The 144,179-nt window shown below is 44.2% G+C and overlaps 3 protein-coding genes, 1 non-coding gene and 1 pseudogene across 5 annotated transcripts in view; 3 read left to right on the top strand and 2 right to left on the bottom strand.

Moving 5' to 3' along the window:
• Window positions 1–42,699: 42,699 nt before the first annotated feature.
• BMS1 (BMS1 ribosome biogenesis factor) lies at window positions 42,700–91,610 on the bottom strand. Of its 2 annotated transcripts, none has more exons than XM_054659475.2 (23): window positions 90,730–91,610; window positions 89,155–89,363; window positions 88,057–88,247; window positions 86,483–86,562; window positions 83,229–83,417; window positions 81,969–82,111; window positions 81,124–81,245; window positions 80,594–80,781; window positions 79,745–79,884; window positions 76,510–77,267; window positions 76,218–76,319; window positions 75,116–75,273; window positions 71,548–71,629; window positions 57,431–57,504; window positions 56,609–56,785; window positions 53,670–53,858; window positions 53,406–53,586; window positions 53,102–53,160; window positions 51,905–52,027; window positions 50,839–50,986; window positions 50,320–50,495; window positions 43,680–43,841; window positions 42,700–43,236 (listed from the first exon to the last, which is right to left on the bottom strand). In XM_054659475.2, exons 2-23 carry the CDS (start codon window positions 89,328–89,330, stop codon window positions 43,006–43,008), a joined length of 3,849 nt encoding a protein of 1,282 aa, XP_054515450.2. In that variant the 5' UTR covers window positions 89,331–89,363; window positions 90,730–91,610; the 3' UTR covers window positions 42,700–43,005. The 2 variants fall into 2 exon arrangements, with proteins under 2 accessions (XP_054515450.2, XP_054515451.2); XM_054659476.2 differs by having other exon boundaries at window positions 90,898–91,206.
• Window positions 63,449–63,552, top strand: LOC112204697 (small nucleolar RNA U13). The gene has a single exon (XR_002938364.1). It is a non-coding gene; the product is annotated as a small nucleolar RNA U13 (small nucleolar RNA).
• A 26,038-nt stretch (window positions 91,611–117,648) lies between the features above and the next one.
• On the top strand, window positions 117,649–122,116 carry LOC129136094 (translation initiation factor IF-2). Its single transcript, XM_054659474.2, is given in 6 exon segments — window positions 117,649–118,016; window positions 118,019–118,170; window positions 118,172–118,239; window positions 118,241–118,330; window positions 118,332–118,426; window positions 118,429–122,116. Coding segments are annotated over 6 exon segments (753 nt in total). The 5' UTR covers window positions 117,649–117,994; the 3' UTR covers window positions 118,755–122,116.
• Window positions 122,117–124,645: 2,529 nt separating this feature from the next.
• Window positions 124,646–125,790, top strand: LOC100614978 (double homeobox protein A-like; annotated as a pseudogene).
• A 10,134-nt stretch (window positions 125,791–135,924) lies between these two features.
• LOC466050 (ras suppressor protein 1-like) overlaps window positions 135,925–144,179 on the bottom strand; it is a 16,682-nt gene continuing 8,427 nt past the window's right edge. Inside the window, exons 3-6 of the mRNA XM_024346772.3 lie at window positions 138,495–138,613; window positions 136,552–136,634; window positions 136,167–136,281; window positions 135,925–135,965 (exon numbers count right to left, since the gene is read on the bottom strand). Of these exons, the coding sequence (XP_024202540.3) occupies window positions 135,925–135,965; window positions 136,167–136,281; window positions 136,552–136,634; window positions 138,495–138,613 (358 nt within the window). The remainder of the gene's footprint in view (window positions 135,966–136,166; window positions 136,282–136,551; window positions 136,635–138,494; window positions 138,614–144,179) is intronic.

Genomic DNA, 144,179 nt, shown 5'->3' with positions numbered 1-144,179 from the left:
ACCCCACCCCCTTCCTCTCCACAGTGGAAGGAAGGACGAGCCAGTGGCAGAGCTCCGGGGATGAGCCAAGTCCTGTTAAATTAAAACAAATGCCGGCGACTTCCCGATGGTGACTCATACACAAGGAGGCCGGAGACAGGGGACACACAGCTGGCTTCCTTCCTAACTGTGCCCAAGCCCCCATGAAGTGGCCATGAGCGGAGCACCCCCCAGCCTCCTGCCACACCCAGAGAACCCCAAATTTCAACACTCATCTCTGAAGGGGAGAGGGGATGCTAGAAGGACCCATAAGGAACCTCAGTCCACCTCCCAGAGTCAGTGTTAAAACCATCCAACAAATGCATGCCTACCGTGCATTTCTGCAGGCCAGGCACACAGCAAGCTTGTGCCTGTCAGACACCTCTACCAGGAAGTCCTCCAGGATGCACCACCAGGAAGTGCTGTGCAGAGCCCTAGAGACTGACTACAGCAGCCAGCCAGGGAAGGCTGGAGGAAGACGGGACGGGTGCAGGATCAGGAACATCATGACAGACGAGGAAGGCACCCCGAAGGAGGGTGCAGTGGGCAGGGGGCTGAACCCACACTGATCTGGGTACCCTGTGGGGTGGTCTGGAGACCCCAGAAACACAAAGAGGGGACTGGGTGAGCACAGCCTCCAGTCGGGTTAGCAGCCCCAGCCTCCTGTCTCTGCCTGGGTGCTGGGAAGCTGTGTCACGAAGACCCTTCCCATTGCCATCAGGGTTCAACCCACACATCCCGCCGCCTGCTCTGCCTGCCTGCGGAGAGAAGCGGGAGCCGAGGTCTCAGGTGTGGGCAGGATCTGGGACAGCCTGGATGCCTTCGGTGAGGATTCAGGGGTGGCCATCCCCTGGGGCTGAGCTGGGAACTGCCTACTGTGGCGCCTCCAGCCTGGGAGACTGGTGCAGTGCCCCCAGCCCTTCTCCAGGTGTCCGGCCACCCCCAGCTACCAAGCCTGCTGGGGAGGGGCCCTGAGTGGGAATGAAGCAAAATGCCAGTGTCCAGGCACAGACCCCCCCAGTGCCCAAGACCTGTCCCGGGGAACACGCGCAGCCAGAGCAGCTCCTGAGCCTCTGGACTCGGATGGGGGTGTGGCACTCTCCCAGGGAGGCCAGCCGGGGACTCAAGGGACATTCCCCTCCTTAGTGGAACCAGGGCTGTGACTGACTAGAAAACAGTCTGAACTTATGAGTGGATGAAAAAGAAACAAAAGTAAGATGGAAACAGGCCAGAAAGATGCTGGTATCAAATATGACAGACCAATTGCTAACATTATTATATATTAAAAATTCCCTTGCATTTTAACGAATTCAAATTCTGGATAGATAGATGCGTGATGGGTATGAATAGATCTTTCATGGGTGAAATACAAAAAGCAACGAAACCAAGACCAAAACCCAAAGTAGGGCGAACTGCTCAGCCCACAGCAGTCAAGGAAACTCAGACAGAAGGAGACGGTGCAGCTTTATACCAAACTAGTGTTACCATGGCAAAGCCAACAGCAATGAGTCTGGGTGCAGGAGCCAGGCCGGAGCAGTGTCCTGGGAGCCCATGGCCCACAGTTCACTGTATTCACAATCTGACTGGAGTGGTCATTCTACACTCAGGGGTTCGCCCATGGAAATGATTGGGAAAGAGAAGAGCTGTGTGCACTGCTAGGCTCACCATGGCACTGTCTTCATCAGTAAAAATCAGAACAGTCTACGGGAGCCCCAGCAAGAGATATAGAGGAAACCTCGAGACAGGACAAACTGTCAAGCCTCTTTCTGGCACAAGGTTAGGGGCAGAGCCCTTGAACAGAGAGACGCGTCTGATGTTGCCTGAGTGATGGGTCAAGAAGGCCAAAGAGCGTGACAGCAGTGGCGAGTAAGGAAGTCTTCCCCCATACACAGAAGGCTTCGCCACATCCTGTTTATTCCAGTGTCCAGGTCATGGGCAGTGGCCGTGATAACACCGCAGGTGTGTGCTCCCCAGAATGTGCTCCTGGTTGCCCCCTGAGGTGCAGGGTCCTCCTCTTCCTTCCCAGCCCACACCTCATAGCCCACATCCTTGGCAGGGGGCCCTGTCACAGCCCATCATCATCCACTCACTCTATGCCCCATCTCCTTCAGGAAAGGGTGTCCAGCCGTCAGCACCAGTGGACAAAATGTACAGAAACCAAGCAGGCTTATGCAATAAAGAAAGGAGAGACCAAGGGCTGCACCTGAGGGCCAGTCCAAGGATAGTAGGCCTGGGTGGAGCATAAAACTTGGCACTGAGCTTCCTGGAAGCCAAGGTAAAAAGGGGAAAAGATCCACAACAACCCTCCTCAACCAGGACAAAAAGCCACGCTTATTTCTTGGGAAAGACCTTATCATGTGTTTGCTTAGATAAAGGTCCTGAGGACATCCCAGAGTCTCCAGCTGTTTCCCACCTAACTTGAGAAAGTTCTTCTGTGACCTGATCTCACCTCAACCTCATCCAAATGCCCTTAAGTTCTGGTTCTGTGACACATTTCCATGGAGAACTTCGTGATGTCATCAAGGCAGGCCACTCTGAACTATTCCGAATGTGGATATCGTCTGGAGTGGGTGGCTGTCATGGCCACAGCCCCTGGCTCCAATACCACCTTGGGTTTCGTCCCGTGATGAGCATTAGCATGAGGGAGGGGGGCACCTGCTGCTCACTTGTGGGTCCTAGTCGCCTCTGGGACACAGGAGACCTTGCTGCCATGTGCCTGAATACATCCACAGACTCACCAGCAGGAGGGAGGGGCGGTTGTCAGACCAAGCAGCTGCCACCGTGAGCAGTGGACACAGGACCAGCTTCCGGGGATGATCCTGTCCTCTCCTAGCACAGCCCCATGCATGGACAGGGCATCCACGCTATCCGTGTCACCCAGGGCAGGTCACTGAGCCTCCCGCAGCCCCATTTCCCCGAGTCGCCCAGGCGCGGTGGAGCATACGCAGCACAGTTGTTTTAGGAATTGGATGACTCACGAAGCTCCTGGCAAGTAGTAGGCCCGGCACATGGTTGTGGCACTTTTTTCTAACTGCCTGGGTTCCATCTCAACTCCCAGAGAGTGAACATCCCGCCTCTCATCTCAGGACTGGTGCTCTCCGAAGCATTAAGTAGGAAATTGAGAGTAGCAGCAAGTGAGACTTAGGGGGCAGGTGGGCAGAAATCAGTGATGGCATAGCCGTGCCACCATGACCATCCTGGCCATTGTATCCTGTGTCTCCTGCTCCTCCAGGTCTCTAAAGTCTCATGCCTTGTTCTCCAGCAGCTGCTCTCTGTGATGGGAGGGTGGGCACAGGGTGGGTTTGTGGGTGATTCTGCTGAAGCCAGGGAGATGACGTCTGTTCAGGGACCCTCAGCCTAGAGCCCAGGCTCCAGGAAGCTCTGCGGGGGACAGCTGGCGTCACTGGGCATCTCCTTTCTGTCTGCTCTGCTCACAGAAACCTGCAGGACACTGCCCATAAGGTGAAGTGAGCAAAGAGGCCAGGCCAGTCCTTCCCAGCCCCACGGAAGCCAGTTCGGCAGGACCCCATGTGGATGGGCTTCTGCAACCGTGAGCAAAGGGTTGTGCCCAGGCTGTGCCCAGCCCCTAGGACACACACGGGAAGGGCTTCTTCCTAATACCTGCCGCCTGCTGCCTCTGCACAGCCATGGTGTGCACCCTGCTGCAGGGAGCAGGCACCCTCATCCCTGTGGCCCATCTCCCCCTTCTTGTCCTCACTCTGAGGCCATAGAAAACTGGCCTGCAGCATCCTCACCCTCAACCTTGCCCTGCTGGGAAAACTTAGACCCTCAACTAAACTGGGGCCCCTGGACGCACTCGCTCAGCCGCAGTTCTCAATCTTCCCTCTGCCTGGAAGGCCCAGTCCTGTGTTTCACACTTGCTAAGCAGAGTTCCCTCTGAACTCAGTCCCCTGGATCCAGCCCAGCCCTCCTGGATCCACTTGCCAGAGTGCCCCTGACCCCGCCAGCCCCTCCCACTGACTCCAGTGCAGGTCGGTGAAGGTGACTGTGGCAGCTCTGGTAATCCTGGGAGAACCCCCGGGATTGAGTACAGCTCTCAGGCTCTGATTACAGCTGATTACCATAATGGAGAGAATATCTGGATTCTCCCCTAATTTCCTCTCCTCTTAAAAATTTTCAATTAAGAGCCTAATCTTGATGGAAAATGGCTGCTTTCTGGAGTATTCTCTGCAGTGCTGATTCCTCATTGCTAAGTGCTTTTTCTAGACAGATAGAGGCTCTTGATGATTCCAAATAAAATCAGAGCAAAGGAGCTTACCCCAAGAAGGGAGGAGAGCAGAGCAGCAATGGGCTGTGCCCCGGACCCCTCCCTGCTGCTGGAGACACCGGGTGGGTGAAGGGTCTCTTGGGCCCTTCCAGCCTGCAGAGCTGCTGAGAGCCAGGCCTGGCTGCCAACAAAGCAGCTGAAGTCTTGAGAAAACTTCCTGATTGCATTAGCGAGGTCGCACCACCAGGACATAATCAAATCTCCCTGGAGGACATGGCTTCCGGAAGGGCTGCTACAAGCCAGTGGCAGAACAAGGGCAACCAGGGTCAGACACAGCGGAAGGAGGGAAGTCCCAGAGCCGGGCGTGGGTGGGCATCAGAGGGGTGTGGGCTGCACCATCTGGGTGCAGGGGCCAGCGGGCAGTGCGGGTCCACCCAGCCCAGGGCCAGCCTTTCCCAGTGGTCACGTGCAGAAACCTGGCACACGTCATGGGGCAGCGGTCCCGTATCATAGGCCCTCCTGGTGTTAGCAGTCAGGAGGGTGCCTAGAAAAGCCCCACGGCCACAGGGACAGCAGGATCTGAGCCTGCCTTCCATACCAGGAGCCTGCCCAGCACCGTAGGCAGGGCCCAGATGCCCTGCTCAGGAATGAGCTCTGGTTCCAGCTCGGCCATCCTAGTTTCACCCTGTCTGTAACTTAGCTGACCAGGAAGATGGCTGTGACAACCACAGAAAATCCCGACACAGAGCTGGCATGAAGGAGCTGTGCCCATGGGAGCTTCGGAGTCCTCAGGCCAGGCCGGCCCTGGCTCTGCCACCTCCTGGCTGGAAGACCTTCAGGCACCTACTGAGCCTCTCAGGGGCTCAGCATCTCGTCTGTGGGACAGGGATAATAATAGGGTTGTTTTGAGAGTAAAAGCACAAAACACAGAGCCTGGCTGGAGAAAGCACAGGTAGCTGAGGTCAGCCAAGGCTGAGTTAAGTGTTCTTCTTAGAAAAGCAGACAGGCCCTTCCCTGAAGGCATCAGTGTGGGCAGGAGGGAACCTGTACTTTGCAGTCCCAACACCTCAGGACACAATTCCTGCTAACCTGACCCACAAAAGACCAAAGGACACACCCAAGATCCTGGACCAACATCCCACAACGATGCCTCCTGGTTTCTTCTCTAAGAATACTTCTTAAAAACTTCCCCAGGAAGCTAACTCTATGTTCCTAATGTATGGACCATGGAAAGAAAACAAATGTCTCAGTAGGTGTGTTCAACAAATGTGCAAATGCAGGGATGAACGAAGATGCCCAAAGTCAAGGAGCACCTCAGTTGCCTCCAACGTGCTCGGGGGCCACATCCACCTCCAACCTCTGCCCTGTTCACGCTTTCCTCCACCCAGATTCCCCTCTTGCCCTGGCACTCCAGGAATTGTTTGATGTCCTGGAAGCTTCCTTTCTCTGTTCCACAGCTCCTGAGCCTGGCGCCTCCCTGCATGCCTGTCCACCTCACCCACCGAGTTCCAGGAGCAGGCATCTGTCCTGCTCACCCCGACTCAGCAGGGAGGGCTGAACTCTGGAGCCTGAGTGGACCTAGACCTGCCCCGTGGCCTCCTGTGCCTCCGTGTCCTCCTCACCCTCGACTCACCAAGGAGCCCTGAGGACATGAGAACTGGAACATGCCCAAGACCCATGTCGGGGCCTGGCACACATGAAGCACCCAGTGAATGCTCGATGACTGAGGACAGCATCGCTTCTTCTAAGAGGGGAAAAAAAAGAAAGTCAACCAGAGACAATTTGTAAAAGATGGCTTTTGACTGAGCCCTTGAAGGATGGGCAAGGATGGGCAAGGGGAGAGGGGACTCAAAGTGAAGGATGAGAAGGCTCTAGGTGCATGAGTGCCTGCACATGTGAGCATGCATGTGCATGTGTGTGCATGTGCATGTGTGTGCATGTGTGTGTGCATGAGCCTTGCAGCCTTGCATGTGTGTGTGCATGTGCATATGTGTGTGCATATGTGCATATGCATATATGAGCATGCATGTGTGTGTGCCCTAGTCCAGACAGGGCTCTGAATGCACTGTGGGGGACAGATGATTTCAGACTCCACCATGAGTCTGAAATCAGTGGGACAGATGACCTTGAACAAGGCCTTATGGCTAACTTAGTGTGAGCCAGACTCCATAGAGACAGTGACGGCAGGACACACGCGTGGGGGTCCACCTTCCAAGAGCTGGAGCCCACATAGCTCCAGGACCTCAAGGGAAGCCCAGGGGCTGAAGGGCCCAGGAGGTCCATCCATGTGATGGACCCAAGGAGACTTTGGTGGCTTCTCTGTTAAGATTTGAAGGGGGCCAGGTGTGGTGGCTCATTTCTGTAATCCCAGCACTTTGGGAGGCTGCGGCAGGGGGATCATGAGGTCAGGAGTTCAAGACCAGCCTGGCCAACATAGTGAAACCCCGTCTCTACTAAAATACAAAAAAAAAAAAAATTAGCCGGGTGTGGTGGTGGGCACCTGTAGTCCCAGCTACTTGGGAGGCTGAGGCAGGAGAATCGCTTGAACCCGGGAGGCGGAGATTGCAGTGAGCTGAGATCACACCACTGCACTCCAGGCTGGGAGACAGAGCAGGACTCCATCTCAAAAAAAAAAAAAAAAAAGATTTGAAGGGATCCCACGGGGCAGGGCTGGGTGGGCACAGGATGGAGACAGCGACACCTTCGGTCTTGGGTAGCCCCTGCCAGCCCCAGCGTATCCTCAGCAGATAGGGTGACAACAGTGCCACTACCTCTAGTGGGAGGCTTAAGAGAAATTCACGTGACGCACCTGCCTGGGCTTGGTGAGTGAAAAGCTCCCCACTGACTCGAGCGCTGGTGTTGAGGATGGAAAGGGAGGTGGAGATGGAGGCGACAGCGTGGGCAGAGCAAGAGCACAGCCATGGAAGGGAGGTCCTCCCAGCTAGCCTTCAGGAGGCCCATGGCCAGCCTCAGGGCAGGAGGAAAAAATGTGGACCAAAAGCGGAACGTCCAGCCAGGGGAGGCCCCAGCAATGGCTGTATCAGGGCTGAGTGTGATCACAGGAAAAGCCACCCAAGGATTGAAATCGAGTGGAGTCAAGACTACGTGGAAGCCTACCTCTCCATGATGGCAACTTTGGAAGAACGTGTGACCTTGCGGAAGTGCACAGAAGGCACTGCTGGCCTGAATGGGTCCTTGGGCCCTGGTCTCGGGGCCGGCTTTTCTCCCTTCCCCAGACCTGCTGTGACTCCATCCCCTCTCTCCTGCATCCTGGGATTGCCCCCAATTAACTACCTGCTTACAAGCCTTTTTTTAATTTTCTTTTTGCCTTTTCTTCTTTACATGTAAAGCATGAGTCCATCTGGAGCTTATTTTAAAGCATAGAATGAGGACTGACATTGACCTGTTTTTTTAAATGAAATAACTAGTTGTCCCAACCCTGCTTGTTGGATAATACTGCTGTTTCAGGAGTACCCCCACTGTCATACACCCGTGGGTCCATACCCCTGGGCTCTCCATCTGGGCACTCCCCTACCTGTGGCACCTCCTTCCCGAGGGCCGGCCTCACCCAGGGCCCAGCTGCCCTCTCCATGGCATGTGTCTTCCTTTCCTGATGCCTCAGATTCCCCCCATTCTCTGGCACTCTCTCCATCCTCCTGACCTCACTCTGCACCTCCCATGAGGTGCAGGACTGCCCTGCTCCAGCCCCCAGCTTCCTCAATCCCGAAGCCTTGTGCCACTGAAGCAGGAGCCCCAGAGTGCACCTGGATGGCAGCTTCTCTCCTGGCCAACAAACACCTGGTGCTGGCTGCCCTCCCAGCATCTCCCCTCAACTCCTCAGCTCCACCCCAGGGCCTTAACACACACATGCACAGCACACACAGACATGCACACAAATGTACATACGGACTTACACAGACACATACAGATGTGCACACACTCGTGCATACACAGATGTGTTCATGCAAACACACACGCGTATGCTCACGGGCGCGTACACATGTGTATGTTATGCTAAGAAATCCATTTTGTGTAGAAGACACTCAGGCTCAAATATGTGTCCAAAGTCACACAGCTATGGAGCGGCAGAACTCAGGTCTCTAGTGCACACAGCCCCGACTTAACCGCAGTTCCACTTAACAGTTTTCAACTTTATAGTGAGGCAAAAGCCATCCACAGTCAGCAGAAACCCTCGTTTGAGTCCCACACGGCCACTCGGTTTTTCACTTTCAGTACAGTAGTCAATGATTACATGAGGTATCCGACACTTGACTACAAAACAGGCTTCGTGTTGATGCTTCTGCCCACCGCAGGCTCAGGGCAGTGTTCTCAGCAGGCCAAGGTAGGCCCCCATGCTGTGCTATTCGGTAGTCAGGTGGACTCAGTCATTTTCCACTCTCAGCGGCCTTATCGGGCCGCAGCCAGGGGTAAGTTGAGCAGTGTCTGTACTTTTAGCTCCACCCTGGGTATTTTTAAGCAGCAGATTTACAAAACAAAAACAAAAACAGGGTTCCAAATAGTAGGGACATAAAAGGAGAAAATGCACGTTGCGGTCAGCCCATGCCTGGGAGCATAAGCACTTCAGGGGCATCAGCAGGCGTGACTGGCGATTGTTCCTGCTTTTCCTGGCAGCAGCAGCCTGGGCCTAAGACTGACCGCCCTGGCCACAGCCCTAGGCGAGGCTGCTGGGAGCCGGGAGCCGCCGCGCTCCGCGGTAGCGAGTCTGCGGCGCCACCTCGTGGCTACTGCGTGGAACTCCTCGTGGTGCGGGCCGGGAAGGCCGGGTCCCCACAAAGCCGGAGCCCGAGCACAGCGGTGCGCGCTCGCCCCAGGGCATCCCGCAGCACCCGGATACGGGGGCTGGTCCCCCAAAACCCTCAGGGGTGAGAGGAAGGAGGTCCCCAGCCTGCTGAGAGCTGTCCTCTGAGCACGCACTCGCGCACACTCACACGTGCGTGTGTGCATCCTCGGGTACCCTGACGCGTTCACACGCACGCACACGCGTGTGCACAAGCACCGTCTTTCACAAGCGTATGACGCGTTCACACAAGAGTGTTTTGTGACGCGTTCACACGCACGCACACTCCTTCTCCCTCGAGCCTGGAAGGCGCACTGGGCTCATAGGGGTGGAAACCTCTACCGCGGCAGAGGCACGGCGCCAGGGCCAGGATGCGCGCTTTTATTTCAGACGCGAAAACCGAGGCCCGAAAGAGACAGCCGGTGTCCAACCCTGTCCAACGACTCTGCTGATCGCGCCTCCTGTGTGCGGCCGGGGCGGGTGTGAGGGCAGCGGGCCCACCCTACGCCTGACCCGCCCCAGGGCCTCGAGCCACTTCCTCAGGAGCTCCTGGCAGCTGCAGCGACGGCGCGCCCAGCGCCTGAGGGTCCTGTGGAGCCAGGCTTCCCGGCACACAGGCGCGGTGGAGCCTCGGGGCGGGCATACACCCCGCGAGCTCGCGGCGGCCGGGCACTGCGGGTCCTCGGGTGGGGACTCTGGAGTTCAGTTTTGAAGGACAAGGTCACTGAGGATCAGGGAACCAGGAGGGCAGGGAGGGTGGGGAGGGGTGCCTAGGCCTAGTGGGAGAAGCATGTGAAAGTTCCCTAAGAGGGCTGCGGGTGAACAAGCGCTTGGCCCGGCCTCTCCCGGTAGACTGCTGTGGCGCCCCGGAGCCTCCCTTCTCCAAGGCCCCATGGACGCCCCCTGAAGGGTGACGCCCTCGCCCACGCTGAGCTCTGAGTGCTGCAGGAGAACTCCCAGAGCCGTGTGCACACGCGCTCGCTGTGTTATATGCAAGACTGAGGCACCAGGAGGCCCAGGAACTGGCTCAAGCTCGTAGAACTTCATGGCAGGATCTGAAACAGGCAGATCAGCTCCAAAATCCATGCTCTTTTCAAATTTTTTAATTGTGGTGAAAATATACCTAACATAAAATGCACAGTTGTACCATCTTTTAGTGTGGGGTTAACTGGCATTAAGTGCACTCACATTTTCGCATATCCCCTACCACCGTCCATCTCCAGAACTTTTTCATCTTCCCAAAAGGAAACCATACCCATTGAACACCACTGAGCTTTGAACCCATTGAACACCAGCTCCCTCCTTTTGTTACCATTGCTCTTTCTGTCTCTGAATTTGCCCATTCTGGGCCCCTCATGTAAGTGAAATCGCAATGTATCTGTCCTTTTGTGGTTGGCTTATTCCATCTAGCACAATGTCCTCAAGGCTCATGCGTGTTGGCACGCCTCTCAGACTTTCCCTCCTGGCTGGGTGATATTATAGGCTCACGCCTATTATCCCAGCTGTTAGGGAGGCAGAGGTGGGAAAATAGCTTGAACCCAGGAGTTCGAGACCTGCCTGGGCAATATAGCGAGACCCCATTCTCCACAAAAAGAAAGAAAAAAAAAGAATCTCCTTCCTGCTAAAGGTTCAGTAACAGTCTACTGTATGCATAACCACATTTCGCTTGTCCATCCACTCACCCATAGACCCTCAGAATGCTTCTACCTTTTGACTCTTGTGAATCATGCTGCTTTGAACATGGGTGTGCAAATATCTGTGAGAGTCCCTGCTCTCAAAAAAATCCACATTGTTGGCACCATGAAGAATCACCTCTCACAGACACCAGGGAAAAGCAGGTCTGTCTGAGAGCAGAGGGTGAGGAGTGGAAAGCCGGGCTGTGGACCACAGTGGGCGGAGGAAAGCCACCCGCGTGTTCCCATGTGTGGGAGGAGAGAGGAGAGATGCCCTCTAGTGAAGGAACTCTTGTAGCAGCCAGCTCCATTCCTGCTTGGCCTGCAGAGGGCCAACTCAGGAGCCCAGACCAGGAAGAAGTCAAATGACCGACAAGATCCATCAGGAAGCAGAAGTGCGCCTGTGTCTCATCTGCAACAACAAACAGTTAGGACCAGCCACCCACCCCCCAACCCAGGGGGAAGTGCATCCACCACACAACTACCACCACTGAGCTCATGACACTCTCAGAGACAGGCACGGGAGCTCCTGGCAAGGCACAACCAGGGCAAGTGACAGTTTGCCAGTCCTGGGCAAGCAGACACCTGTCCTCTCTCCAGTCCCCCATCCCACCAGCCTGCACAAGCAGAGAAACATCCTGCATAAATTAAAAGATTATCCGGATCATCAAAAGATCTGAGCAAACAAAACAAGTGACACAAAAAACAAAACAAAACAAACAAAAACCAAAACAATAACAACAGAAGAACACTCATTTTTAAAGAGAGATTTGAGCCCATCCCAACAGAGTACAATGCTCTTTCCAAGCTCATGGACAGCGTTTGGGAAAATTAGCTGTGCTAAAGGAGCAGGAAGCTTCAGCCCCTTTCCCAGAATTGCTGTTATACAAATCACATTCTCTCACCAGGGAGCAACAAAATTAGAAACATGCAGTAACAAAGACCATGTTAAAAGTGCATTTTGGGGCCGGGCATGGTGGCTCATGCCTGTAATCCCAGCACTTTGAGAGGCTGAAGCAGGTGGATCACCCAAGGTCAGGAGATCGAGACCAGCCTGGGCAACATGACGAAACCCTGTCTCTACTAAAAATACAAAAAATTAGCCAGGCATAGTGGCAAGAGCCTGTAAACCCAGCTACTAGGGAGGCTGAGGCAACAAAATCACCTAAACTTAGGAGGCAGAGGTTGCAGTGAGCTGAGATTGTGCTATTGCACTCCATCCTGAGCGACAGAGTGAGACTTTGTCTCAAAAAAAAGAAAAAATGTGTTTTGGAAACAAAGTTAGTTTTCACAATGAAAATTATAAAACGCCTGGAACTCAATAGCAATAGGGTATTACATATTAAAATTATGAAACTCAACAAAATTGACATTTAGGGAGAGATTTATATCCTCAGATTAATTTGTCAGAAACAGGATAAAAGGAGAAAGCGCATGATAATTTGAGTAAAAGAGAAAATAAAAACTAAAATGAAAAACTTTTCAGAAACAAACTATAATAAGTGTGTGACTTATCAAAATCTTTGGATATGTCCAAAGCAGTTCCCAGGGGAAATGTTATAGCTGCAAGTGTTTGTTAATACGCTTCAACAAAAGACATATAAAATTATATAAACTAAGTAAACATACAAGAAACTTTTTTAAGGGAAACAAGAAATAAATATATTTAATTTTAAAACAGCCATAATAAAAGTAGACTTGATAAATAAAACCCAAAACCACTTCTTTGAAAAGACCGTTAAAAAAACCTCTGGGAAGTCAAGCGAAATTAAAGAAAAGGCACAAATTTTAAAACGTTAGATTTAGAAAAATGGCATAATAACCAATGTGGAGAAGCTGCTTCAAATCAAGGAGACGGGAGGCCAGCTTCATTCCAGTAGGTTCTGTTTCACCTGGATGAAATGGAAGATTTTCTTGGAATGTATAAATTGGCTTAGCAGGAGGCAGAAAACCTGAACAAACAGAACAAAGAGAAATGGTAAGCAGAGGTGCTCGAGGGGCTCCATCAGCCTCCAGGGATGGGCTGCTGTGGTAGGGAGGGCCAGAGCACAGGGGAAGTGGAGCGTAATTCTTTCTACAAGATTAGCAAGCTGAACTTGAATCTCACATACGCACACACATCACAGTGACATGGAAAGAACCCACAGGACACTTATGAGAGGTAAAAATAGAAAGTTTCTGCACAAAACAATCGTGTGTGTTTAAAAGATACCACGTGGCAGAAAATAGTGATCTATGTATGCCAGTGTCTAGGAAGAAACCTGAAAGGCGCAGGCCAGACTGGCGGCTGGGTTGGCTAGGGAGGAGATGAGGGGGTGGGAGCAGCTAAGGACGACACACACTCTTTTAACTCTGTTCCCGTGTTGCCGGGACGTTTACAAACTGAAGATATATATTTTTAATTAATTAATTTTTTTTAAATTTTACTTTAAGTTCTGGGATACATGTGCAGAACATGTAGGTTTATTATATAGGTATACATGTGCTGCACCTATCAACTTGTCATCTAGGTTTTAAGCCCTGCATGCATTAGGTATTTGTCCTGATGCTCTCCTTTCCCTTGCACCCAACCCCCGGATAGACCCTGATGTGTGATGTTCCCCTCCCTTTGTCTATGTGTTCTCATTGTTCAACTCCCATTTATGAGTGAGAACATGTGGTACAAACTGAAGATATTTATACATTACTTTAAAGTAATTAAGTTAAACTAAACTAAATGTAAGCCAACTACATGTAAATAAATAAAACCAATAATTAATAACAAGATAAAAGTAATTAATACTTTAATCATTACTAATTTATTTCTCAGCTAAAAATTAAAAATTTAGAAAATGTGGAAATATGTTTCATAATAGGAGGATATTATAAATGAAAGGGCATTTCTGTAGTCAAAGGGGTAGGAAAGACTCACCCAAACAAGACACAACCTCAAAACCAAAAGCAAAACTACCAGGTTTGATTATACGAGTATTGAAAACCTCTGAATACAGAAAGGCCTCATGGACACGTCAAAAGGTAAGCGTCATACCAGGGAAAAGTATTTTATAACATTTATAAGCAGCCACGGGATTTAAATGGAGAATATATAAAGAGCTTTTACAAAATCAATATGTGAAAGGCAACCAACCCAACAGAAAAATGGGCAGAGGATTGGCACAAATCGCAGGAGACAGGAGAATGGCCAATAAACACTTGAAGAGATGCTAAAACCCTCCTGCTGTCTAATAAAAATGCAAATGTAAACAATAATGAAATGCACATTGTGCTCACCAGACTGGCAAGATGAAAAGCCCTGAGCCCCTTCACCACCAGTGGAGTCGGGAGATGGGCACTTCCTGCCCTGTGGGAGAACATGGGATCTGGTACAACCATTTAGGAACACGAAGTGACTTGCAAATGTGGAGGGGAAATGTACCTACTCCCTGACTGATGATTCCAATCCTGCTTCAAATAATCTACTCCAGAAAAGTGGTCACCAGCATGTGCTGGGATGTGCCCCACTGAAACAGTGAAGGGTTTAACACTTATCACCATTATAAAGATTAGCAAATGGAGGCTGGGAAAGATTAAATGCCTGGTCCAAGTCACAGGACTGGTAAATACAGTCATCCCTAGGATTCTGTAGGGGATTGGTTCCAGGACCCCTGAAGATATGAAAATCCACCGAAGCTCAAGTCCTTGTGCATGACATAGCATCTGTATGTAACCTGCGCACATCCTCCCGTAGAGCTGAAACCATCTCTAAGTTACCCGTAATACCTCGTATACTGTAAATGCTATGGAAACAGGTGTTATACTGTTAGGGACTAACAGCAAGGAAAAAAGTCTGTACATGTTCAGTACAGACAGAACCATCCACTTCTTTTTCTGAATATTTTCAACTGATGGTTGTTTGAATCCATGAGTTGGAACCCATAGGTAGGGAGGGCCCACTATAGTAGAAACATATTTTGAGTTTAAGCAGTGGAACTCCCTTTCTTTCAACCTCTACGCTGCACAAAAGCCATCGCCACTGGGCATGGGGGAAAAGTGAAAACAACCAAAATAGACTCCTTAAATAAATGATGGTCTAAGCACTCCATGTGATTTTTGCAGCTAGTAAAACTGATAACCCAGTGACATGCAGTGGTCTCTGAAGCATATTTTTATCAGAGGACATTAAAGGAAAAAGAATTAAGTTTATCTGAAAGAATAAACACAAAAGAACAGGCAGAGAAAAACCCAAAATGAAGAGAAATTTGCCCTGCAAATGTTAAAATGCCAGATACACCAAATCATGCAAATACAACATCAAAACACAGCTTGGTGGAGATGGAGGGACAGATGGGGAGGGAGAGAATGTGGAAAGGCTGGAAAACAGTCCCAAACGGACACACGTCTCCAAGTGATACTTTTTTTTTTTTTTTGGCAGGTTTTTGCTCTGTTGCCCAGGCTGGAGTGCAGTGGCGTGATCTCCGCTCACTGCAACATCCACCTCCCGGGTTCAAGCGATTCTCCTGCCTCAGCCTCCCGAGTAGCTGGGACTACAGGCATGTGTCACCATGCCAGGCTAATTTTTGTATTTTTAGTAGACATGGGGTTTCCCCATGTTGGTCAGGCTGGTCTCTAACTCCTAGCCTCAAGTGATCCGCCCGCCTCCGCCTTCCAAAGTGCTGGGATTACAGGCGCCCGCCACCACGCCTAGCTAAGTTTTGTATTTTTAGTAGAGACGGGGTTTTACCAGGTTGGCCAGGCTGGTCTCGAACTCCTGACCTCAAGTGATCCACCCGCCTGAGCCTCTCAAGGTGCTGGGATTACAGCGTGAGCCACGGCTCCCGGCCAGAACACATTTCCTTTTAATGGAAACAGTAATTCTCTGTGGCCACCCAGCCAGCCCACATTCCTCCACCAGGCCACCACCGCCTCTGAGGAAGCTGGACTGTGCGGCACACGCGTAGGTCATTGCTTACTTAGATGGCAGTGAACCATTCACGCTGGGGAAGCACCACTCCTCCCCAGACCTGGCAGCATTCTCCCCGGCTCCTTTTTCTTGCTGAAATATTTCTCCAAGAGTGTTTTTGGGGTTGACTCTCAAGGGGGCTGATAGGACTGAGGATGGCTTCCTGCGTGCCCATATTTCATGGCGGTGAGCAGGACGCAGCCCTGGGTTCCAGCGTCCTTTCCTCTCGTGTCTGAAGCTGTCACCCCCTTTCTTTTTGCATCCGTTGTCTGTGCTGCAATTCTAATGTCAGCACCACTCGCGTTCCTGTGAGGGTTACCTGCTTTTTCTCTTTGGAAGTTTTTAGCAATTTTGACTCAAAATGTAGATGCTTTTCTTTGAAATTACACAGAACATTTTAACTTTAAAATGTAATTAACGCTCTGCAGGCCCTTTCAGTTTGAGGATGTGCGTCTTTTCTTAATTGGGGGAAGTTCCTAGTCATTTTTCAGATACCTCCTCTTATCTATTCATTTTTCCTCTTCTAAGCACTGAATATTTCTCCTCCCTCACCTCTGCCTCTTCAACCCCTTCAGATCCTTCTAGAAGAGCTCAGAGCCTGACCTGTCTCACTCGTTCATTTTCTGCTCTCCAAACTTCCCACCAAGTTCATCACTTAAGCGCCCGCAAGTTCCAGTCCAGTATCCCGGCCTGCGTTTTCTGCATAACTGCCGATTCCAGCCGCGCTCTCCCTGCGTCCTGAGGGTATGTGACGGATTTGCCGGTCTTACCCGCTCATCTGCTCCCTCCTCCAAGGAAAAACCTTGCGGTTTTTCCCTCCCAGAGTTCACTCCCCTGGCTGTCTCGTTTCCTCAGGCCGCTCTCTGTTCCCTGGGGACGGTCAGCTGCCTTCGTCCTAGGCCCCAGTTGACACCTTCCTGGTGGGTTTCAGGGAGGCAGGCAGGGGCTCCTCGGGGCAGAGCCTCTGGCAGGATGACTGGGGCCCTCTTTGCTCATCCCCAGGGGCTGCTCTGGTCTGCAGGGAATGCCCCGTCCTTCTAGCTGGTGCTGTCTGTCCAGGGCTGCCCTGTGCTGTAATTGGCTGTCCTTGGGCTGGGGAGGAGGGCTGCCCAGGGGCTACCAGCCAGCCTGCCCAGGCGTCATGGCCGTCATTCCAGGAGGCTCCTGAGGTGCTCTGGCCTTGCCTGGATTCCTGGGGCTGGTATGGGTGGGATCTTCTACAGGAAAGCAGGGCCCGCAGATGACAGCCCCAGGTGGGCCCTGGAGCAGAGAGCTGCAGTCTGGCCCGCGCTGTGCTGTGTGTCCTCCTCCACTCAGACTGTGGTTCCCCTCCCGCCCCAGACTCCACCACATTTGCCCAGCCTCTGCGAGGCTCTCAGGGGTTTCCTCTTAGGTTCTGGGCTCCATCAACTGTCATCCCTTTGATGGCATCTCCAAGGTTTGGATTCATGGGAAGGAGCCAGCAGCCTGTATTAATTAATCACCTCATAAAGGAACCAAAAGCCAAATTTACAAACAAAAATCATAGCATTAGATGCTGTCAGGGGCAGAGGAAATGGAGACGTGGAAATGCTGCTGGTCGGCGTGTGAACTGTCACACCCTTCCGAGGACCTCGTGGCAACTCGTTCCAAATGCCTGGAGAGTGGACCCTGGCGTTCTATGACGAGGTGGCATCTGCCCTCTAAATACAACTAGACACCCTGGAAATAATTTAACAGACGTAAGAGGACTCTAGGAGGTGGAGAGGAAGAAAGGCTGTCCAGGAACCTTGGGACTTTGGGGGTGACGCTGTACCAGGCCCTGAGTTTTCTTTTTCTCTCTCATCTCCTGTATGGGCCCAGAGAACCCTGCAAACTGTAACTGCCAAAACCTGCAGGGGGAAAAAAGAAAAGAAAAAGAGCCTGTTCTCTCTGGTGAAAGGACTGAAAAGGGCATCTCACTGGAGACCCAGCGAGGAGATTCCCACTGATCCATGTCACAGCAGCTCCGCTCAGGCCTGGCCCTCAGCATCACACCCAGGCCACAACAGGCTCTGCTGACCGTGGCTCAGAGACCACACCCAGCACCCAGCATTTCCTTAACCTACCCCCACCGCACAGGGCAACCCTGGCAACATGTGCAGGGATTGAACCAGAGCCCCAGCAGATCCAGAAGAACAGACCCGACCAGAATAGCACTGGGAGGGCTTTGAAAACCAAATTGTCATTGACTCTACATTTCCCCTAAAGCAGGCTGGGGCCTATATGGTAAACCAAATAAGGGTACCATGGACTGAACTGGAATGTTCAAATAGGATAAAAAGTTTCCTTACAAAATAACTGAAATCTCCAGAATATATTTGAAATTATTTGTCACATCAGGAAACATAAAAAGCAACTTGAAGCCAGGTGAGGGGGCTCCCACCTGTAATCCCAGCACTTTGGAAGGTCAATCAGGAGGATGGCTTGAGCCCAGGAGTTTGAGATCAGCCTGGGCAACACAGCATGACCCTGTCTCTATAAACAATTTAAAAGTTAGCCAGCTGTGGTGGCACACACCTGTGGTGCCAGCTACTTAGGAGGCTGAAGCAGGAGGACCGCTTGAGCCCGGCAGTTTGAGGCTGCAGTGAGCTGAGATCATGCTACTGCACACCAGTCTGAGCATCAGAGTAAGACTCTGTCTCAAAAACATAACAGAACAAAACAAAAAACAACTTAAATAGCAAAATAAGATTAACCAAGATAAATCAGATGTTAGAACTTTAAAGCAGCCATCATAAAAATGCTTCAGAAAACAATGGTGAATTTTCTTGAAACAAGAACAAAATGAAAATCATACAACTGAAAAATACAATAACTAAATGAAAAAATGTGCAGTTGGGTTCAATAGCAGAGTGGAGGCGACAGAGAACAGAGTCTGTTGATTCAAAGACAATTAATAGAGCTGGCCCATAGGAACAACGGAGAGATAGGAGACTGAGAAATGAATGCCTCCTTGGGGGTGGGTGGGACAGTGACAAAAGGCCCAGCGTTCCTGTCACCAGAGTCCCAGGAGGAGAGGAAGGAATGTGTGGTGAAAAAGTATTCAAAGGCACAGTGGTTGAAGACGTCCCAAATTTGGTGAAAGAAATAAACCTGCAGATTCAAGAATCTGAGCAAACCCCAAATAGGACAAACACATCATAATGGAACTTCAGGAAAGGAAAGACAAAGAAAAAAATTTTTTAAACCACCAGAGAAAAACGATGCATTAAGAGACACTGGTTCTGAGGATGGTGGGCTTCTCTAAAACCACGAGGTAGAGGGGGCGACACACCATCGCCAGGTGCTGAGAAAAACTGTCTGCCCAGAACCCTATTCAGTGAACGTATCCTTCAGGGATGAGGGGGAAATAAAGACATTCTAAGAGGAAGGACAACTAGGATAATTTGTTACCAGAAAACCCACCCTTAATAAATGGCTGAAGGAAGCTCTCCTAACAAAAAGGAAATAAGGAAATCAGAAATAGCAACAACAGAAGGAGTAATCATATGGTAAATATAATAGACTATGATGAGTTTCTTAAATTGTATTTTATGGTTGAAGCAAAAAATAATAACATCATCTGCTGCGGTGCTCTACATCTGAAGAGGAAATATTTATGATAATTACATGTTTAAGTGGGGGAGGAAAAGGGGAAATAAAAGTAAGCTTTTGATATTTCTCATGAAGTGGTGAAACATTGATGCCAGCAGGCTGTGATAAGTTACATGTGTATATTATAATCAATCCTAGAGCAGCCACTTAGAAAACGATACAAAGCAATGCACCCAAAAGAATAAATAATTCAAAATGAAATGCTAAAAACTGTTCAACTAATCCATGACAAGTGAAACAAAACAGGATAAAGGAAACATAAGAAACATGCAGAAAGCAAATAAAAATGGCACATTTGAGTCCTAAATATAATTTCTGTGTGGTAAAGAATTTGGCCTAGCCCAAAGAGAGGTCTAGCTTTTGTCCTGGCTCCTGGTAAGTAGTCCTGAAGCCCATGTGACAGAAGGGTCTTTGCTATTCATGGTGGGCCCCTCAGACCATACCTGAAGTTTATGCTACCAGCTGGCTCATGGTGGGCCCCCCTAGGAATGTGCTGTCAGCCCCAGATTCCGGGAAAGGGAGAGGTGAAGACAGAGTTCCAATCAGTCTCCAACAGATCTGTCAATTATGGCTGCACAATGCACTTCCAGGAAACACTCTGGACACCAAGGCTTGGGTGAGGTTCCTAGGTTGGCAGTGCTTCATGGTATTGTCACACGTGGATGCTGGGAGAGTAATGCACCTGAGGACAACAGAGGCTTCACAGACCCTCCTAGCCCTGCCCTCTGTGCTGGTTCTGATTTGTATCCTTTCCCTGCAGTAAACAGTAACCATGTGTAGAGCAGTTTTCAATGAGTCCTTCCAGCAAATGATTGAAACTTAGGGTGCTTTGGAAACCTCCAAAACTTGCTGTTGGTGTCAGGAATGAGGGAAATTTTAGGAACCATGCCCTCAGACTTTGCAGTTTGGTTAAATCTGGGAAAAACACAGAAATAGCAGAGTAAATGCAAAAATATGACCCATTATAGGATGTCCATAAGATATTCAGTTCTAATACCATGGCATAGGTATTTAACAGATTGGAAGTGAAAGAACAGAAAAAAAAATATTTCATGCAAACAAACAGGAACTTTCAAAAAAGCAGGAGATGCTATAATAATATCAGATAGAGTTCATGGCAAAAAGAATTTCTAGGACAAAAGAGGAATATTACATAATAACAAAAGAGCAAGAGTATATCTTGATCCTAAATATATGTGCACAAAACAACACAGCTTCAAAACACATGAAGCAAAACCTGATAGAGCTTAAAAAAGAAATAGAAAAATCCATAATTATAGTTGGGATATGTCAACATCTCACTTTCAGAATTTGTAAAATTACTAGACAAAAAAATCAGCAAGAATATAGGATAACTAAACAATATTATTAGCCAATAGGGTATAATTAACATTTATGGAAAACTCTATCCATCAACAGCAAAATACGCATTATTTTCAAGCTCTTATAGAACAGACTCTAGATCTTAAAACAAACCTTAATAAATTTTTAAAAACTGAAATCATACAAAGAGTGTCCTCTGACCACAATGGAATCAAACTAGAAATAAATTGCAGAAAGACAAGAGAAAAATCTGCAAACACTTGGAAATTAAGCAGTAAACATTTATATACAATGTGGACAAGAAGAAGTCTCAAAGGGAATTTTTAAAATGCAAGTAACACAATGAAAATATGGCATATCAAAATTTGTGGATGCGGCTGGGTGCAATGGCTTACTCCTATAATCCCAGTACTTTGGGAGGCTGTGGCGGGTGGATCACTTCTTCAGCCCAGGAGTTCCAGACTAGCCTGGGCAACATGGTGAAATCCCTATCTCTGCAAAAAATTAGCCAGGTGTGGTGGCATGCACCTGTAGTCCCAGTTACTTGGGAGGCTGAGATGGGGGGATTGCTTGAGCCCAGAAGGTTGAGGCTGCAGTAAGTGGAGATTGTGCTACTGCAGTCCAGCTTCGGTGACAGAATGAGACCCTGTCTTAAAAAAAAATTGAGGGATTCAGCTATAGCAGAGCTGAGAGAGAAATTTATAGCACTAAATCCTTATATTAGTAATATGGAAAGTTCTCAAACCAGTAGTCAAAAAACTAAAAGAGGAATAGTAAAATAAAGTTAAGGCAAATAGGGTGGAAAGTGAAGAGCAGAAATTGATGAAATTAAAAACAGGAAAGCAATGCAGAACATTAAGGAAATAAAAAACAGGTTCTTCAAAAATTAATAAAACTGATAATCCTCTAGCATGATCAACAAAGATGAAAGGAGATAACACACAAATCACCAATATCAGGAATGAAACAAGAAATATCACAAAAGAGGCTGCATCTATGAAAAATGCTATAAAAATTTTATGCTTATACATTTGACAGCCTAGGAAAAAATGGATCAATTCCTTGAAAATCACAAATTACCACAACTCAGAAAAGATGAAATATATAAAAGCCTGAATAGTCCTATAACCATTATATAAATTGGATTTGTAACTAAAAATCTCCTGAACACAATATATCCAGACCCAAATGGTTTCACTGGAGTATTTACCAAATATTTAAAGAAGAATCAACACCAGTTTTACACAATCTCTTCCAGAAAATAGAAGAGAAAGGACTATGATATCATTATTTTGATATCAAAACAAAACAAAGACAGCACAAAGGAAGGAAGGGAGGGAGGAAGGAGGAAGGGACAGAGGAAAGAACACTGCAGGCTGATTTGGCTCATAAGCTTCGATGGAAAAATCCTCAAGACAATGTTAGCAAATCAAATTTAGTAATGCATAAAAAGAGTAGTAGACCACAATCAAGAGGAATTTCACTCAAGTTATGCAAGACTGTTTTAATATGTGAAAAGCCAATCAACATATTCTGCCTTGTAAACTGAAGAAGAAAAATCATATGATCTTATCAATTGACATAGGAAAAGGTTTTGACAAAATTCAAAACCCATTTATGATATAAACTCTTAGCAAACTTGGAATAGAGGGTAATTTCCTCCAACTTCATAAACAGCATTTACAAAAATCTACAGTTAACATCACACTTAATGGTGAAAGAATGAATGCTTTCCCCTTAAGAGCAGGAGCAAGGCAAGAATGTTCCTTTCACCATTTTAATTCAAGATAATACTAGAAGTTCTAGCCAGTGTAATAAGACCAGAAAAAGAAATAAAAAGTACACAGATTGAAAAGAAAGACAGAAAATTATCACTACTTGCACGTGGCATAATCATCTACATAAACAGTCCCACGGAATAAACAAAACATCCTTGATATAAAGAGTGAGAATATCAAGGCTGCAATACACAAGAATAACACACATACACAAATTGCATCTCTCTATGGTAACAATAAACAAGTGGAAACCAAAATAAAAACTGCAATACAATTTACAACTGCTCGAAATACATGAAGTATTAATATGTAGGTATAAATCTAATAAAACATATACAGGAGAATATAGTGCAAATTACAAAATTCTGATGAAAGAAATCAAATATCTACATAAATGGAGAGTCACGCCATATTCAGGGATGGGAAGTCTCAACATAGATGTCAGCTTCCCCCAAATTGCAGGTTTAATACAATTCTAAATCTTAGCATTGTTTTTTGTATACATATGCAAACTTATTGTAAACTTTATATTAAAAGGGAATGGCCCTAGGTTAACTGAAACAATTTTGAAAAAGAATAATTAAATGGAAGAAATCACTGTACCAAGTATTAAAGCTTACTCTATAACTACAGTGATCAACTCAGTATGGTGCTGGTGGAGGGATAGACACATTAATTACTGGTGCAGAACAGAGACCCCCCACCCAGAAATATGCTTAATTAATTTTTGAGAAAGATGCAACAGCAGTTTAGTAGAGGAGTGATAGCCCTTTCAACAAGTGCTGCAGGAACAATCAGACATCCATAGGCAAAGAGATGAGGCTTGGCCCGACCTTCACATTTTATACAAAACATAACACAAGGATCATGGGCTTAATGTCAAACTGTAATATTTTCAGGAAAAAAATAGAAGAAAATCTTCAGGACCAGGAACTAGGCAGAGCTCTTAGACTTGACATCAAAATACAATTCATAAAGGAAAAAAATGGATAAATTGGACCTCATCAAAATTAAATTTTTTTTGCTCTGCAAAAGACCCTGTTGGGATGATGGAAAGATAAGTTACAGAATGAGAGAAAATATTTGCAAATCACATATCTGACAAAGAACTTGTGTCAAGAATAAAGAACTCTCAGAACTCAACATAAAATAAATAAGTAATCAAATTAAAAATGTGCAAATGACATGAACAGATATTTGACCAAAGAAAATATTCTTTGTAAATGAAAGGATGGTCAGCAACATTAGCCATCAGGAAAGTTCAAATTAAAACCACAATGAGACATCACTACATATTAGAATGGCTTTTTAAAAAGTGATTAGCACTAGGCTGGGTGCAGTAGCTCAGGCTCGTAATCCCAGAATTTTGGGAGGCCGAGGCAAGTGGATCATTTGAGATCAGGAGTTTGAGACCAGCATGGCCAACAGGGTGAAACCCCATCTCTACTAAAAATACAAAAGTTAGCCGGCCGTGGTGGTATGAGCCTGTAACCAACTACTTGGGAGGCTGAGGCAGGAGAATTGCTTGAAACCAGGAGGTGGAGGTTGCAGTGAACTGAGATCACACCACTGCATTTCAGCCTGGGCGATGGAGACTCCAACAACAACAACAACAACAACAACAACAACAACAACAACAACAACAGAATAACAGCAAATCCTGGCAAGGATTCAGAGAAACCAGAGCACCCACACTTGCTGGTGAAAATGTAAAATGGTACAGCCACTGTGGAAAAAGTTTGGCAGTTCCTTATAAAACTGAAAATGTACTTACCATAGGACCAAGAAAATGCAAACATGGGCATTTCTAGTACAGAAATAAAAACTTGTTTTTAGACAGAATTTTATATTCAAATGTTCATAGCAGCTTTATTTGTAATAACCCCAAACTGAAAACTACCCAGATGTCCTTTAATGGTGAATGATTGGATACATTGTGGTACATCCATATTATGGAATATTACCCAGCATTACAAAGAACAAACTACTGATACATGTAACAACTTGAATGAACCTCAAATAAATTATCAATCTTAAAAAGTAAGTCAGTTTTAAAAAGGTACATACTATATGATTCCATGTATATAGCATTTGTGAAATAACATAATTACTGAGATGAAGAGAAGATTAATAGTTGCCAGGGGTTGGGGATGGAGTGAAGGACGTGTGGATGTGTGCCTCTAAAGTGGTACCATAAGGAAGCCTGTGCAGAGGTATGCATCCTGATTGTGATGATAGGTACAAGTACATACTTGATAACATTACAGACAGCTATATGCACGCATACCCAAGTGAGCACATCACTACCTCGTTGAATATTAGTAAGCTCTGTGGATCGTACCAATGTCAGTTTCCTGTTTTGATATTGTAGTTATGTCAGATGCTAGCCCTGGGGCAGTTGGGTAAAGGGCACAAGGAACCTTCCTGTACACTCCTGCGCAACTGCCTGTGAATCTATAATTATTTCAAAACAATGAGCATTAAAAAAAATTCATATGTTTGTAGGAATTCATTTTTAGTTTCAAAAAAATTAAGGGAATTTCAGTTTTGGGGAAAATGGAGTAAGCACGTTTCACTGTGTCCCTCCCACTAAATCAGAGAGAATACATAAAGAAGCTATTTGAAGAGTTTTAAAACCAAATAACCCCAGGAGAATTGGGGAAAAAAACAAAACAAAACACCATAATTCAAAATAACACTGATCTGGCATTGAGTTTTACCATTTCGCTTCTTTGGTGTCTCTTAGTCTGTCTTCAAGGAGGCCTGAACTTGGAAGTGGACTTGGGTGCAAACAGAGAGGGCTCAGGAGAAGCCTTCCTGATCTGGCTGAGGAGCAGGAAATAGTCTCCTAACATGCAGAGAGAGTGCAAGAAACTCTTTTCTCTTTACTCCATTTTCTTATGCCCCAGTCCCCTGCAGCCCACTGGCACCTCACTTCCTGATAACTAGAGAGATGGTCTAAGCAGGTGGGTGCACTCCATTGCTTTTTTACTCTTTCTGTCCTTTTATTGCTTGACGCTGGATGTGGGCATGGTCATGACAAGCAAGGTGCAGAGTGAAGAAATAATACCCTTGCTCAGCTGGAGCGCTGAAAAGGAGAGCTCCTAGGAGCTGGAAAGTACCAGGGAAATCATAGCATGTGAGGAGTTCAGGATGGTGACTTCAAAAAGGTGTTTATGAGCTTCTGGCTCATCTCTGTGATAGTTAATTTTTTCCTTTTAGTTTTAGTTGACATGTAATAATTGTATATGTTTATGGGATACAGAGTGATATTTCCATATGAGCATACAATGTGTAAATGATCAAATGAGGATAATTAACATATCCATCACCTCAGACATTTTCATTTGTTTTGTGAACATTCAAAATCCTCTCTCCTAGCTTTTTGAAAATATGCAATAAATTATTGTTAACCACATTCACCCTACAGTGTTGCTGAACAGAACTCATTCCTCCTATCTAACTGTAATTTGGTATGGTACCCAGCCTCCCCCAGCCTTCTCTCCTCTCTACCCTTTCTAGCCTCTAATACCCAGAATTCTACTCTCTACTTTCATGAGTTCAAAATGTTTCTAGCTCCCACATATGAATGAGAACATCTTTCTGTGTCTGACTTATTTTGCTTAACATAAGGTCCTCCAGGCTCATCCACATTGCCTAAATGACAGCATGTCATTTTTATGGTTAAATAATATTCCATTGTGTATATTTTATATATGTGTATACACACACACACACACACTTTCTTTATTCATTCATTTGTTATAGACATTTAGGTTAATTCCACAATAGCTGTGATTGTTAATTTTATGTGTCAACTTGACTGGGCTACAGGGTGCCCAGACATTTGGCTAAACATTTTCTGGGTTTGTCTTTGGGGTGTTTCTCCTTGAGATGAGTATTTGGATTGGTGAACTGAGTAAAGTAGATTGTTCTGTCCAATGTGGGCAGGATAATTCAACCAACTGAAGACCTGAATACAACAAAAAGCCTGAGCAAGAGGGGACTCCTCTTGTCTGACTGCTTGAGAGGGGACATTGGTCTTTTCCTGTCTTTGGACTTGAACCGAAACATAGGCTATTCTTGGATCTTGAGCCTGCTGACTTTTGGACTGGAACTCAACCATCAGTTCTCCTGGTTGTCAAGCCTTCCAACACAGACTAGAACTACATCATTGGTTCTCCCAAGTCTCCAGGCTGCCAACTGGACTTCTCAGCCTCCATAATTGTGTGAGCCTATTATATATCATATTGGTTCTGTTTTTCTCAAAAACTCTGACTAATACAGATTTTGGTACAGATAATGGTTCTAGAGGAACAGAATTTTGAGAATGAGTTTTCTGGGTTTGTTCTGGGGTTTCTGGAATTGGTTCTCTAAACAGATTTCATTTAAAGTTGTTAATAACTCTATTTCCAATAACAGAGCACTGATAGTTCATGGCATAATCTGGCAATAGAGATACACAAATATCACCATTGGAGACTCCTATCAACCACTTTATAAGAAGCTAGGATCTGGGTGACTGTGTATAGGGCATTTCAAACATTTTCAGCAAACTAATGAATACTAGATGGTTGCTTCTATTGTCACTAGACAAAGGGGAAATAAAAGAATGAGCTCAGGGATTCCAATTCCCAACTCAAGTATCACATAAATGACCTGAAAACTCCTTTGTGTGCCCTCAAGTAAACCCTTAGCCCAGGTAGCCCCTCAGCTGAGATTGCTGAAAATCAAACTCAGAATCTCATCCTGTGGCTAGCTGAATTATAATGCAAGTTGAACTATTTGGAGTTTTGATGAAGCATATTTCTCATTTGGGTGTGTTGCTCCAGCTCATGTAACAAGTGACCTGAAAGGCTGCTGGTGTTGAGAACAAGAGAAGGCCGTGCAGCAGGTCCAGGTGTCCGTGCATGCTGCTCTGCCACAGGGACCATGTGACCCAGCAGATCCAATGTTGCTCAAAGCATCAGTGGCAGATAAGTTTGGAGCCTTTGGCAGGCCCCTATAGGTGAGTCGCAGCACAGGCCCTTAAGATTTTGGTGCACAGCCCTGCCATCCTCAGCAGATAACTATTTTCCTTTTGAGAAACATCTGCTCATCTGCCACTAGGCTGAACGCTTAACTGGGGATCACCAAGTTCCCATGTGACCTGAGCTGACCAACACGAACTGAGTTTTATCTGACCCACGAAGCATGAGGTGGGCATGCATGGCAGCGCTCCATCATCAGAGGAAAGGGGTCTGTGTGTGAACAGGCCCCAGCAGGCCCTGAAGGCATAAGTCGGCTGCATAAACGGCCCAAATGCCCATGGTCCCTACCCCTAGTACACTGCTTTCTCTCTCCCAGCCTGCACCAATGGCCTCATGGGGAGTTCTCTAGGATCAGATGACAGAGGGAGAGAAGGCTCAGGCCTTCTCTTGGCCCTTACAGATGATTCTGTGTGATACCCAGGTACCACCTGAAAGCAGACAGCTGCAGCATGACAGCCCCCTTCTAGGACATCCCTAAAGGACAAAGGTGAAGAGTAACCCTCCCCATGGGCAGAGCTTGGGGCAGTGTACCTGATTGTGCAGTTTGCTTGGAAGGAGAAATGGCCAGACGTGAGATTATATACCAATTCATGGGCTGTGGCCAATAATTTGGCTGGCTGGTTAGGGACTTGCAGGGAACATGATAGGTAGATGTGTGACAGATAAGCCTGGGGAAGAGGTATGTGGATAGACCTCACTGAAGGGGCAGAAAATGTGATGATATGTGTGTCTACGTGAATGCTCACTGAAGGGTGACCTCAGCAGAGCAGGACGTTAATAACAGGTAAATAAGATGACCCATTCTGTAGATGTCAGTCTCTTTCCCCAGCCACCCCTGTCATCACCCCAGGGTCTCAGAAACAAAGTGGCCATGGTGGCAGGGATGAGGTTATGCATGGGCTCAGGATTGTGGACTCACACTCACCAAAACCGAACTCTCTACAGCCACCACTGTGTCCAGTCTACCAGCAGCAGAGACCAACACTGAGTCCCCAGTATGACACCATCTCCCAGAGTGATCAGCCAGCCACTTAGTGACAGGTTGATTACCTACGACCTTTTCCACCATGGAACGGGCAGTATTTGTTCTAAGTGGAATACACACTTTGCATATGGATTTGCCCTCCCTCAGTACAGTGCTTCTGCTGAAACTACCACCTGTGGGTTTACGGAACGCCTTCTACACTGTCATGGTATCCACACAGCATTTCTTCTGGTTAAGGAACTCACATCACAGCAAAAGAAATGCCGCGATGGCCCAATGTTCATGGAATTCACTGGCCTTCCAGGCTCCCACTGTCCTGAGGCAGCTGGCTTGACAGATGGTGGAATAATGGCCTTTGAAGGACTCAGTGACAGTGCAGCTCGGTGGCAGTGCCTTTCAAGGCTGGGGCAAGGCTCTCAGAAGGCTGGATATGCTCGGAATCAGTGTCCAATACATGGTGCTATTCCTCCCATAGCCAAGACTCCTAGCATAGCACTACTCGCCATCACCCCTAGTGACCCACTAGCAAAAGTTTTGCTCCTTGTCCCCACCACCTTATGCTCTGCTGGCCTAGAGGTCTTAGTTCCAGAGAGAGGAATGCTGCCCCCAAGAGACACAGGGATGATCCATTGCCCTGGAAGTTTAGGCTGCCACCTGATGGCGCCAAGCTCTTCATGCCTCTGGATCAACAGGTAAAGAAGGAGTTAACTACGCTGGTGGGGGTGGCTGGTCCAGACCACCAAGGAGAAACTGCCCTGCTGCTTCACAATGGACTGGGAAAGAGCATGTCTGGGGTATAGGAGGGCCCTCGTGGCATGCCCTGTGATTAAGATCAATGGAAAAGCACAACAGCCCAATCTAGGCAGGATTAATAATGGTCCAGAACCTTTGGGAATGAAGGTTCCCCACCAGGTTAAAAACCACAACCAGCAGAGGCTTCCTGAAGGCAAAGGGAATACAGACTGGGGAGTGGAAGAAGGTAGTTATAGGACCATGTGACCAGCTACAGAAACCAGGATTGCAATTGTCATGAATATTTCCTCCGTATTTGCTGAGAGAGAGAGAGAGTGTTTAAAGTTTTGGAAGAAAACATAGGAAGAAATCTTCATTATTTGAGGTTAGGGAAATTGTTCTTAGACATGATGCCAAATGCATGTAAAAGCAAAAATCCATCAATTAGACTTGATCAAAATAAAAAATATAACTTTGCAAAAGACACTATTAAAAGATGCTGAAAAGACAGCTATAGGCTGGGAGAGAATATCTACAAACCACATATCCAACAAAGAAAGTAGTCCAACATATATAAAGAACTCTCAAAATCAACAGTTAGAAAACCATCCAAACAAAAGTGGGTAAAAGACTTGGACCCTCACCGAAGAGGACGCTGTATGTGGAAGACAGCAAGCCTGTGAGAGACCATCAACACTAGTCATTAGGGAAATGCAAATCAAAACCATAGTGAGGTGCCACTGGAAAGCACTCTGACAGTTGTATTAAACCACATGGCCCAGCAGTCCCACAACGATTTTCCCTGGAGTAAGGAAAAATTGTGTTCACATGAAAACCTCTGCACAAATGTTTACAGCAACTCTATCCATAATCGCCTAAATCTGGACACAACCGCACATCCTCCCATGAAGAGGTAACTACCTGTGTCTCCCTGTGCAGGCAAACACCATTCCACAATTGAAAGGAACACGCCACTGACACACAGAGCATTGGGGTGGACCTGAAAAACATGATGCTTAGTGAAAGCAGCCAGTTACAAAGATCCCATGCTGTGTGTCTCCACTCACGCAACCTTCCCGAGACAACGGTGTGACAGGGATGGAAGGCGCATCAGCAGTCAGCAGGGTTGGGTGGGGAGGGCTGGACTCCAGCAAGAGGGGTGCAGCTCCTTGGCATCCTGACTGTGGAAACTTGTACGTGTGAAAATTCTCAGACCTAAACACTTCTTTTAAATGGGACCAGATGGGGAAATAAAACTATCATTTTTTGGTCATCTGTTTCGTATCAGTCACCACAGATACAATTGTGACCCTTGAACAACACAAGTCTGAACTACATGGATCCACCTACATACAGATTTTTTCTTAAAAAAATTTTTTTAAAATTAAATCTTCTTAAATAGACACGGGGTTGGCCAGGCGTGATGGCTCACGCCTGTAATCCCAGCACTTTGGGAGGCCGAGATGGGCAGATCACAAGGTCAGGAGATTGAGAACATCTTGGCCAACATGGTGAAACCTCACCTCTACTAAAAATACAAAAAAAAAAAAAAAAAAAAAAAAAAGCTGGGAGTGGTGGCACGTGCCTGTGGTCCCAGCTACTCAGAAGTCTGAGGCAGGAGAATCACTTGAACCCGGGAGGTGGAGGTTGCAGTGAGCCGAGATCATGCCACTGCACTCCAGTCTGAGCAACAAGAGTGAAACTCTGTCTCAAAAAAAAAAAAAAAAAAAAGAGACACGGGGTCTCGCTATGTTGCTTAGGCTGGTCTCGAACTCCAGGACTCAAGTAACCCTCCCAACCTTGGCCTCCCAAATTGCTGGGATCACAGGCAGGAACCACCACACCTGGCCCAGTTTTTTTTTTCAGTAAATATATTGCAAAAATGTATTGGAAAACTTCACATCAGCCATGCCAGCAGACGTGAAACCTTGCTCTTTTGGCCAAATACCTTTTTACCTGGTCTTGGAAATGCAGCTTTTGGACAGATGTAGTAGCTCATGCTTGTAATCCCAGCACTTTGGGAGGCTGAGGCAGGAGGATCACTTGAGCCTAGGAGATGGAGGTTGCAGTAAGCATTGCAACCATTTGAAGAAACTTGCAGATGAACCTTGTAGCCTAGAAATATTGAAAAAGTTAAGAAAAAGGTGTGTCATGAATGCATAAAATACTAGCATATTTTTATCACTTACCACCATAAAACATACATAAATCGATTATAAACAGTTAAAATTTATCAAAAGTTATGCACACAAACACAGTACATGGTGCCATTCAGTCACGAGAAATGTAAACAAATGTAAAGATGCAGTATTAAGTCATAATTGCATAAATTAATGGGAGCCCACTGTACTACTGTAGTAATTCTGTCGCCCCTCCTGCTACTATTGCAGTGAGCTCAGGTGTCGAGTGTCCACTTAAAATGCCATGTGACACTAGCCATCTCCATGTGAGCACTTGTCTCTCCTGTAGATTGTGTATCACAGTGAAAAGTAATCTCTCGTGGTTCTCATGTATTTTTCATGTTTAGTGCAATACCATAAATCTGAAGAAGACAACGAGATGCGTACGAAGTGCCACTAGTGATTCTGGAAGTGCTGCCAAAAAGCAGAGAAAAGTCTTGACAGTACAAGAAAAAGGTGGATTGATTGATATGTACTGTAGACTGAGGTCTGCAGCTGCAGTTGCCCACCATTTCAAGAAAAATTAATCCAGTGTAAGAACCATTGTAAAAAAAGAAAAGGAAATTCACAGTGTCATCACTGCAGCCATGCTAGCAGACATGAAACTTTGCTCTTTTTGCCAAATACCTTTTTGTCTAGTCTTGAAAATGTAGCTTTTGGCTGAATGTAGTGGCTCATGCCTTTAATCCCAGCACTTTGGGAGACCGAGGCAGGAGAATCACTTGAGCCCAGGAGGTGGAGGCTGAAGTAAGCCAAGATCACACAACTGCACTCCAGCCTGGAAGCGAGGCTCTGTAGGGGGGGAAAAAAAAAGAAGAAGAAGAAAGAAGGAAGGAAGGAAGGACAGAGAAATAGAGAAAATGCAGCTTTTATGTGGGTGCAGGATATCTATAAGAAAAGCATATCTACAGACTCTAATATGATTCAAGAAAAACTGATGTCATTATACGACAACTTAAAACGAAAGACTGGTGGAGGATGGTGACTTAAAATTATGAGATTTACAAATTTGGAGAGGCTAAAGTACAGTGGCACAATCATGACTAACTGCAGCCTCAACCTCCCGGGCTCAAGCAATCCCCCACCTCAGCCTCCCAAGTAGCTGGAACTACAGGTGTGTGCCACCATGCCTGGCTAATTTTCAAACTTGTTTTTGTAGAGACAGGGGTCCCACTATCTTGCCCAGCTGGTCTCGAACTCTTGAGCTCAAGCAATCCTCCCACCTCAACCTTCTAAAGTGCTGAGATTACAGGCATGAGCCACTGTGCCAGGCCAAGAGCCTTATTTTCTTTCTTTCTTTTCTTTCTTTCTTTCTTTCTTTCTTTCTTTCTTTCTTTCTTTCTTTCTTTCTTTCTTTCTTTCTCTCTCTCTCTCTTTTTTTTTTTGTCTGACAGAGTCTAGCTCTATCATCCAGGCTGGAGTGCAGTGGTGCAATCTCAGTTCACTGCAACCTCTGCCTCGCAGGTTCAAGCAATTCTCCTGCCTCAGCCACCCATTTAGCTGGGAAGACAGGCACATGCCACTACACCTGGCTAATTTTTGTATTTTTTTCTAGGTAGAGATGGGGTTTCACCATGTTGGCCAGGCTGGGCTCGAACTCCTGGTCTCAAGTGATCCACCCAACTCAGCCTCCCAAAGTGCTGGGATTATAGGCATGAGCCACTGGGCCAGCCCAAAAGCGTTATTTCTTAGAAAGGTTGCAGCCTGCAGCCTGGCCGTCTTGACAGGCTGGGAAGTCTAGCCTCCAGCAAAGACCAAAAGTAGGCACTTCCAGGGACAGAAAGGTGAGACAGGAAGTTATGCTGAAAGGGTTGGCTAAATGTACATATTCAACAGGTTATAGAAGGCTCTATGAATATTCATGAAGGGGATGAGACACACCTATTTCACACATTACAGACGTCCCATGTTCATTTCAGAGTGGAGGCAACATTTAAATGCATTAAAATTGGGCCCTAGATGTCAAAAGGTGAAGCAGAAGGTTCGAAGGCTCTCAGTGCCCAGCCTTCCTACTGGAGAAAACTGTGTCCAGATTTACAATAGGGCAAATCAAGGAAATCATGAAAGAGAGTGTGCCTGTGGCAAAAAAGGTGGGGAACGTAGGCTTTCAGGATATGGATCTTGGAGAAATTCAAGAGTGAACAGACATCACACCAGAGGAATTAACAGAAGACCACTTGATGGAGATGAGTGCTTTCGAATCAGTGCCAGATGATGAAGAAGTGGATGTAGACGCAGTACCAGAAAATAAGTTGACATTCGACAATCTGGCAGAGGGGTTCCGATTATTCAAGACTGCTTGTGACTTCTTTTACCATATGGACCTTTCTATGGTACGGGCACCAAAACTAAAGCAAATGGTGGAAGGAGGATTGGTATCATAAAGAAACATATTTAGAGAAATGAAAAAGCAAAAATGTCAGACAGAAATAACGATGAATTTCTCAGCATGTGTGCGTCTCCCGCCTTCCTTCCCATCTCCCCCACCTTTTCTGCCTCTGCCATTCCTGAGATGGCAGGACCAACCTCTTCTCTTCTTCAGCCTACTCAATGTGAAGATGATATGGATGAAAACCTTTATGATGATCCACTTCTATTTAGTGATAGTGAATACATTCTCTTCCTTATGATTTTATTAGTACTTTTTCTCTTCTGTAGCTTACTTCATTGTAAGAATACAGTATACAATACAAATCACATACAAAATATGTGTTGAGTGTTTATGCTATTGGTAAGGCTTCTGGCCAACAGTAGGCTATTAACAAAAGTTGTGGTGAGTTGAAAGTTATATGTGGATTTTTTTTTTTTTTTTTTGAGATGGAGTCTTACTCTGTCCCTCAGGCTGGAGTGCAGTGGTGAGATCTCGGCTCACTGCAACCTCCATCTTCTGGGTACAAGCAATTCTTCTGCCTCAGCCTCCTGAGTAGCTGGGATTACAGGTGCGCACCACCACGCCTGACTAATTTTTGTATTTTTAGTAGAGACGGGGTTTCACCATGTTGATCAGGCTGGTCTCAAACTCCCGAACTCATGATCTGCCCGCCTCAGCCTCCCAAAGTGCTGGGATTACAGGCGTGAGCCACCACACCCGGCCTATATGTGGATTTTTGACTGTGTGGGAAGGTCAGCACCCCATCCCCTTCATGGGAACTGTAGTCTCATTAAATCCTCACATGCTGCAAGATTGGTTTATTATCCCCATCTTACAGATAAGAAACTTAAAACCCAAGAGATTTTGTACATTGCCCAGAGTCACATCACTGGTGAGTGGCAGAAACTGGAGCCCCCACCCAGACCATCCCTGACCTGAGCACAGTTTGCCAAGTGTGCCTGCAGCAGTCAGAGACACTGGGAGATGGTGACTGCCCTCCATATTGAGGACACTTATATATCTGGCTTCTGTGAAACAGCCTTGCTTAGCTCTACCGCTCAGTTTTGGTCAAATGAACCACAGCAGGATCATGTGGACTTCCTGAGCACTGGTTTGCATGTATGAGTTGGACTTGGTGATCTCTTTGAGGTATGTGGAGATACTAAGCTAGTGGAAAAAGTGCTGAACAGACTGGGACCAGTGGCTCACGCCTGTAATCCCAGCCCTTTGGGAGGCCAAGGCAGGAGGATCTCTTGAGGCCAGCCTGGGCAACATAGTGAGACCTTGTCTCTACAAAAAAAAAATGAAAAAATTTTAAAATGCTGAACAAAAACCCACCTCTGTTCAATCTTGGCTCCTCCCTGGATAACGCACCCACTCCCAAGTGTAGGTGTTGGTAACTCTTGGGAGTACATCTTAAGCCCAGGTAGCACATCAACCAGAGTTCCAGACAGTTCCCCAGCTGCCGCCTCAGATGTCTCTACCTGGCTGTCCCACAGGTGCCCATCACTCCACCTGGCATCCCAGCCAGACGCCTGGGGGCCCTGGGGTACTCCCTGAAAACCCCTTGTTCCTCACAACCCCCAGACCCACTACCCCTCCAATGTTACCTCTCAGAGCTCTAGCACCCACCACTTCTCCCTCTCTGTGCCTCCTTCCCCTGAACCTCCTGCAAACTATCTCCACCCAGTAGCAAAGGGGCTTTTTGAAAAATGGAAATCTGACCATGCTGTCCCAGCTAAATGTTCTCCCAGGGCTTCTTGGTGTCTTGGGATGAAGACAGCCTCTTAAGGCGGCCTCATCCCCTGCCTCTCTATTTTCCCCTCCAGCTCCTAGGACTCTCTGCTGCTGTCCTGGCTCCAGCTACGCTGGCTTGCAGGCGTCATGCTGCCCTGTGTCACAGGCCTTTCCACATAACATTCCTGTGCTTGACACACTCTTCTGCTTCCCCAACTCCCAGCCTTTGCCAAGTTAACCAACTTCTGGTCATGGCTCAACCGTCACTTGCTTCCCTAAGGAAGCCTTCTCCAACTTCCTACACCATGTCTAGACCTGTGCCGTCCTCTACGGGACCACTGCCACATGGGGCCATTGAGCCCTTGAAATGTGTAACTGGTGCCGAGAACTGGAAATTTTTAATTTTAATTAATTTGAATTTCAAACAAGTGACTAGGTTCAGTTACATTTGAAACAAGGGGATATACATCTATTTTTTCAACTGTGAATACTGTGAAATCTAAATATAGATTATTTCCCACAAAATTTAGATCTGAATTGAGAGGTGCTATAAGAGTACAACACACTGGGCCGGGCACGGTGGCTCATGCCTGTGGTCCCAGCACTTTGGGAGGTCGAGGTGGGCGGATCACCTGAGGTCGGGGGTTTGAGACCAGCCTGGCCAACATGACGAAACCCTGTCTCTACTAAAAATACAAAAAAATTAGCCGGGCGTGGTCACGGGCGCCTGTAATCCCAGCTACTCCGGAGGCTGAGGCAGGAAAATTGCTTGAACCTGGGAGGCTGAGGTTTCAGTGAGCTGAGATCGTGCCATTGCACTCCAGCCCAGACAACAAGAGCGAAACTCTGTCTCAAAAAACAAAACAAAACAAAACAAAATGCCACACCAAATTTCAAAGACTTAGCACAAAACAGGAATGTCAAGTAGTTCAATAATCATTTTTATGCTGATTCCATGTTGTGATGGTATTTTAGGTACACTGGCTTTATTTATTAATGGACAGGGTCTCGCTCTGTCGCCCAGGCTGGAGACCTACTGAACTCAGGTCATCCTCCTGCCTCAGCCTCCCGAGTTGCTGGGACCACAGGTGCGCGCCACCACTCTCGGCTTTTTTTTTTTTTTTTTTTTTTGGTAGAGATAGGGTCTTGTCATGTTGCCCAGGGTGCTCTGGAACTCCTGGGCTCAATCGGATCTTCCTGCCTCGGCCTCCCAAGTAGCTGGGATTACAGGTGTGAGCCACTGTGCCCAGCCAGTATACTGGCTTTAAATGATAAAAATATTCTGAACATTCACCTTCCGGTGTTGGCGCGTGGGGCGTGGCGCGGAGTGACCAGCCCTGCCCGGGCTCCTTTCAGCGGCAGGTGAAGTAGCTGCAGCGCGTTCTTTAACTTTCCCAGAACGACCGACAGTTTGTAAAGCGCGCGATCTCGTGCATGCCCCGGCCCGCCCAGCAGCCGGGGGTGCAGGGCCACGTCCAGCCCGGGACGCTGCAGGGGCTTCGCTCCGGGGTCCCACCTCCTGTGCGTCCCCAGGCGCGGCGCGACAGTCCCGGGTCCTGCACGCCGTGGGGAGCCGCGCTGGGGGCGCCTCGGAAGGACGCGGTTCTCCAGCCCTTTCCGTGCCTAAACAGGACCGAGGCTGAGTTTCTTCGCGTCGGTGGAAACTAAAGCCGGGTCGGGGACGGGGCGCGGGCCATGGGTGCGGTTCCAGCGGCGGGCGCGGGTCCGAGGGAGGTTGGGGGTGGGGGCCTCAGGCACAGCAGGGGGTAGAGGGCGCAGCGCTGGGAGAGCGGATCCCAGGGGCCCTCACAGCACTAGGTGATGGAGGTGTGCAGCAGCGCCACGAAGCGTTCCACAGGGCACACATGCAGCAAAACAGCACGCTGTGAGCAGTAAAGATATGCAAGTTTGTCAATTACACCTTCATAAAGCTGGGGGAAACAGAAGAAAAGGAACCATAACAACAAAAAATAAAGCCGAGAAACATTTAAGAGACTTATTAGTTTGTTTTAAAATAACAGAAGCAAGCCCATTACATGGTAACATAAGTCGCATATTTTCTTGAGAAATGTTTTCCAAAGCAAAAAAAAAAAAAAAAAAAAAAAAAAAAAAAAAAAAAAAAAATTGTGGGAAAGTGGCGGTGCTTCAGTTGTGCGAGCTGTCACGTCCTAACACAGCCGCATCCTCAGCCCGCTGCCTCCCCGCAAGACGCTCCCACTTCCAGTGAAAAGAGGTCAATAACGTCTCCTTATTGTCATGAAACATTCTTGACCTCACCCAGCCGCCGACAGGGTCGTCAAAATCCCAGGGGTCCCTGGACAGCACAACTGAGTGCCACTGGTTTATTGGAGAAAAGTGTGGAGGAGTACTGGGGAGTTCGGAGAGGGTCCAGGGAAGGCCGCACCGACCAGTGGTCTCAGGGCCAGCCTCAGAAGGAGCAGCGAGGAGGTGGAGGCCGGGAGGGGGCGGAGGAGCTGCCGCATTCCAGGCAGAGGGAACTGCATGTGTTGAGGACCCCAGGCAAGTGCACCGAGGAATGAAAGGCCACTGTGGCCAGAGCTGGAGGCAGCAGAAGAGAGGCCCTAGAGGAGGGCAGGGGCCAGAGCAGCAGCGAGGACAAGGGCTGCGGCCTAGAAGCAAAGGGAAGCCATGGAAGGAGCCTCGGAAAGTGACATCAAATTTGCATGTTTAAAAGCCACCCTCAAGAAGTGCCGTCAATCATTAGAGACAGGTATCAGCCAAATAATCGCATAAATACTTTTAAAAAACTAAACAATAATTTGGTTATTTCTTGGCTATGACACTAAAAGCACAGGCAACAAAAGAAAAAATAAATTGGACTTCAAAATTAAAAAACCTTTGCCCATCAAAGGACACTATCAGAGTGAAAAGACACCCCAAAGAATGAGAGAAAATATTTGTGAATGGTTTATCTGATAAGGGTTGAAGATCCAGAATATAAAAAGAACTCCTACAATTCAACAACAACAAAAAATCTGATTCAAAGGACTTGAATAGACATTTCTCCAAAGAAGGTCTATAGATGGCCAATAAGCACACAGAAAGATGCTCAACATCACTAGTCATTCCCAACATACAGATCACAACGAGATGCAACTTCACACTAGGATGCCTGTTTTTTAAGAAACCAATCAACCAACCAACAAAAAAACAGAGTAATGAGGGTGGTCTAGGCTGTGGAGAAATTGAAACCCTCGTACATATTGCTAGAAGGAATGTAAGGAATCCACAGCAGCTGTGGATACAGTGTGGCAGTTCCTCACACAATTAAACACAGAATGACATTTGACCCAGCAATTCCACTTTTACACACAGAACTGAAAGCAGAGACTCACACAGATATTTACACACCAATGTTCAAGCAACATTATTCCCAACAGCCCACACATCCATCAGCAGATGAATGGATAAGCAACGTGTGGTAAAGACATTCACTGGGAATATTATTCAGCCTTAAAAGGGAAGGAAATTCTGACACATGCTGCAACTAGACACACCTTGAAGACAGTATGCTAAGTGAAATAAACAAGACACAAAAAGACAAATATTGTATGATTCCATTTGCAAAAGTATCTAGAGTAGTCATTCAGAGACAGAAAACAAAATGGTGGTTGCAGGGGCTGGGGGAAGGAGGGAATGAGGAGATGTAGTTTAATGGGTACAAAGTTTCAGTTTGGGATGATGGAAAGGCTCTGAAGATGGCTGCAACAGCACTGTGAAGGTAATTAATGCCACTGACTCATACAATTAAAAATTGATAAAATAAGTTTTATTATGCATATTTTATCACAAAACAAAAATTGGAAAAAACCAAAACACAGAAAAAAACAAGCCCACCCCTCCCCTCAAAAAAATTTACAGGACAGGCCACCTGGTCTAAATGTATGACACATCCTTCTCTCTCTACATGCCAGTTGGCAACCTTATTTTAGAATGTCCAAACTTTGCTTAAGAAAAGACTTAAAAGATTCCTCCAAATACCCATCCAACCAAAGTTTATCTGATTTTCGATAAGGTACCATCCCCAAATATGAAATGCTAAGTCTCATAATAAAACGCCTTTGGCATTTAAATGTCCAACATCTCAACCTTTTGTCTTGTTAAAGGATTATAAAAATGTACAATACTTTAAAACCATGAAATAAACTAGGTAAAACTAAGGAGACACAATACAATGTCCTTGCTGAAGACTCTGAATAATGGCTTTAAGAAATACCTGAGTCTGGCAAAATACTAGATACTAGAAGTCGGTACCAAGGGCAATTAAATCGATGCTCTTTTCCCATCAGCGGGGTAAGCTCTGGAGCCTCCAGAGAGCTGAATCAGACCCGGTGGCTTTCCTCTTTGCTCAAACATTTATTTCTGAAATGGCGGGCATGTCACCAAATGATAATACTTAAAGCAAGTTCACAGGTTTTGTTAAAAAAAGAAAACAATCTAGTACATCCACAAATAGGAAACCAAACACACCTGAACACATCTATGATTAAATAAGAATATTTAATGGCATGGAATGATATGTACACTGTAGGTTCAATATGTTTTCAAAACATACCCAGCACCTATGGCTGCCTGTGCCTAGTAAATAGAAAGGTATAACAGAATAATTTTTACAATTTACAAAGTTTAATACAATTGAGAAAGGTTTCTATAAACATTGTTAAAATATTTCAGAGGGCAAATGCTTACTTTGCATAGCAATGCTTCAGTTACCTGGAATGCCCTCCCTTCTTTCTTCCAAGCAATTTTATGCAGCACGAAGCTCAGTGGCTCTACTCCAAGTGCCAACAAGGTGAACAACCCAGTTCCTGCTCTCATGGAACTCACATTCTGGTGGAATTTGTTTTTGCAACATACTTGCTGACAATATCAAATTAATAAGCCATTAGTATTGAAAAGTAATTTACACACTCTCCAGTCTGGTCCTTATTTTGATATATGTCTTCCTATGAGATGGATGCAAACTCACAGCAAAAACTATGTGTATACATACAGCCACATGCCGCATGATGTTCAGTCAAGGACGGACCACGTATATGGCAGTGGTTCCACAATACTGTATTTTTGCTATGCCTTTTCTATGTTTCGATACACAAATGTTTACCACTGTGTTACAACTGCCTACAGTAGTTAGTACAGTCACATGCTGCCCAGGTTTGTAGCCTAGGAGCAACAGGCCATACCATAGAGCCCAGGTGCACAGTAGGCTGTACCATCTAGGTTTGTGTGTCACTCTATGATGTTTACACAATGACAAAATTGCCTAATGATACATTTCTCAGAATATATCCCCATCCTTAACTGATGCGTGACTGTATTTTACTAACCTGGCCAGGTGGAACATTCACCAATAAAAATTCTACATGGAAAATGCTATTTATTGTTTCTTTCAGACATTAGAGATTCCTTAACTTTAGTTTTAAATAATCTTAATATGCAAACTTTTTATTTCCCTTGTTCTCCAAATATGATAAACCAAGATTTTAAATATTAACAGGTATGAGTTCTGCCTACATACATTGTCTTTGGAAAAGGCCATTATCTGCAACTGTAATTAAACATTCTTTTATTTCCCCCATTGCTAAAGGATTTCACTCTTCTGGCTAAAATATAAAACTATACAATTATAAATACTTATTTGCAATGCTTCTCTTTGAACAAATTTGCTTGTTGTATAAGCTGATCACCTTGTAAGCTACTTAAAACATGGTATGACTTAGAGTGCCTTGTATATTTTAGTTGAATTATAGTTTTGCATTTTAAAATATATCAATTATGCTATATAACAAATTAGTTTTAAATTATAATTGTTATGGGCTTACTATGTGTCAGTCCCCAGGCCTATCAGCATACTGGATGATGAAATTCATAATAGCTCTTGAGGAACAGAGGAAAATGTACACCCAGAGTTGCCCAGAGAGGTCTGGGAGTGTTCCAATTGTCACTTCCCAGGTGGACCTAGCCCTGACAGGATCCTCACATCCTCTTCCCTTCTTATGGAGATACAAAGCTGAGCACCTGCCTACGGACAACTTTAGGCTTTTAGAGAGCCTCTCAGACTAGGCCAACTGCTCATAATCCTGCCGACCCTCTTTGGCCCCTATGATGTTGTAAAGGCAATGTGGCACTCATATCAGCAGCACACATACTATAACTGGCACAACACAGAGGTCAGCATGGGACCCATGCACAGATGACACACAAATTCATGAAGTGTTCTACATACATATATATATAATTTTTTTTTTTGAAACAGGGTCTTGCCCTGTCGCCCAGGCTGGAGTGCAGTGGTGCTATCATGGTTCACTGCAGCCTCAACCTCCCGAGCTCAAGTGATCCTCCTACCTCAGCCTCCCAAGCAGCTGGAACTACAGGTGTGCACCCACCACACCTGGCGAATTTTTTATTTTTTGTAGCGATGAGGTTTTGCCATGTTGCCCAAGTTGGTCTCAAATTCCTGAGCTCAAGTGATCCTCCTGCCTTAGCATCCCAAAGTGCTGGGATTACAGGCGTGAGTCACTGTGCCCAGCTGCGTTCCATATTTCTACACACCCATGCATACATGGAGGAGTATACGTTGGGGAAAGTAAAGCTGGGGAAATGTGAATAAAATCAGTGGGCTGTATTGATGTCAACATCCTGATTGTTACATGTGTGAAACATTACCACTGAGAGAAATCGGGCAAAATATACAACTATATGTGAATCTATGATTACATCATATAGGATTAGATTCCCCATAACTATATCAACATACAATCATAAAATACATACATCGCCTATGTAATAGTATGATTACTTCAATATAATGTTTAATTTTAAAAAAGGCAATGTAGCTAGGCAGGTATAACGCATGAGCATAATACGGGAAGCCTATCTCACTGATACATACGATTTCCTTGGTCTCTGCACCTGAGACAATAATCTCCTAAGTCTAAAGCTTTAAAAAAGTACTTACTGTTACCTTGTCACTATACTAATGTGCAGAACATATGAAATAAGATAGAAAATGTCCACAAGGGCCAGTGATCAAAGGAGCCCATAGATCCTGGGTGCACAGTAGGCTGTACCATCTAGGTTTGTGTGTCACTCAAACAAAAAACACAACAAAAACACTACACACTATTCTCTAAAATCCTCCATGGGAGCTCAGGGTTCAAGTGAATATTTCTTTCTCTTCTGGAAGACTCCTCATGAAGGTGGTAGTATAAATAATTATCCACAAAGAATTGTCAGGCATTCATCCCTAATGAAAACTACTAAGCCAAAAGTAACAAAAAAATATTTTAATGATATTTCTGTAGGACAAAATAATTAAACTGAGGCAGGCAGAGGAAAGTAAGAGAATCCACATAACCACAGCTTACATCACTTTAAATCTCGACAGCCCCAAGTGATGACAATGAACCCAGTCCCAGCAGCCCAGGCTTCTCCTTTCCTCCTCTTGCAGGCACAGTTTGGGTAGAGACATCTCTTGAGCTCTTTCCCACTGACTTGTCATTCACAGGCATTCAAACTGTGATGTTTGAAACTGTCCACCTCCGCAGATCCAGGGACAGTCCCTCCAGTCCAAAGGCTCACTGCAATTGGCCCTCAGCCCCCTTCAAACTGGACTTCTGGTTTCTTCTTTCCTTCTGCCCCTGAATTCGGAAGAGCTTCTTCCTGAGGTCCTTCTGCCGCTTCAGCTTCTCCTCCTCCTCCTTCTGCTTGGCTCTGAAGTGCTCTTTATTGTGCAGGTGCCGCTGCTCCTTGGCCTTCTTCATCTTCTGACTATGCACCGTACTCAGAGCATCCAGCAGTGCAAGGATCTGACAAGGACAAAAGCCGGCGAGTATCAGAATGCTCTCAGCCACCACACACTCGCATCCTAAGCACTAAGACTAGAGGCAACCCACGATCCAAGTGAATATTAACTGCATGAAAATGCATCCTGTGCTAGGAAGTCATTGTTGGCATGGAGACACAGGTGTGATCGCATTTTACCTTTACCACCTCTGTTCATCATTCTGTGGACACTGTGTGCAGCTAACCAAGACAGAAGGGTTCCCCAGCCATGTACCTGTTATCCCCCATGAAAAGCACAGGGCAGAGCAGGACCAGGCAAAGAAAGGGAAATGGACTCTGGCTCTTCCTCTGACTTTAGTTCCAGTGCCCTGAATAACTGAGACTACAGTAGAAACAGGAAGTGTGCTATTGAGAGTGTTCTTTTCCTATCTAAATGCAGCGTGCAGTACAGCATGGGCGACAGTACCTTTCTTTCATGAGGCTCGCGTATGACGGCCGGTCTCCGCCTGTCCTTTGGCACCTTGCCTGCCTTTGCTTGGGTCTTGGGCTTGTTCTTAAATGGCAGGGCCTTCTGCAAGGCTTTTGGAATGTGCAGTGAATTAAAATGTTTCTTTTGCCTCAGGATTGGCTGAAAAGAAAAATAAAGACTGTGACATATTCAAATTATGATCAATGTGCATTTAAAACTTCTGCATAAAATCTTCTCATTGGGTTGACTTTTCCACAAGATCAGTAACACCACAGTCTGCCGGCCCTGAGAAATCAGGACTCAATCATCTGCCAAATATGAACTGCCTCAGTGGACACCCACAATTCTCAGTAAACAGAGGAAGAGACAGCTTACACTTACAACTCTCCCCTCAAAACCCACTGTGCCCATTTCTATGGTATGGAACTATGGGGTCTCAACAGAACAGATGAATAGATCCCAGTTTCTTTTCATGGAAATTTCAGGCCTTGTCTTTGGGCCACTGAGGTGCTTATTTCCCAGACTAACAAAAATAATCTAGCTTTTTGTCTTGACTATCAACCACTCTGGATGTTTTTTGTTTGTTTGTTTTGTTTTTTTGAGATGGAGTCTTGCCTTGACGCCCAGGCTAGAGAGCAGTGCCGTGATCTCGGCTCATGCAACCTCCACCTCCTGGGTTCAAGCAATTCTCCTGTCTCAGCCTCCCAAGTATCTGGGACTACCGGCACACACCACCACGCCCGGCAAATTTTTGTATTTTCAGTAGAGATGGGGTTTCACCATGTTGGTCATGCTGGTCTTGAAATCTTGAACTCCTGACCTCAGGTGATCCACCTGCCTTGGCCTCCCAAAGTGCTAGGATTACAGGCATGAGCCACCACAACTGGCCCACTCTGGATTTAAGGACAGTTCTTCCTTCAATCAGCAGCCAAAGAGTCCCGATTCCTGATTCTAATTAAGAAGTTTAACTTGGTATTCTATTTCTGATGGAAGGATGGCTAAAAGAAGGGAGACTCAAACAACAGATGAAGGCAAAATACTCTGCACTGAATTTTCAAGGTAATCTTAAATTCTATATTTAATTGAGATGACCCAAATTCTTTTTTTTTTTGAGATGGAGTCTCGCTCTGTCGCCCAGGCTAGAGTGCAATGGCACGATCTCGGCTCACTGCAACCTCTGCCCCTGGGTTCACGCCATTCTCTTGCCTCAGCCTCCCGAGTAGCTGGGACTACAGGCGCCCGCCACCACGCCTGGCTAATTTTTTGTATTTTTAGTGGAGACGGAGATGACTCAAATTCTTAACTGCCTCATAAATACTGTTAATAAATTGAAAGTTTTGCCCTAGGCTTTTGTTAAAGTCAACTATATAGAACAAGTTTCTCCTATCTTGAAATGTATTATTAAAGACATCATCCCCAATAATATTCCATATTCTTTGTTTAGGAACCCCGATTGTTTTTGAATTCAAGAATTCAGAGAAATCTACTTGTTACAAAAGAGTAAAATGGATAATGGGCACCACATCCTGAAGTGTATTTTAATAAAAATTCATGTAAGATGGTTCAAAATTTCATTAACTACTTTATATAAAAAGAAATGCCTGGGAGACTTCTGTTTCTAGCAGAGTGGCAGACTGATGCCTTGAACAACCCTCTTATTACAAAACTGAACACTCCACATGAAAACAAATCTATTCAAATGCATTGTTAAGCTGTGAAGAGAATAACAACAGTTCTAAGAAACCAAAATCTAAATGAAAACACAAGTCCAGGCAGGCATTGAAAACCTAAAATAAAAAAAAAAAAACTGAAGAGGCCAATTGTCAGCAAGCACGTGGAACAGCAGGAACTCTTTAAGCTGCTGCTGGTGGTGGAGGCCAAGCCGCTGTGCTCCCAGAACATGACACAGAAGCCTCCACACTGAAGCAGAGCACAGGTGCCCTGGAGTCTCCACCCTACCCAGGGATCCTCCAGCAGAAGTGTGTGTGCCCCTCCGTACCTGCAAGTCCCATATCCAGACCTTAGTGTTAAGGGCCGTGGGATAACGGCCAAAAATAGGAAATCATTTTACCCATCAATGGATAAATGGTGACACAGTCATATACTGGAACTCAACAATGACAATAAATCAATGTCTGCCATAGACAAGAACATGGATGTGTTCCGTAATACTCAACCAAAGAAGCCAGGCTAAATAGAATGTGCTGTATTTTATAAAAGTCCAAACCAGGCAGAACAAATCTACGTCAGGAACTGGCAAAGTAGCTATTTTGTGGGTTGGGGAGGCAGTGCCTGGGAGAGGCCACAGGGCAAGGCTACTGCTTGGTCCAGGGCGTGGCAGCTGGTGTGCTACAGTTCATCTAGCTGCACACTTATGATTTGGGCACTCTTCTGTATGTACATTAACATTTCAATAAAAAGCTTATTAAAACATTAAAACTTTCAGAAAAATCCACATTGCTTTAATAGAAATTAGCACATTAATGTTTTAAAAATACATATATATGGTGGGGAAAAAAATAGTTCAAAAGAGTACTCAGTGAAAAGTTTAAGAGGGAGTGATGCCAGCAAGGGGCCGATCAATAGCCCCTTGCGCTCATCCCCTGACAAAGACAGCCAAAGCAGCAAACAACTATACTTTGATGAAAGTCACTAAAGGAGAGCCCCAGAGTGCATCAAGGAGTAGCAGAAATCCAGTAGAGCACAGAAAACTAGGATGGTCACATAAAGGAAAGAAGGAAACATCTGCCCCCTACCACCCATCCCCCAGAGGGATCAGCCTGAAGCAGAGGGGATGTCTCCCTGTGGGGATAAGGAAGCAAGAGGGGCCCAGCAGCCCCAGCACTCCCCTCAGAGAAGGAACTGACGTTGTGCCCCACCCCCATGGACCAGCTGCTGCTGCAACGTGCCCTCCTGGACCTGGAATCACTTCGGGAGCATGTCCCACCCAGGGTGAGCAGCCACCACACCCTTCTTCCATCCTCAGGCTTTGTTGCTCTATATCACCCCCACCTAGTGGCCCACCACCCCTGAGCTGCTGTTACACTGTCTCAGGCCATTTAGTGTGGCTGTAACAGAATACCTGAGACTCGGTAACTTATTTTATAAAAAAGGTTTATTTGGCTCACCCTGCTTGTGTCTGAAAAGTCCGAGATCAGGCAGCACATCTGGCGAGGGTCTTGTGCTGCTTCACCTCATGGGGAAAGTGGAAGGGGAAAGAGGTGTATGCAAGGGGCTCACATGGCAAGAGAGGAAACACGAGAGTCTAGGAAGCTGAACTCACTCTGGTAACAATCCACTCCTGGTAACTAATCCAGTCCCATGAAAAGGCATTAATCTATTCATAAAGGATCTGCCCTGTGACCCAAATACCTCCCACTAGGCCCCACCTACCACACCACCACATTTGGAATCAAATTTCAACATGAGTGCTGGTGGGAACAAACGATGTCCACATCACAGCATGCACCCCACCCTGCGAGGCCACGCTGCCGTGCCCCTCCCCTCCCAGCTGCCATTGCGCCCTGCCGCTTGGAGCCTGAGCTGACTTGGTGCCCTGCTTTCCAGGGAATCAGTGCCTTGGCCAGTCTGAGCAGTCACATCCCCCACTGCACAAGAGCTGAAGCACTGTCCTGCTTCACAGGGAATCAGTGTCTTGGCTGAGCTGAGCAGCCACACCTGCCAGGGATGAGCCAACATGGCACCCCCACATCCCAGGAAAATGGCATTGGTTGAACTGGGGTACCTTGCCCTTCAGGACAAACAACTGTAGAACCCTGCTTCCTTGGAACTGGACTAGCCCTGGAGAATCTGAGTTGCCCAGGCACCTGCCTCCCCAGGGAGAGAAGTAGTTGCTGCACTGGTCCCTGCCCCCGAGGGCCCAAGCCACAGTAGTGCTCCATCATTCCGGGGTCCTTGCTGATGCTGCACCTGGCCTCGTAGAGACTGAGATGCTGCTGTGTCCCACCACTGTAGGGTCCAGAGTCACTATAATGTCACTCCCATGTCCAGAGTCACTCCCATCCCCTGGGAGTTTACTTCTTAAACTCTTCGCAAAAATAGAGCAAGAGGAAATAATTCCAAACACATTTAACCAGGCCAGTATCACCTTAATACCTAAGCCAAACCAAAACACACACACACACATACACACACACACACACACACACACACACACACAACAAACAAACAAAAACTACAGGTCAACTTCTCCAATAAATTAAGCACTGATGCAAACATCCTAAAAAAATTTTAGCAAATAGAATTCAACAACACATCAAAAACTTTATACATCGTGTTTAAGTGGGATTTATCCCTGGCATGCAAGGCTGGTTTAACATATGTAAATCAATCAATGTGATATATCACATTAACAAAATGAAAGATAAAACGACATGTTCACCTCAATTGATGCAGAAAAAGCATTTAACAAAGTTTAGCAACCTTTCTTGATAAAACCTCTTAACAGTTTATGTATAGAAGGAAAGTTCCTCAACGTAATAAAGCCCATTTATGAAAAACCCACAGTCTACATCATAGTTAGTGGGGAACAACTAAAAGCTTTTCCACTAAGATTGAGTACAAGATAGGGATGGCCAGCTTCACCACTTTTATTCAATAGAGTACTTGCAAGAGCAATCAGATGAGAAAAAAAAGGCAACTAAATTAAAGAAGTAAAATTATCTCTATTTGCAGATGACAAGATCCTTTACATAAAAAACTCCAAAGATTCCACAAAAAAGTGTGAGAACTACTAAATCAATTCAGTTAAGCTGCAAGGTATAAACTCAATATATAAAAATCAGTTGCATTTCTGTATGCAAATAACCTAGGTGACAAATCAAGAAAGTAATCTCATTTACAATAGCAGCAAAGAAAAACAAAAACTTAGGAATAAACTTAACCGAGAAGGTGAGAGATGTGTACACTTGAAAACCATAAAACATTGATGAAAGAAATTTAGACATGAACAAATGGAAAGACATCCTATGTTTATGGATCAGAAGAATTAATATTGTTAAAACGTTCACGCTACCCAAAGCAAATATACAGATTTAACACAATCCTCATCAAAGTTCTGATGGCATTCTTCACAGAACAGAATACAACAATCCTGGCCAGGCGCAGTGGCTCACACCTGTAATTCCAGCACTTTGGGAGACCGCAGCGGGCAGATCACGAGGTCAGGAGTTGGAGACCAGCCCGGCAAACATAGTGAAACCCTGTCTCTACTAAAACCACAAAAATTGGCTGGGCATAGTGGCACGTGCCTGTAGTCCCAGCTACTTGGGAGGCTGAGGCAGGAGAATTGCTTCAATCCAGGAGGCAGAGGTTTCAGTGAGCCGAGATTATGCCACTGCACTACAGCTTGGGCGACAGAGTGAGACTTTGCCTCAAAAAAAAAGAAAATAAAAGAAAAAACAATCCTGAAACTCATATGGAACCACAAAAAACCCCAAACAGCCAAGAGATTACTGTGAAAGAAAAAGTTGGAGGCATCGCACCTCTTGATTTAAAATTGTATTACAAAGCTATAGTAATCAAAACAGTATGGTGTTGGCATAAAAACAAAAAAATAGACCAATGGAATAGAACAGAGACCTTTGAAATAAATCCAAACATATACTGTCAACTAATTTTTGATAAGGGCAAACAAGACAACACAATGGTAAAAAAGACAGTCTCTTCAATAATAGTGCTGGGAAAACTGGATTTTCACATGCAAAAGAATAAAATTGGACCCTGACCATACACCATACACAAAAATCAACTCAAAATAGATACAAGACCCAAGACCCAAATAAGACCTGAAACCATAAAACTCCTAGAAGAAAACATAGGGGGAAAGCCTCTTGACGTTGGCCTTAGCAATAATTTTTTGGATATCACACCACAAGCCAGGCTACAAATGTAAACATAAACAAGGAGGACTGCATCAAACTAAAAAGCTCCTGCACAGCAAAGGAACAACCAACAAAATGAAAAGGGAACCTATAGACTGGGAGAAATATTTGCAAACCACATATCTGATAAAGTGTTAATATCCAAAAATCAGTAAAGAACTCTTACAACTTAATAGCAGAAAAACAACCCAGTTGAAAAATGGGCCAAATAGGAAATGACCAATAGGAAATGGGGAGATGTATATTAAAATAATACAAAGTAGCAGACATGTAGGATGAACAAGTTAGAGATCTAGTGTATATCATGAGGGCTATAGTTAATAAAAATGTATTGTCTTTGGGATTTTTGTTAAGTAAGCAGATTTTAACTATTCCTGTTACACACAAAAAAATCTAACTGTGTGAGATGGTAGCTATGTTAATTTGCTTCACTATAGTAACCAGTTTACTATCTATATGTATCCTTTAAGATCATGTGGTCAACCTCAAATATATAAAATAAAATTTATTTTAAAAAAGAAAAGTTTGTCTTCAATCCAGGAGGAACCACTATTATCATTTTTTGGTGTTCCATTCCAAAATATTCCACAAATATACAATTGTTCAATCAAATTTAACGTTAGACTTTATACTTGAACATTCAAAGCATGTAAGAAATTATAGAAAAGTGTCTGTGTGACCCTCTGTCTGTAGAGCACAGGCTTCATCTCCACTAACACACACGCGACCAGTACCTTATACAGAGAGTCCTTGTTCGCCTTTAGTCTGACGCCATGGGCGAGCCTGAGTTGGCCCGTGGTCCGCATTCCTGACCAGGTGTCTTTCTCACCCACTGGTTTCAACAAAGATGTTACTGGGTTATAGAACGCTGGGATGGAAACAGGATACCAAGTTCGCATGAAGACAATATCTGAAAAGAGAGGTAATTTACTTTAACATTTTCAAAAGAAGATTCATATCCATACTGCGAAGAAACAAAGAATAAAACCTTCACTCTAAACTTCTCTACCTGGCTGCAAAGTATTTGAAGGGAAAGCTCGCTAAGGAAACTATTCTCATAGATCACAGAACTGTTACTGGGTGTGGCCAGGGGACTGCAGACACAAAGCGAATGGGCACACCCATAAGACTGGGAGATCTAAGGCTGGAGCTGCTCAACTCTCTAGAGACCTGACTTCAGCCTCTCGTCACACTGGCTAGAAGTCAAGCATGAATGGTAACACCCTGCCCTGAACACTACTCAAGACACTCACCGCTCATCAGCAGCTTATCCTCAAAGCTGGCCCTGAAAGCTCCTTCTGGAGCTCGGAGTGCTTTCTTGATCTGCCCCCTTATCCCACTGACAGTTCGAATCACAGCACCTTCAAATTTGGCCACTTCCAAGGCAGAATTAAACATTCCCTACAGGTATAGCAAGATAAAAACACACACACACAAAATCATATACTTTATGCTTTACTTCTTACTTCAAACATACATCCTTGATTAAAGAACAAAAACAACTCACTGAAGGGTGGTAAAATAAACAAAATGTATTTGCCCCTGAAAGTGGAATTACTACCTCAAAAAGAATACAAGTCTTTCATTTTCCCCAAAATAATCATGTCAGTTCATGGGCATGCTCATCACCGCTGTCTGTGTGGAAGAGAAGATCGAAGAGGGATTTACTGGACTGAACTGGCCTAGGCAGCCTTTCCTGGCATCTCTCAGACTGGACTGCAGCCCAGATGCTTTTACTCAGGTGCATGCACTTAGAACATGAAAACAGTAAGATAAACGCTGATGGTATTATTACCTTATATTGCAAGAACATTTTATGACTTTCTAACTCTGTGTTTTCAATAGAAACATCCCCACTAATGAAATTCTCAATAAATGCTGCTCAAACCAACCTCCCCAAATACTGAAAAACAGTACATCCGTTTCTCTGTACCCTTGCCAAGTTGTCTGCAAATGCTTTGTCGATTTTTCTACTGAATGGTTAGACAAACTTGTGATTTTTTTCCCTTTCTTAACACAAATAAAAAAAGTAGGAAACAAAACCCAGTGGATAAAATGACATATTTTCAATATGAGTTCTGTGGCAGTCTCACATGGAAGTTATGAATAACAGCCTCAATTCCTAAATAGCTGTTTTACCACTGCTTTTTAGAGCATATTTAAGTAACACAGAATATAAAGGAGCAAACAAAATATGAAGTTTATAAAAGATTTCAAACACTTTTCTAAAAATATGAGGCCCATATTTTAAAGGTATTTCATTCCTTTTCTCAAACAATATGGACATTTATAAATATGAGAATATATAGATATACAGACCTTAATAAATGAAGTGTTCTTGAAAATTTTATATGGAAAACCAGTTAGCTTTAATTTCTTCACAATTTTTATGGATTTATCCAGATCAAGGACAACTCCTGTAGCAGCTATCCGAAAATCAGGCTAACAGGAACCCCAAAATTTGAAAATAGGAATAATATCAGCAAGAGAAAAACTTCAATTCTATGTGACACAATAAATTACCAAAGTGAATTTTACTTACAATTAGCTAAGAAAAACAAGAGAGACCATGTGAACTTGCAACCCAGTGGTTTGACAAAAGCAATCCAAAACTTTAAAGTTGGTAAGCCAAACTAACAAGGGTGACACTTGAGGCCGGGCACAGTGGCTCATACCTGTAATCCCAGCACTTTGGGAGGCCAAGGCGGGTGGATCACCTGAGGTCAGAAGTTCAAGACCAGTCTGGCCAACATGGCAAAATCCCGTCTCTACTAAAAATACAAAAATTAGCTCAGCATGATGGTGCACACCTGTAATCCCAGCTACTCAGGAAGCTGAGGCAGGAGAACCGCTTAAACCCAGGAGGCAGAGGTTGCAGTGAGCCAAGATCGTGCCACTGCACCACTCCAGCCTGGATGACAGAGTGAGACTCTGTCTCAAAAAAAAAAAAAAAAAAAAAAAAAAAAAAAAAGGCGTCTTGAGTACTTTCCCGAGAGTGATTTCAGAGGAATGTAATTTCACTATAATGATTTATTTGGAATGAAATGGAAAAGAAAAATACAGTTGCAATGTTTAGGAAATTAAAATTTGGAACTCCAGGGCACATTCCATTTGCTCATTATTCTGCTTTCTTCTCTGTTAAATGGGACCAATAAACCCTGCCCTGCCTGACTGGTCAAATGAAAATGGACTCCCTGCACGGCTGCAGGGAGTCTCTGATGGCTCCTCACAACCTCATATAGTGCTTAGCACATGGTGAGCACTGCTTAAGTACTTGCTTAGATAAATAAATGCAAAAGATGCACAAAAATAGGAAATGTACCATTATAATTCTTCCACCTCCCCTCCTCTAATCCCACACCCTACTGAAAACGATGTAGGAAGATTAAAAGCAAAGGGAAATTTACTTTGTATTAATTGAGTAATTTTCAACTTAAAGTCTCATGTACATAATAACCCACACCCAGGATATATTTCTCAAACCAATCTGTAAAAGAAATCATCCAAGATAGTTACCATTATGCCACTGACAGACTGTATTGCCAAGAAACCAGTTCCCTGTGGAGTGATAGGGCCTTAAAGGAAAAGGAAAAAAAGAAATATAGCGAACCACAAATTTTAGATTCTAGTTTAACATACTGGATATGGACATTTAGATTTGGATATAGATTTACATATATACTCCAAACCACCTCCCCGCTCCCAGAAAAGAGAAAAATCTTAGGAGTGGAATTTTATGAAAGAAAAGCACAAAGCTATAATAACGCAGCCTGTAAGGTTTAATCTCGGCAATAGGCAAGTTATTGTAATCATATTTTACCCCAAAAGGCTGCTCCGCAATGCATGTGCTGTGGGGTATACTTTAGAAGCCTTTGTCTTCCATTGTGGTCTTCGATATAATACAGTGGGATGGTCTGAAACCTCCTCCACCCTACAGAAAATATGATTGGATCTCGGGACTTGAGGATTTTCTTATACCAGCGATGTTTCTTCAGACGCATCTGAGGGGACGAGAGGGTAAGATGATTGATGGAGGGGAAATCCACAGAGCCTCAGGCACCAAATATGTAGCAAAGGGACCCACCTGCACGTAGCCAACATTTCCCTCACTGTTGCCCAAGCCACCCAGGATAATGGGGTAATGGGGGTCAGAGTTCTGCACAAATTCACAGGGAACATTTTCAATCTCAACGCGGACGTACATCCCAGGTCGAAAACCCTCATACTGAACTCTGGCTTCATCATCTTGATCTTCAAATTCTGCGCGATTCAGCTGTACATGATGGGGAATAAAAAAACCTGTATGCTGTTATCTGTAATAAACATAAGATTAACATGAACAAATGAGCAATTTCTAAGTAAAGGAACTGTGGACAGAATTATGTAGGCTTTACCCTATTAAAAATACTACACATTTGGCCAGGTACAGTGGCTCACGCCTGTAATCCCAGCACTTTGGGAGGCCGAGGTGGGCAGATCACATGAGGTCAGGAGTTTGAAACCAGCCTCGCCAACATGGTGAAACCCCGTCTCTACTAAAAATACCAAAATCAGCTGGGCGTGGTGGTGCGTGCCTGTAGTCCCAGCTACTCAGGAGGCAGAGGTGAGAGAACTGCTTGAACCCGGGAGACGGAGGTTGCAGTGAGTCGAGATCGTGCCACTGCACTCCAGCCTGGGCAATAGAGCGAGATTCCATCTCAAAAAACAAAAAACCAAAAAAAAAAGACCTACATATTTTACCTCTACAGTCTGCTCAGAATACGTCCCAACCGTTTTCTTCTCTCCTGCTCCAAGGGACAGCAAATGTAGATAACTGTGGAGCCTTGCGTGCCCGAACACTGGAAACATCCCCAGTCCACACCTTCTTTCTTTCCTTTCTGAACAATTCTTTCACACTTTTCCCCTGTCTTCAAACACCCACTACCACCCTCACCTTCACTCAGCTGATGGCTGTTTCCTGATTCACTCCAAAACCAAAAGAACCTCCACGGTCAGCCCTCTACCAGGGTTTCCTCCCATATCCAGCCTTATCAGAGCTCTGACCTGGCCCATAGGGGAGCTATGAGTGGCTATTTACATTAAAATTAATTACAATTACATAATATTTAAAATGCAGCTCCTCAATCACACTAGTCACACTGGAAGTGGTCCATATCAACCTGCGGCCAGTGTTACAATATTGGGAAGCACTGACGTGCATCTCGATGATCACAGAAAGTTCTACAGGCAGCTCAGGCACAGAAGATTTGTCCATGCCTCTACTCAGGGCCACACATCACTTGCTCACTAGACACCATCCACTCTTCCTGGACTTTATTCCAACAGCTCTTCCCTCTGTTCTCTCTCTCATCTCAAAACCTTTTGATTCCACTTCTTCCACCAACAACGGCTTCATTTCTCTGCTTCTCTCTGCAGCAAAACCCCACAAAAGTTTTCTGCAGTTGCAGCCTCCAGTTCCTCTGCTCCCATTCTCCTACATCCATGAAAATTGGTGCTTGCCAAGATCGCTGAAGGCCTCCACGCTGAAGGACTCCTCCAGTGGTGAACTCTGCCTTCACCATAGTTAACATGGCAGCAGGATCTGAACAATGCTTCGCCTCCATGTACAACTGGCCTCCTGCGTGCCTGCATGCTCACACTGCTTCTCCCTCCTAGGCACTGCTCAGGACTCACGGCCACAATCGCCCCATCTCGCCCATGCCAGTCTTGCTCCTCCCACTCACTCTGCACTCACTCCCCGGCCACCTCACAGCGTTAAGTGGCATCTACATGCTGAGGGCATCTACATCTAAGTCCCTGGCCAGACCTCTCTCTCCAGACCTGACATTTCACTTGTCTGCATGATACCCAGCTGAACCAAACATCATCTTCCCAAAACTGCATCTGCAGATGGTTTCCTATCTAACTTACAACGACCTATCCTTCCAGGAACTTCCAGTCGACATCCTCATTTCCTCTCACACACCCCACATTCAGTCCACCAGGAAATCCTACTGACCCAGCTTCCAAATAAAGTCTATCCGGGTTTGACTCTTTGTCTCATCTCCACTGCCAGCCTTCTGGTTTGTGCCACCCGACTGATCTCTTGGCAGAGTGATCTGATTACCTCTCCTCTGCTCAAAACCCTCCAAGGACTCCCATTTCAGAGTGAAACATTCAGTCTTTTCCAATGGCCCACAAGGCTCTAGGTAATTTTAAATTGTAAATGGTGTGAAGCAAAAACTTCAGAGTTAGCCTAGTCATGACTTTCAAAGGTCAACACAGACTAGCAACCACTAAGCTAATGCCTAATCAGGAAATAGTCCTTTGACTAGATGAAGACCTAGGATGAAACTCCGTTTCACAAATCATATACCTAATCTGTTCCAGCTTACACAGGCACTCCTGGCCTCACTAACAAGACGCAACTCAGATGCTCACCATCAACTGTACACACGTTTCTGTGTCTGTCTCCTTCAGAGTGAGATCACCGCCTCCAGCAACCTGCTCAGCATCCCCAGGCAGGAGGGCCACACCATCTCCCTTTATTTCCGCATCTGACCTTATACTCCACACGTCCTTCTGAACTCTGACCAGGATGAGTTTTCAGAGCACTTCCCCTGGGAGCTCTGGTGTGTCTATAAGCCACAGGGGCCACTGATCACCTGCCATTCAAATCAGGGAGCAGCGATTGGAATAGGCCGCCAATGCTTGCACTGAAATGAACACACTGTCTCAGATCACTACATTGTAAAAGTAGAGACCATCTCAAAAGTAGAGACCGTGTCTCAGTCATTTCTATTTCCTAATTCTTGTTACAAAATAGGTATGGATCTTTTTCTGGTGACCCTCTGACTGCACAAACAATGAGCTCACTGCATGAATAAACACACTCACATGCATCTCTACCCAGGAGTCTGAATGAAAGGCACAGAAGCAGGATACACAGAAGCAGGATAGGACGTAGGGACCCAAACAAAGTCAGGGATTCCTGCGCTATATGATAGTCTTGACAAGGGGCTGAGAGGAACTGAGGTTTCTCACCTGTGCTTGTTTCTGCATTTCTCCTTTAAGATCATCAAAATATGTGCTTTCTCCTTCATCATATTCTGCATCAAACATCTCCTTCAATTTTCTCTTCTTATCCAAATGCTTTTTCTTGGCACTTTCTTCTTCATCGGGGTCAATTTCTTCCTTAACTTCTTTCTCTATATCTTCATTCTTAAATTTCCAGAAGAAAAAATTTTGTGTATGTTTATGAAGGTCTTTTCTTTAAACATTAGCTTTTTTAAAGTTCTATTTAAACAAAAATCTTAGCAAAAATCTGTTATCATTATCAATAAAACAAAAGAAAACATAACACAACCTTTGTCTCTGAATAACATGGTACTGCTACAGGAAATGGTTACATCTGCATTACAATTAGCTGCTAATCCTTAAACTGGCTGGGAACACAAACTAGAATAAAAATAACAGACATGTCCCTCACCCAGATGCTCCCAGACCCTGTTCTAAAGAAATACTAGGGAGAACAGGGACTTCATTCTTTTAAATGACACTTAAATTTAAAAAAAGGAGAATGATGCCAATGGTTGAATGTAAGTCCAAGAAGCTAAGACTTCCGTGAGTGAAAAATCACAGTGGACTTGGCAAATGACTATGGCAAGAAACAGTAGTAACTGTCATCCAAAACTTAACAAGTAAACAAGAAAGCTTCTCTTTGGTCCCCACATCCCCACCCTTTAGGAAGGAATCTATCCATCCAGTCTGCAATCTTCACACATCACAAGTAAGATTTACATTTCTCAATGTGGGCCTCTCTCAGAACACAATGACCAAGAACAGCCAGCTACGACAAAGTCATACCTGAGTATTGGGGCCTGATTTTCCCTTGTGCACGTCCCCTGTTTCCAAGTCTTCAAAGTCACCGTAGAGCTCCTCTGGGAAAAGAACACCCAAAGGCTGCTCTGTGAGCCAGGCATGCATGTGCTGCTGGCCCCACCTACCACAGGCCCACAGTGTGCTCTGCGTTCCAAGCCTCATTCTCACTGTTCCTGTCACTACACACACAGGCAAAACTTTGCACTAGGGAATGCTTTGTAAAACAGTTAATATTTCATCATCTGTTTAGGTAAACTAAATGGACCCAATCCACATTTCCGCACTTCACGTCAAAATCCCAATCTCAATTTTTCCAGTATACACAATGGACACTCTTTTGTTTTTGTTTTTTATTTTTGGAGACAGAGTCTCACTCTGTCACCCAAGCTGGAGTGCAGTGGCATGATCTCAGCTCACTGCAACCTCTGCCTCCCGGGTTCAAGCAATTCTACTGCCTCAGTCTCCCGAGTAGCTGGGATTATAGGCACCCGCCACCAAGCCTGGCTAATTTTTGTATTTTTAGTAAAGATGGGATTTCACCAATTGGCCAGGCTGGTCTCGAACTCCTGACCTCGTGATCTGCCCTCCTCAGCCTCCCAAAGTGCTGGGATTACAGGCATGAGCCACTGCACCTGGCCAATGGACACTCTTTATGAAAGACACAGAGGTCTATGTGTGTCCCCCAAACGAATAGTTCAAGGAATGAATAGAAAAGCCCCACGCTGATACCAGCACATGTGAAAAGGAGTCTCAATGTAAGTTCAACACAACACAATCGTGTAACACACCTAGGGGAAATCTTAGGTTATATAAAACATAGCATTTAGATTAAGAGTAGAGCCCCAAACCACACCAGACCCATGGGAAGAGCTTATTCACTCATTCATTCCTTCATTTGTTTTTGGAGCTCTGGGCTCAATTATAGTTCCCACTCTTAAAAGAAATAGACAAGTAAGGCTGGGTGCAGTGGCTCACGCCTGTAAACCCAGCACTTTGGGGGCCCGGGAGGCAGAGGTTGCAGTGAGCCATAATTGCATCACTGAACTCCAGCCTGGGTGACAGAGTGAGACCCTGTCTCAAAAAAAGGAAAATAAAAGAAATAGGCAAGTTAAAACTCATTTGGGGGAGCAATGTTTAGAAGGCTATTAAAACATTTTCACATAAGGGCCAAAGAACCAGGTAGAAGTTATAATAGATAGGAAGCTCCTATTTGTAATAAAAGCAAAAAAGGATAAAATAGGAATAAACCTAACAAGAAATGCACCGGAACTTAATTTTTTTAAAAAAGAAGAAAAGCTTTAATATGCTACCAAAGGACAAAAGGAATAGCATCACCACCAACACTCATCGGTGCTCTCCACACCAGGCACTGCGTTAAGTACTTTCCTTGCCTTAACCACATTCTTCAACCCAAGGAAGTAGGTGTTGTAAATATTATCTACTGAATAATGATATGTCCTCATTTGAAAAGAAAGACTCAACATCAAAAATACGCCAATTCTCCGTTTAGCACAGTTACAACCTGAAACCACCATTAAGGATTTCTGGTCTAGAGAAGATAACACATTATACCCTCCTAAGAAATAATAGACAGGAGATGATCAAAGGAGAATTCTGAAAGGTGGAAAGAAAAAGGCTGCTGAGGGACTCTAGGACTAGGGAATGCATAGTGGCCAGGTGTCTCCCTGGACCTCATCCAATAGGAAGTTGACCAGGCCCAGAGTTTCCCAACTCCCAACGTAGCAATAGAAGGCAACCCAGGCAGACTCAGTCCCCCCAGATCAAAGGAAATCTTCCCCACAACAAGAAAACCAGCTCCACACACCAAGACAACCACCACTCCCCACCCACCTAGCTGCAGCAGGTGGCCCAGCCTGAGGCAGCTCCCCTGTTCCCTCAGGTGGGCAACAGCAGGGACTGGTGGGAGAATCCCAGTGATACATATAAGCCAAACAGACCAAAATAACACCATGAAGGCTCTGAAATTAAATTGCCATTGGAATCACAGCCCACAAAGTAGACCAGGACCTACAGACTAAACCCAAATAGGAGGACTGCCTGCAAAAATAAAAAAATTACATAGGCAGATGTTGGAACCATCTGACTCATCACTTAACAACAGTCAGCATAAAAATGCTTCAACAAGCAACTACAAATCCTATGGCAACAAACAAAGAACTGAAAACGTCAGCAAAGAAACTGAAGAAGAATCAAATGGAAATTACAGAAATATAAAATACAGTAACAGAAATTTTTAAAAAAATCTATCTAGATGGGCTCTATTGAGTAAAAGTGGAGACGACAGAGGAGAGAATCAGAGAAGCTGAAACCTGTATCAACAGAATTCACCCAGTCTAAACAATAGAGAGAAAATAACCTGAAAACAAATGAACAGAGCTGCACGGACCTGTGGGACAATAACAAAAGACCCCGCATTTATGTTATCTGAGTCCCACAGGAGACCAGAGCTGCAAAAGCATGCAAAGAACTAATTCCTGATGCTTCCCACATTTAGTGAAAGATATAAACTTACAGATTCAAGAAGCTGAGCAAACCTCAAAGTATACCAAAAGAAAGCAACACTGATTAAACTTTCAAAACTAAAAACAAAGACCAAAAATGGCAGAATGCCTGTAGGGACATGCCAACTCAAATGCCATGGAGGCCAGAAGGAAGTGGCACAACATTTTCAAGTGCTTAAAAAAAACCAACCAAACAAACAAAAAAACCAAACCAACAAACAAAAAAACTGTTGGTTGCAAATTCTATATCCCATGAAACTACCCTTCAGAAATGAAGAGAGAAATAAAGACATTATCAGAGGAAGAGAATATAGGAATTTGTCTCTGGTAAATTTAGAAATGCTAAAAAGTGGCTACAGAAATATGTTCTGTCATTTCCACAATACAAAAAATTAAAACAAAAAAATCAAAATAAAAAAATGGCTACAGAAAGTTCTTATGCAGAAGGGATGAATATGGGACTATGGGAGGAGGGACAAAGGAAAGACCAGAAATGTGGATACATACACGAGACAATCCACAGTTCTTAAAATCACACTTGACAACTGAAACAAAAACTATACCACCACCTAATACTCAAGCCAGTGATTCATACAAGCGGAAAAGGTAAAGAGACATAAATGCAAGGCAGGTTTCCACACTTTGAAGTGGTAAATACTGGTACCAGTAGACTACTATATTACAATACGCATATTGTAACATCCAGAGCAAACACTTCAAGACTATACAAAGAGATACACGCAACAACATTATACAGAAATAGATCAAGATGGAGGGAAAGAAAAAGGAAACAAAAAAGCAATAACAAAAACATCAGACATAAGCAATTATGTAACAATAAGCACCTTAAATGTAAATGGTCTAAATAAACCAAAAGACAGATGGATGGAGAGCCTATAATAAACACATGGCCCAACTAAATACTGTTCATAAGAAACTTCAAACTCACTTAAGGACCTAAGTAGGCTGAAAGTAAAAGAATGGAGAAAGATATCCTATGTAATCATTATTTTTTTAAGGAAGCAGGAGTGAATATATTAATATCTCACGAAGTAGACTTCAAGCAAAATAATTTACCAGAGCTGGAGAGGGTCTTCGCTGAATTTTAAGATCTAAAATTTCCTATGCTGCCTGGACATCTTTGAGCCTCACAGGGCCCCAAAGGCCTAGCCGTGGGTTTTCCTGTTTCTACCAGACACCCCCTACCCCGCCACCCAGCAGCAAAGGCTCCCCACCTGGCTAGTTCTTTTATCAGCCAGAACGGTTGCACCTCAGCCTAAGAAGTTTCACTTCACCTGTCTGCCAGCCCATGAATTTATTCAAACAAGCCAATTGCATTCCCCCTCAGGAACCATTGGTCATTGTGTGCTCTTGTTACTACCAAGCCTGCCTCCTTCCTCAGCCCCCAGCCCTCACTCCACTACAGAGTATGGTGCCCATCTGACCCTGCGTGGCATGCAGTGCCCTCCTCTGAGCTGTGGGTATATGTGACTAAAACACTGCTGTCAATCTCATCCATCCACGCCAGGTGTCGTGTTCAGCCATCTCCTACACTTTAGGGCAGGGACCCCTCCTTCACCAATGGGGTGAAAAGGAAGTGACCGTAACATCTGCTTAATGACAAAAGGATTAACCCACCAAGAAGACATCTACTTCAACATCCTCCTCTCAGCAACTGTTAAAACTAGGCGGAGGCCGGGCACAGTGGCTCATGCCTGTAATCCCAGCACTCTGGGAGGCAAAGACAAAGGATAGCTTGAGGCCAGGAGTTCCAGCCTGGGCAACACAGCAAGGCTTCGTCTCTCCAAAAAATTTTGAATTTAGCCAGGTGTGGCGGCACACACCTATAGTACCAGCTACTCAGGAGGTTAAGCCAGGATAACTGCTTGAGCCTAGGAGGTCAAGGCTGCAGTGAGTCATGTTCGTGCCACCGCACTCTAGCGTAAGTGACAGAGTGAAACTAGGCAGAAAAGGAGCAAGGATTTACAAAAGATCTGAACAGTGAGCCAGCAAAATCTGACATCCGTATAACACCCTACTCTCCAACAGCAAAATACACACATTTTTAAAGCCAATAGAAATCTACCAAGATGAAGTACATTTGGGGCAATAAAAGAAATCACAGCAAATCTAAAATAATTCAAATCATAAGAATATGTTCTCAGAACATAATATAATCAAGCTAGAAATCTATAACAGAAAAACAGGAAACTCTCTAAATACTTGATAATTAAAACAACATATTTATAAATAATGCATGGGCCAAAAAGAAGTCCCAAAGGAAATATGAATGAAAATACAACACGTGAACATTTGTGGGGTACAGCTCAGCAGTACTGAGAAGGAAATTTAAACACTAAATGCTCACATTAGAAATGAGAAAAGATAAACCAATAACCTAAGAAATTTCAAAAAGAACAAAATAAACCCCAAACAAGCAGAAGAATAGAAATAATAAGGGGCAGAAATTGGCCGGATGTGGTGGCTCACGCCTGTATTCCCAGCACTTTGGGAGGCCAAGGCAGGTGGATCAACTGAGGTTGGGAGCTTGAGAACAGCCTGACCAACAGGGAGAAACCCTGTCTCTACTAAAAATACAAAAAATTAGCTGTGTGTGGGGGTGCATGCCTGTAATCCCAGCTACTTGGGAAGCTGAGGCAGGAGAATCACTTGAACCCGGAGGTGGAGGTTGCGGGGAGCCAAGAACGTGCCACTGCACTCCAGCCTGGGCAAGAAGAGTGAAACTCAGTCTCAAAAAATAATAATAATAATAAATAAAGGGCAGAAATCAATAACATTGAAAGCAGAAAAACAGAGAAAATCAATGAAACAAAAAGCTGGTCATTTGAATAGAATCAACAAAATTAATAAATTTTACGACAAAGATAAAAACAGAGAAGACACAAACCAACAACATCACGAATAAAACAGGGGTTATCAAAAAGGCTCCTGCAGCCGTTAAAAGAGTATTAAGCAAATACTCTAAACATCACCCTCAGACTACCCAAGCTGGTCTCTTCAAGAAGGCACTCAGTGCAACTTCCACTTCCCTAACAAGACTTGAAACACCTTGAAAATCATAAACTACCAAAATTCAGGCAAGATGAAATAGATAATCTGAATCGTCCTATAACCATTAAAGAAATAAAATTTGTAATTAAGAGCTTCTGGAACAAGAAATCTCCAGGCCCAGATGATTTCACTGGAGAATTACACCAAATATTTAAAGAATTCATCCCAATTCTATACAAACTCTTCCAGAAAACAGAATAGGGGACACTTTGCAACTCATTTTATGAGGCCAGTATTATCCCAATGCCAAAACCAGATGAAGACAGTACCCCCACAAAAAGAAAAAACAAAACAAAACAAAAAACCCACAGACCAGTATCTCTCATGAATGCAAAAAGTCCTCAACAAAGTACTATAAATGGAATCCAACAACACATAAAAAGATTTGTATAAAAATTTTCACATGGTGATCTTTTCGTGGTTCATAAGTGTGATGACTGGGTATTCATGCATGTATGTGGGATATGCCACCCTTGACCCTTGTTACAACATTAGCACGTTAACAAAAAGAAAAAACAAAACAAAAAAACACACACATTTCCATATGTTGTATTTTCATTTTCATTCATGATCAAGTGAGAGTTATTCCAGGTATGCAAGTCTGCTTCAACATTCAAAAAATGAATCAGGCCAGGTGCGGTGGCTCCTGCCTGTAAACCTAACGCTTGGGAGGCTGAAGTGGGAGGATCCCTTGAAGCCAAGAGTTCCCTTGAAGCCAAGACCAGCCTGGGCAACACAGTAAGACCTGGCTCTACAAAAAAAAAAAAAAAAATTAGCCAGGCATGATAGCACACACTTGTAGTCCCAGCTACGTGGGAGGTGGAGGCAGGAGGATCACTGGAGCATAGGAGGTCCATGCTGTGGTGAGCCATGATCGCACCACTGCACTCCAGCCTGGGTGACAGAGGAAGACCGTGTCTCAAAAAATAAAAGGATCAGTGTAATCTATATCAAAAGAGTAAAGAATGAAACCCATATCCGGATGATCATATCAACTGACACCAAAAGGCATTAGACAAAATTCAACATCCAATCATGTTAGTAAATAAATAACAGTGACAAGATTGGGAACAACATAGGAAGTCCACTCTCAGCACTCTTACTCCACATTGTACTAAAAGTCCAGTCACTGAATTAAGGCAGAAAATTTTAAAACAGAAAGAAGGCCAGGCATGGTCGCTCAAGCCTATAATCCCAGCACTCTGGGAGGCTGAGGCAGGCAGATCACTGGCGTTCAGGAGTTTGAGACCAGCCTGAGCAACATAGTGAGACCCCATCTCTACCCCTAAAAAATTTAATTAAAAAAAAAAAGAAGGAAAAGCCATACAGGTTGAAAAGAAAGAAATAACACTGTCTCTATGTTTTCTACACAACTGCCTGTGTAGACAATCCCAGGCAATCTACAAAGACAAAACAAAACAAAACCCTCCTACAACTAATAAGTGAGTTTAGCAGGACAAAAGAGAAACAAATGAAAATCAATCAAAATCAAATACTTAGGTCTAAACTTATCAAAACATATTCCCAACTGGTATGCTGAAAATCATAATACTGATGAAAGAAATAAAAACTAAAATAAATAAATATACTGTGTTCATCTATTTTAATACTCAAAATAGAAAAAGATTATCCCCCCAAACTGATCTATAGGTTTAATGCAATCCCTATCAAAATCCCAGGTAAGTTGTTGTAGACATAAACAAGTTTATTCTAAAATTTATAGGGAAAGTTACAAGCCTTGGGATAGCTTAACCAATCTTGAAAAACAAGAATAAAGTAAGAGGAGTCACTCTACTCAACATTAACACTCACTATAAAGCTACAGGAACGTAGACAGCAAGGGTGGTACTGGCCAAGGGATTGACATGTGAAGTCAATAGAACACAAGAGAACCCAGAAACAGATTCACAGAAAGATGCTCAACTAATTTTTTATAAAAGTCAAAAGCAATTCAATAAAATAAGTGGTGCTAGAAAAATTATACAATTGCAGGTGAAAATATAAACCTTGAGCTAAGCCTCATATCTCATAAAATGAAAACATCAAAATAGATCATGGGTGTAAAGAGAAAACAAAAAATACTATAAAAAACTGGTAAATCGGATTTCATCAAAAATAAAAACTTTTGGCCCGACGCGGTGGCTCACGCCTGTAATCCCAGCACTTTGGGAGGCCGAGGCAGGCGGATCACGAGGTCAGGAGATGGAGACCATCCTGGCAAACACTGTGAAACCCCGTCTCTACTAAAAATACAAAAAAATTAGCCGGACGTGGTGGTGGGCGCCTGTAGTCCCAGCTACTCGGGAGGCTGAGGCAGGAGAATGGCATGAACCCGGGGGACAGAGCTTGCAGTGAGTGGAGATCGCGCCACTGCACTCCAGCCTGGGCAACAGAGAGAGACTCTGTCTCAAAAAACAAATAATAATAATAATAAATAAATAAATAAATAAATAAAAAATAAAAACTTCTGCTCTGTGAAAGGCCCCGTTAAGAAAATGAAAACTACAGACTAGGAGAAAGTATCTGCAAATCACACATCCGACGATGGAGTTAAACATATAATGAACTCACAGTACCCAACCCAACCCAACCCAATTTTTAAAAGCGCAAAAAAAAGACATCCCCAGACATTTTTTATCTGTATAGAAGATATAAAAATGCAAATAAACACATGAAAAAATGCTCACCATTATTAGCCACTGGGGAAGTATATCTTAAAACCACAATGAAATATCACATACCTATTAGAATAGCTAGAATAAACAACAGTGAGAACACCACACATTGTCAAGGATGTAAAGAAATTGGATCACTCACATAATTGCTAGTAGAAACATCAAATGGCCCAACTACTCTGGCAGTCTCCTATGAAACTGTGCAATTACCATATGACCCAGCAATTGCATTATTGGGCATTTATTTCCCAGAAAAATGGGAAGTGCATATTTACACAAAAACTTGTATACAAGTGTTCATAGTAGCTCAATTCTAATAGTCAAAAATTGAAAACAGGCCAGGAGTTCAAGATCAGCCTGAGTAACACAGCAAGATCCTGTCGCTACAAAACAAACAAACAAACAAACAAATAAAAAAATATTAGCCAGGCACGGTGGTGCATGCCTGTAGTCCCAGCTCCTTGGGGGTGCTGATATGGGAAGATCACTTGAGCCTAGGAGGTCGAGGCTGCAGGGAGCCAATATCACACCACTGCACCCCAGACTGGGCATCAGAGCAAGACCCTGTCTGAAAACAAAACAAAACAAACCAAACTGTAAACAACCCAGCTCGATCTTGGATGAATGGTTAAACAAACCGGTACATCCATACAATGAAGCACTACTCAGCAATAAAAAGGAATGACCTATGGTATATGCACCAACTTGAATGGATCTCCAGGAAATTATGCTGAGTGAAAAAAGCCCCTCACAAAAGGTTATAGACTGTATGATTCTGTTTATTTAACATTCTTGAAGATGACAAAATTGTAGAAACAGAAAACACATTATGGTTCACAAGGGAAGGAACTGGGGGCTGGGGAACAGCAGGGGCATGGGTGTGTTTATAAAACAGCAATACAAGCAATCCTTGTGATGGAACTGCTCCATATCTTAACTGTTGGTAGACACACAAACCTACACATGTGATAAAAGAGCACAGAAGTATAGACACACACACACGTAAAACACACACACACACAAGTGAAACTGGAGAAATCTACATAGGATCAGCAGATTGTATCAATGTTGGCATCCAGGCTGTGACCTTGTATTACAGTACACATAGTATACATAGTACATATATACACAGATACTGCTATAGTACAAGATACAGGAGATCTCTCTGTATTCGTTCTTTTTTTTTTCTCTGTATTTGTTCTTACAAGTGCATGTCAATCTACAATTACCTCAAACTTAAAAGTTTAATTAGGAAAAAACACACCACAAACTTTTCTTTTGGAAATAGAAAAGGTGATTTTTTTTTTTTTTTTTCCTGAGACGGAGTCTCGCGCTGTCGCCCAGGCCGGAGTACAGTGGCGCGATCTCAGCTTACTGCAACCTCTGCCTTCCGGGTTCAAGCAATTCTCCTGCCTCAGCCTCCTGAGTAGCCAGGATTACGGGCGTGTGCCACCACGCTCGGCTAATTTTTGTATTTTTAGTAGAGACGGGGTTTCACCATGTTGGCCAGGCTGGTCTCAAACTCCTGACCTCGTGATCCGCCCGCCTCAGCCTCCCAAAGTGCTAGGATTATAGGCGTGAGCCATTGTGCCCAGCCAGAAAAGGTGATTCTTAAGTTCACTTGGAAAATAAGCAAAATCAGTACAAAGCAAGGTTGTTTACTTTGACTTCTAATCCACACTGTCCTGGAAGTTTAAACCAGGGCAGTAAGGCAAGAAAAATTAAGTCATCCAGATAGGAAAGAAAGAAAGTAAAACCACTGGGATCTATCTCAGCCTTTCTGTAGATAAAGAGTTTCCTGCTTGGCTCCCAGAACCATCCTGCACAGAAACTGGGGGAACCATATGAGATTGGACCAAGGTGAAAGGTCAAAGCAGAATTGGAAGCCCAGGCTTTATTGTGCAGAACAGGAGAAAAAGCAGCATAAAAGAAAAAGAATCCTTGGGATAGTAAGAAGTATTTACTTAGAAAACCATGAATACTGTTTAGTCAAAGTTTACTCCTCCCCTCCAAACACACACTTGAGGTCAGGAGTTTGAGACTAGCCTGGCCAACCTGGTGAAACCCCATCTCTACTAAAAATAAAAAAACTAGCCAGGCGTGATAATGGCTGCCTGTAATCTCAGCTACTCACGAGGCTGGGGCACGAGAATTGCTTGAACCTGGAAGGCAGAGGCTGCAGTGAGCTGAGATCAAGCCACTGCACTCCAGCCTGGGTGACAGAGCGAGACTCTGTCTCAAAAAAAGAACTAACAAGTAATTTAGCAAGATTGCAGGATACAAGATCAATAATAATAAAAAAAAATCAACTGCATTTCTTATATATTAGCCATACATAAATACAAGTTGATATGAAAATAAACTGTTGAGAGTTGTATAAGACCTGTATCCTGAAAACCTTGCTGAGAGAAATTAAAGAACAAGATAAATGGAGAGTTACTATGTTCATAGATCAGAAAACTCAATGTGGTTAAGATGGCAATTTTCCCAAATTGTTTACAAGTTCCATGAAATCCCAATCAAAATTGCAGTGGGCTTTTTTATAGCAATTGACATGCTCATCTTAAAATTTATATGAAAATGCAAAGAACCTAGATTAACCAAAACAACTTTGAAAAGGAGACTAAAGTTTGAAAAACTACCTAAAGTTAAAAACTACTTAATTCCAAGACTAATTATAAAGCTGTAAGTAACAGAGACAGTGTTGGTATTGGTACAAAAATAAACAAATATATCAATGGAACAGAACAGAGAGCCCAGAAATATTCACCCATATATGGCCAACCAATACAGGGCAATTCAACGGGGAAAAAAATAGATTTTCAGCAGATGGTGCAGGGAAAAGTAGATATCAATATGTCAAAAGGAACCTAAATCCATACCCAACACCCTATAAAAAATTAACTCAAAAAGAATTATAGACCTAAACGTAAAACCTGAAACTGTAAGACTTACAGAATATATGAGACAATTTGTGACATTGGGTGAGGCAAAGATTTCTTACATGCACTATGAAAAGCACAGTCCATAAGAGAAAATTTTGGGCAGGGCACAGTGGCTCATGCCTGTAATCCCAGCACTTTGGGAGGCTGAGGCGGATGGATCACCTGAGGTCAGGAGTTCAAGACCAGCCTGACCAACATGGCGAAACCCCATCTCTACTAAAAACACAAAAATTAGGCAGGCGTGGTGGCGGGCGCCTGTAATCCCAGTTACTCGGGAGGCTGAGGCAGGAGAATGGCTTGAACCCAGAGGGCAGGGGTTGCAGTGAGCCGAGATCACATTGCACTCTGGGAGACAGAGCAAGACTCCATCCCAAAAAAAAAAATTTTTTTTTTGATAAATTGACCTATACCAGAACTAAATACTTTGCTCTGTGAAAAACACTATTAAAAATAGAAAAGACAAGGCACACGCTAGGCAAAAATAATTGGATAACACATGTGATACAGAATTTGTATCAAAAATACATAAAATTTCTTAGAATTCAACAAAATTAAAATAATGTACAAAAGATTTGGACAGATATTTCATCAAAGAAGACACAGACGGCAAACAAGCACATGAAAAAATGTTCGATACCATTAGTCACTAAAACTACAAGATACCACTCTATGCCTAAAAGAAGGCCTACAATTTAAAAAGACTGATACTATCAGGTACTGGGAAAGATGTAGAGTGAAGCAACCGGAAGTTGCATAAAGTTATGGTGGCAATGGAAAATGGTATAAACACTTTGGAAAACTGTTGGGTAATTTCTTAAAAAATTAAATGTGTACCTATCATATGACCCATTTAGTCCATTCTGAACTACTTATTTACCCAAAAGAAATAAAAGCGGTGGTTCACATAAAGACTTCTAAAAAATGTTCATAGCAGCTTTACTCATAATAGCCAAAACCTGGAAATAATTGTTTATCAACAGGTTAACAGATAAATAAATTGCTATACATCATACAATGGACTACCCACTAGCCAACAAAAAGAAATGAAGATGCAACAGCATGGATGAACCTTGAAATAATCATGCTGAGTAAAAGAAGTTAGATAGAAAAGAGTACATATTGTAGGATCCCATTTCAATTAAATTCTAAAGGGCACAACCTACTGAATAGTGACACAAGGCAGCTGAATGTACCTGGTGATGGAAGAGGACAAGATGGAGAGTTACAAAATGGCGTTAAGAAAACTGTGGGGGTGACAAATGTGTTCATTATTTTGATTGTGGTGATGGTATATTCACATATCAAAGCTTATCAAATTGTATACTTTAAATACTGTAGTTTACCATCAATTATACCTCACTAAAGTGATTAAAAAAGAAACCCACCACACTTTCTTTTGAAAACAGAAAAGACGATTCTTAAGTTCCTATGGAAAAAACAATAAGCAAGTGAGAATAGTCAGGAGAATCCTAAAAGCCCCCCAGCAGAACAAAAAGGGAAACTGTTGAGACACGGTTTTAATAACTGGTATCTTAGTAACGTGATAAAGCTGCATAGAGTACTAAATTATAGTAATAATAAATGAACCAACAGAGATCAGTGATATTAACTAGAAGGCCCAGAAAAAAAATTATATATATATAAAGAATACATTCACATACTACAGACTAGGCACAGTGGCTCATGCCTGTAATCCCAGCACTTTGGAAGGCTAAGGCAGGAAGATTGCTTAAGCCCAGGAATTCAAGGCCAGCTAGGCAACATGGCAAGACCCCCATCTGTACAAAATATTTAAAAATTAGCCAGGCATGGTGGTATACATTTGTGGTTCAAGCTACTCAGGAAGCTGAGGCAGGAGTATCTCTTAAGCCTAGGAGTTTGAGACCAGCCTGGGCAACATAAAAAGACTGTCTGTACAAAAAAATTTTTAAATTAGCTGGGTGTAGTGATGCAAGCCTGTGGTCCTAGCTACTCGGGAGGCTTCAGTCTGCAAGGTTGAGGCTGCAGTGGGCCATGACCACACCATAGCACTCCAGTCTGGGTAACAGAGCGACATCCTGTCTCAAGACAAAACAAAAAGAATGACCTTCCAAAAAACCATGTGGCAGTTGCAATCCATAAAAATGACTCAATTCTAACACTTATGAATCTGTCTTATGAAAATAAAAAAGTGTGAGCCAAGAATTATTTCAAAGTTGTTCAGTGTGGAGTTCTTTATAAAATGAACAAAGTATAAAACTACTTAGATATTGAAAAAATTGTGACTTCAATAATGGTATGATAATAAATAATAATATTTTATTTATTTTAAATAAAATATTTTTTATTTAATTTTAAATAATAAAAATGAAATATTTGAAAAAATTTAATGACAAAATTTATATAAAGTACATCACTTAAGCAATCCTCCTGCCAAAAATTATATAAAGTACAACTAAAAAGGTTTAAACACACAATTTTTAAATGACTAGAAGGAAACAGTTGAAGAAGCTAACAAACTTTTTTTATGGGTTGGTAGAATGCTGGTATGTTATGTACTTTTCATTCGAAATTTTCCACAATGCATACTACCTTTATTATGAAAAAAATATAAATGTTATTTGTATATATTTTTCACATCACACAAAATCTATTTTTAACAAACACATGATTAAAATTTATGGAAAGTTTCTCCCTTTTAAAGTCCATATGCAGTAAATCAGCCAACTGAGAAAATAAGATCATCATAAAAGGAAAACCCAGAATATTACCTGGTTCATTACTCCTGTCTGAATTCCCAAAGCATTTGACAAGTGACTATTATTTTCAATTTGACTATTGTCTAAGATACTGAAGAAAATAAAGTTTAGAGAAGCCAGTCTTCCTGAAGAACCCAGCTCTTTACTTACCATCTTCTGCTAAGACCTTGGCTGCATCTTTATCTTCTTCCCACTTTCCAGTCACGAAGCAATCTCTGATACTGTTCATAACCTTACGCAGAAAAGTCAGCACTTAGGTGAGGTGTTCCAATCACTCAGCAAAACAACTCTAAGAAATGGCAGTAGGTGACAACTTGCCTTTAAATATTTCCCACTTTCATGGATATTCTCATTCCAAATGAGCCCAGAAAATAACTTTACCTTTGATGGAGACAATATAACCACAGAGATAAAACACATTAAGCAGCAGACAGGGCTCATAAGTAAACAAACAGATAATTACTAATTCAACTGATTTTCAATTTTATTAAGGTTTCTAAGGCAATGCAATGAGACAGTAGTTTACAAAGTTGGTCTTGCTATTTGTTAATCTAAACCTGTTTGAAAACTGAATTCCTATAAAATGGGAGAAGATATTTGCAAATTATGTATCTGACAAGGGGCTTATATCCAGAATATATAAACAACGCATACAACTAAGTAATCCCATTTTTGAAATGGGCAAACAATATGAAGAATATGTACAAATAGCCAATAAGCACATGAAAAGATGTTCAACATCATTATCTATCAGGGAATGCAAGTCAATGCTACAATGAGATACAACTTCACCCCCTCTAGGATGGCTATAATCACAAAGACAGATAATAGCAAGTGCTGGTGAAGAACTGGTGAAACTGGAACCCACCTACAGTGCCAGTGGGTAAGTAAAATGGCACAGTCACTTTTGAAAAGAGAAATGAGACAGTATATAAGGGAAAAAAATCTTTAACTGTTTTCAGTAGTCATATTATTCTGACACTATTTTGTGTGTAATATGGGATAAAGCAAATGAGTAATTATGTGATTCTCTAATTTCATCATCTGCTGATTCAACCAAGGAATAATTCTCCAGTGGAAGAATGAATAAGATGTAGTCCTGTATGTCAACTGGAAATATCTATATGAGCTCTCCTGGTTCGGGTCACTGAGAAGGCCTAGAAGTAATGACCAACTCATGGCAGTAGCATTCCTATGCCTAGGCTGTCACGTTGAAATACCATTTCCTACTAAAAGAAATCAGGATTTCTTATGGGTGATTCCAAGAGCTCTCTCATATCATAGAGCAAGAATTGATAAAGAATGACTATGATTGTAACATAAGGACTCAGGAGCTGGTGTGCACAGACTCTTACAGGCCACAGGTGGGATAAAGAGGAGCTTCAATAAGGGATAACAGGTGCAGGAGCACAAGGCACATCAACTACATTTATATCCATGACATCACAGTGAAACTTACAAACAAGTATCCTTTGGAGAATCACTCCACAAACTGATTAAAAAATCAAGCATGGGCTGGGTGCAGTGGCTCACACCTATAATCCCAGCACTTTGGGAGGCCGAGGCACGTGGATCAGGAGGTCAGGAGTTCGAGACCAGCCTGACCAACGTGGTGAAACCCCGTCTCTACTAAAAATACAAAAAAATTAGCCGGGCCTAGTGGCGGGCGCCTGTAATACCAGCTACTCGGGAGGCTGAGGCAGGAGAATGGCATGAACCCGGGAGGCAGAGCTTGCAGTGAGCTGAGATTGTGCCACTGCACTCCAGCCTGGGCGACAGAGCGAAACTCCATCTCAAAAAAAAAAAAAAAAAAATCAAGCATTTACCCTATATATATGGCAGTGGATAACCGAATAGAAGAGGAAAAGTTTCTCTTTAAAGAAGTGTTACAGCTAATACATAAAGAGAAATGATTGAATGGAACATCACCACTCTACATTCTTAAGAAATTGGTATGGTTCTAGGCATTGAGCACCAACAACTGATAACATCTAACAGCATTAAAAGGACACAACCAGTCTTTATGCGCCTCCTAATGAGAAAACACCATCACCTGGGAAGCAGTTTCGCTGAAAAATAAAAATCAAATTTAAATCCCATCCAACTGCTAGATGTTTTGTCTACAGGGTAACTAGAAATATGTGACTATTTAAATTAATCTTAATTAAGATTAAATAAAATTTAAAATTTAGTTCTCCAGTCTCATTAGCCACATTTAAAGAGCTCAGTAGCCACAAGTAGCCACAACCCACAGCTCAGATATACATTCCTTTCATTACAGAAGTTCTATTGGTATTGCTCCATACCCATTCACAGGAAATACAGGAGGGCCTGGGAAACTCCAGAGGGATGCAAAGCAATCCACAAAATCCAGAATACAAGAAACTCTACAGACCAAAGACTTGGTTTATTAAATAAAATGTAACCAAAGAAAGAAATGGGAAGGAAAGATTGTTGACTAAAAATGTTAAAAGATAGACTGAAAAACAGTAATGAAGACCAAGTAAAAGTAAACTATGATGCTTATGGAAGCATGGAGGAGGAAACCAGGAAGAAAAGGAAAGCATCACCTTAAGAGGCTGGACTACACCTCCTTCTACAGGGAGGATGGGGACTGTGGCTGGTGTCACAATTGAGCAGCAAAGCTTGATTTCCCAGCCTGAGTGCTGAGTACAGGGATATTCACCTTCTGGCAACCCATTAGGCTGAACAATTGTTTTTACGTGGTTTTCTATATCTGTATTAAATTTCACCATAAAAAAATGGTTAAATAAAATCTCATAAAGTACATTAAGTGTTATCTGGCGAATTACAATAGACAGTATGATAGCAATTGGGCCTCTGTGAGAAGTGACATCTAAGGCAAACTGAATTGACAAAAAGAAAGCAGCCTTTGGAAGATCAGAACATTCCAGAAGAGAATAGAGAGAAAGGGGCTGGCGCGATGGCTCACTCCTGTAATCCCAGCACTCTGGGAAGTTCCAAGGCAGGAAGATCACTCGAACCCAGAGTTCGAAACTAGCTCAACATGGTGAAACATTATCTCTACAAAAAATGCAAAAATTAGCCAGGCCTGGTGGCTCGTGCCTATAGTCCCAGCTACTCTGGAGGCTGAGGTGGGAGGATCCCTTGAGCCCAGGAGGTCGTGGCTGCATTGAGCCATACACTTGTGCCACTACACTTCAGCCTGGGCTGCAGAGAAAGACCATATCTCAAAGAGAGAGAGAGAGAGAGAAAGAGAAGAGGTCTAAGAGGAGGGTAAGCTGTGGTGAGTTTGAGTACTGAATGAATTCCAGTGTGACTACAAAATGGTAAGCTGCAGGAAGAACATATACAGGTATCACAGATTTCTCTATGCTTACAAATAGCAGAAACTATAAATGTTAACTCAGGGATGCTACATATATCCTAGTGATAAGACACAAAATACATCTGATGTATAAAAACTTATGTGTGATGTTTCAAAATAAAGATGCACACTACTGTCCACACTGAAAGCTGAACCTGTCCTCTGTGGGCCATGTACATGGTCTAACTAAACTCAGAACATGTTACTGCTTAGGATGCATGAAGCGCCCACTACAATATCTGGGAGAATGACCTGTAATCCTGTAAAAATAAGAAGCCAACAACAGGTAAGCAATATTGACATCAGATAATCTTATTCTAGAACAATTCGCTAATTCTCTAATAAATCAAATGTACTACCCAGCCTTACCTCCTCTAAATCCCAGTCATGGGGGGCCTCCACAAGAAATCTGGAGCAGTCCAAAGAGTCAGCCTTGTGCTTACACTCTCTGTCAGGCTGGTTGACACGAAACAACCCTCCAAGCTCTTCTCGAGTATCATCATCTTCTTCTTCATTATCTTCTGTCACTAAAGAGCACACCATGGCAGAAAAGTGAGAACAAAAATTACAGCCCTAGAGGACTCATCATTTTCAACCAGTTAGGCCATGAGTCTTTGAACTCAGGAACTGAGGGACTCTGTCTGTGGTGGGTATGGCAATGGCCACATAAGAGTTAGGCATTGAGAGGGCAGGGCAGCCACAGACGAAGAGAGCCAGGAAGCTATTGCTCTACATGTGTGGGGCTCCTGTGCTCCTGCACGGGAGCAGCTAAGAGGCCGAGGAGTGAGAATATTAGCGGTGAAGGGAGGGAAGGGAATTTAAAGGCGGAGCTTTAGATTATTAAAGAAGAGCTCTAAAGAGTGTTGAGCCTCTCATCACTAAGAGTACCTAGACAAAACCTGAATGAAAATCAGTATACAACAACCTTCCCAATTCAGTGGGCTGAGCCCAAATGTCTCACCATGTGGCCTTGATCTCACCATGCAGTAACCAGGGAGCACAATGTAAAGTTCACCACTATATATTTATTTTTGCATTAATTCTACCAGAAAGAACATATTGGTAAGTTTAGTAAAGCATAAAATCAGAGGACAAGGGCAAAAGGGAGAACAAAATGTGTTATACAGGGTTCTCATTCTCAGAAAGGAAAAAAATAAATATTTTTATGGGCAGGAATATTTTTCTGGCACTAATCTACAAAAAAATTCTCATGAAGGACTTTTAAATAGGGGACATAACATGATGCAATGGACGGTATTTGCATCAAGTTTTACAGCAAACCCATAAGTCTACTTTATAAGACCAATGTGTGGTCCTCATAAGCTGATGATTAGAGACATCTGTCAAATATGAAATGTGATGGACAGCAATTATGGATGTCAACAATACCAGCTGAATCCTCCAACCAATTCCCTCATCTAAATAATCAGAGAAACTAAAACATTTCTAGTTCTGAACCAGAATTCTTTACCTGTCCCATAAATAAGCTTTCGGAGGTTTGGAGCTGCTTGCTGCTGCCTCAGAAAGGCCTCAGCTGCCTTTCTGGAAAGGTCTTCCTTCCACTTGAGGGCACCTGAAACGACCAATGCCAACCTCCAGTTAGGCTTATTCATGTGTCTCCCCTCCCTTGAGATCCATCCACAATGCAGCTTTTCAACAGTTAACAAAATCACAGAATCAACAGACCCCTAAATGTAGACATTCCTTTGGTTACCATTTTGAGAGCCAAGTTCATAGCAGCAACCAACTACATTTAAGCTTACCTGACGTTTCTTTGGAATCATTATTTTCTTCCTTGTAATCTTCTTCCTCTTTGAGTAAATTTTCTATATCACTGGTCTCATCAATGAAGTTCTGTGGCCCCAGTTTCTGACCACTGCTCACTTGAGAAGGCTTTGAAAGCTTTTTTCTAATAGCCTCTTCATTTTCTGAGTCTTCTTCCTCTGCACTGAGTGAGGAGCTTTCTTCAGATTCATCTTCAGATGCAAACACCTCTTCAGCTGTGCAATGCCCAGAATCGAAAGTGGGGAGAGCTGCTTTCTTCATCAGCAAAGACTTCTCCAGATTCACACGGTCACTCTGGCAATTAGCTGGCGACAGCCCTGCTTTACTACCTTCTCCAGCAGCCTTTGATCCTGAAATGCCCTTCTCTCCTGCAGTGCAGTCCTCTTCCTCACTGCTTTCATCAGCTTCCTCCGCTTCCCCTTCTTCCGCTGAGCTCCTCTCAAGGTCATCGTCACTGTCAGCAAATGCTGGCAAATCCATTTCACTGTCTTCTTCCAACTCAAGTTTCCGTTGTTTGATGCCCTTAACAGCCATATACTGATCAGTCATCTCAGCATTTTCCTCCTCTTCTGCTTCCTCATCACTAGAGCCGTTTTCCAACCCGTCATCTTCAGACATTTCATCTTCTTCTTCATCATCACTATCTCCAGATTCATCTTCATCTCCGAAAATGGCTTTCCGACGCATTCGACCAGTGTTCAAGTCCATTTGTTTTTCCTCCTTTGGCATCATTAGCCTGTATTACCAAGGAAATACAAAATAATTCAATTTGTACATTAATCAGCTAATCTAGAAATGGCAATATAGTCAATGAAAATACAAAGAAATAGAAAATGTCAAGGAATTGTTTAAGATGACATAGCATAAGGAAAATATGATTTGATAAACATTGGAAGAGTTAAGAAGCAAACTCGGGCATGGTTCCCTAACACTACACTTCAAAAGAACTTATAGAGAGAATAAAGGAATAACCCTTAAAAAACAAAAATCTAATTTTAGAAAAAAATTGCTCAAAAGGGAAGTTACTGTTTTGTAGATCTTTTGGAAAGCTGATTAATTTCTAAGCTAAAAACACATGATCCTTAAGAGAAATGGCTAAGTCCAGGCCCAAAGCAGAAAGAAGGCAAAATGAGCCTGGATCCTCTTGTTCTGTCAGAAAGTGAGAAATGCTCAAAGACTAACAGAGACAGTTGAAAGGACACAGGAGACAGGCTGAAGGCTCCTGCAGCCAAATCTGGGCCAGCATAGGCATCAGGAAGAATAATGATAGTGATGGAAAATAACCCATGGAACAAAACACAAGTGCATTAGTCAGCAGTGATACCGAAATAAAGGGGAGAAGAGAAAGCTCTTTGTTAAAAATGCCAGCTAACAAACGTAGGAGGAATGACAGAGGAAGAACATCCATTTTAAGTCACCAGTGCTATAACTGATACAGAAGAATCATCAGGAAGCTAAAATCACAGGATAAAAGAAAACTGTATGAAGCTATTTAATGTAGCAAGATATATAAAATTAAGAAAACATAAATTTGAAAAAACTGAAAATCATACCATAAGAGACGGGTAAGTTAGAATACAGCAATAATAGGCCAGGGGTAGTGGCTCACATCTGTAATCCCAGAACTTTGGGAGGCCAAAGCAGGAGGATTGCTTGAGCCCAGGAGTTTGAGACCAGCCTGGGCAACATGGTGAGACCTAATCTCTAGAAAAAAAAAAAAATTAGCTGGGAGTGGTGGCGCACTCCTGTAGTCCCAGCTACTTGGGGGGCTGAAGCAGGAGGACCACTTGAGCCTGGGAGTTCAAGGCTGAAGTGAGCCAAGATCATACCACTGCACTCCAGCCTGGGAGACAAAGCAAGATCTTGTCACAAAAAAAAAAAGAATACACCAATAATAACAAAATGATGACTACATAAAGAGTGTATAGAAGAAGGAAATGACAAAGGACTATAAATCATGCTGCTATAAAGACACATGCAAATGTATGTTTATTGCGGCACTATTCACAATAGCAAAGACTTGGAACCAACCCAAATGTCCAACAATGATAGACTGGATTAAGAAAATGTGGCACATATACACCATGGAATACTATGCAGCCATAAAAAAGGATGAGTTCATGTCCTTTGTAGGGACATGGATGAAATTGGAAATCATCATTCTCAGTAAACTATCACAAGAACAAAAAACCAAACACCGCATATTCTCACTCATAGGTGGGAATTGAACAATGAGAACACATGGACACAGGAAGGGGAACATCACACTCTGGGGACTGTTGTGGGGTGGGCAGACGGGGGAGGGATAGCATTGGGAGATATACCTAGTGCTAGATGACGAGTTAGTGGGTGCAGCGCACCAGCATGGCACATGTATACATATGTAACTAACCTGCACATTGTGCACATGTACCCTAAAACTTAAAGTATAATAAAAAAAAAGAAGGAAATGATAATATAGAAATAAAATTATGTATTTTAACTGTAACTATATTAGAGGAGAGTATTCTTGTAGACAAAGATGACTAGAAGGATATGCAAAAGTGAAAATAGCTAGTAATCCCATTATAAAGGAGTGATCTTTCGGCGAACACTTCGTACCTGTCAGGCATTCTGCTAGGTAGTTTATGCACATTGTACCAAATTACATACTAGATAATCTCAAAATTTTCAGATAAATTTTATTGGGAGTCATAAATCAATACAACAAAACCAATGTTTTGCAAACATCCACTGCGTATAAAGGTATAAAAATCCCCAACCCAGACTGAAAAATAATTCACATGAGCCATACATCCACGGAAACCTACCCACAGGAGATAATACAACACAATCTAAATAAAACTTTCAGAGACAAGGCATGTGGCTTCTGGACAGCCACAAACTCCCTGACTCTGCTCCAGTGTTTTGGACCAAAAGAAAGCCAAGTGGCTTCAGGTCTCTTAAAAAACAAAAGGCAACCTATGGAAGATGACATGGTATTTGAGGAATATTTGGGGTCTGTTGAAAAATGCATCCTGCAATTTATTTCAAGAAAAGACTCCCTTGTAATGTCAGGTAAGTGAAGAGCCGTCAGAGACACACGCACACACAAAGAAAAACAAAACAACATAGAATGAATCCCACCAAAATGTGTTATGATGGCTGAATTATGGGTGATATGATCTTTTGTAATACATCTTTTTATTAAAAATAGAAAAAAAGCAGACTTACCCTTGATTATCTATATCCTCTGACCCAAGTGGCTTGGAATCAGAAAACAGCGTCACTCGACTTGAAGCCATCTTGGCATCAATGGTGGAGTGGGTAGAGATGAGACTCTGGACCAACTCATGGGTGGGCCCCACCTCGTCCTGTCAAGACCACCAAGAAAGGGCACGTGAGGAAAGCACAAAGATCCTGGAGAGACACGAGCTTCACTCAGTTTCTCAAAATTATCTTAGACACATTTCCTAAGAACCTTTCTTAATGCCTCAAAAAGCAGAGAAGAAAATCCTTACAACAAAGCTTGAAATGGATCCCCATCTCCATTAAACTTTTCCAAAGTTCAGGGAGTATATAACCTGATAACCTAAACAACCTAGCTAGAAAAACCTCAGCTCCAAAGCTGCAACAATGCTAGCTTTTCTAATATTTTAAAATAACCCTGATTTTAACCCAATAAAATTCCACTTCAGAACAAAGAAATAAATATTTGAAATCCACTTTAAAATACAGCATGAGGAGACCATTGTGAATGAGAAAAAGACCAATGAAAGCTGGAAAGCACACTGATTTTATAGAAACGGGGATGGGCCGTGCAGGCGCCACATGGCAGCAATGCCCGCGCTGGGGCCATGGATCAAGGAGGAATGAAGGAGAGGACTCTTCTGCTTGGTACAATGAAAAAAAAAAGTATTATTTTTATCCTATATATTTACAATATGCATTTGGGCCTTTATTATAAGTACAAGAGAAAAATCTTCAATAAATAAAAGCTGAGTACATTACTTTTTGTGATTAAAAAATAGATTCAGAAAGAATACTGAGAGTTCAGAGAAATGACTCCCGTCTCACCGATACCTGAAAACCGTGGCTGCCACCAAGGTCAACATAGACAGCGTCTTTGTCATACAGCACACCCCCAACTCCAGAAAGAGGCGCATAAACCAGCTTCTCCTTCTCATTTAAACAGCGCTTCTTTTGTTGTTCAGGAAGAGCACAAGGGTCTGGGAGGAAACTGATGTCACTCACGGCAAAATCTCCTACCCCTGGAAGACAGAACCCAAAAGCCAGCTTCAGCTGACAAGAAGTCAGAAGCATCTACCATTGACTAGGGGGTTAAATATGATCCACAGTCCAAGGGCTTAACCCATGACACTAAAGAAGGGCATTGTGCCACACTGGAACAGTGGCCCTCTAGCTACAAGACAAGAGGTCAGAGAAGAGGGGATTCAGTAACACCTTTGCAGGCCTACACATAGGTGGCTTAATTTTAAAACCTCCAGCAAGGCCATCTTCCCTTGTTTGGTCATTTTTCAGTTTTCCTGAGAAATGAAGCCATCCCAAGAATCCTATGTGTAATTCTAGTATGTTCTACAACAAGAGAATACCTGGCATGTGAATTTGGCTTTTATTTTTCAAGTGTGCTCCTCTTAAATAACCATAAAGTGACACCTTCCGGTCACATTTGATGTTTGTTCGGATATCCTCTGGGTTTGTCAAATCTTCCATCCTAGAAAAATAAATTCAATCACAGCAGAAATGAATGCCAAAAGTTCCTATACCTCCTTTCATGTGTCAATGATTCATCACACTCTTGTCCATTAAGCACGTCATTTAGAAAACTAGAAAATGCAGAAATAAGGAGGCACCATTCACCATCCACCAGAGGAAAAGGGGCAGACACACAACTGTGTCTCTAGGCTGAAAGTGATATTCATTCTATAAGACACCAGACAGGGAGATGACGTCCACCTGGGGTCGGGGAAGAGTGAAGAACATATTCAGAAAATCCCTTTCTGGAAGAGGGCAAGCCTGTGCTCTGGGATTTTTACTGTGGCTTGGATTCTGGCAGGTGGAAAAAGGGAATTCCAGGCTGAGAAAACCACACGAGGAAGAGCACAAAAGAAGGAAACAGAAGGCACACACGAAGGACTCAAGCACCCGGGCATGAAGGCAGCATCACTGAAAACTGAGGCTGAATGTAGGATGGGGCCACATCCTGTAGCCTTAAATACTTCCAAGTTCTCCCATTTTCCTAAACATCTCATAATTAATTTACTCCCAAAGGCACGGCATCTTTGAGCAATGATATAAGTAGACATTTTCCATCAACTACACTTCTATCCCCCCTATTCAAATCGGCACAAAATAAATCCTATCACTGTTCTTTTTCTAGCCTTTTTAGCTTTGAAATATATGGCCCAGGAAGAAAAAGCTTAAAATCATATTTTACCTGTCTGCCAGGATATAAGGGTGAGAAGTTTGCCATGTGAGAGGCCTAAACTTCATAACTGTAATAAAACGGCCCAGATTGTGGATTTCTTGGTTTTGATATTCTCCATGCACCATTCCAGAAAGATAGAACAGCTTGGCACCCTAAACATTAGAGGAAAATTAAAAATTAAATTTCAATTAAATTATCATCAATACTGCAACAAAATAAAAGCTCTAAACAAGAAACAATCCTAAGAAGGGAGACTTCCAGCAAAGCCACTGTCCTGAGGCTTCCAGAGCCTTGCTGGCTTCTTTCAGGATTTATTAGAACCCCACAGAGGCAGACTGCTCTGCAGCCGAGCCGGGGCATCCATCTAAGTATGGTGAGGAGAGGGAGGTGAGGCATCTGAGCACAGAAACGGTTCTGTGGCCAATGGTCCAGAGCAGTATAGAAAGGAAGGGGCAGTGCCTGGTCCTGTAACTGGGAGAAACTTCCGAGGTACTCTATTAAGTCCTGACCCCAAAACAGCCAGACACTGCCTGGTGCAGCAGGTACAGAGAGAGACAAATGAGATACACCAAGAGGCCCCAAACAAGCACTCTTTTGAGGGAAACCTTCCAGAAAACTGAACACACACACAAAGGAATTCAGCAGGCCAAAGACTGAACACATACCCAAAGGGAATTCAGCAGGCCAGAGACTGTGAACACACACACAAAGGAATTCAGCAGGCCAGAGACTGTGAACACACACACAAAAGAATTCAGCAGGCCAGAGGCTGAACACATACACAAAGGAATTCAGCAGTCCATAGACTGTGAACACACACACAAAGGAATTCAGGAGGCCAGGGACTGTGAATACACACACAAAGGGAATTCAGGAGGCGAATCCTAGAGAGACGTTTAGTAATGTCTCTTTAGTATTTTTTTTTTTTTTGAGACAAGCGTCTCACTGTGTCACCCAGGTTGGAGTGCAGTGGCGTGATCTCAGCTCACTGCACCCTCTGCCTCCTAGGTTCAAGCAATTCTCACTTCTCAGCCTCCTGAGTAGCTGGGATTACAGGCGCACACCACCACACCGGACTAATTTTTGCATTTTTAGTACAGATGGGGTTTGATCATGTTGCCCTGAGCTCAAAACTCTAGGCTCAAGTGATCCGACCGCCTCTGCCTTGCAAAGTGCTGGGATTACAGGTGTTAGCCACTGCACCCGGCCTCTTCAGTCTATTTTAAAAGGATTATACTGTTAGTATCCAACAATTATTTCTCTTCATACCGGGTAAACTTCTGTCCAGAACCTGTGTTTTAATCGCTTCTTTGTCTTCTTCAGTTGCTTATTATGCTTGAAGGAGTCGAGATGGGTGAGAACTCCCATAATTTTAGGAAAGCCATGTACTTGACAGATGTTTAGAAACTCAAACGTTTCCATTTCAAACCCAAAGCTGGCATCTATAAGCATCAGTACCTAAAAGCAGAACACATCATTTCTCAAAGAAACTACCAAAACAGACCACCTACACTAAGGGTTGGCAACTGGCCACGGGCAAAATCCAGCCCATCACCTGTGTTTGTAACTGAAGTTTTATTGGAACATAGCCACATTAATTCATTTACATATTGTCTATGGCTGCCTGTGCACTACAACTGCAGAGCTAAGTAGCTGCAGAAGATATGATCCACAAAGCCAAAAATATCTGCTACCTGGCCCTGGACGGAAAAGTCGCACTCCAGACTAAATCAAATGACTACACAGGCATCACCCAGACAGAGAAACCACCACCCTCTGACTTGCTCTAAAAGCCAACCATAAGACAATGTCCACTAGGATATAAACTTCCATTATAAGAATTTTAATGTATGAGAAGTAACTCAGAAAAGGCTGGGTCTAACCTGGCCCTTACCTAAGAAATCCTAATTTAAAGAAATCAAGTTTTCTGTAAGGTATTTTTAAGCCAAATAACAGGTCTCTAGCATCCAAAGAATGGGAAGAAAGTCATAATCAATGAAATACATTAAATATGTACAGAAAACCAACCTCTTCTTTCAATCGCCTCATAGAAAAAAAAACCACAATCTGTTTTTTGTTGAGAAGTATGCAGTGGAAACCTCTATCTTATATGTTAATTTGGATAACTCAATTGCTCAGAAATTTTTTTTAAATAGCTACCAGTTTAGAATTAGGTCAAAAAAAAAAACAGTAAGATTACGATGAATGGTAGTCTATAAGAAAATATAAGCAGATGAGACCAATTTTTAAAATTTAAGATGCAAAATAATTTCAGAATTGATTCCTGGAAATTTCTAGTTTAAGTATTAAAAACATTTCTGTTCTTATCTTTGCATAGATAACTAAAAATAACAAAAAAAAAATGGAAACAGAAATGCCCATCTTTGATTAAACTAGGAAACATTCAAAATCCGAAACCACAGAATATATGAAGGTGGGCTTGTGAGAAAGCACAGCTGCCACTGTGGACTGAGGCAGCAAGCACAGCTTTTCAGCAACACTGGACCAGCTCAAAGGACAGGCAGAATATCCTCACACTACATTTGATGCCACAGAGTGCCAGCGGGCAAGCAGCTGATTGTAGGGTCAGGAAGAACAGGGAGCAAACAGTCCCTCAGCTGCCAGTCTTTGTCATCTAAGCCAGTGTTATTCCCCTAATCTACACACGCCTGTACACACCCAAATCCACGTATTGTGTGTGCCTTTGCTGTACACAGGAGGCTTTGGCAACCCACAGCAGAGCAGTCAACATAAGCTAGGCTAAATAAATTATGGTGCCTCCATAGAATGGAATATTATATTAAAAAGGAGACAGAGCTGCAGTACTTACTGATTATATACCTCCAAAATACATTATATGAAAAAAGCAAAGCATAGAACAGTGTGTAAAATAAGCTACCATTTGTTTTTAAAGGGTGGCATGTGTGTTTATATGTATCTAAAAGGATACTGCTCTGCAGGGATCTGAGAGACCAGCAGTTATACTAAGGAAAAAGAAAATGCACATTGTGTGCACCCTGCATTACAGTTAGAGTACTTTACCAAATGTGTGTGTTCCTTTTGAAAAATCTTTAAAAGATTTACATAATGGGCATCTCTCTCAATGATGGTTAAGAGGCTGGGAAGGGGAGCAGGGAGGGAGGGACAAAGAGGGAAAGGTTAACAGGTACAAAAATACAGTTAGAATAAATTCTGGTGTCCAACAGCACAATAGGGTGACTATAATTTATTATATAATTCAGAATAACTATAAGAATGAAATTGAAATGTTCCTAACACAAAAAAATGATAAATGTTTGAGGTGATGGATATCCTAATTACCCTGATTTGATCATCACACATTGTATGCTTCTGTCAAAATACCACATGTACCCCATAAATATGTATAACTATTATGTATCCATAATAATTAAAAATAAAAAAAGTAAAGGCATCTCTTAATATGTATGTCTTTAAAATTAGAAACTTGCTACATTTTAAATAAAAGAGAAACAAATGACTTCTATGAACTATTTCAATCATTTCAAGTACACAAGATTTAGTAAGCTTACACTACGTTAATAATAACACTTATTTTTACTAATAGTAACATTACATGTTCAAAATTTGAATGTTATTTAGTTTTCTGACATTACAATGGCACAACTTTAAAATCTGTATTACTTTTTACTTTATATTTTAGGAGTCTTCCTGGGCCAAAGTATAAAATCTGTAGCTCTTTGTCACCAAACAGCTGTCTAGAAAAAACTAAATAAAAATGAAAAAATCAAGGTGTCTGTCACCCCACACTTCCTAATCAATATGGCTTATTTTTTTGCTAATTTGTATTTTATTTTTGCTAATTTAAAAGATAGTTAATAGACTATCAGAATAGTGAACATTATCATTTCCATAAATGCAAGAGCATTTACATTTTCCATACACTGAGGACTGTCTAGATTTTTTATTGATAAACTGACCACTTCTTCAGGGCAATTCATGTACTTACTTCAGCATTATCATTAAGGATGAAGGTTCTGGAACCATCAGGAACAAGGGTCCCAACTTCACACAAGTTACTTAACTGCTGGCAGGCTCTATTTCATCTTATGTAAACTACAGATAATACCTACTCACCTCAAGGGTGTATCAAGGGTTTATGTAAGCTAAATTTGTAGAAAGCAGTTAGCACAGTGCCAGGAAGAGTCCAAGAAGAAATGGTACTTACTATGATATATTTGTACGTATATATGTATACATATTAATGAGCTCTTATTAGTTGTGTTCATTAAAGGTTTTCTCCATCCTGTGATTTGCTTTTAGATTTTGGAATACATTTCATTGTGCACATTCCATTTTTATTATTAACATAACAACATTTATTACCATAATTATCATCAGTTCAATCATATCTACTGTATCACTGATGATGACCATGATTCTTTTAATAATTATAAGACTCTCTTCCCTTCATCACGGGATAAATAACCTATCACAATGCTGTAAGTCTCCATCAGCACCCCAGGCTGCCCCTGCTCACTTACCAGATCTGCTACTTTAGCCAGATCAATCATCATGTTAATGTCACACCCACATTCAATAATGGTTAGTCTGCGCTTTTTACCTATAAGTGAAAAGACAAAAATTTTACTTTAAAAAGACCCTGAAAAAACTCTAACCATCAACTCTTAATTTTCATTTTTTAACTGCATCCAGTAAAACATCATATACATTTACAGGAGCATACAAGAAGTTCATTTTTACAGGCAAAAACTGATAAAATAAAATAAATTCCATTCTGTTTTTCTTGCTGTGTTCTAAATTTAAATAACATCAAAAGTCTACCCAGATGAATAAAAGTGCTCAAAAAGGGAAAATTCTGACTGCACAGACTCCATGATAACCATGATCCTGCTGTTCAGCTGCAGGCCCAATGCCTTTGCCTCTATCAAAACTTCCTGTATTCCCACTAGAGCTACAAACATCCTCAAACATAATGCAACAGAATATTCATAACAATAATTACTTCTAAATTAAGGTAAAAATAAAACAGTCAAGAAAATATGGGCTGGGCACAGTAGCTCTCGCCTGTAGTCCCAGCAACTTGGGAGGCCGAGGCAGGTGGATCCCTTGAGCCCAGGAGTTTTGAGACCAGCCTGGGCCATATGGGGAAACCCCATCTCTACAGAAAAAAAAAAAAAGGAAAAAAAAGAAAAATTAGCCAGGCGTGGTGGCATACACTACTCAGGAGGCTAAGGTAGGAGGAATGCTTGAACCTGGGAGGTAGAGGCTGCAGTGAGCTGTAATCACACCACTGCACTCCAGCCTGTACCACAGAGTAAGACTCTGTCTCAAAAAAGGGAAAAGAAAATATGGATGCTCCAAAGATAAAGAAAAGCCTCAATCCAACTATATTATTGCAATAACAAGAGATTTCAGATTGTATATTCCCATTCTACCACTGGAAGTTTGTTTCATTTTCCCTCAAACTCGGAAAGGTCACCATCTCCCAAAGCAGACAATTCTCACAGGAAAAAGAGAAAACTCGCACTTCCACCAGAATGTGGCTTCATAAGGCAAGCATATGCACCTGGCACATAGGAGGTGCGTGCTATCTGTTAAATGATGTGTTCACGGTGACTAGGCCTGCTAGGCCCTTCCAAGGAACATGTTTGGCAAAGCCATAGAGCAGTCAGGATAAGACATAGTGAACATTATCATTTCTCATACAAAAAATGGAGGAGGAAACCAGGAAGAAAAGGAAAGCATCACCTTAAGAGGCTGGACCACACATCCTTCTACACGGAGGAAGAGGACTGTGGCTGGTGTCGCAATCGAGCAGCAAAGCTTGATTTTCCAGCCCGAGTGCTGGGTTCGAGTATCTTCCTGCCTTGGAACCTCCCAGAGTGCTGGGAGGAAATGTGAACATTATCACATCCTTATCTCTGGGAACTTACCCTTTTCTGAAGCTATAGCCAACTTAGTAATACTAAGTATAAGAGAAGTAGCATGATATGACAATATTTAACATGTTCCACTCAAGAAAACAACAAACGCATGCATGTCCCTCAGATGACAACAGCCACGCCAACTCTGTGTCTGTGGTGGCATCTCCTACCTGACACAATCGTCACAGGGCCTCTGATCTCGGTCAACTTCTGCCGGGTAAAGTTCCGAATGAGGCATTGTATCAAAGTGCTCTTTCCAACTTTTGGAGGTCCCATCACCACTACCACTATTGGTGGGGGCTCTAGTGGAGTTCGATCAACCACTGGAATATGATGCTTTTTTGTCTTCAAATCCTGAGTCCTATTCATTAAAAAATAAACAAATAAACAGTAAACTCATTTTCAAAATAGAGTAAAAGGTATCAACCTTATAAGTAGACTTTTTTGGTACACTTATAGCTATGAGTACTTTAGCACATTTTATAGAGAGTACAACAGACAATATATAAATATAATTAACTTGTCAATTATTAACTTGCTAACTTCTGGCCCCATCCAAATAATTGCTGTTCAATAAAGATGTAACAAGATGACTTCAATACTATAGAGAGCTGAAAATTAAACACTCCTTAAATCTGACTGTTTTAAGAGTGATTCTAATAGTTTTTTAAAAAAACCAAAAGGTAAATAGCGAGGCAGTACATCATAACAGATAAGAGCAGAGGCTCTGGAGTTACATTTAGCTCTCCTACTTACTGGTTATATGATTGGAGGTAACTTGTTTTCTTGATCTCAGTTTTCTTACCCATAAAATGAGGGCAAGAATGATTCCTACTCTGGTAAGGCTGCTGGAAGGATTTAGCTGAATAATGTTTAAAGTACACTGCTAGGCATATCACAAGGGCTCACTAAATAAAGCTATGTTAGTATTAAATATTGTAATTTTTGTATTTTATATTACAACTATGTAAAACATACCTGGGGGGAAAAAGCACACTTATCACCATAGAAACAGTTTAAAATTTAGGAACAAACAAAGTCTATAAATTCTTGTATCCTGGGCAATAAACACTAACCAGTGTGCAGATGCTGGAGGCAAGGCAGCTTCTATGGGAAAAGCTTCTCACGTTTTAGTGAAAGCCACACACCATGCATCTCCATGTCCTTTGGAGCTGGACTAGACTCGTGAATCCAAATGTCACCTGTGAGAGGCTCCTACTATTTAAAAAGAATCAATGGAAGAATGACCAGACCGTAGCCTAACATACCTGTGAAAGGATCGAGCCATCCGCACAGCAGACTGAACTGCAAAAGCTTTGGGATTTCTCTTCCGGGCATCTTCTTCGTCTCCTAGCTGGAGATCCTGCAGATGCCGCTTCTTTTTCTTTGCAGCTTTGGGTCCACTGTTTTTCTTTCTGTGTTTCTTCTGGTCCTTAGCCTCCATAGTGGCTATTTACCAATAACAAGTAACTTTAACCTACAAGGAAGAAGGTTGGGGTAAGGAGATGGGAGAAGCATTTTACAATCCAGGCAATACCCAGGGAAAAACAGTAAATTTCATTTATTTCTTTATGAAGAGATGATGTATTTGTTCACTGAACAAGGGTAGAAACTGCTTAACCATCCCCAATTTCATTTCTCTCTGTTATGCTATAAATTAGATGAGTTACCTCTCTTAAGATTACATTTTATGGTTAAGTTACTTTTTATTCATCTTAAGTGTCAACATTAGCAGTATCTATTTCTGCAAGGATAGAAATATACTATATCTGTACTTTTCAGCCATTTAGCCATTAGCCACATGTGGTTACTTACAATATACTTAGGGAAACTGAAAAAATGAGTTTTTAATTAATTTCATTCTAACTCTAAATAGTCACATGTGGCTACCATACTGGACAGCTCAGACCCAGGTATCAACTGGACTGATGAAGTGGTTTCCTAACTTAAACTAAAACTTAAATTTTAATAAAAAAAATGTGAAACGTTTTTATGAACCTCCAATATGATCGCAGTATTACTTTTAGTACCTGTTGACTCTGTAAAACTCCTAAATTACAACTTATCTACATACATTTGAAAAATAGAAATAGCTGTACGTGTGAGATAGGACTGGTTCTAGATGACACCTGGAGACCCCATGAACTTACAGAGACCCTTCCAGTGATTTCTGAGTTACCTGGGAATCTGTGGCTAATAAATTGGCAATCACTGAATTAGTGAGTTATTTTAGGAAATCGGGCTGCATAAAATCTGACAGCTTGATTAAAAAAAAAAAGCGGAGCAGGATGCCATTTCATTCAATTAAGGTACTGTATTCATTTCGTTGAATAAATATTTGTGTCTGTCTACGATGTGCTAGGCACTGTGCCAGTAAGTGGATACAGCTATTATCTGACTTGCAGAGGAAATCCAAACTATTATCTTCCGCGCCATGCAATAAGGGCGACATTGGAAGGCTGCACAGGGTGCTACTGGAGCACGGAGGTGAGTCAGAGGCTTCCCACAGACACACACACCAGCGGAAACAAAGTCTTTATGTATCACCATAATGTCAAGAACACTGGCCAGGAGTTAGGAGAGCTGGGCGCTAGGAACGCTTTGAAACCGAATAGCTGTGTGATTTCAGAGATTATGTTTCTTCTCTGCTATATTTTAGTTCGGAACTTGTAATAATGTTTCTCTCCCTGTCTTTCTTCTTGGTGGGAAAAGCACAATTTGGGGTCAACAGATCCAGCTCAGGTCTAAGTCTCCTGCCGGGACCACGTCGCCAGGAAACGACGTCGCCCAACCACCTTCCCTCCCCATCTGGGCTCTCTGCAGGGATTCATCACGTCACTCACCCAACTACCCCAGGACACCTCCGGCAGATGAGAAATATGCCGCTCCTCGGGAGCAAAGATGACCCGGAGGACCGGGGGAGGACGTTCCCACACGCACGACTCGCGATCTTCCCAGGGCCCCAGAACCAGGGACCCCACCGCCGCCTACTCCAACCCGCAGCACCGAACCTGCTCGCAGCCGCGACTCCTCAGGTCAGCATGGACACCGCCGGAAACGGAAATTCACAGTCGCGCTGACTCGCCGGAGGGAAACAAGAAGGCAGAAAAAAGAGACCGGTGTGGGGACGGCTTTCAGGGGAGAGCCTGAAGAAAGAGGGCTGAACAGCTGAGTGCGGACGGAGGCGCCGTCCGCGCAGTGCGTTCCACCAGGTCCGGGTCCTTCCAGATTCCTCTCCACCCAGCCCTCGGAATCCGCGGCCTCAACTTCCGCGGTGGGACTCCGGAGCAGCGTGCGCCGCGCTCGCCTGAGTTCTCGCCGAAGGCCAGGGCGGCTCTGCGGCCTGGCGCCGGTTAGTTAGTGTGGTGCAAAAGCCGGAAGGAGACACATTTGGTCCTGGCCTCCCGGCAGTCACCGTGCCAAGTACGAATGGACTATCGCTTGATTTGGAGTACACTTCCTCCTCTTTAAAGATAACAGATGAGGGGGATCTCGCGTTCTGGGGTGCCCTAAAGCCCTCTTTTGGCAGGGCGCAGTGGCTCACGCCTGTAATCCCTACACTTTGGGAAGCCGAGGAGGGAGGATTGCTTGAGCCCAGGAATTCAAGACAAGCCTGGGCAACGTAGGGAGCCTACCTCTATCTCTTAAAAAAAAAAAAAAAAAAAAAAAAAAATTAGCCGGCATCGTGCCGGGCGCCTGTGGTGCTTGTGGTCCCAGCTACTCTGGAGGCTGAGGTGGGAGGATCGCTTGATCCCAGGAGGCGGAGTCTGCAGTGAGCTGAGATGAGCCACTGGACTCCAGCCTGGGCAACAGAGCAAGACACTGTCTCTAAGAAAAATAAATAACATAAGGCCCTCTTTTGCCAGGACCAACAAACCCTGAGGGCAGGGACAAACTGACCCAGCCTAAACTGCCTCACCCTCCCTAAACCCGGGAAAGGGGCTTTACCTGAGTGAACGTAGCATCTTGCCGTTTTCTTACTGCACAGCTTTACCTTCCCAGGGATCCGCCCATTGCCACCTGAGGAAATGCCATGGAGTCCATCTAATCCCCAGCCCAGCTACTTGGGAGCCTACAGAGCGTACATTGTCAGAGGATGCATCTTCCTTTAGTCTTGGAGGGTTTCTTTTCAATATGATCCCGCTGGTGCATTCAAGGCTCAATTCTACACCAAAAACTAGGCCCAGTCCTGTCACGAGAACCCCAGGCGTCAGGTCTTCTCACAGGCACCTTGTTCTTGCCCTCAGCAGCCCCCAGGTATTAACTCTGCATATTCTAGATACTGGGTGCTGGACTTGGGAGGCTACCCACGTGGCACATGCTTCCCTTATCCCTGAAGAGCTTAGAGTGTTGTAACTTCTTCACACTACACCTCTTACTTCTTGAAGATTTCAGTATCCAGGTAGATAATCCTTCCAACATCCTTTTGGTCTCATGAAGCCCACTCCTGTCCTCTGCCCTACCTCAGCTTCCCCCTCCCTCCATGATCAGACCTTAGACCTTGTCAGGTCCAAGGACTGCAACCCCCACAGTATCCCACTCTGACCAGGTCCATCTATCCTCCTATCTGTCCAGGTCACTCCCTATACTGCCCTGAAACAAAACTCCTGCAACCTTACCAGCACCTCCAATCCAGATCTTACTACCTGTTCACTGTTTCTTCCTTCCTTTATGACCCTCTCTAGTGAGCCAGCTTAAACTCAGTGGCCAACCATTCTCATTGATCCCTTGCACACCTCCTCAACTCATGCACCTCCCTGTCATCTCCTATCTGCTTGGTAAGATGGGAGCCCTGGATAAACCCAGCTCTCCATCTATTCCATGCCACGATGATGCAACTAAACATGGCTGGAGGAAAACAGGACCATGCCAGCCGTCCTCACTTTAATCATTCTTTGCCTGGTCTATTCAATCTCCCATTGTTCCAAGTGAGTATTTCGCACTTCCTCCTCTCTGTTCAATCCTTCCCACTGCCTCTCCCTTCCTTGCCTCCTGCTTTGCTAAGAGAATAGAAGTGGTAAAAGTCTTCCACAGACTCCCACGTCCACCTCCACCCATCTGCCTCTTATTGCCTCCCTGTGACTGTGGATGAACAACTGCTAGGTCCACCCAAAGAATCCTGCACTGGACTGCTGGATCCCATCATCTCTTACTGCTCCAGGGTGTCACTCCAGCCAGCCTATCCTCTCTGCAACATCAGCAGTATTTCCCTTTCTACTGGACTCTTCTCATCGTCACATAACATGCAGCTATTTCTCTCATCTTCAAAACAAAGAAATTACTCGACCCTATTTCCTATACCAGGACCTGCACCTTTTCTATGTTCCCCTTTGCAGCAAAACTTCACAAAAGAACAGTCAATACATACTCTGGCCCCTCTCCTATTCACTTTGATTCACTTGTCTCACAGGACTCCACCTGCAGCCCTGGATACTCTTTCTCAGCTGCTTTTGCTGGTTCCCCTGCTCTCACCTGTTTAAATTAGAGTGAGGCCATAGGTTTCGGGCTTCAGTTTTCTTTTCTTCTGTGTCTATACTTATTCCCTGGATGATCTAATTCTGTCTCAGTTTTATATGCCATCTGTATCAGTTATTGATATGTTTTGGGTCTGTCCCTGCCCAAATTTCGTGTGGAATTGTAATCCCCAATGTTGGAGGTGGGGCCTGGTGGGAGGTGATTGGATCGTGGGAGCAGAGTCTTCATGAAAGGTTTAGCACCATTCGTCTAGTGCTGTTCTCATGATAGAGTTCTCACAAGATCTGGTTGTTAAAAAGTGTGTAGCTCCTCCCCCCACCACTTCTTCCTGCTCCAGCCATGTAAGACATGCCTGCTTCTCCTTCACCTTCCACCATGATTGAAAGTTTCCTGAGGCCTCCGCAGAAGCTGTCATGCTTCCTGTACAGCCTGCAGAATCGTGAGCCAATTAAACCTCTTTTCTTATAAATTGCCTAGTCTCAGGTACTTCTTCATAGCAGTGAGAGAACGGACTAATACAGTTATCAATTTATTGCATCTCTGCTACAAACTCATTCTTCATTGCCTGCTCTGCAAAAATGGAACTGGGCCGTTTAAATATTTTCCTCTGACATTATGTTAGGTTTTGTCAGTAGAGAGCAATGGAGAGACTTTGTGGGCGAAAGCAGTCTTTGTTCCTGGTTCTCCTATGCTCCCTGGCCTGGCTCCTGCAGGTGGGTGACTTCTCCAGAAACACAGTGGCCAGTGCCCAGCAGGTCCCACTCCCCCCACCAGCTCCAGGCAGTTTTGTTATAGAGTAACTCTTCTGAGACACCGCTCCTTTCCCTAGCACCTAAAGAAGTATTTCTAGTAAGTTCCAGTGGTATAGCACCAGTGACTCTCCTGACATGCAGAGGGCCATAGCTGGGTTCCTCTGATGAGGTGTAGGGGCAGTGCACTAAGAGGAGAGGACTCTCCTGGGCTCTCTACCTCAGCCCTAGGCTAGTGGTTGCTCCTCCTATACTTCTTACTAGTCTGTGCCTGGTTACTCCACTTCCCTGTTGCAATTAACACTTTTTTATATACATGTTTCCTGTTCAAATGACTGTGTAGCTTCTCTTTCCTAATTAGACTCTGACCAATACACTATCATTTGCCAACAATTCCCAAAGTTTTATCAATGACTCAGACCTCTAACCTGAACTCCAGCTGCCTCCATGACATATCCATTTGGATATTTAATAGACATTTCCAAAGTGATATGCCAAACAGAACTCAGGATCTTCCCTCTCAAACCAACTGCTCAGCAGTCTTATAATCTCAGTTGATGGCAATTCCGTCCATAAAGATGATTAGTCAAAATGCCTCCCACACACCTTTGTCTATTCACTTTTTCTATCCTCCATTTCCAATCCATCAGAAAATTCCTGTTGACTCTACCTTTGAAGTACAACCAGAATCCAACCACTTGTCACTACTTCCACCACTACCCCTTTGGGCTGTGCCCCATGCAGTCACACATGGATGACTGCGAAACCTTTCCCTTGGCCTCCCTGCTCCCACCTTTGCCCTTAAACAGTCAGTTTTCAATGAAGCAGCCAGAGGGCTCCTGTTAAAACATAAGGCACTATTGGTAATCTAAATTGGTATAAATGCTTTGGAAATGGTTCAGCATGTCTATTATTACTGAGCATGCACTTACCTATGAGCCAGCAACAGAAGTAGATACAGAAAGGCACATAGGAATGTTTGGCTGGGCGTGGTGGCTCATGCCTGTAATCCCAGCACTTTGGGTGGCCAAGGAGGGCAGATCACGAGGTCAAGAGATCGAGACCATCCTGGCCAACATGGTGAAACCCCGTCTCTACTAAAAATACAAAAAATTAGCTGGGCTTGGTAGCACACACCTGTAGTCCCAGCTACTCGAGAGGCCAAGGCAGGAGGATCGCTTGAACCTGGGAGGCAGAGGTTGCAGTGAGCCGAGATTTGCGCCACTGCACTACAGCCTGGCAACAGAACAAGACTCCGTCTAAAAAAAAAAAAAGGAATGTTCATAGCATTATCCAAACCGGAAAAAACCCAGACATCCACCAGCAAAAACCTAAAGACAAAACTGTAATATATATTTGCAATGGAAGGATATAGAACAATGAAAATAACCACCACATGCACCAACACAGAGGATACTTAGCGAAAGAAGCCAGACACAAAGAAGAACATACCAGATGATCCATTCAAAGCTTGAACCCAGGCAAAATTAACGTGTGGCAACAGAAGTGAAGATAATTGTGACTTTTGTGGAGGAGGGAATGTATGACTGGGTGAGGGCTGTTCTGTTGCTTGTGCTAGCTGATGAGTGTGTTTACTTTGTAACAATTTACTGAGCTTTAATGTGGCAAACTGTGCTCCTAGCTATTTAGCCAACTGATTTGAAACTTTTGTCCATACAAAAATATGTATAGCAGCTTTATTCATAACTACCCCAAAGTGAAGTCACCAAGATGTCTTTAAGCAGATGAATGGATGAACACACTGTGGTATCCATACAATGAAAATCATTTGGCAATAAAAGGAAGTGAGCTATTGATTCACACTATAACATGGATCGATTTTAAATGCATTTTGCTAGTGAAAAGCCATCCCCAAAGGTTCTGTTTATATTACATTCCAGAAAATGAAAAACTGTAGGGATGGAAAACAGATTGGCAGTTGCCAGGGGCTGAGGAAAAGGAAAGATTAACTACATAGAGGATGCACGAGAGAATTTTAAGGAGATGGAACTGTTCTGTATCATACTGAGGAAGTGCTTACATGACTGTATCCTGATTCAAACCCATAGAACCATACATGATGAAGGGGGATCTTTAATGTATGCGAAATTTAAAAATTAACCAAGATGTCTGGAGAATCCCAGGATGGAATGCAGCTTGTAACAAATGACCTAACTGAACTATAAATGTATGACATAATGTCACTGGAGCATGTGGAGAAAAAACAAACTGGCCTAAGTAACTTTGGAAAGTGATATTATGACTAGAAACTGAAAGGCTAAGGATAAAAGGAATTGTCCACAAACATTGTACTGTAGTTGGTAAATTTGTTTCTCCAAGGGATATGCACTAACAAGTCAGAGATGGCTTTACCTGCATATTAAGGTTGAATAAATGAGTCATGGATAGTGAGAGCCAGATTTCTCACTGTTGGAGAGAGAAGTCACAGTGAGCAAGCTAGAATGAACACTGTGGTACTGGATTAGAGTCAAAATTGTGTGTGTGTGTGTGTGTGTGTGTGCATGTGTGTATGTGTGTGTGTGTCTTAGCTCTGTTTGCCTAGTATGCCCAAAAGCAATGACTTCCTAGCATTAGTGTGCACACTGAGCTCCCAGATCTTGGTTTCTAAAACCATTCCCCAATAAAAGGAACCAAAGCTCCTTGGAGAAATGGCTGAGTCTAGGGCTAGGGTAGGAAATATGTAAGAGGAGCCTGAAGCATCTTGTAGTGCCAGAAAGTAAGGAATTGCTACAAACTGAAGGATATTGGTGTGTCAAAAAGGCCAGAAGCCAACTGAATGAGCTCCCAGTGGCTGAGCTTCCACCAGGGTGAGCTGGTGGGAGGCAGGGTCTGGGTGAGAGGTCTGGTGGGAGCTGAGGGCATCACGTAACTAACCAGGGAAATCCTTGGAATGGGAATGAGGCTGGCAGAAACAAGAAATTGGCAGAATGTTTAGGAGAAGCGTGCATTGGGTGGACATTCGTGTTGAGAAAAAGAATGACAGGGCAAGGGTATTAATCAGACGTGGCAGAAATGGAGGCAGAGGATGGAAGGTTTTCTGACAGCAGGTTGTAGGGGGCAGAGCATCAGGGAGAAGTAGCCCATGGAAACCAGGTCCGAGCAACGGTCCCTGAAGGGGAGTTTGGTAGCAGGTGGGGTTTGTGAGAGATCAAGAAAGGAGATTGCTGGGCAACGTGTAGGGGTTCCCATGGTCTCTGGGAGTTAGAAAGGACGAAGGGATCTTAGAAAAGGGAACTTTGGTTAGTGAGTGAATGTGGGGCCCTTTGGCCATAGGTAGGAGCTCTGCATAGCAGCGGTGGCACTGGCACACTGCTCGGGGGGCTCTGTCGAGACCCATCAAAGGCCCTGCTCTCCTGCTGTTTGGTTTTGAAAGGAAAGGGTTCATCAGAGCCAGGTCAGGGATTTCTGCAGGGAGGGAGCCTCACTTGGGGGCTGATTGGAGGTGTCAGGTAAAATGCCCTCCTTGAGGAGGGATTGATTCAAGTGGGAGGGGCAGGAGCCCTCATCCAAAGGCAGTGTCTGGAGGTAGGTGAACCCAAACTCCACCTACCTTGTCTCTTATTCCATTGGGGCTGCTCTAACAAAATACCATAAATTTCTGTGGCTTATAAACAACAGACATTTATTTCTCACATTTCTGGAGGCTGGAAGTCCAAGATCAAGGCACTGGCAGATTCCACATCTCCTGAGGGCTGCTTCCTTATAGATGGCAGCTTCTAGATTTTTCCTCCCATGGTAGATGAGGAAGCCCTTTTCTCTTCAGCCCATTATGAGGGTACTAATCCCATTCATGAAGGCTCTACCCTTATGACCTAATCACCTCCCACAGGCCCCACCTCCTAATTCCATCTCATTAAGCTTTAGCGTATGTATAGGTTGGGGGTGGTTTACAAACAGTCCAGAGTACCTTGTGACATCCTAAAGGCCAGAGTCAGGGTGAGAGGGCCCCTTCCCTCTTCCTCTTGGAAAGTGAAGCAGGGAATATGAAGGGAAATCAGAGTCTGTTTCAAAGGATACTGCGCATTAGTCAAACACCCATATTACAGATAGAAAGCCTGATGCGAAGACAGCAGGGAGAATGGGCCAAGGCCATACAGCAATCCAGTGGTAAAGGGGCCAGCTCATATCTCTGCAGCAGGAAATAGAAACTTTGAAAGCACCTGGCAATGACTATAATGATACAAGTGACCACTACTACATGCATTCTTCCATTTCTCACAACCACCTGTGAGGTCAGTTTTGTGTAGCCCGTTTGACAATGAGGTCCGAGAGGAACGCAGTGTGTTGTGACTTTGTTAAAGTCAAAACACCTGCCATCAGTGCAGCCACTGGCTAAATTTCAGGTGTGCACACAAGGATTTTGTTAAACTTCACGAGTGGTTGTCGGAACCAGACCAGGCACTGAGGAGCGAGGCAGCTTTGAGGAGGAAGTGGCACTGATGCTGGAAACTTAGGTTCTGATGGGGACAGACCTAGAAGAAGGATCACTAAGAGTGACAGGTGGGAGATAGAGTGAAATCATTCAGAGGAGGGAGAGGTAGCTTTCCTCTGAAGGCTGAGGGGGTGGAAGTGAACTTCACAGATGAAAGGGGGCTCAGAGTCTAAACATCTCCGAGAGCTGAGAAGCTATTTATCTGGCCTCTGGATGTGTATCTAAATGTATATATATATATTTGGTCAAAATGAAGTCACTTACAGACTGTATTTAAGTGAAAAGATTCTGCAATTTACCACCTGTTGGCTCTAACCCAGGATGGCCCAGCCCTTCCTTAGTTTGCACTTCTTTCCTCATGAAGTTGAATTGTTTTCATGTTTTTAAGTTATGCATTTTGTAGTCAGTGAGTTGTCATTTTACATTCTTTGCCCACATCTCCTTCCCTTTAATAATTATGGATTGTTATCTCCCATTTACATCCGGGAAACTTCAAGAGGTTGCTAAGGGTCTCCTTCAAGAAAGGGTTTGTAGCTTATCTGAACTTGTAGATTTCTTGGATAATTTGACGCATGTTCAGAAAAATGAATTTTTTTTTTGCTTTCGCTCACATCAGTATTAGTCTGTTCTCACACTGCGAATAAAAACATACCTGAGACTGGGTAATTATAAAGGAAAGAGGCTTAATTGACTCACAGTTCCACATGGCTGCGGAAGCCTCACAATCATGGCAGAAGGCAAGGAGGAGCAAGTCACATCTTACATGATGGCAGGGAAGAAAGAATGAGAGCCAAGCAAAAGAGGTTTCCCCTTATAAAACCATCAGAACTTGTGAAACTTATTCACTACTGTAAGAACTGTATGGGGGGAACCACCCCCATGATTTAATTATCTCCCATCAGGTCCCTCCTACAATACATGGGAATTATGGGAGCTACAATTCAAGATGAGATTTGGGTGGGGACACAGCCAAACCATATCAGATCCAATTTCACATATTTTTGGACCCAGGAAACCCCACTAAGGCCAAGATTACATATGCTTTTCCAGAGTCTGCTTTTGAAGTCTTCAGGAGGCTCCTGTGGAGAAAGGAGCTGCTGTCCAAGCCAGAGGGCCTGTGGGTGGGATGGGCAGCTTCCTCCACATTCCCTGTTTTCCAGGCTCAGGGGGGCAGCCACTGGGAAATGGGATGCAGTCAGGTCACTTGCCGGCCATTCGCCCAGCAGAGAAGCCACCAGGGTGGGAAGTGGCTCACTAGGATGAGTGCTGGGCCAGGTCTGGTCAGTGTGACCACCTTGTCCTGAGCTTATGATGATGAAGCTGCAGTCGGTCAGGGGCACGCAGAACAGAGTGCAGCAGTCTGTGTGGTCTCCCCCTGCAGCGGCATCTAGATGCTCTGCATGAAGGACAGGAGTGTCTCCATATCCCAGGGCTTCCACAGCAGGAAAAGAACTGACGAGGAGCAGTTCCAGGGATGGGAGAAGACAGAAGGACAAGCCTTGCTGTAAACTCAGGACAAGCCTCTTGGAAACAGTTTCAGAAACAGGCTGGAGGTGGATATGAGGAGGTGAGAGTAGAGGGGCTGATGGCCCCAGTCAATCAGTGGATGGCACTCCCAAGGCTCAGGAAAGCTGCCCAGGGTGTCTAGGCACCCCTTTAGGTCTCAAACGCTGGTATGCATCGATTCTGGAAGGCTCGTTAAAACATAGATTGCCAGCTCCACTCAGGTTTCTGATTCAGAGTGCTTGGCTTGGTGCTGGGAATTTGTATTTCAACAAGTTCCCCAGTGAGGCTGTTGCTCCTGGTCCTGGGACCCCTCACTGAGAACCAATAATGTTTCAGGATCCTTGAGGTGTCACTTTTCTGGCCAGAAACCTCTGTGGAGGGTGGAGCCATTGCCCAATATTTGTTCAGGACCAATGGGCTTGTTCCACTCACTCAGCTCATTCCACTCACTTGGCCTGGCAGGCTGCACTCAGCTCACGCCACCAGCCTGGATCCCAGGCCTGCCAAGGGTAAGCCAGGCATGGAGTAGTGAGGGGTGTGTGAGCAAGTGAGCATGGGGTCTGGTCACTGCACAGTCAGGCATGCTGGCTGCTGCAGTGGGATGGGCAGTTCCAAGTGCCGGCATGGGCACCAGCTCTCTGTGAAGCTGTGGCTGAACTAGGGACACTGCAAGCAGCTTCCACAGCTGCCACCAGGGAACACAGTGGTGCCCAGAAGCTTGAAGACTCCAGGAACCACAAGGCCCCAAAGAGGGAGTCAAAGCCCTGGCCTGGGGAGCTCCCAGGTCTGGGCTCCCTGAAGGGCTGCAGCTCTTCTCTCCTTCTCTTCATCTGCAACATGGGGAGCAAGGGACATGTATCAGCACTGTTTGTGTTATAACTCTTTCAGCCCTGCTATTCAGCAAGTCCTGAGTTCTTGTCCCGCATCCAGGAAGAATGAGGTACACAGACAAGTGAAGAATGAGCAAGGTGAAGAGGTGCTTTATTGAGTGACAGAATAGCTCAGAGGAAGCCCCGGAATGGGTAGCTCCTCCCTGCAGCTGGTCATCATGTTGAGTGTTCAGCAGACAGGAGGCCCTGAAGTGGGTGGCTCCTCTCTGTAGCTAGTTGTCCTGATGTCTACTCAGCTCTGGCTGAGCCTGGGGCTTTTATGGGCCTCAGAGGAGAGGAAATGCCACCCTGATTGGTCCATGGACAGCCACAGGTGGGCTGGAAAAGACATCACAATTTCCCACTATGGTCCATGGGACTGCTGTCCTGGCCACCAGCCTTCAGGACATCCCTGACCTGAAGGTGGGGCCTCACCAGGGACCTGCCCCCCCCAACCCTATAACCTGTCTGCCTCCTGCTGCTTCTCATGGTGCCAAGGCTGTAGGTGCCAAGGGGTGCCTGCAGGTCAGCGCCAAGCTGCCCTCAGGCCCCCATCAGCTTCCCTCCTATGCTCATCAGTGCCCAAAGTCTGGAGGGTGCTGAGGTGGCAGCGGGCTGATGTGTCAGTACTGCCCCAAGCAGGTGCACACCCAGCTAGGCTGTGACAGCACCCAGGCTTAGCTGGACTTTGCTCTGAGATTGGAGGGGGTGCCAACAGCAAGGAGAAGCCAGGCAGTGGGAGCAGGCATTTTCAAGCCCGCGAGGGGGGGCCTTCCCTGGCCCCCAAGGGTGCAAGGATGCCTGGGTCTGCAGCCACAACTTGGGCAGCTACAGCTGTGCCCAGAGTGGGTGTGGCTCCTTCTTGCTCCATGGAGCAGGAGGCCTGGGTCCATAGCCAAGAGTTGGGTGGCTGCGGCTGCATCCAGGGAGCTCCCACCCCACCAACTCTGAATGAGTGGGGCTCTCATTTGTCTCCAGCTGCTGCTGGTTCCACAGAATGTGCAGCCCTGGCTGCACCTCCTTGCCACAGCCAGTGTGATGGCAGCAGCCACTTCAGACAGGCCACCACTGCCATCAATAAGAGGTCTACAAATTCCTGGTTTCCAGTGTCCTGGCTGCTATGAACATGGTACCCATGTGGTTCATCCTGGAGACATGGCTTTTGCCTATAACTGTGGCTCACCAAATCCTGCTGCATGACACAGACCATGACCAAGAGCCGATAAGAGCCACTCCTTGGATATAACAGAAACCAGCTTAATGCTGCTTGCAGGACAGTTCTTTGGGTGGCTTGGACCAATGCAGTTCTCCTCACCTTTTTTTCTTTTTTTTCATTTTGAACGGAATCTCACTCTGTTGCCCAGGCTGGAGTGCAGTGGTGTGATCTCGGCTCACTGCAACCTCCGCCTCCAGGGTTCTAGCAATTCTCCTTCCTCAGCCTCCACAGTAGCTGGGATTACAGGCACCTGCCACCACGTCTGGTTAATTTTTTTGTATTTGTAGTAGAGATGGGGTTTAGCCATGTTGGCCAGGTTGGCCTCAAACTCCTGACTTCATGTGATCCACCTGCCTCGGCCTCCCAAAATGCTGGGATTACAGGCGTGAGCCACCATGCTCGGCCCCCACTTTTTTGCTTATAGTTCTCGAGAATAACTATAGAATGTGCTGAAAATGCAACATCCTGAGATAAGGAGGAACTGACCAAAACAGCCCAGGCTCTGTTCTTGTTCCCTCTAGAAACAGAGTGTTCTCCAATGCTTTAGCCCAGCAATTCCCACTACCTTTGAGTATAACACCCAGCGCCAGCTACTCTGCCGGGTCTCTTAGTTGTGGTACAAGTGGAGCAAACAGATGAGAGTCCATCCACTCTGGACAGCTTTCCTGAGGCTTGGAGGACTGGCTTGTCCTGAAACCTAGGCTTCTATTGTCCCTCACAGCCAATCTGTAAGTAATAAACCCACTTCAGTTCACCTGTTTATGGAGTGGGCAGTGTGTGAGGCCCTGGGGTGATTCAGTGAATCACATCAGGTGAGCATGAGGGGCTGCCTGGGAGAGGGGAAAGGCCATGTCAGGAAGGAAGGCCAGGAGAGGGGACCTGGTGTGGCAGAGGGCACTGTCCCTGGGGGAGTGGTGAGAGCCCTTAAGAGAGGAGGTTTGGATCCTGAAATCAGCAGGGAAGCCTGGAAAGATTAGCTGCGGAGAAGCAGACAGGGGTTTCAGCCTAATGCCTTGCTGGATGAAGAACTGCTTGGGTCAAATTTGCCTTTGAATCCTGGAACGTGGTGCCTGGTTTTCCCTCTGCATGTTGCCCTGTTTCTCAGCTACCTGTGTGTGTGGGTCCTGAGGTGGGGCCATCATGGTACACTTGAGGAGGGGCTCCGTGTGGGACTCCAGGGATCCACAGTTCAGAGCTGGTTCCTCAGGGAGTAACGAAAGGGGTGGGGAGGAACCCAATCCTGGGCCTGGGAATGGGTACAGCAGAAAGTGAAAGTCAAAAGTGCAAGCAATGAAGAAAACAGTAAAACAGTGCCAACACTGCGCATGTTCAGTGGAAGGCAAGGCACGCCTTGCATTTGCAGTCACTAAGTCACACCACCTCCTCAAAAACCCTGGGGAGTTGGTGCTGACTTCCCAAGGCCACGGAGCCAGCAGTTGCAGAGCAGGATTTGTGCTTTCCTCAGCCAGGCTGTGCTGCCCTGCCACGCCCGCGCCAGGAGGCCACGCCCCCAGTGGAAGGCCATGCCCCCACGGCTTGCAAGGCTGGACTGCAGGCGGGTGAAGGACTCGGTGTCCTGTCTTGTAATTTGTCTCTTAAGTGTGACACAAACACACACACACACACCACGTTTGAAATTTGCTCCATGACACTCAAGTTCAGAAATCTCATGTAACTTTAATATTCAAAATCCATGTCAACCCCAATCATGTTTGTGGGGTTCTATGGGGTCTCGAATGAGGAATAGCTAGCTGGATTCCAGTCCACAATGGGCACCCTCACTGTTCGGCAGCATCCTGGGCCACAGTCCTCACGATTGGCTGGGCCAAAGAGACCCAGGACGCTGCAGGTTCAAGGCCAAGGCACTGGCCAGCCCTACGCCCACCAGCTGGACCCAGCCCAGTCCTTGTTCGTCCTCAGCTCCTCCCCCGCCTCAGGGAAGTCGCGTCCTGGTCAGGAGGACCTGCAACAGCCCACACTGTGTCCTTAGGGCGAGGGGGCTGTAAGAGTTAAAGAAAGAGGAAAGAAACATGAAAAGTGGCTAAACAGTCAAAGACAGGTTTATTTTGGAGAATAAACCTGAGGGGCTTCTAGCCTATTTCTGTCAGGAGCATTCTGTCTTACAGACTAGGAGTGTTTTAGCGTGAGAGAGCTTATCACAGATTTGAAGTGTTTCTGTGTGGGGGAGAAGTTTATGGCAGGGTTGGAATGTCTCCCGCGGGAGGGGATGTTATCTCAGGCCTGGCATGTCTCTGGTCGGAGAGGGGTTTATCTTAGGGTTGCAATGTTTCTGGTCAGAGATGTCATTTGTGGTTTATGGTCATGCTGACCGTAGCCATCAGGCTGATGACCTTTAGATTTAGGCAGTTTTTGATCAAGGGGAACTTTAAGATGGCGGTGCTTGTACAAGATGGAGATGCTCCTGCTCTGTCAGGGGCGAGGAGAGGCAACTCTGGGTGAGACCGCAGCAACAACAGCAGCAGAAAGGACCAACCTGCAGCTGGGCGCAGACCTGTCGGCAGGTCCTCCTGACCAGGACGCGACTTTCCTGAGGCGGGGAAGGAGCTGAGGACTAACAAGGACTGGGCCGGGTCCAGCTCGCGGGCGTAAGGCTGGCCAGTGCCTTGGCCTTGAACCTGCAGCGTCCTGTAATCCCAGCACTTTGGGAGGCGGAGGTGGGTGGATCATGAGGTCAAGAGATCGAGACCATCTTGGCCAACATGGTGAAACCACGTCTGTACTGAAAATACAAAAAATTAGCCAGGTACGGTGGCGGGCGCCTGTAGTCCCAGCTACTTGGGAGGCTGAGGCAGGAGAATCGCTTGAACCTGGGAGGCGGAGGTTGCAGTGAGCTGAGATCGCGCCACTGCACTCCAGCCTGGCGACAGAACAAGACTCCACCTAAAAAAAAAAAAAAAAAAAAAAAAAAAAAAAAAAAAAAGTACCAACCTGCTCGTTTTTGGTGCATTGCTATAAATAACTCTTCCGTTAAATAAATGTACGGGCTAACGCTGCTGCTTTTGCTGTGAGGCTCTCATCTCAGCTTTGGAGGACGGAGACCAGTTGCTGGTAGAGTTCACGCACTCCAGCAGAGAGGGACTTCTGTGGTCCCCACAGCACGCGATTGGCTGGCAAAGGGCCTCGCAGAGGATGGACGCCCCCAGGCGGCCCTGCTGGGAGACGCCTGCCTGGGCAGCGCCTCTTCCCCACCGCCTGTCCTGGGCTGGCCCGCCTTCTTGGTTTAGGAAGCCAGATTCTCTGGTCCCGGCCGACTGTGCTTAGCCATTGTTTGTTGTTTTTTTCTTTTTTTTCCCTTTGAGATAGGATCTCGCTCTGCTGCCCAGGCTGGAGTGCAGTTATGAGATCTCGGCTCACTGCCCCTTCAAACTCCTGGGCTCAAGTGATTCTCCCACTTCAGCCTCCTGAGTAGTTTGGACCACAGGTGCGCTCCACCACCGCCCAGCTAATTTTCTTTTTTCTTAATAGTAGAGATGGGGTCTTGCTACATCGCCCAGGCTGGTCTTGAACTCCTGGGGTCCAGCAATCCTCCCTCCTCGGCCTCCCAAAGTGCTGGGATTACCGGCATGAGCCACCACCCGGCCTGCTTAGCCACTCTTAAGAGAGCGTTTGTTAGCCACAAATTCTCTTAGTTTTCCTTCATCTGAGAATGCCTATTTGTCCATTCTTGCAGGGCATTTTTGTTTGATGGGTTTTTTTCTTTCAATAAGGGGAAAAATGTGCCACTTCCTTCTGGCCTTCAGAGTTCCATATGAGAAATCTATTGTCACTTGTGATGTTTTCCCTTTATAGATGAGGTGTCATTTCTTTCTCACAGCTTTCAAGACTTTTTATTTGCCTTTAAGTTTACAGAAGTTCGACTATGATGTCCCTTGGAGTGTCTTTGTGTTCATCCTGTTTGGTGGTCGCTAAGCTAAGCTTCTTAAGTCTATAGCTTTGTCTTTTGCCAGAGTTGGTAAGTTTTTGGTCATGATTTCCTCAAATATGTTTCGAGGACCACCTCTTTGTACTCTCCTTCTGTGACTGCAATGGCAGGAATGTCAGGTATTCCATGTGGATCCCACAGGTCCTGAAGTTCGTTTTTACACCCTGTTTTCTCTCCATTGTTCATATTGCTCTATCTTCGAGTTTACCAGTTCTTTTCTTGTTACCTCCATTCTATTGTTGAGCTCATCAGCTGAGTATTTTAAGCAGTCAAATGCTTCATATTTTAGTCCAGTTTTAGATTTACAGACCAGTCCAGCAGGTGGTACAGAATTCCATCTGCTCACCCCACTTCCCTGCCTGTTTCCTCTATTGTTAACGTCTTGGATTGTGGTGGTACATATGTTAAAATGAATGAACCATTATTGACACATTATAAATAACTATCGTCTATACTTCACATTAAGGTTCACTCTGTTGTACAATTCTCTGAGTTTTGACAAATGCATAAAGGTATCCACCTTTACAATTTCATATAGAATAATCTTGCCACCCTAAAAATCCCCTGTACTTCACTCATCTATCCCCCTCCCCCAAAATTTCTGGCAACCCCTGATCTTTTTACCATCTCTATAGTTTTGCCTTTTCCAGAATGTTATATAGTTGGATCCATACTATATATAACCTTTTCAGACTGGCTTCTTTCCCCTAGCAATATGCATTTGGATATCCTCTATGTCTTTTCATTGTTTGATAGCTCATTTCTCTTTTTTTTCTTTTTTTTTTTTTTTGAGACCAGTTCTCATTCTGTCACCCAGTGGTGCAATCAAGGCTCCCTTGCAGCCTCAAACTCCCAGGCTCAAGCGACCGTCCTAGTTCAGCCCAAGTAGCTCTTCTCTTCTCTTCTTTTCTCTCTCTCTCTCTCTCTTTCTTTCTTTCTTTCTTCTTTTTTTTTTGATGGAGTCTCACTATGTTGACCAGGCTGGACTGCAGTGGTGTGATCTGCAACCTCTGCCTCCTGGGTTCAAGCAATTCTTCTGCCTCAGCCTCCCAAGTAGCTGGGATGACAGGCATGCCCCACCATGCCCAGCTAATTTTTGTATTTTTAGTAGAGATGGGGTTTCACCATATTGGCCAGGCTGGTCTCGAACTCCTGACCTTGTGATCTGCCCACCTCAGTCTCCCAAAGTGCTGGGATTACAGGCGTGAGCTACCGCGCCCGGCCTCTTTTGGTATTTTTTAATCATGTTGCTCATTTTCTTATTGTTGAGTTTTAAAAGACTTGTATATTTTGGATACAAGTCCTTTATTAAATATGTATTTTGGAAATATTTTCCCCATCTCTTGCTCCCATCTTCATTCTCATAACAGTTTTTAACTTTAATAAAGTCCAACTTACCAATTTTTTTCTTTCATGCATTGTGCTTTTGGTTGTATCTTATTTATTTATTTAGAGATGGAGTCTCACTCTGTCACACAGGCTAGAGTGCTGTGGCACAATCTCAGCTCACTGCAACCTCTGCCTCCCAGGCTCAAGCAATCCTCCCCCATTAGCCTCCCAAGTAGCTGGCACCACAGATGCGTACCACCACACCTGCTAATTTTTTGTATTTTTGGTAGAGATGAGGTTTCACCATGTTGCCCAGGCTGGCCTCAAACTCCTGAGTTCTAGCTATCTGCCCGCCTCGGCTTCCCAAAGTGCTGGGATTACAGGTGTAAGCCACTGCACCTGCCCTTAGCTGTATCTAAAAACACACCACCAAACCCAAGGCCACCTGGATTTTCTCCTTTGATCTTCTAGATTTTTTAAAAATTATTATTATACTTTAAGTTCTAGGGTACATGTGCACAACGTGCAGGTTTGTTACATATGTATACATGTGCCATGTTGGTTTGCTGCACCCATTAACTCATCATTTACATTAGGCATCTCTGCTAATGCTATCCCTCCCCCATCCCCCCACCCCATGACAGGCCCCGGTGTGTGATGTTCCCCGTCCCTGGTGTCCAAGCGTTCTCATTGTTCAATTCCCACCTATGAGTGAGAACATGCGGTGTTTGGTTTTCTGTCCTTTGTGATTCTGCATTCTACATTTAGATCTTTGATCCATTTTGAGTTTTAATTTTTGAGAAGGGTGTAAAGTCTGAGCTTAGATTCTTTTTTTTTTTTTTTGTACATGGATGTTCAGTTTTTAAGCACCACTTGTTGAAGAGACTATATTCCTTCATTTAATTGCCTTTGCTTCTTTGTCAAAGCTCAGCTGACTATATTTGCCTAGGTCAATTTCTGGGCTCACTCTTTGGAACCATTGATCAATCTGCCTGTTCTTTCACTAATGCCATGCTATCTCAATTATTTAGCTGGATAGTAAGTCTTAAAGTTGGGTAGTGTCAGTCCTCTGAGTTGTCATTCTTCAGCATTTTGACTACTCTGAGTCTTTTGCCTCTTCATATAAGCTTTAGAATAAATGTGTTGATATCCACAAAATAACCTGCTAGAATTTTGATTGGAATTGTGTTGAATCTATAGATCAAGAAGGGGAGTATTAACATCTTAACAATACTGAGTCTTGCTATCCTTGCACATGAAATATCTATCGATTTATTTAGGTTTTCTTTGATTTCTTTCATCAAAGTTTTGAAGTTTTCCTCATATAGATCTCGTACATATTTTGTTTACTTTATGCCTACATATTTCATTTTGGGGGTACTCATGTAAATAGCATTGCATTTGAAATTTCAAATTCCAATTTTTTTCATTGCTAGCATATAGGAAAGCAAATAATTTTTAATATTAACCTTATGAAAATGGTGTAGATTTGTGTCCCCACTCAAATCTCATGTTTAATTGTAATCCCCAGTGTAGGAGGAAGGTCTTGGGGGAGGTGATAGGATCATGGTGGAGGATTTCTCCTTTGCCATTCTTGTGATAGTGAGTTCTCACCAGATCTGATTGTTTAAAAGTATGTAGCACCTCCCCCCTTTTGCTCTCTCTTCCTCCTGCTCCAGCCATGTAAGAAGTGCCACCTCCCTCTTCACCTTCTGCCATGATTGTAAGTTTCCTGAGGCTTCCTCAGCCATGCTTCTTGTGCAGCCTGAAGAATTGTGAGCCAATTAAACCTCTTTTCTTTATAAATTACCCAGTCTCAGGTAGTTCTTTATAGCGGTGCAAGAACAGACTAATACAGAAAATTGGTACTGGGAAGTAGAGCATTACTATAAAGATACCTGAAAATGTGGAAGCAGCTTTGGAAGTGGGTAATGGGCAGAGGTTGGAACAGTTTGGAGAGCTTAGAAGAAGACAGGAAGGGCCAGGCGCAGTGGCTTATGCCTGTAATCCCAGCACTCTGGGAGGCTGAGGCAGGCGGATCACAAGGTCAGGAGATTGAGACCATTCTGGCTAACACGGTGAAACCCAATCTCTACTAAAAATACACACACACACACAAATTAGTCAGGTGTGGTGGCATGTGCCTGTAGTCCCAGCTACTTGGGAGGGGCTGAGGCAGGAGAATCACTTGAACTCAGGAGGCAGAGTGGTGAAAGTGGGCATCTCTTGTTCCAGATCTTAGAGTAAAGGCTTTCAGTTGTTTTCCCATTCAGTAAGATACTACTTGTGGGTGTGTCTTACATGGCTTTTATTGTGTTGAGGTATGTTTCTTCTATACCCTGTTTTTTTAAGGGTTTTTACAATAAAATGTTGAATTTTATCAAATGCTTTACAGCATCAATTCACATTATTATGAATTTTGTCCTTCATTTGTTGATATGATGATCACATTGATTTGTGTTATGTTGAACCATCCTTCCATTCTTGGCATAAATTCCACTTGGTCATTATGAATAATTTTCAATATGTTGTGGACTTTGTTTTGCCTGTAAATTTTCTTGAGGATTTTTGCATCAGTTTTCCTTAGGGATATTGGCCTGTAGTTTTCTTTTTTAATGTGTCTTTGATTTAAGTATCAGGCATTGAAATATTTCTCCCTCCTGTATTTTTTGGAATAGTTTGAATAGGATTGGTATTAGTTCTTCTGTAAATATTTGGTAAAATACAGCAGTGAAGCTATTGCTTCCAGGATTTTCTTTGTTGATACTTTTTATTAAGGCTTTGATCTCATTATTTGTTATTGGTCGGTTCAGATTTTGAATTTCTTCATGGTTCAATCTTGGTAGGTTGAACTACTACAAGAAAACACTGGGGAAATTCTCCAGGACATTAGACTGGGGAAAGATTTCTTAAGCAATACTCCACAAGCACAGGCAACCAAAGCAAAAGAGGACAAATGGGATCTCATTAAGTTAAAAAGCTTCTGCACAGCAAAAGAGACAATCAACAAAGAGAAAATCCACAAAATGGGGAAACATATTTGCAAACTGTCCATTTGACAAGGGATTAATAACCACAATATATAAAAAGCTAAAACAACTGTATAGAGAAAAATCTAATAATCTGATTTTAAAATGGGCAAAAGGTCTTAATAGACATTTCTCAAAGAAGAAATACAAAAAGCTAATAGACTTAGGAAAAGGTGACCAACACCACTGATTATCAGAGAAATGCAAATCAGAGCTATGAGGATATATCATCTCACCCCAGTTAAAATGGGTTTTATTCAAAAGATAGGCAATAACAAATGCTGGTGAGGATATGGAAAAATGTGAACCCTTGCATACTGTTGGTGGGAATGTAAATTAGTGCAACCACTATGGAGAACAATTTGGAAGTTCCTCAAAAACTAAAAATAGAGCTACCATATGATCCAACCATCTCATTGCTAGATATATACACAAAAGAGAAAATAAATATATCGAAGAGATAGCTGCACTCCTATGTTTATTGCATTACTATTCACAATATCCAAGATGTGGAAGCAACCTAAGTGTCCACCAACAGATGAATGGATAAAGAAAATGTGCATATATACAATGGAGTACTATTCAGCCATAACAAAGAATGAGATTCTGTCATTAGTGACAACATGGAATGGTGCCGGACGACATTATTTTAAGTGAAATAAGCCAGCCACAGAAAGAAAAGCTTTGCACATTCACACTCATTTTAGGGAGCTAAACATTAAAACAATTAAACTCATGAAGATACAGTAGAATGGTTGTTACTTGAGGCTGGGAAGTGCAGTCGGTGGGGGGAAGTGGGGATAGTTAATAGGTACAAAATACAGTTACAATGAATAAGATCTATTATTTGATAGCACAACAGGGTAACTACAATAGTTTTTTTGTACATTTTAAAATAACTGCGTATAACTGAATTGTTTATAATACAAAGAAATGATAAATGTTTGAGATGATGGATATCCCATTTACCCTGATGTGATAATTATGCATTGTATGTTTGTATCAAAATATCTCATGTACCCCATAAATATATATGCCTACTATGTACCCATAAAAACTGAAAAAGACCCATAGACGGTGACATCTGGGGATTCCCCTAATACAATAGCGGGTTCTGGCTGATCATCCCACAGGGAAGCCACTCAGCAGCCACACAGTTCCCCTTACGCACACACCCCTAGTAATCAGCTCTGTTAGTGTATAAACATTAAAATATGTGCAGACAATATCACAAGTCATACGGGAAATGGAAAGCAAGACCACAGTGAGGTACAACTTCATACCCATTAAAATGGCTATTATAATGCAAACAAAAAAAGATGGAAAATAACCATCTGGTATGCAGATTATGTTACCTCTGGTCATATGCACTAAAGAAGAGGGGGAGAACTCAAGGCCTCAGAACAAGAGAGAAGTTCAGGCCAGGCTCTGGGCAGTAACTAGTCATGTGGACTCTGAACAATTACCTCATCCTTCATGGCCTCAATTTCCACATCTGTGAAATAAAGGGTCTGGCCAGGAGACACATAACAGCATTCTACATGTAACTGAAGAAATAGTGCCATGGATAGGTGAGGGAGGGTAATTAATGGAATTGCCTCTAGAGGGCAAATAAGTAACAGAATTGCCCCCAGTTTCTTCACGGCTTTCTAAAGAGGGGTAAAGACTTGCTGGATGCCAGATGTCTTCCAGGGATCCCAGAGAATTGGTCTAGGGAGGCAGTGCTTTACTGTATTATAGAAGAGGAATTAATCACACTAATTGCTTACTCTGTACTTTTGCTTAACGATACAATATAAACAAATACAATGAGAAATAATTTTAAAGCAATCAAAGCGCCTTCAAGTTATTAAAGCTCCTGAAGAATCAAACATTACACCCATATATAGAATTATTATACTAGGCACAATTAATGATTTGATTTATAGATGTTTTTATATAGGTTTGATATGCAACAAGTCTAGGGGTAAAAAATCAATAAAATCTGACTTCTAATAAGCAGGAGTTTCTGCCTTTTTCTTAAAAAATAAACTATTATATCAAAATGGTAAAAATGAACATTTTAAAATAAAAATTATCAACATATATTATCATTCTGCCTACTGAATTTTAATTTATCCTCAAAGTTCAAAAAAAAAAAAACTTCTTTCTCATGCAGTTTCCCCATATCCCTAATTAGGATGAATTATTGAAGCATCCTGGGTGATTCCTGAACACTTTCGATCCTTCAGTTATTCAGGTCCAGTTTAATGGCACCTGAGAACAATTATATACTGAGAACTGTGCTATACTGACAAAGGCGACCAAAGAGCTTATACAGGGGCATACCTGTACCCTCACATCAGCTCCCAAGTCTCCAGAGGGAAACGGACAGGACATGATGAATCAGCTCTCTTTTTACTGTGTTATGCTTGGAAAGATTGTTATGGAGACACAGAAGACAGATAAATCAACCTTGCCTGGAAAACTGGAAAAAGGTTCAAGCAGGAGGCAAATTTAGACCAATATGTATCAAGAACTCGTTGATTCTTACAGGAGGAGGATATTACCAGACAGACAAGTGAAATGACAAAGCCATTCTAGAAATAGAAAAGGTAAGGAAAAGAATCAAGAAGTGGAAGTTAAAGGCCAGCTCTGGGTGCTTTGTGACCAGAGCCCAGTTGGCAGTGGGAAGATTTATGTTCTATACTAAGGACGTTCTCTGTAATGACAATCCACCCTGTTGCACTAATAATTTAAGAGCATTTATATGAATATATACAATTCAGGGAAAGATAAAGAGAAAAAATTGCTATCAACTCTGTGTAGATTTGGAAACTGGTATCAAAGGAACAGTTTCAGCTGCATTTCTTTGTCTAGAAAGTTTTATTTAAAAATGTAGTCTACTAACTTGAGCCTCAATTTTTGGCAATAAACTAAAAAACGCTACACAAACCATCACAGAATTCACTTTGTCCTTGCAGGAAAGAAAAAAGAAGAAAACAAACCTCCATGTGAGAGGGGGTCTAAAAGAACTCTCCAAACCTCCATGATTTTGCAGGAGACAAGACAAGGGTAATTACCTGCAGCACCTGGACCCATCTAGATTAACTAAATTTAATGAGGCTCCAGAGGAAGGTCTTCAAGACTCAGACCTTAGTTATGATTAGAAATTAATCACCTGTGTCTTCAGATAGCCCCCGTTCCATGTTTAGAGAGAGATCTTTGAGCACCCATCTTCATTCATTTGAGAACAGGGTCACTGAGAGGGAGTCTCTGAGGTCATAGTTCACTTTCACACTGCCATGAAGAAACACCCAAGACTGGGTGATTTATAAAGGAAAGAAGTTTAATTGAGTCACAGTTCCACATGGCTGGGGAGGCCTCAGGAAATTTACAATCACGGTGGAAGGGGAAGCAAACATGTCCTTCTTCATGTGGCAGCAGGAGAGAGAAGTGCAAAACGAAGAGGGGAAAGGTCACTTATAAAACCATCAGATCTCGTGAGAACTCACTCAGTTTCACGAGACCAGCATGTGGGAACCACTCCCATGATGTAATCACCTCCCACGAGGTCCCTCCCCCAAAACGAGGGGATTACAATTCAAAATGACATTTGGGTGCAGACACAGAGCCAGACCATATTACAGAGCCAGAAGAGCTGAGCAGTGGGCACTTAGTAAATGTTCATTAAACGAAACCCCTAAACAAGGCTGGCTTCATAGAGGTGCCACCTGTGCAATGGCAAAAGCCCCACATTCAGAGGGGACCTGAACTTGGTTTAATGCTATGTTGTCACTGCCTTCAAATTCTTAACATTTTTTTAACAAATGACTCCATTTTCAGTTCACACTGGGTCCTGCAAATTATGTACCCAGTCCTGCCCCTGAAACAAAGATATGGTTTGTTCATGAAGGGGCTCCCTCGACCCTTCCCTGTGCATCTCACTCCAAGATGCCCTAAGTAAAAGGGAACAAAGAGCTAGGAGAAGGTAGTAGTTGATGATGATCTTGGAGGTCCCACCTGACCATGGCTGGCGATGCATATGTGTGGGTGGGAGAATTTGGTTGCTCTCTCCTGGCAGCCTCCATCCCATGCAGAAGGCCTGCACTTTGCCTGTCTGTCCCCCTATGTCCTCTACCTGACTCAGGAGTGTGGATGGGGGAGGGGAGGCATTGGGCCCAGTGCTCCTGGTCCCAGCTGGAGTTCTCTGTTGATCTGGGAGATTTGGCTCCTCTGACTACTCCTACCCCATCGCCATTAGGACAGGAGTTGGTGAAGGGGACAGGGTGGGAGGCTTAATTAGCAGCCAGGGCCAGGCAGCAGGCAGTGGGGCAAAGATCAGGCTGACTTTTCCTGCTACAGATCTGCTCTCTGGAAGAGGCATTCATGGACTGGCTTAAGCTGTGGCTTGGCTATTTTAGGAATATTCTTAACCCTTCCTGAGTCACTGCTGTCATCAGACTTCTCTCCCAGGGCGCAGAGCACCAGACTGTTCCCTCTCCCTGTCCCCTTCTCCCCAGTCCCTGCTTTCCTCCCTGGCAGTTGAGAAGGTCAGAGTTTTCTCAGGGGTGGGGCAAGTTGACTTCTGCCAAGGAAAACTCCCGGGTCCCTGAGTCCCCTTCTTTGTCCTGCCCTGTGACTTTTCCCTCTTCATCACAGCTCTGGACTCAGCCAAGTGGCACAATGGGCATCACCTCAGCCCTTCTTCTCATCTTATAAAATTGGAACCTCAGACTCTCTCATCTGAAAACAGCTGACCTGTATCCCAAGAGTAAGATGGGAAGCTGTAGTCCTGACTTCAAACCTCTGGCAGAGCATGAGCCCCTGCGTGCCTGGCTTTGATGCCCCATTAGGGGCAAGTTTCCACAGCCAGAACCCCTCATGGGGTTCCCTCTGCCTGTTTTTTCCTCCACTCCACGTCCTTCCCAGAGTCTGGCTTCTTGGAAAAGCCTAGGCCAGGATATAGGCATTACCTATGTAAGGCCAAGGGGAGTCCCACTGCTGGCCAGAAGGGCTCAACATCAATATATCTGAAATTCAAGCCATACAGGGGGAAGAGATATTGGCTCAGTGTCAAGGGTTTCTGTGTCCACGCTAGGCTTGCCTGAGCTGGGAGGCCCAGGACATCTGGGCTTTGTGATGCCTTCTGACACTAGGAGTTGGAGTTTGCCACCAACTGCTATTGGGAAAGCTTGACTTGGTGATACAGGCGTAATGCTGATGATGCCATACAAATGCCCAAGGGCCTATAGTGTGCCTGACACTGTCCTGGGCAATGGGTATAGAGGATCAATAATCATTCTCTTCCTGAGAAAGGAAGCTCTCCTGGGCTGGTTAACCAGGCATCTGGCCACAAGCCTGGTCTAGTGTTGATGGGCTCCAGCAAGTGAGTCATCCCAACTAATTCCCCCTCTTCCAGGTTATCACAACAAGCCCAGCTCCAGAAGTGAAAGAGCTGGCTGCAGATGGGGGTGAGGCCAGATGAAAATGCTTTCGCTCCCCTCAAGGGCTGCAGAGGGGGCTCTTGCAAAGGGGGTCATTGAACTGCAGTTTCTTCTGTCTCCAATCCAGAAAGAGCCTGATGGATTGATAAAGGTGTCCTGGGAAAGATTTTGAGTTCAAAGAGACAATCCCCTCCAGGAACTCCAGAAGAATTTTGTCTGGCGTTTAAAGAGTAAGAAGCTGCTGGGTGTGGCAGCTCACACCTGTAATTGTTGTGCTTTGGGAGCTACAGGCAGGAGGATCACTTGAGGCTAGGAGTTAGAGAACAGTCTGGGCAATACAGTGAGACACTCCCCACTACAAAAAAAGCAAGAATACCCCTCTCTTTACCCCTACTTGAGAGACGTGACTAGAAGGCAGAAAGCTGGCTGTTGACGGGGGAGTCTCTCTCTTCAGGCAGAGGTAGGGCTGCTTCCTGGGACAGAGGCATAGATGGTATTTCTGGCTCTGCAGTTCCTGATGAAGACATACTGGGGCACCCAGGCTAACCTTTGGCAAAACTAGGAGCTGAACTCAGGAGTCCCTGATGCCAGCCTCGCTGATGCGATCCCCCCTCCCCTCCCCCATGTGTCTTGCTCCCTAGCTCCCTCCCCACCAGCTTCCAGGCCAGGACCCCCAGCTGGCTGGTGGAGGATGTCTTGCTCCTCAGCAGCTAGGATTTGTAAGTATTTATAGGAACATGGAACAGATCAGTGGCTGACAGGCCCAGGGAGCGTGCAGGCCCCTTCCCAGAGGTCAGCAGCTTCACTCCCCCTTCCTGCACCCCATCCTGATTTGACGGAACCCAGGATGACAAAGAGGGAGTAGGTGAGCAAGGTATGGGGTGGCAGCCTCCATAGGAGCTCAAAGGATGTATTTGTCCATCTGCCCTGGGCTCAGCTTCCACACTCTGAGTCACTCACATCCCTCCACCCTAGCCGGAGCTCACCTGTGTGCCCACATGACCAAGACCACACTGACCCCAAATGTACAGTTTCAACTCTCAACACTTCACTGTCACACTCACGTGTGTACACACATGCTTTCTAAATTCCACAGCCACATGGATGCTCACAGGCTCACACCTTTGCACACACACAGGCTCACTCACAGGCCTACGGGGGGCCCAGATCCCGGTCATTCCCCACAGGTCTTTATAAGGGTTCTGGGAGGGAAACTTGTTTCCTGTCTAAGGCAGGGTGGGAGTGTGTGTGTGGGGGGGGGAACGAGAGTGAGTGTGAGAGTGCATGTATGTTAGTGTGGGTGTGTATGTGTGTAAGGAGCAGGAGTGACTGGGTCCTGAGTTTAGGGAGTGGGGAAGAGAAAGGAGAGATGGAGACAAGCGTGGACCAAGAGACACTCAGAGCTGACATCCTGGAAGAGAAGCCAGGCTGAGATAAGAGCAAGGCAAAGACATAGACACCGACAAGGATCAAGCCAGGGCAGGGTAGGGACTGGGGACAGATCCCGCCCCCATGAGAAGCTGTCACATTGTTGCTCAGGTGGCCTGTGACAGCAGCGCCATCTCCAGCTGGAGCCTCCCCTCTCTGGATCTTGTCATTGTAACTTTGCTTTGCTACTTGGGCAGCCAGGAGTGGTGACAGGCAGGGAATATGGTGCCCAGGGCAGCTAGCCATGCCACTCCAGTCCGGCTGCCAACCCACCTGTCACTGCCCATCTCATCACCTGTGGGGGTGGGGGTGGGTGCAGATGAAACCAGCGATCACCTTGGCTACCCTTGCCTCCTAGTGCCACAGTGGAGGCTAGGGGAGCAACCGGCCTTCCTCCCCAAAAGGTGGTCAGGGTTAACCGCACTTTGCCCAGGTCACTGAAGCCTGCAGCTGAGCTTGGGGAGAATGGGCCGTCTCTGCTCCCAGGCACCCAGGAACTACTGGAGAGAGACAGGAACCAGCCTATGAGACAGGGGCTTAAGGAGGAGGTTGGAGAAGACACGCGTTTGGCATAAACCGGGGGCCCCTCTCTGCGCTCACCGAGCCGGCGGCCTGGGCGGTGCTGAGCCTGCCCCTGGCGGCGTTCGCCTGGGACAGCGCCTGAGCGGTGGCCGATCCCACCTGGATGTCCCGGGTCGGCTCCCACCCCACGCCGTCCCCGGCCGCAGTGGGGAGAGGCTCGCGCTGGTCCTTGCCATACTTGGCTGCTGCCGGGCTCGGGGTCCCGCGTCGTACACGCCCCATCAGCCCTGGCCGCCGCTCCTGAGGGAACGCCCCGGGGAGCCGTTCCGGGCCCCGACGGCTGCGGGCCCCGGAGCCAAGAGAAGAAGCAGGTCCCAGGGCCGACTCCGCAGCAGCATCTCCAGCTTTGTCCGGGAAGCAGAGGCCGCCGCCGGCCACAGTCGTGGGTGAGAAGAAGGGCGCGAGGCGGCCGGGGCTCCTGCCGGGCACCCCAAGTGCGCGCCAGGCTTCTCCATGACAGCTGCGGCCCGGGCTGCCTGGGGCCTGGGACTCCGGCGCGGTCCGGCCGCGAGAAAGGCAGGCGCTGCCCCAGTGGGGAAGGGGCAAGGCTGCGGCTCCGGCCACCGGGCGGGGGCACAGAAACGATCCCGGCGCCGTCTGAGCGCCCAGGTCCGTTCCTGCCGCGGCCAAGAGACACCCGAGAGCGCCGGCGGCTGGGGGACCAGAGGGCCCTGCAACTCACCAGGCGGCCTCGCGGCGCAAAAGCGGGCGGAGCCAGAGAAGGGGCTCGGCTAGGCGGCCACGCTCCCTCCCCGGAGGGCGGCGGGACTCGGATTTCGCCGCTGGTTTTAAAATTGTGCCTGCGGAGCCCAGGACGCTGGGAGGAGCGTTCTGCGCCCCTCCGGTCGCGGTCTCCGCACTAAACCGACTTCCAGAGCCGCCTCTGCTCCCTGTAGGGGCGGAGGGGCGGGCACCGAAGTCCCACCAAGTCGCAGGTCCTCAGCCTGGGGCATGCTTTCTATGCTCCGGATGCAGGGGGGTACTCTGCCTCTCTGCTCCCTGGGGGCCAAGGCGTGCGCTGCAGGCTGGAGCTGCGGCTCCGAGGCTTCCAGGAGCCCCGGCCCCGCCGTCGGTGGAGAAACGCTGGGGGCTTCGAGGTCGCGGCTTCCGGAAATCCGGTTACTGAGCGGAGTTGGGGGTCAGGTTCCAAAGGGATAGCGCCCCGGGTTGTAATCACCATCCGGCCCGCCGCTTCTGCAGCCGCGAGTCTACAGCGGAGCTGTTGGGTGGACCAAGCGGGTGAGGCGCGGGCAGGCAGCGGCTCCGCCTCGTAATCCTCCTCCGACCGGTGCCCAGGGGCTGGCCCCACCTTTCCCTCGGTCACCCACCAACGCCGCTCCCTCGATCCCCAGCACCCCTCCAGGCCCAGTTCGCTTCAGAGGCGCGAGACCCGGAAAACAAGGAAGAAGCGAGCTCAGCCTCAATCCCCGTCCCCACCCCACTTTCGGGGCCGCTGCGCTGGAGAATTGAAGGGGGTGGACCCCGGATTAAAGCCGCTCCCTTCCCAGCCTCGCTCCTCTTTCCTTCTGTCCGTGATGATTTCTTTATTGTCAGGCGAGAGCCAGGCTCCCCGCGCTCACGGGACCGGGCGGTTGGGAGCAGGTTCTGGAGCTCACGCCTGGCGTAGGCGGAGGTGACCCCAGCGCCCTCGCCCGTGCAGGGGAAACAGCTGGTTCCCGCCCGGATGGGGAAACCTGGACTGCGTGGGCTCGGGCGCCTGGCAGGCATGCGGGGCCTCTAAGGCTTGGCCACTGTCACGGGTCCTGTGGTTGTTGCTTCCCCCCTCGCCACGCCCTTCTCCTGGGACGGAGATTCATTCCCTGGCGGGTGTCGGGGACCTGGGCGCAGATTCATTCCCTGGCGGGTGTCGGGGACCTGGCGCTCTTGCAGGGACGCCCCCCGGAGTCTGATACGTGGACTTTAAGATCAGACGCTTCGGGGCCGGGCTGGGAAAAACTGGCGGAAAATATTACAACTCTACTCTCAATGCCAGGCTGTTGTAGAAGCTCCTGGGACAAGCCGTGAAGTCTCCGCAGGAGGCTTCAGAGATATACTAGGCGGCTGCTCAGTTCGCCAAGGTCTTTTCCATTGACTCACAAGCGCCGCCTGGAGGAGGAGGCCGCGCTGGACGCGCCGGCGGCGCCTTTGCCTGGGGGAGCGCAGCCCCGAGCTGTGGCGTGGCCGCGCTGGGAGCGGCGTGTCAGAGGCTGGGCCTGGGGACCCGAGGTTGGGCGGGGCGCAGGAGGTGGGCTCAGGGCTCTCCAGAGCACCCCCCTGAGCTGACCCGCAGGACTGCCGGGCCAGTAGGCACGGGGCCCGCGCGGTGACCTGCGGCCCCGAGGCTGGAGCAGCCACTGCAAACGCCGCGCTGGCCCCAAACACTGCGTCCTTGAAATGTTTTAATTAAGAATAATTAATAGGGCCGGGAGTGGAGGCTCAAGCCTGAATCCCCAGCACCTGGCGAGGCCGAGGTGGGAGGATCCCTTGAGCCCAGAGGTTCAAGACTAGCCTGGGCAACACAGTCAGACTCCATCCCTACAAAACAAACAAACGAAAATAAAACAAACAAAATGAAATTAGCCCGGCGTGGTGGCGCGGGCCTGTGGCCCCAGCTCCTCGGGAGGCTGAGGCAGGAAGATGGCTTGCGACCGCACCACTGCACTCCAGCCTGGGAGACAGAGCAAGACCCTGTCTCAAAAAATGTGTATGTCTGGGTAAATGTATAGATTTTAAAACTATTTTGAAGGCGGCCTTTTTAACTTTAAACTGACCACTCTGGAGGAGACGCCTGACCCAGAGCGCTTTCCCTAAAGTTCGGTGCCCAAAGTGCACCTTCCCATGGTTGGGGTTTCTGCCTTTCGCCAAGCCTTGCCTCTTGCGGAAGTGGGCTCCATAGTGTCTCCCGCTCCGCCCCAACTGGAGAACAGTGTAAATTGTCGGCCGGGCGCGGGACCTCATGCCTGTAATCCCAGCACTTTGGGTGGCTGAGGCGGGCAGATCGCTTGAGGTCAGGAGGTCGACACCAACCTGCCTAAACATGGTGAAACCCCGTCTCTACTAAAACTACAAAAATTAGCCGGGCGTGGTGGCGGGCGCCTGTAATCCCAGCTACTCAGGAGTCTGAGGCAGCAGAATTGCCTGAATCCGGGAGGCGGAGGTTGTAGTGAGCCGAGATCGCGCCACCGCACTCCAGCCTGGGCAACAAGAGTGAGACCGCGTCTTAAAAAAAAAAAAAAAAAAAAAAAAAAAAAAAGAATTGTCAACCAGAGGGAGCGGCAATTCAGAAGCACGCTGAAGCCAAGTCCTCAAGACTAGAAAGCATGAAGCAGGGGAGGCGTTTTGAAAGCGTAAGGACAAAAGACCATGGGCCTGGATGGCTGATTCCGGGATCAGCATCGTAATTTGTTGAGAAGGAGGCCGTGCTGTGCTGCCAGTTATTAATGGGTTTAATCGGTTGATACACAGCCCTACTGGCCTAACCAGCCCAGGGCCCGAGAGGATTTGCAGGTCGTGTCAGAATTTGATTGAAGTTCCTTCCACTTGGCATAAGGAGACACCATCAGCCTGATTGAGAGGGTCATGGTGAGATGGAGCCCGCCAAGGTGGCAGCGCTGAGCTGACCAGGCCACGGACCATAGAGTGGGAGCCTTTCCTGCCCCCTTAACCGCAGCTAACATCAAAAGCACTGGTATGGGCTGTCTAACTGGAACCTGAGTTGGTCTTTGTAATTACGATTCTTTTGGGTTTATTTTGCCAGTTCATTATCCACCCCTCTGAAATCAGGCCTCCCAAATTTAACAGGTGCTGGGGAGGACCCCAGGGAGTGGCTTGTGGGGGCTAGCTGGTGAAACTGCCCTTTCCTTTCTGTTCTATGAGTGTGATGGTGTTTGAGAAATATGGGGCTATGGTTCAGGCACACTTCACATGTGCAAAGATGGAGAAAGCACTCACCTACACATTTAGGCTCAGAATATTGATTGAAACATTTTGAAATATCAAAAATAAAATGTTATTTTTAAAGTTTCTCTGAGATTTCGCTTAAGTTTTGGTAGATATTCTTAAATTTTAGTGACCTCAGTTTGGGAATTCAGTAAGCCAAATATTGTATCCTTATTATTAGTTATATAGAACTATGCCTTAGACTTTGTTAGAAACTTCTGCTTCAGCTTGACTGACTCATTTTCCATTTCTGGTTGTACAAAATGAACTGACATTTTAATGCTGTGGCCACCTTTAAATAAAGTACAATGTGACAAAAAAATACAAATGTTTTCAGAGATAAATGCATTCTTTGACATCTGAGGTTACAGCAAATCTATTCTTCGCCTGCTTGCTTGTTCAGAGTTGTAATATTTGCTTTGGTGTAGAGCTGAAGACACAAATTGGTAACCAGTGGAATTATATGGCCTCAGACTTATTTATTCTCATCATTTGTTTCGCTCATATGCAAATTTATTCTGTACCAGGAAATGTCAATTTAATTATATTCTACAGTACACAGTGAATCATGTAAAGTTAGTCAAGTTGTAAATACGCTAGAACCATTTAAGCTCACAAAAATATATCAGCGCATCATGGGTAAGTGACCTTCCCCTGAGAAAGCGTATCTGTTTAACTTGCATGATCTCACCCTTTAGTGTTTACTTCTTTAGTCTACATTTGTTTCTCAGTTTTAAGTATAATCATGATATGAAGAGACAAGTGAAATCACCACAATTTTGTTTCCAAAATGTGAGACCATGCAAATACTGAAATGAGATTGAATATCCAAAATATCAAACCACAATTATGGCTTTGCTTTACTTTTTGCCTGTTTAAGTGACATGTGGCCTACAATAGTTGGTAGGTATTCCTACCACAACCTTGCTTGGAATAGTGGTTGGCTAAATATAAACTTTAGAGATGAAGGTGGTTCTATACCCAGATTTCAGAGTGACTGCTATGTCCACTTTACTTTCTTTAAAATACATATTTTTTTACTTTTCATTTTCATTTTCTTCTTGGTTGACTTATTTTGGCTTAGGGATTTTTTTTTCCCTTATGATCTCAAGAAATTTTTTCTCATTTAAAAAGACATAATCGTGCCAGGTGTGGTGGCTCACGCTTGTAATCCCAGCACTTTGGGAGGCTGAGGTGGGTGGATCACCTGAGGTCAGCAGTTTGAGACCAGCCCGGCCAAAATGATGAAACCTCGTGTCTACTAAAAATACAAAAAATAGCTGGGCATGGTGGCAGGCGCCTGTAATCCCAGCTACTCAGGAGGCTGAGGCAGGAGAATCGCTTGAACCCAGGAGGCAGAGGTTGCAGTGAGCTGAGATCACGCCATTGGACTCCAGCTGGGTGACAAGAGTGAAACTCTGTCTCAAAAAAAAAAAATTGTAACTTTTCCCATATATAAAAAAAAACACAAGATCTGGAATACAGAGAGAAGCATAAAGCTTTGCAGGTCATAGATGTAATCTTCCAGGAAAAATTTCTTTCAGATGTGACCAGAATTGGAAACATATTCCCTGCCGTCAGATAGCACTGGCTTAGGAGATGAATGAGGAGGAGTCTGCAGGCTACCTCGAGGATAAGAAGGAGGCAAAAGGCAAGCACAGGGGCAGCATGCACTCAGACTAGGGCTGCTCCTTCCTGGGCAAGTTTCAGAAACTCACTGACAGAGCTAGAAGCTCCCATAGAGATGAATGCCCACATTTTCCAGATGGGAGAACTGACGCATTGAAAGGCTGAATGACTTGTCTAAGACTTTGGGGCCAGAACAGGGATCTTATTCCAGTATTTCTTGCATGAAACCATTCTACTTTCCATGTTTCTAATTTATAACTTTTTAAAGGTCATTTTAAAAAGGAAATAACATAAACATCAAGTCTGGAGGCTAGTGGTGGGATTATTCGCATTTATTTTTCCACTTGACTTGACATTTCAGGGCAATAGTGATGCTTAAGTAAAACCAAAATTATCCTGGGAATATAAAAAATAATATATCTGTTTACATTTTGGTGTGGGATGAGTAGAATCTTGTTTTCAAATTCCTTGTTTGAAAGGCTATTAAGAAGAATACACCCTCACTTAACAGTTTTCTAATTCCTTGGTGGTATCCTCTGTCCCTTGGTAACATGTGAAAGTAGAGCACACTTTTCTATTTTTGTTCCTGCCGCACCCCTCATAAGGTGAAGCACGCATAGAGCACTCCCAGGGTCAGTGTGAGCCCAGCACCAGCTCAGGCTGCCGATGCTCCAGAGTCGGATTCCACCTTCCACTCAAATGGCAGCCACAGGTAGACGTGCCCATCACAACCAACTCCGTGCGGTCATAATCTCTGTTTATTCTACAAGTGGTTTCCACACGAAAAATGGCACAATGTTTCTCCGAGGATAACTACTTAAAAATCAGCATACTTAAATTCACAGCAAATATTCAGACAATTGATGAAAACACTTACCCAAACAGTAATTGTAGACTATGCCTTCTGAATATATTTTTCATAAACTTGCAGTAAGGAATCCTCACAGGCACTGAACAATTCAAAAAACGCAAAGCTGTTTGTTAGAATACTGGTGATTTCGGGTAGAAACTCATGCATATCCTGGTAAGGGTTGAAGTTGCACAGGTGTTTTCATTTGTCAAAGCCCAGAAAACCATAAGCTTTAGATTTGTAAATTATGTTGTATTATATGCAACCTTTCTTTTTAAAAATGAGCTGTAAGTGGTCTCCCAGACAGTAGCTCAGCCTCCAGGACTCTCTTCCAGCATGGCCAAAGACACCTCTTCACACAAGATGGTAGCAGCAAATCATAGGTGCAATCACACCAAATTCACAGAAGATCAATTGAAAATCCTCATCAATACCTTCAATCAAAAATCTTACCCAGGTTATGCTATGAAACAAAAACTTGCTTTAGAAATCAATAGAGAAGAGTCCAGAATGCTTGTTTAATGCTTCTAAGACTTTTCAGTGGATTAGTCTAAATGATAAGTGTATTTTTAAAATTTTTAATAAAAATTTATAATTTTTAAGTAAACCTTTCTGTTAACAGTCTTGATTAGAGGATTTTAATTATGCTTAGAGAGAATACATCTGTATCTTCTTCTATTTCATTTGAAAAGTACCACTTTTCAATGTCACACCCATAATGAGGCAGAGTCTAGCTCTGTTGCCCAGGCTGGAGTGCAGTGGCGTGATCTCAGCTCACTGCAATCTCCAGCTCCCAGGTTCAAGCAATTCCCTACCTCAGCCTCCAGAGAAGCTGGGATTACAGGCACACACCACCACACCTGGCTATTTTTTTGTATTTTTAGTAGAGATGGAGTTTCACCATCTTGGCCAGGCTGGTCTTGAACTCCTGACCTCATGATCCACCCACCTCCATCTCCATCTCCCAAAGTGCTGGGATTACAGGCATGAGCCACCGCGCCTGGCTTTTTTTTTTTTTTTTTTTTTTTTTTTTGAGACAGAGTCTCGCTCTGTCACCCAGAATTGAAGAGCTAGGCACAGATTCCAGAAAAGACCAGAACCTGACTTTAGATTCAAGCCACAGCCATGGGCAAGATCAACCTGGTGTGGAATTTCAAAGTAGAGAAGCCAGACGGTGTCATACCACCTATAGCGCCTCTCAATTACACACTCTCATCAAGGCATTTATGATAAACCCATACCCTGGGATTGATTCCAGAGAACAACTTGCTGAAGAAATTGGTGCTCCAGAGTCAAGAGTCCAAATTTGGTTCCAAAATCAAAGATCTATATTTCATCTCCACAGAAAAAGAGAAACTGTTGTGTTCTTAGAACAAGAAGACCAGGGGCAAGATTTCTGAGGGACTTCAAGGTACAGAAAACACACAAAATGGCACCAACCTCACTAGCACTCTCATTTCTCTACAGCCAGAACATGGTGAACACAGTCAAGTTCAGTGTATTTGGTATTATCAACTTAGGCCCCAACTCTCTCTCACAGTCTTCCTGGGAATCTATCCTTTTGCTGAAAGTGCAAGTTAAGCCTTCTGAAGATGGTAAAGAACTTGGCCGGGTGTGGTGGCTCACGCTTGTGATCTCAGCACTTTGGGAGGCTGAGGCAGGAAGATTGCTTGAGCCCAGGAGTTTGAAACCAGTCTGGGCAGCATAGTAAGACCCTGTCTCTATTATAAAAAACAAAATAAATAAAAAGGACTGTAGGAGGCCGAGACAGGTATAGGAGGCACCACACTACCCTATTGACACAGCCTGGATCCAGAGTTCGGCAGAACTTGAGACAATGAAAATAAACTTAGTAATAATCATTTTTCAATCATCGCAGTAATTATTGATTTGGACAAAAATCAGTTAACCTCAAAACCTTAAAGTGACACTGCTCTGCCTATGGAGCAGCCTTTCTTTTATTCCTTTAGTTTCTTAATAAATTTTCTTTCACTTAAAAAAAAACCTTATAGTTTGACAAAGAATGAGATATATACCTCATCTCAAAGAATTTCCTCACACACAGTTATTAATTACAAAAGGAAAATGCGTAATTTTGCAGTGGAGAAATATGGCCAACCCCACCCTAACCAAGTGGCTGGTAGTCACTGCACCAGTAATGGCACAAACCAATGTGAGATGCTTCCTGATACAATACACTAAAAAGGGCACAGTCTTTTCTGCATGTTGCTGACAAAAAGTGGGTAAGCTGAAACTGAAACTAATAATTAGGCAATGTCAAGCAAACACGAATTCAGGTTGACAGCCTGCAAAGTAACATCCATGTACTCTTCAGCAATGGATTGATCCTAGCTACTCAGGAATCTGAGGCGGGAGGATTGTTTGAGGCCAGGAGTTCCAGATCAGCTTGGGCAACATGATGAGACCCCACCTCTACAAACGTCTTTTTAAAAATGAGCCGGGCAGGGAGCGGCGGCTCACGCCTGTAATCCCAGCACTTTGGGAGGCCGAGGTGGGCGGATTACGAGGTCAGGAGCTCAAGACTGTCCTGGTTAACACGATGAAACGCCGTCTCTACTAAAAATACAAAAAATTAGCCGGGCATGGTGGCGGGCGCCTGTAGTCCCAGCTACTCAGGAGGCTGAGGCAGGAGAATGGCGTGAACCCAGGAGGCGGAGCTTGCAGTGAGCCGAGATCGCGCCACTGCACTCCAGCCTGGGCGACAGAGCGAGACTCTGACTCAAAAACAAAACAAAACAAAACAAAAACCAGGTGTGGTAGCGTGCATCTGTAGCCTCAGCTACTCAGAAGCCTGAGGCAAGAGGATAGTTTGGACACAGGAGATCGAGGCTGCAGTGAGCTATGATCGTACTACGGCACTCCAGCCTGGGCGACATAGCACTTTTCTGTTTCCAAACAACAACAAGAAAACAAAAAAATGGATAGAATAATGGCAATAAAATGGAGAAAAAGTAGGCTGACTCAGGAAATGCTTAGAAAATGCAGCCATACCTCAAAGATATTGTGGATTTGGTTCCAGACCATCACAATAAAGCAAATATTGCTATAAAGCGAGTCAAACAAATTGTTTTGTTTCCTTGTGAATATAAAGTTATATTGACTGGGTGTGATGGCTCATGCCTATAATCCCAGTACTTTAGGAGATGGAGGCGGGAGGATCACTTGAGATGGAGGTTGCAGTGAGCCGAGATCACGCGACTGCCCTCCAGCCTGGGCAACAGAGTGAGATTCAGTCTCAAAAAAAAAAAAAAAAAAAAAAAAAAAAAATTAGCCAGGCGTGGTGGTAAGTGCCTGTAATTCCATTTACTAAGGAGGCTGAGGCAGAGAATTGCTTCAACCTGGCAGGCAGAGGTTGCAGTGAGCCGAGATCAGGCCACTGCACTCCAGCCTGGGCAACAGAGCGAGACTGGGTCTTAAAAAAAAAAAAAGGCCGAGCGCAGTGGCTCATGCCCGTAATCCCAGCACTTTGGGAGACCGAGGCAGGTGGATCACGAGGTCAGGAGTTCAAGACCAGCCTGGCCAAGATGGTGAAACTCCATCTCTACTAAACATACAAAAAATAGCCAGGTGTGGTGGCATGTGCCTGTAATCCCAGCTACTCTGGAAGCTGAGGTAGGGAATTGCTTGAACCTGGGAGCTGGAGGTTGCAGTGAGCTGAGATCACACCACTGCACTCCAGCCTGGGCGACAGAGCTAGACTCTGACTCATTATGGGTGTGACATTGAAAACTGGTGCTTTTCAAATGAAATAGAAGATACAGATGTATTATCTCTAAGCATAATTAAAATCCTCTAATCAAGACTGTTAACAGAAAGGTTTACTTAAAAATTATAATTTTTTATTAAAAAATGCACTTATCTTTTAGACCAATCCACTGAAAAGTCCTAGAAGCATTAAACAAAACAGAAGCAGAAAGCTCCTTGGTGCCATAACTTTGGATTCTCCATATCATCACTCACTAAAAGGAACCAAAGCTTCTTGGAGAAATGGCTGCTTTCTGGCTGCAGACAGGCAATGTGCAAAATCAGTCTAGAGCACCTTGTCATACTGGAAAGCAAGGGCACTTTTATACCCCCCAGGATCATGTCCATAGGATCCGAGAGGCAACTTGAAGGAGGTCCCACTATCCAAACATGAACTAATATAAGCATCAATAATAATGATGACCACAAGCCAGGCATGGTGGTTCACACCTGTAAGCCCAACACTTTGGGAAGCTAAAACAGATGGATTGCTTTAGCCCAGATGTTCAAGACAAGGCTGGGCAACATGGTAAAACCCTCTGTCTGCCAAAAATAGAAAACAAAAAAATTAGGCAGGCATGGTAGCATGTGCCTGTAGTCCCAGCTACTTGAGAGGCTGAGGTGGCAGGGTCACCTAAGCCCAGGAGTCTGAGGCTGCAGTGAGCTTTGATCATGCCACTGCAGTCCAGCCTGGGCCATAAAGCAAGATTCATCTCAAAAAAACCCAAACAAACAAAAATGATGATGATGATGATGATGATGATGATGACTGCAATGAGCAGGTGCACACCTGATGTTTAAATCATCAAGCTTATAATGATATTAAAGCATGCAGTCAATAGAATAAATACATCATCCAGATATTGGAATTAGCATTAAAAGACTGCAGTACTCCCCCTTTATCTGTGGGGCGTACTTTGGAAGACCTCCGTGGATCTCTTAAACCATGGATAATACCAAACCCTACCTTAGCACTTAACACACACTGTGGCTGTAACTTTTGCAGTTTGAGGTACAAAAGCAAAACTAGCAATAATTTATTTTTCCTTTTCCACAATTTTACAAATAAAAGATTAATTCTTACCCTAGATGTTAGCAACCTCAGCATATTTTTTTTCCTCATTAAGTGGAAAACTTTCTGCTTTTCAGTTACTGAAAGCATTTTCAGGTTTCTCTTTTGCATATCTGAATTGCCAGCATCACTACTCTTGCATATTGGGACCATTACTAAATAAAATAAGGGTTACTTGAACACAAACACTGCTACACTAAGCTAGGTCCATCTGATAACTTAGATGGCTGCAAATGTCTAATGAGCAGGAAGCAGGAAGTGTGGACCTGCCGAGCAAAGGGATATGTCGCATCCTGAACCGGATACAGCAGAATGGCGGGAGGTTGCATCACATTTCTCAGAACAGTGCATGACTTAAAACTTACAAACTGTTTACTTCTGGAGTTTTATATTTAATATTTTTTGACTGTGGGTGACTGAAAGTGAGGAAAGTAAAGCCACAAATAAGGGGATACTACTATATTATAGATATGCTCAAGGACTGAAATAATAATAATATTGAGTAAACATGTGTGAAATCTCAGTAGAGATAAAAACTTAAAAAAATTAAAATTCGAGTACTTAAAAATACAATATCTTACAGAAAAATTTCATTAGACTGAGAAGAGGCAGGAGAATAATTCCCAACATTTATTTTTTAAAAATCAACCCATTTTTGGCCAGGCACGGTGGCTCACCCCTATAATCCTAGCATTTGGGGAGGCAAAGGCAGGCAGATCATGAGGTCAGGAGATCGAGACCATCCTGCCTAACACGATGAAACCCCATCTCTACTAAAAATACAAAAAAAATTAGCTGAGCGTGGTGGCGGGTGCCTGTAGTCCCAGCTACTCGGGAGGCTGAGGCAGGATAATGGTGTGAATCTGGGAGGTGGAGCTTGCAGTGAGCTCAGATCTTGCCACTGCACTCCAGCCTGGGTGACAGAGCAAGACTCTCTCTCAAAAAAAAAAAAAAAAAATCAACCCATTTTTAATTTCTTCAAGTGCTTTCTAGGATTTTAGGAAAGCAGAATACTACTTAGAAAACTGGTAAATAAAAAAGTAACTGATAAATAGAAAATGGTAAATAAAGGGAAAGAATCCCATATTTATTCTACTTTTTCTCTACAAGCAGTACCTCAGGGTAACCAAAGAAATAATGAAGAAAAACTATCTACAAAAGTTTTCTATTCAATATATGAAAGAAGAATAATAGAATTAAAATGGCTCAATTTCTTGACCTCTAATTTAATCAGTTTTGGAAGTTATCATCCCTGCTGCTCTGGGTTTGGTTCAGCCAGGAAAACAGCCAATTAAGTATTATAGAAATAAACAGTTTAATATAAGAATTAGTGCCTACATTCTTGTGCATCTAAGCAGAAAAAAAAATGAAGGTTTGGCAGGTTGCCTACAGAAAGTCAGAAACACAATCACAAATGGCATCAGCTGAAAACACTGATATAGGAGGGAAAGCAACAGCTCATGAAGAGTCCAGGAAACTTCTGTATTCACCAGGATTATGAAGTACATGCTCATGCGAGGTCTATGATGGGGCTATATCTGGATGCTAGAATTGCTGAGAAGAAACTTGTTAAAAGCTGTGAAAGTCTCCATGCCTGGCTGCCAAAAATTGCTCACAGTGACTTCGGCTTTACTTTTGTCTTTGGAATTGTGTGTGAATTTTCTCTATTTGCAAATTTTATGAGGATTCATTTAGGGAAGACAGTTCTAGAATACAGGCTTCTTAGTTTTAGAAAACTGTAGTGGTTGCTGCCAAGTTGGCAAAATAATTCAAAACAGCTGCTAATATCACAAAAAGAAAGACAACTAGAAATAATGTTTGGGTAGAAAAACATAATGTTGTCTATGAAATATTCTTCAAAAAAATCTAAACAGTTCCTTAAACTTTCATGTTTTTCTAAAAAACACTTAGTTATAAGGGTTAATGGAAGACATCCTAAAACTCTTCTGTTGTGGGAACTCAGGGACCCCGAATGGAGGGACCAGCTGGAGTTGTGGCAGAGGAACATAAATTGTGAAGATTTCATTTTAATATGGACATTTATCAGTTCCCATATAATACTTTTATAATTTCTTATGCCTGTCTTTAATCTCTTAATCCTGTTATCTTCGTAAGCTGAGGATGTATGTCACCTCAGGACCACTGTGATAATTGTGTTAACTGTACAAATTGATTGTAAAACATGTGTGGTTGAAGAGTATGAAATCAGTGCACCTTGAAAAAGAACAGAATAACAGCGATTTTTAGGGAACAAGGGAAGACAACCATAAGGTCTGACTGCCTGTGGGGTTGGGCAAAAAGAGCCATATTTTTCTTCTTGCAAAGAGCCTATAAATGGATGTGCAAGTAGGGAAGATATCGCTAAATTCTTTTCCTAGCAAGGAATATTATTATTAATACTCTGGGAAAGGAATGCATTCCTGTGGGGAGGTCTATAAATGGCTGCTCTGGGAATGTCTGTCTTATGCTGTTGAGATAAGGACTGAGATACGCCCTGGTCTCCTGCAGTACCCTCAGGCTTACTAGGGTGGGGAAAATCTCCGCCCTGGTAAATTTGAGGTCTGACTGGTTCTCTGCTCTTGAACCCTGTTTTCTGTTGTTTAAGATGTTTATCAAGACAATACATGCACCGCTGAACATAGACCCTTATCAGTGGTTCTGCTGTTGCCTTTTGTCCTGTTCCCTCAAAAGCATGTGATCTTTGTTGGACCCTATTAGTAGTTCTGCTTTTTGCCCTTTGAAGCATGTGATCTTTGTACCTACTCCCTGTTCTTACACCCCCTCCCCTTTTGAAACCCTTAATAAAAACTTGCTGGTCTGAGACTCAGGTGGGCATCACAGTCCTACCGATATGTGATGTCACCCCCGGTGGCCCAGCTGTAAAATTCCTCTCTTTATACTGTCTCTCTTTATTTCTCAGCCAGCCGACACTTATGGAAAATAGAAAGAACCTACATTGAAATATTGGGGGTGGGTTCCACCAATACAGATTCTCATATTCTGGTGATTAAGATGGGAGCATCTGTGGGGGTGTCCATTTCACACAGAGTAAAAGCCCAAGTTCTGACAATGTCCTACTAGTTCCCATGTGAACCAGACCCCACTTCCTGTATAAGCTCATTGGTTACAACTCTTTCCCCTTCACTCACTCTGTTCCAGGTACACCAGCCTTGCTCTTCCTCAGCACAAGCCCACCCAGGACATTTGCACTTACTGTTCTCTCTGTCAGGAGACCTCCCTCCTTCCTTTAAGTCTCTGCATAAAGGGAACCACCCTATGAGTGCGGGTTTCTCTGATTACCCCTTCCCCATCTGGACACTCCCTTCCATGCTCAATTTTTTCCCAGAGCTGTTAATATCACACATCTGTCATTTATATTCTCTCTTTCTCTCTCTCTTTCTTTCTTCTGTCCTCTCCCACTAGAACATCATCAATAACGGGTGTTCTGTCTCTTGTCATAATCCTTAGCAAATACCAGGGGCTCAACAAACAGTTGTTGAATAAGTGAATCTTACTTTAATGGAAAAGCAATTTCCTTGGACTCAAAGATCTGCCCTAAAGTAGGAACTTAACCTGAATAAATAAATGAATGAATGGGTACAGGAGAGACTCAACTTACATCTCATTTTTGATAGGTATAAAGACTAATATGAAAGCAGTGCTTTACTACTTAGAAATCAGACATAATGGTTTAAGTGGCTTATTCAAGGACATACAATAAAGGGAAAGTAATACAGTCACATATTAAAACTCCAGCTAAGCCCCTGACTTTATTTTGCTGTGTCCCTGCATGTTCTCAGACCTGACAAATCAGAACTTATCTAGATTCTCTTGCTTGGCTGAAATATTAGTACCAAAAAGGTTACAAGTTAATAAACTCTGGATTTATTATGAAAGGAAATTTCACAGAAATCTCAAAAGCATTTATCTTGTATATTCAGATACGTAAAAAATATACAGAGAGATATCATCATCCATGCTTTAAAACACCCCCAGAAGCAAACCTGAAGCATAAACTTCATGTGCATCATCAGTGCCCGGCACTGCCCATCAGCCAGCCCAGAGCAGCATCCATATGGTCACCTCAGGTGTTGGAGACACAAAGAAACAAAAGACGTTCCCATCGGGGGTCATGTTTGTTGAGGGGAAAGAGACATGGGGACAATGCAACTGACTTGGAATGGGACAGCAATTTGTCTTCCAGAGGCCGTCTCAGCTGCATTTTGCAAAGTGTTATGCTAGCCTTGCTCACACACCAGCAAAGCCCATGCCAACTCACCATCCAGCAACATCTCTCTGCCTGCTTTTTTTGAGGGGGTGTGCCAGGGTTGTGTTTTGTTCAAACTTGAAAACTGCATTTCTAGGAATCCTTTTACCAGCATATGGGTGGGAAAGAGGACCACACCGTGATGAGGAAGCTGGACCCAGAGGAGGGACTGCCAGGTTCAAATCTCACCTCTGTGACTCACTAGCTGTGTCCCCCACAGGCATGTCACCAACCAACCCTCTCTACACCTCAATGTCCTCACCTCTAAAAAGTCTGCTTATAATTCTTATGATAATTGTAGGCGATATTGCAGGAAAAACACTTATCTTAGTGCCTTGCAATTCCAGGCCTTAATACACACTACCTATTATTATAATAGCTGTTACTATATTAGTATTATATTAATGTTGACTTTTTAAAAAAATCACCATTCAAAAATAAATAGTACATTTGTCTTCATCTTGAGTTTAGCTCGTGACAGTGACTTCTAAAGGTTTATCATTTATCTACAACTAAGTGTTTGCCTATAATCAGGAAAACCTGCTATCAGGCAAATGTTAAGATTAAGCTTTTCTACATATGGCTGGCAAAAATAAAGTCATTTAAAGCCTTCCCCCTCAATTCTACACCTGAATAAAAATATACATGAGTTGTTAATGGAAAGCTTAACAGAAATGTTGAACAAAGATGACCTCATATAGTATTTAAATAAGATAAGCAAAATGAGTAAGATTTTAAAATATATACATAGGCACGTGTAGGTTCAACTAGACATTTTTCTGGCAAATTACTGTCTGATAAAATAATTGTTTAATCTAATATCCTACATTGCCTCACTGCTTGAAAAATGAAATAAGATCAAATGACATCAAAATATACATTTATTTTTCTGTTTCTACTAACCATGCTAACCAAGGACACATGTCAGAGGCATTAAATGAGCTTTACACCAAGTTACACAAGAATTCACCTCACACCTGGAGATCCTGATTTAGTAGGCTGGGGAGGAAGCAAGTATTTGAGTTCTGTAGAAGCTCCGCAGCTATTACTAATGATAACATCTGTGGTTATTAACCACTGTGCAAGATCTCTCTTTTTTTTTCCCCCTTTCAACAGGGTCTTGTTCTGTCACCCAGGCTGGAGTGCAGTGGCACAGTCATGGCTCACCGCAGCTTTGACCTCCCAGGCTTAGGTGATCCTCTCACCTCAGCCTCCTGAGTAGCTGGGACTACAGGCATGCACCACAATGCCCAGATAATTTTTTGTACTTTTTGTAGAGATGGGGTTTCACCATGTGGCCCAGGCTGGTCTCAAACTCCTGGGCTCAAGCAACCCACCCGCTTCGGCCTCCCAAAGTGCTGAGATTACAAGTGTGAGCCACGGTGTCCAGCCCAAGATCTCTCCTTTGACAAGAAGCTTTTTGCCTTGAAATTGTTTGCAAAAAGTGTTTCTTGATTCTGTAACCCTGCTCCCAAAATAAAACTTGACTGCTTGCAACTCAATAAAGAGAAATGTTGAGTTGCTCCTCAGCCCTTAAAAATAATTAAATAAACCTCTGGTCTTTTAACACTAACAAGAGAGTTAAGGGAAATGGGAAGGGAGGAGGCGGGACTTTCCATCTGTTCCATGAAATCATGTGACTGCCTTCCCTTTAGACTAATAAGGCTGCCAACAGAACTCTCAGTGCTGATGGGTGTGCTCTGTGTCTCGTCTCAGTCTTCCTATGCGTAACCATTAGCCCCATCGGCCTGCTCATAACCTTCCTAACCTCTTGCCATCCAAGGTCCTTGCTTCTTTCATTCATTCAGTCAATGTTTTCTGAGCAAGTACTGCACCCCAGGGAACAAATGCGAAAATGCCTCTGCCCTCCTGGTGCTTGCATTCTAATTTCTAACAAATGGCCTCTTCAAACTGCCAGACTTGTTTAAAGAACTGCTTCCTTAATGTGTTTCTTAAAAATGATGGTATTTTGGGGCAGAAAAGCAAATAACCGCAGTTTGAGAAAACAATGTGGTTCAAAGGATTAAAGAAATTAGAGGCTATTGAGGGTCTGCACAGGAAAAGATAAGGGAACTTGTGAACCTTTTGCAGTGGAATGAAGCAGTAACAGAATGACTGGCTTGGAGGTTACTTCTGGCGGGGGACATAAACCCACTCCGGAAATAGGAATGACTTGTTAGAGGATTAGGATTCAGTGGCCAGAAGTAGGACCCATTCCCAGCAAGAACATATTTAACAATTCCTACTAGAAATGGGATCAGGAGAGAGGCAAATTCACGACCAGGAGAGGTATCAACATCTTCAAGTAGCCATAACAACTACTTTAATTCTTTGCTAAAAGTTTTTCTAGGTCAATAAAAAAGTAAGGAGTTAAAAAGTAAGACTGATACGTTATCAATAACAACCAAGACCCAGAAAGCTTACCCAGCTAGTCAACAAGGAGCCATGCATAAGGCTCTTACTACTAACCCCATGCTTTTTCCACTACATCATGCAGGGAGCTGAGCAGGGTCATCTTTCATCAGCAGTTTCTAAGACACGGGACACTACAGCTGCAGAACACAGCATCGGGGAAGGTCAAACCTATAGCAGCTGAACTCTGGTCAATGACAAATGGTTCTCAAATGATCAGAACTGGGTGTCTAGGTGGAGAGCAGTTGCCAAGAAGAGGAGAGAGGTTGTTCAGAATTGCTACATTAGGATAATTGTTACTCATGAAACCCAGAACTAAGTTCATTCATCAGCAAACTTACCTAATTCTGGGGGTAGAACAGTGAGGCAGTTCCCCTGAATGTGGAGCTCTTTAAGCTGGGTAAGCACCCTGATTTCCTTAGGCAGTGAGATCAGGTTGTTATCCCTATTGCTGAGCTAAACAGAAGAAAACAGGGAGTTGTCAACACATTTTCACATTAAAAGGTGCTCCACAGAAACTCTCATCCTCCTCCATGTCCTCTCTTCTACCACAGCTCAGTCCTTTCCATTTATTTACAAGCGCCGGCAGATAATCAAGAAACACTATCAGAAGCAGTGGTTTATTCCTGCAAAACAAACCTGACTCCTTCTCAGATTGACTTGATTCTACCCCTACAAGGCTGCAGCAGTGAATTGATTCTCTAAGAATTTAGATAACTTACTTACTATCTGCAACTTTGTGAGCTTCCCAATATCTGGTGGCAGGATTTCAAAATTGTTGTCACTTAGATAGAGTGCACACAGGGTGGCTGCAAATTAAACAGCAATATATAAACAGGGTGGCATGGAACCCAACCATTTGAGGTCTGATCAATACGAGGGAGTCAGCTTTGATTAATAACCCTGGCTTGGTGAAAAGCCTTTGACATACCTAGGGCTCCCAATAATAACAAGCAGGTCAAACTTACATTTACTGGCTTATTGTGGAGCTGGTGTGTCCAGGAAAACATCTATATCCAAGAGGACTGATACAATTAACAACGTAGGCACTTGCATTTTGGGGCACAGAGTTTCAACACATTTTCAAAAAAGATTGCTATTTTTCTCACAGATTACTTTTGATTCACATTTATTTCTCCATTTGCATCCAAAGTAAAACAAAGAAAACTACTGTGCCACTTTTGTGGATACCTAGGGCAAAAAGGTTCTTTCAAGGGAATACAACTATGTTAAAATAGACCTTTTCCTATGTAAATAGCACTGTGTTAAAAATTAATGAAAGGCTTTCTGGTGATGGAGGCTATAACCACAGCTCATCAGTCCATAATCTGACTAATTATTACTACTTGTTTCTACAGCCTTAAGGACAAAAGTAAATGAAGACAAAGGGACTAAAATAATGGCATGAAGTTAACAGAGTAAATCCTAACTTAAGCAGAATATCAGTAGTCAGAAATTTGTTCACAATTACTACACAATGATAATATGATTCCAAACTATTGAAGGCTAAAATTCTAAAGCATCTGTTTATCCTCAACCAAAAAAGCTGAGTATAATTAGAGGTATGTTTTGTTTATCAGTATTTATTTATTTTTTAGAGACAGAGTCTCGTTCTGTCACCCAGACTGGAGTGCAGTGGGTCACTGCAGCCTCAAATTCCTGGCCTCAAGCAATCTTCCTACCTCAGCCTCCTGATTAGCTAAGATTACAGGCACATGCTACTATGCCTGGTTAATTTTTTAATTTTTGTTTCTAGAGACAGGGTCTCTCTATGTCGCCCAGGCTGGTCTTAAACTCCTAGCCTCAAGTGATCTTTGGAGCTCAGACTCCAGAACTGTATGTTAATATAACATAATAAAAACAGGGGCTTCACCACCCAAGAAAATATTTTACAGTTGGTTTCCTGTGCTTGAGAAAGTCACAAAGAGAGAACGTACATAAGGCAAAAAGTGAAATTTTAGAGACCAGCTCAGAAAATTCAGATTTTCTGAATGCCATGTAAGTTACTAATTGAAGAAATAGAACACTCATTTAAGAGAAACAAACCTTGTCTGAAATAGTGCATGAGTTCCCAGAAGAAATCATTTTTTAATTTTCAAAAGCATCTTCAGCAAGAAATTTGTTGGCATATAAAAGAATAAGGTGTGTTCACCTGTGGCCAATAATTTCTTAATGTCTGTGTACTGGATAAATAGGTCAATAAGAGTACTTTTTAAAAGGCTGAAAATAAGAATCCTGGCTGGAAAATTTAAAAATTCCATTAGTGGTTTATTAATAAATATTTTTATAAATAATTGATTGGGACATCCTGGACAAATATCGTACAAAGAATTAATACCAACATGAGAGGATACCTTTTTTTGGCACGCTATTTAAAAAGAAAGTCAAGTCTCTTAGCTAAATGTGAGGTTTGATCTCATTTAGGTATATCATCTCTCTCAGAATGTTAATATGACTTTACTAAGTCCACTTCAGCCCAATGGTGTCACATAACGATATATCAAATGCACATATGCTGAGCTATGAAGGAATATTCAAAAGAAGTCTCTAAAGAAAAAGTTATCTCTGTCCAATAATTTCTCTTGGAGTTTAGGTCCCGGCAAATAAATTTCACTCTTAGAATGCAAAGTATAATGTTGAGGAGATTCATAGAACTGAAAGTTTCTTACTCAGGTAGAAGAAGTTTCCAGGAAGATAATTTTCATTCAAATTGTTGTAAGTCAAGTCCAGAACCTCAAGAGCTGGCAGGGAGCCAAAGCCTTGTGGCGAAATGTTCAGCCTGTTCATGCTGTTGCAGGGGGACAAAAATCTACATCAGGACACCAAAGACACATTTATAGAGACTATCAAGGGCACCTCAGTTTCACAGGCTGAAAGTGTAAGAGAGTGCCATGATCCTAGAGTCACTTTATATTTTATTTTTATTTTTATTTTTTTTGAGATAGGGCCTTGCTCTGTTGCCCAGGCTGGAGTGCAGTGGCACGATCTTGGGTCACCGCAGCCTTGACCTCCATGGGCTCAAGCGATCCTTCCACTTCAGCCTCCCAAGTAGCTGGGACCACAGGTGCACACCATCACACCCCACCAATGTTTGTATTTTTTGCAGAGATTGGTTTTTGCCGTGTTGCCCAGGCTGGTCTCAAACTCCTGAGCTCGAGCCATCCTCCCACTTTGGCCTCCCAGAATGCTGGGATCATAGGTGTGAGTCACCACATCCATCCTATTTTTTTTTAATTATAAAAATCATTTATGTAATATTTATATTGACAAATGAAGATTGTAAATACCTATGGTGTACAACATGATACTTCTGATATATGTGTAATCCATCATGGAATGGCTTAAATCACACTGTTTAATATACGCATTGCCTCATATCATATGCTTGTCATTTTTTTGTCTTTTGTGGTGAGAATGCTTAAAATTCACTCTCTTAGCAATTTTCAAATATGCTACATATTGTTATTGACTGCAGTCACCATGATATACAATCCATCTCTTGAACTTACTTCTCCTATCTAACTAAAATTTAATGTCCTTTGGCAATTTCCCTCTCCCTCCAGCCTCTGGTAACCATTTTATTCCCTGTTTCTATGAGGTTTACTTTTTTACATTCCACATATAAGTGAGATGATGTGGAAATGTTGTCTTATTTAAACTAATAATTTTAGAGAACTTATATATTCCTGAAACATTTGGAAATTTCTTAGTTGTCATTTTTCTCCAATGGTGAAATTGAATCACTGTTTTACACAAAAATTCAAACCATCACAAAATATCTGTCCTTGTAAAGAAAAACGTCCTTATGAATGTAGTGATAATATCTGAAACTATACACATGAAGCTTTGTAGTTTTCAGACTTTTGCTTTATTTCATTTCATTTATTCCTTTTAGGAGGGAAAATCATGGTTTTTTTTTTTCTACAACTGTTAAAATTCAAAGTTATCTTCAATTAGAATGGTGATGGCCAGGGGCTGGAGGGAGGGGCAATGGAGAGATGTTTTTCAATGGGTGTAGGATTCAGGTTTGCAAGATGAGAAAATTCTGCAGATTGGCTAAACAACAATATGAATACGCTTAACACCATTGAACTGTATACTACAAAGACAGTAATTTTTTTTTTTTGAGACGGAGTCTCGCTGTGTTGCCCAGACTGGAGTGCAGTGGTGAGATCTCAGCTCACTGCAAACTCCACCTCCCCAGTTCAAGCGATTATCTTGCCTCAGCCTCCTGAGTAGTTGGGACTATAGGCACGTGCCACCACGCCCGGCTAATTTTTGCATTTTTAGTAGAGAAAGGTTTCACCACGTTGGCCAGGATGGTCTCGATCTCTTGACCTCGTGATCCACCTGCCTCAGCCTCCCAAAGTGCTGGGATTACAGGTGTGAGCCACTGTGCCCAGCCAGACAGTACATTTTATGTGTATTTTATTGCAACTTAAAAATTTTTTAAATCGTACAATTGACTCTTGAGCAACATGGGTTTGAACTGCCTGGGTCCAGTGACACATGGATATTTTTCTTCTGCCTCTGCTACCCCTGAGACAAGAAGACCAACCCTCCTCTTCCTCCTTAGCCCACTCAACATAAAGAAGAGGATGAAGGCCTTTAAGATGACCCACTTCCACTTAAAGAACAGTAAATGCACTTTGTTTTCCTTATGACTTTCCTAATAACATTTTCTATTGCTTAGCTTACTTTATTGTAAGAATGCAGAATAGAATACATATAACACACAAAATATGTGTTAATTGACATTTATGTTTTGGTAAGGCTTCCGGTCAACTGTAGGCTATTAGTACTTAAGTTTATTCAGAGTCAAAAGTTATGTGTGGATTTTCGACTGCATGGGGGGTCAGTGTGGTGCTCCCTCCACCCATGTGTTGCTGAAGGATCAATTGCGTGTGGGTGTGTGCAGGGGTGTGTGGTGTGTGTGGGTGTGTATGTGGTGTTGTGTGTAGTGTTATGTGTGTGTGTACGGGGGTGTTATGTGTGGTGTGGGGGGTGTGGTGTGTGTGTGGTATGGTGGTGTGGGGGTGTGCTGTGTGTGTGGTGTGTGGAGGGGTTGTGGTGTGTGTGTGGTGTGTGTGGGTGGGCATGGGGTGTGTGTGTGGTGTGGTGGTGTGTGTTGTATGTGTGTGGTGTGTGTGTGGGGTTATGGATATGGTATGGTGTGGTATGTGTATGGGGTGTGTATGGGGGTGTGGTGGTGTGTGTGTTTACGCAGTATGTGTTTGTGTCTGTGTGTGTGTGTGTGTGTCTCCGATGAAGTCTAAGGGAATTTTTTTCTTTTTTTTTATTATACTTTAAGTTCTAGGGTACATGTGCACAACATGCAGGTTTGTTACATAGGTATACATGTGCCATGTTGGTTTGCTGCAACCATCAACTTGTCATTTACATTAGGCATTTCTCCTAATACTATCCCTCCCCCAGCCCCCCACCTCCTGACAGGCCCCAGTGTGTGATGTTAAGGGAATTTTTTTCTACACTATCTTTTATCCTTTTCTTTAAGCCCCTTATTTTTCTTAATGCAGTTCCGTTTGAGCATACTTAAAAGCCAATTAAAAAAAAACTTTAATAAAAGTTGACAGATATTGAAAGATGGAAGGAAGTATGACAATAAAAATCATTCTAGTCATCGATGCTTCTCATAACAGATCCAACTCAGTCCAGTCCTACCAAGCAGGCCTCACCAGAAACAGCAGACAGCAGGGGGAAACCAAAATGGAAACGTGGGTTCCCCCTCTCAGGCAGAAAACGACCCAGACAGACTACACCCAGCAAAACTACCTCCACGACTATCTACTGCCATGACAGCAACAACAAATATTCTCCATGAAGTCACAGTTTGTGAAGCACATTATGGCAAGTACTTGGCTTGTTGTATTACCTTGTAACACAGGCAAGATGGAGCTTGTAATTAGTGCTATCTTGAGATGAAAAAACAGCCTAAGAGAGAGTAAGGAGAAAAGACTTCAGAAGTGACTGATGAAGGTGACATGTGTCTGGAAGCACCCTGTACCTCACGGAGGCCAAAGCCGTTCCAGACCCTTGGGCTCCCATGCAAGGATTCTGAGAAGAATTGCAAGTCAGAGACAGAAAGGAAGGTAGAGAAGCATACACTAGGTGCTTCTGTCTTTAAACACTGCTTTAAGTTATCCGTTTTTGAAAACTGCTGATTCCTTAACATTTTTCTCTGCAAATAAAGAAATGCACTTTTGCAATATTAGGTATAGGAAATCCACGGTTAGACAGGCTTAGAGGGAAGAGGCATCTCACCTGAGAGAGAACTCCCATTCAATCTCCAGCCCAGAGCAAGCCTGGAGCCCCTCCACCTCTTGGTGGCAAGAATCTACTTAATTGAAGGTTCCTTTTTCCTTTGAGTGACAAACCAATACCTACAACGTGTAAGGAACACAGCAGAGTCCCATGTGGAGCTGACAGCAGTATGTAACAGTAGTAGGCACACCACCATGGTGGGGCAGAAAGGAAGCCCTTAAACAAATGCTGAAACTTCAGAAGAACTCCTAGCAACAGCCCCAGCTACGAAGGGGGCAAGGAACTGCAGAGACTTCTGGCCGCCTCTTCGGAGGCCAGACCATGTGCATGGTGACCTGGTGGCATCTCTCTCTGCAGAATGAAAGCTGGAACATGCTGGCTGTCCCCCTTCCCCCCAGAAGGTGCTAACATCCATCTCCATCCATCCACATTTCCACGTGTAGGAATTCCATGCTTAGGGCCCCACTCTGACACTGCTAGCAATCGAAGTTTCCATGAGAGGTTACAGTGGGAGTAGGAAAAGAATGGAGCTTTAAGGTAGGAGACAGCTAGGTGAGGAATCTGGCTCCAGCACTTGCTAGCTGCGTGACATTGACCAAGTTACTCAGCTTCTCTGAGACTGAATTTCCTCAACTATAAAATAAGGCTGACAACATCTTCAGGGCAGGATCACTGGGAGGATGAGAGAGAAAATATGTGAAGCACCCAACACCTGATCCATGGCTCAGATGTGACTTCTCAGGAAATGAGAGCTGTTGCTAGAATTATTTTTCAAAAGGTTTGAGAGAAAATTTTGAATCAGCCCTAAGCGAGCAAGCTCACCTCATGACAAGCCACTTTGGATAGTCCGAACTATTAACTGTGGTTTTACTATTTGTGCCACACTTGCTTAATCTCAGGTGACTTCAGGTGTTGAAACATAAAGCTTTGCAGGTCTCAGCTATGCCAAGTGGTATCAATTCTTTGTTTGCATGGGAAGATTTTTCAAATGCATGTTGGAAGTGGGCAAATGTCTGCATATGATGGAGAAATTTATAAAACCAGGGGGTCTAAGTCTATTCAGCATCTTTTTTCCTTTTCTTCTAAAGCCCCAGAAAGGTCTGTACTAATGACTCCTTTTCAGAGCAGTTTCTTCTCTGCAGGTGGTCCTGAGCACCTCCAGCTTCAATAAAACCTTCTTGGCTAAAGGCACTAATTTTTCTCACCTCCACAGTGACCTACTCACACAGTTATCAAAAATAAAAGTTAAAAAAAAATCCAGGCTGAGCCCGGTGGCTCACGTCTGTAATCCCAGCACTTTGGGAGGCCTACACAGGCAGATTGCTTGAGCTCAGGAGCCCGAGACCAGCCTGGGCAACATGGCAAAACCCCGTCTCTACAGAAAAAACTACAAAAATTAGCCAGGTGTGGTGGCACGTACCTGTGGTTACAGCTACTCAGGAGGCTGAGGTGGGAGGATCACTTGAGCCCAGGAGGCATAGGTTGCAGTGGGCAGAGATTGCACCACTGCACTGCACTCCAGCCTGGGAGACAGAGCGAGACCCTGTCTCAATAAATAAATAAATAAATAATCCAAATCCGTAAATAACCAATATGGTACTTAATAAAAACTTCTATGTGTTCATGAGACAAGCTCTTGCAAGAAACAAGGTCAAACATTATTCCCGAATAGTTGGGCACAGTGGTCCTGCAGTGAAGTTATCCTAGAAATAATCATCAACATGGTAACCTATGTGGCTTCACATTTTTTGGAAAATAACTCTATGAAATAAACTGCATTTAAGGAATTAAGAACAGAACTAAACTTTCTTTAATTTGTTCCGGTGGCCTAAAATTCTCTCATGTCTTACAATCAACAGAATAAACTGCAAGTACTATATAAAACTTTGAAAGCAAATTCTTATTGAGGGTGCCTTTTGGATCATGCATACACGTGGCTTCCCTGCTCCGTTTTGTGATCTCCTGTGTGTATGCTTTCAGCCCGGCTCCTTAGAATAAGGAGTCCTCCCTATAACTTGCCTCACTGTGTGGTATAATTCTTTATACCATTTGAGGACAGAGGTATCCTTTAG

This window comes from Pan troglodytes, chromosome 8 (assembly GCF_028858775.2).
Source record: "Pan troglodytes isolate AG18354 chromosome 8, NHGRI_mPanTro3-v2.0_pri, whole genome shotgun sequence".
Taxonomy (NCBI): Eukaryota; Metazoa; Chordata; class Mammalia; order Primates; family Hominidae; genus Pan; species Pan troglodytes.
Note: the sequence above shows the minus strand (reverse complement) of the source record. Positions and strands in the feature narration are given on the sequence as shown.

Excerpts from the sequence above, each read along its gene's own strand:
- BMS1 (XM_054659475.2), bottom strand. The coding sequence starts at position 89,330 with ATGGAGGCTAAGGACCAGAAGAAACACAGAAAGAAAAACAGTGGACCC. Across the intron at positions 83,418-86,482 it reads TGGCTAAAGTAGCAGATCTG|GTACTGATGCTTATAGATGC; the intron begins GTAAGTGAGCAG and ends TTCTGCTTTTAG. Across the intron at positions 71,630-75,115 it reads ATGACTGGGATTTAGAGGAG|GTTATGAACAGTATCAGAGA; the intron begins GTAAGGCTGGGT and ends TTTCTGCGTAAG.